The sequence below is a fragment of the Malus sylvestris genome, chromosome 5, assembly GCF_916048215.2.
Source record: "Malus sylvestris chromosome 5, drMalSylv7.2, whole genome shotgun sequence".
Lineage (NCBI taxonomy): Eukaryota > Viridiplantae > Streptophyta > Magnoliopsida > Rosales > Rosaceae > Malus > Malus sylvestris.
Window position 1 is genome coordinate 23,472,698 of NC_062264.1, and position 144,179 is coordinate 23,616,876.

Below are 144,179 nucleotides of genomic sequence, written 5' to 3' on the forward strand. Positions count from 1 at the left end.
TCTCAATTTACGCAGCCGATGACGGTTATCTACGTTTGACGGCCACTGATGTGGCCAAGAAATATAGATAACACCTTTCGACGCATAAAATTTTCGGTGAAATGAATAATTGGGCACCTGACGTGTAATATTTTTCTCGGTTCATACTCATTATAACAAAGTTAACAAGAGAAAGTAATTGAGTTTTACAAAAGTCGAAGTCGCTTCTTGAAAGGGAATGCCGAGGTTTTGATCCTGCCGGTGAATTGCTTTTTCTGTCGTCGCTTTAGGCTGAACATGAGGCCTTTTTCCACGATCGGTTGCAAGACAATCGACCTGGTCAGTCGCCTCAACCACAGAGGGAGGCTCAATGGAAGAAGGTTTGGTTATTGGAGGGCGACTCGCCAGCAGAATCTCGTTGTTCTCGTCATCTTGAAATAAAAAGCTGTTAATACTTTTGAATTTAATGAGAGAATGGAGTTACCAACAGCATAATCATACCTCTTCCAAGATGATCTATGATTGTTTTGGATTTTTGGAGAGATTTTTCCTAACCGAATGGGTTACCTCCTCCAAGACGGGTGCAACAGTCGACCCCGGAGCTGCAGGCTTTTCGACCAGCGGTGCAGCAACTCGTTCGACCACGGCCTCAGGAACATTAGGGACGAGTTACATTTGAGGTGATGGTCTAGTTGGAGATGGCCACTTCTCCGTTGAAGCTTGGATAACTGGAGCAGGAGGATAGACACTAGGAGTGGTCACTCCCGTGATCTGGCTGGAGATAACGTGAATCTCCCGTTCTCCTTTCTTCTCCAATTTCTTGACTCATTTTGTGGGACGAAGAGCTTCACCTGCCGTCTCGGTTTCCTGGCAATGCCGTTTGCTCGGCGGGGTTTGCGCGGCATTTTTAGTTTTCTTGGAGGAAGGGGCAATTTTTTCCTGGCCACAGCCGCATCGATCACATCTGCTTACTTCAGTACTCGACCGCCTGAGAAAGCAAAATTAAGTTAGTAAAATCGAGTAAGTGTTTAAAGAATAAAGGTAGAGATAACCATATACCTTGGGTCGTCTCTTTGGATTGAGGGGCATAAGTTTTTTTGGGTCAGTCGCCAAAAATTTTGTTGACCATGTCTTCGACTGAAGCGCCAAAAAATTCATGAGTATATCATTCCCACCAGTCGCCGAAGGTTTCAATGCTGAGAGATTCAGGAATATTTGGTTGGAGACGAAATTTTTTGCACTATTTCTGAAACTCTTTCTTGGTATCTTTGCACTCCCTCTCTGAGGAACCAGAGAGGCATCCTCAGCTTAGGAGGGAGCGGGAAGTAAGTAGAGGCACCGGGCAACCTTGGAGATAGCCAAGCTGTAGGGCAGCAAAGTGGGGGAGGTAGACCTCCCAGCTCGCTCGGCGAGTGTCGCAGCCAAGGGGAAGGTCACTGTGGATGTAAATTTTCTCCTCCTTGATCTTGGACGATTTTGCACCTACAAAACAAATAGCACCTTAGGTTAAGGCCAAAAGCCTCACGTGCCCACGATGAATGGGGGGGCCTTTGGCTAAAGAACCTTCGATGCCAAAGTTAGAATTTTAGAGAGAAATAGTGTTTAGAGTATTTGGGATTTTTTGTAAGAGAATTGGAATGACTTTTTGGTGAGAATAGGTGCCTATTTATAGGATTAAGCTTACCCATTTTTCCCCTTGGTGTGGCCGGCCTTGATGGTTTTTGTGGTTATGATTTTGGCTTAATTAGCCAATTTATTGGCTAATTAAGTATGAAAGAAGTAAATGAGAGGTTATAAAATTATTTATTTGTATAAATGGGGTAGTAAAATGAGGAAAAGTAAGAAAGACTAAGAAGAATGTGAGGTGGCTGGCCACTACCTATTTTTAGGGTTAATGGGATATATTTTATGATTAATTGGGTAATTTAATTGATGTTTAATGGATTAATTGGGTAATTAATCCATTAATTAACCAATTAACATCATTTTGTAGGTTACCTTGCAAAAGGGGATTTGATGAGATGGACTTTGAATTGGTTACCTCTTTTGGAGCATTTTTTATTTTGTTGAAAGATGATTCTCCGCCACTCGCGCGTAGGAATCCCAATGTGCCTCAAGGGTATTCTTGTCCCTTTTTATCCAAAGATCCACGTGTCGCCTTGTGATTATTTTTGGCTCCACAAATGCCCCCACACCTGTTGGGTTGCTCATAAGAAAGGGCAGCAGGTGTAGAAATCTTCTTACTTCAGGAAACGTAGGATTGCTTCCTATTTTGATGTTGATTTTCTCTTTAATTGGAAATTAGGTCCTTCTAGGAAAGGGAAATAAACTTCTTTCAAAGCATATTTAAGTCCACCTTAAGTGGGTTATTAAATCAACTTTGGAGAGCAATTTATTCTACCCCACAAGAGAGAGAAAGTTAGAGGATATTTGTTCCCCCTCCTTTAGCAATCTTCTACATCTTGCTCGTGCAAAAGACCGTCTTTCATTGATTTCTTCATCTTCTCCGTGCCGCACTGATGTAAGAAAAATTTAATTTTTCTTACCTTCTTCTTGGATAGTGCTATTGTGGGGCAGCCGTAGGGATGGTGCGGCACGTCGGTTGGCAGGGGCCAGGAGTTGGCTCGGCATGGGCTGAGGAGATGTCGTGGTAGGGACTACTGCTTGGGCAGCTTGGCTTGGCTTGAGCCAAGGGCAGCTTATGCGGCTGGGGTCGCGGATTGTGGTGTTGGGGCGCAGTACTAGGTGAGCCGCATGGCACATGTCCTTTGGGCCCTTAGACCTGACTCAAGCCAGGTTGGCAATTGAGAGAAATGAGGAGATTGTGGGTTTCATGGGCTGCTGGAATGTTGGGTATGCAAGCCTATTGCTTGCTGGTCCGAAAGGAAAAAATGAGGGATAAGCTAGTATAGGTTGAGCTCTCATGCTGAGTATCGTGATTGGCATTGTTGAAGGTGGAAAGAAGAGATCTTCCCTGCCTTAGATTCAAGATATTAAGCATGTCGTTTCTGAGCTTCGTTCTGCTGCAAAAGACGAAGAGTTGATTGTTGCTTATAACCAAGTGATCCACTTCAAGAGAATCGTCGATAGGCTTGAACCACAAGTGTTGGAACTTCAAGGCGTACTGAAGATCAACGAAAATCTGAAGAAGGAAGTGGATGAGCTGCAGAGCATCCACGTTGGTCTACTCGAGGAGGATGAGCAACTGAAAGGTGAAAAGGCTAGGCTTGAGGTTTCGAGACCTTCTCTATTTCTCCGGAAGACTTGCTTGATTTTACTTTTGAGGCTTCTATTGGTGAAGTAGTTGGAGAAGTTAGTGCCCAGGCTGGGGAAGCTGGGGGTGAAGCGCCGAATGATACCGCTGTTAAGAACGTCGCGGCTGCTGAAGGTGTGGCGACCGAGTAGTCGTGGGATGTCCAAGCTGCTATAGTCTTCTAGGTAGCCTTTAGGATTTTATTTGTTTTTCCTTGTAGCTCTTGTTTTGTTTGAACTCATTTGACCCTTGCTAGTTGTTTATAAACATGTTTTCCTTCGCTTTTCTTCATCTTCGCTTCTTTTGTTCATGCCCTAACCTTTAGACTTGATAGACCAGTGGCAGGCATGCTACTTTGTTATAAGCAGAGAAGCCCGCTAGCCTATGCAGCCGTAGGTGTTGGTGTAGAACTTTGTAAAGTTGTTAGCCATAGGGTTGGCAGCCGGATGCCTTACTTACAGAAACAGACAAGTCCGCGTAACCACTAGGCTGTTAACCTTGGCTTTTTCCAATTCCGTAGGTTGCGTAGCAAGTATCACAACACTTTAGGACTTGATGTAGGTTGTTCCGCGCTTGGCAGAGGTGAAGTTTATTGACTACGTAGCATGTTGGCAGTGGATAAAACTTCATATATGCGTGCTAGCTTGTTTAACTTTTCATAAGAATGTACGGTTGTATAAGTCTAGCGCGGTTTTACTGCTCGAAGGGCAAGCTGTAGGCAGTCTTCCAGAATCCATAGGCTACCTTAGTACACTCAGTAACAGCTTTAGGGTTCCAGGGCAGCCGTCTGTAGGGCGTATTGCATAATATGCCCCCTCCATCTCTAGGGTCCGGTTCCCCACGGATTAGGCCAATAGACCCAAAATCCTTTAGTTAGCTAAGCCTTGAAAAATACCATTGTAGCTACTTCTAGGAATCCCGGCGCAAGCCATCGTGCATCTAGTTATACTAGGGCAGGGCTCATCCACGTTTGGATATTCGGAGTGTAAAGTTTATCCTCCCATCTTGGAGAGCTAACCTATATGGGTGTCGGGGAATTGGTTTACCCTCTCGCATTAGAGAGTAATTAGTTTACCCTCTCGCACTGAAGAGCATGGTTGGTCCCTCGGGGGGTGCAATTCCTGCGATGAGTTCCTAAGTAGGGCGCAGTCTTCTTTTGAAGTGCATGAGTGATCAATTGTTGTAAGCATGCAGCTGAGCCAAGTTGTGATTACTTCTGAATTCCTCATTAAAAAAATGAGTGAAACGAACGAGAACTTAGTTGTAAGGTAGGAACTGCATAACAACTGGATAGTCATCGGCTTGTGAGGTGGTGCCGGTCGAGCTTCTTGAGTCGTCGGGTTTTGTTGTAGCTGGGGAGGAGTTGCTGCTGGTAGGCTACTATTCAAGTGATGGTCTGCTCACACTTCTCATCTGCCAGATCTAAACTTGTGGCCATTTCTTTACCGTTTAGTTGTTCGTCTTTTGGTGGTGCGATATGCCCATAGACATTCGAAGAGTTCATTTAGCCATTTTCCCTTCTTGTTGGTAAGGGATTTCTTGAGGCAGTCGATGATCATCTTGTTGGATACTTTGGCCTGCCCATTGCCTTGAGAATATCTCAGCGTGGACATGTGCTGGTAGATGCCATATTCTTAAGGCACTTTTATACTAATTCCTTAGCATATTGGTGCATGGTATGCCAATAGTAGCCTGCGTTAAGAGCCTTCTATGCGAAGGATTGGCCTTCAGAGTGGTTTCCACATACACCTTCGTGGATTTGATATTAGAACTTTCAAGTCATTGGGAGGCACTAGGCAGCGGATATGTGATCTGGTGTGGGATCTTTGGATGAGAATGCTATGACACTTAGGCTATTGGCTCCATCTCTATGCTTGGCTTGTCAAGATATTCCACCGGAATAGAGCGTTTTGAGTTGGTGATCGAGTGCGGAGCCTAGGTCAGCTAGTACGTCTGCATGGGCGTTGTCTGCCTGGGGAACTTGAGTGAGAGTTTAGGTCTGAAATGCCTCAAGCTACTTGCATACTTTCTCTAAGTATTACGTCATCGACATGCAAATGCCAAAAATCTTCATTGAGGGAGCAGATGCAGCTAAAATGTGCTCGGCTGCCTTCGGGGAACCGTTAGGCCGCTCTGTTGCATTGTCAAGGCTAGGTATGAAAGCGCGGTAGGGAGCCGTGAGGTTGAGGCCATGTTACATGTAGCTGGAAATGCTCAATTTCTGGTATTAGGCCACTCTAGAGCTGAATAATGGAGCAAAGGTTGGCTAGGGCCGTGTGACGCGTAGCAGGAGGTAGTGCTCAACTGCCTGTACATGTTGCTTTTATGTAGAATCTTCTGGGGCGACGAGGACAAAACTTGCTTATGAATGTTCATTCTAGTGTTCGTCTACCATTGACATGTCTTTTGGGCCTAGTTGTTGCGTTCGTCAGGATTCAGTGGAATAGTGCATCATAATGATGATTGCGTACGTTTGAGGGTAAAACTTGAGCTTTTAGGTTACAACAACTATCACCACAGTTAGCTTCTGAATTTCTGATCACATCAATGAGAGCTTTTAAACTGTGGAATACAACTAATAGCATCGATGAGAGCTTTTAAACTGTGGAATACAGGTAGTCGGGCCCCCAGCTCTTCTCGTATGATGGTAGAGCTTATTTCTGCTTCAGATGCGACTACTCGTCCAGTCAGACTTTGAATCTCCTTCAGAGTAGTGGGGAACTTCATATTCAAGATTGCTTGGATTTTCCTTAAATGGGCATCGGCGAACTTCATCCCAAAGTGCATGCTTCTCTGCCAGAGTGAAAGAATCTGCCAGAGTTAGATCTTATTTCATTATCAGTTTTCCGAACAGTGGGTGGTCTGCTGGAAGTCTTTTTTGGAAGGCTGCTCTAGCTATCGAGTCGTTATATCTGACATTTTTGCCTTCTCTACTTTGAACCTCCTTACATAGTCGCGAAGCGACTCCTTTGGGTTCTTCTTGACGTCGAATAAATGGTCAGACTTCTTTTTGATGGAGCGATAGGATAAATATTCTTTGATGAAAACCAAAGAAAGTTTGTAGAAATTCCGAATGGATTGTGGCAGCAGGGTGTAAAACCAATCTTGCGCCTCGCCTTGTAGAGTGGTGGCGAATATCTTGCACATGAGATCATCGTTGTTTTGATAAAGGATCATTGCGCTTCGGTAGCGCTTTAAGTGTCTCTTCGGGTCTTCATCCCCTTTGAAAGATGTGAAATATGGCATGCTGAACTCGCGTGGAGGCTCTACCTGCTCGATCTCGTCCATGAAGGGTGACCTGCTTATGTTGGTCATGTTCCGTCGTAGTGCCTCGTCGGTGACCTCGTTGCATTGGAAATCGTGGAATCGCTTGGTCAAAAGTCTATCTACTTCTTCTTGAATTTGCCTTTGTTGGGGGTAGTGGAGCTCTCGGCTGCCCCCAGCCATGACTTGCTGGTCCAAGCTGCTCTTCCATGTGTTTGGCTCGTCTATACCGCGGATGCAGTGCATGTGGTGCGTTCCTAGTAGGTGAACGAGTTCTTCGCAGGCTGCTGGTTGAACTTGAGCTGGATTGAGTGACTGCTTCTCTCCGTCCGTCGTGCTGTCTATTCCGATGTGAGGTGGAAGATGCTCCTTGCAGGCTTAGCCGTGAATGAACACTTTGCCCGGAAGGTTGCCCATGTTGACTATCAGAGTGTGACCCCCAACCATGAATGTATGCTCATCCGTGGGCTTAGTCAAAAGTGCACGTTCTTCCACACGCTAAGAAGGGAGTATACGCTATCTCGGGGGCCCAATCGGGAATGTACACTACCCGAACGCTTGGCTCGTGGCTGGTCGAGTGGCTGCTTTCCGAGACACTGCTGGAAAGGTTCGTCTGCCCTTGTCCTACTTCGGGATACCTCGTCTGGGGCACGTTGGATCCCGATGCGTTGCAAAAGCTGATTCACCAAGGTTGTCAGCTGTGTAAGGGCGCTCGTCAACTCTATGACTTGTTAAGACAAGTGTTGTTCACCATTTGGATTGGAAGAGCTTGGAATGAATGCGCCTCCTTGGGCAGTGGAAGAGTGGTAGAATCCGGGCGAGAGATTTGAGTTGGGAAATGTCAAATCCGTGAAAAAATATGGTGAGAATGCCCCCAGCTCGATGGTAGGTCTGGATAGTTGAGATAGTTTTGGGCCAACTTGGGTTGCTTAGAAATCCACAAGAGCAGACTGGGCCGCGGGAGCAAGCTGGGCCATAAGAGCAGGCTGGGCTGCGAGAGTGAGCTGCTCAGCGGGAGCAAGCTAGACCACGGGAGTGGGCTGCCCGTCGGGAGCAGGCTGGGCCACGAGAGCAGGCTGCTCGGCGGGAACAAGCTGCTTGGAGTGTAATGCACATAGGTGCGAGGCTTGGGCTTGGTTTGGCAACGCGTTGGGCTTGGAGTGACATGGCTTGGGTCGTGGCCTTGGTGCCATGAGCCTTGGATGGCAAGGCTCGGGCCGTGGTGAAGGCACCATGGACCTCGCCACAGGTGGCTACCGAGGTAGCCACCGTGGTGGTTCCCGTGGTGGAAACTTGTGGTGGTGGTGCTGCTCCACTTATTGTCGCATTTAGCCTCACGGATCTCCGCAATCCCATTTCTTGAATATTAGAATTTTCACTTGTGGAATTTTCTAAATTTCTAGCCATTATATTTTTTCTTATACGTTTTATCAAAGAACATTTGCAAGTAAAAAATTCTAATAATAAGAACGTATGAAAAATATTCAAATGGACTAGAAAATAAAGAAAAAACCTTTTTGTGCGAGAATCTTCTACGAGTATGGATTTCAACTCTAAATGAAATCACCAATTTGTGGATGCAAATTTTCTCCTCCTCGATCTTGAACGATTTTGCACCTACAAAACAACTAGCACCTTAGGTTAAGGTCAAAAGCCTCACGGGCCCACGATGAATGGGGGGCTTTGGCCGAAGAACCTCCGATGCCAAAGTTAGAATTTGAGAGAGAAATAGTAAGTATTTGGGATTTTTTGTAAGAGAATTGGAATGACTTTTTGGTGAGAATAGGTGCCTATTTATAGGATTAAGCTTACCCATTTTTCCCCTTGGTGTGGCCGGCCTTGATGGTTTTTGTGGTTATGATTTTGGCTTAATTAGCCAATTTATTGGCTAATTAAGTATGAAAGAAGTAAATGGGAGGTTATAAAATTATATTTGTATAAATGGGGTAGTAAAATGGGGAAAAGTAAGAAAGACTAAGAAGAATGTGAGGTGGCCGGCCATTACCTATTTTTAGGGTGAATGGGATATATTTTGTGATTAATTGGGTAATTTAATTGATGTTTAATGGATTAATTAGGTAATTAATTCATTAATTAACCAATTAACATTATTTTGTAGGTTACCTTGCAAAAGGGGATTTGATGAGATGGACTTTGAATTGGTTACCTCTTTTGGAGCATTTTTGATTTTGTTGAAAGATGATTCTCCACTACTTGCGCATAGGAATCCCAATGTGCCTCAAGGGTATTCTTGTCCCTTTTTATCCAAAGATTCATGTGTCGCCTTGTGATTATTTTTGGCTCCACAGTCGCGTGTTATCACGAACGACCCCCAATTTTGATGAAATCCAGCATCTTCACTTTCACTCCATATTGATGTTGGAACATTATGGAAAAAGGGTACTCTTGACGACGACATATCAAAAATTCGTCTTCTGAAAGGGCATCTAGGCCGAAGAAGTATTTTAAGACTTCTTTGGCCCGATGATGAGGCGCCGGTTGAGAGGCAAACTAAAGGCCAAGCGCTGCAGTAGACTGAAAGTTAGGGATCTTTGGCCGAAGTGTGGAAAAAATAGACCTGCAGCCAGAGTTGGAATACCCAGAGATATCCGTTCTGATGCGGGTTGATCTTGTTGATGGTCGTTTCGGCTAGACAGCGCAAAAGGTTGGTTAGGATAGCTGGATTGAACGCCAATGAGTGACTACTAGCCAGGGCTTCAGCCACGGGCATATTTTCGACCAAGCACTTATTTGACTTGGTACAACATATAAACTTGTTGTACTAGTAAAATAGGAAAGCTTCGTGCTCTCCCTTCTGCAGACTCAGCTCCCCTCGGCCATCAAAATGAAGGATGAGGGTGTTGTAGTTGAAGAAGTTCTTGTGCAACTTTTGAAAATCTTCTTTTGAAAGCTCTTGACCTTTTTGGCTCAGCGTCTCAATGGCCCGTTCATCAAATAGTGCTTTAAGGTTGAGATTCGACGGGTACCCAAAAAAGGCAGCATCTACTGGGATGCCAGAGGGAGAAGTTCCAAGGATAGCTGAGATGTCGAGGATGGTGGGGGTGATAGGGCCGAAGGGAAGGATTATGGTGTTGGTGGCCGAGCACCAAAAGCTCAGAGCTACCATAAGGAGCTCTTTATCCATAGCAATCTCTATGGTCAAAAGTTTAATGGTGTCGTGGATGCTAAGAGCCTTCCATTCTTTGCTGAAGAATATTTCCATCTGTTCGACCCAGGCCGCCTAGGTCATGTTGGTCGAAGGCCAGGCGCTTTGGGGCTTCGTCAAGCACCACTTCGGCCAATCAAACCCTTTTATAAGGGTGTCAAGCAGTGGTCTTTGAAAAGGTTGGTGATGGATGGTGGCACTGCATCCTTGAAAATTGGTCCCAGGATTTGATGGGTGAGGCTTAAATCACTCTCGAAGCGCAGAGTCTTGATGACGCTTCGGTCGATGAAGTCCTTGCACTTGATGCATTCGTCGGAAAGTTGGGAAAAGAAGGGGCGATTGATGAAGGCTAGAGGATTTCTGGGTTAAAAGCTTGGGGGTTTTTTGAGATTTTGAAAGCAAAATGTCAAAAAGGTTTCAAGGGCTTTGGAAAGCATAAAGTACGAGTGGAAAGGATTCAAGTATTTATAGGCATTTTGGAAAGAAGGTTAAATGTTTAATTTTCAAAATTGGGGGTAGAATCGAGTGGGAAAATTGCTAATCATTGTGGATATTCAGAGAATCCAGGCGAAAAGACCGAGGTTTTCGTGGTTTGAGGATGCACAATTGCATGTTACTGCGAATTTAATGTAAAAGAGACGTTTCAGCTGCCATACGTTTTCGAGGGTCATGATTAAGGGCTGCTAGGTTAACTAAGGGACCGACACGTGGCATGACGGTTAAGAGAATCAAGATCGTGAGATCATGTCTCATAAATACGCATGGTGGTATTTATTGAGAGGGTTCAATGTTTGTTTTAGGTTGGTTTCGCTTCTTCAAGGCCGAGGCTCGAACCAAGGAATGTAGGTTAACGACCTTAGAAGCGAGGGGGCAATGTTTGGGCCCAAAATACTGGTTTAGGCCGAGTTTAGAATTGTTCTCGACTCGGAAACTTTGTTCAGGGCAGGCCGTGTCCTATCAGGATGGGGTAGTTGAATCCTGATACAATAAGGAGTCTCGGCAGGATGAGGATGCTGAAACTTGAGAATGAATGCGGCCTGATAAGGGGTCGAGTTCAAAGTCTTAATAGGAGTAGGACTGGCCGAGATAAGATTGAATCGGGGTAAGTATAGTTTTGATTCAATCAGAAACATGTTTGCTATTATAAATAAGGGGAGGAAAGCATCATTCAAACCCTCTCCAATTCAACACACAAACTGCCCTGCGCAAACTCTCGCTCTACGTGAAACCTCTCAACAACTTTGAGGTTTTTATTTTCTTTTTCACCGACACATCTTCAGTTTGGATAAACAGCATTGTTGCCGTAGAATCAGCCCACCGCGAAGCACCTTCAGTTTGGATAAACAACATTGCGTTAAGGCCGACTGGTTATCTATCTAAGTCTCGATCGAGAAGGGTTTTCGAATCCTTATTGTCAAAGGTCATCTCACAAACCTTCTTGGCGAAGTGAGGTGTTACGAATCACCAGACTCAATGCGTTGAACGCCGAGTTATTTTATGATTGGATACTCACAAGTTGGATTTAGAGTTCGGCATTCTGACGGTCGAACCACATTTACGATTAAAACGTACATTTGCTTTAAATACTTGTGTCCATATAATCTGGTGTTGATTCGGCGTGCTTATACTCTTATGAATATAATCATCGTGATCGAATATGACGCTGACGATTTGTGAACTTCGTAAAACTAGCAACCTTGTCTTGAGGCTCTAGAACCCGAAGGCCGAGAGTGTTCCTTCCTTGGCCGCAATGGCAAGATTGAGAAGTCAACAACGCACCCAACGCGACATTAGTATATTTTACTCCTCGGCCGAGCTCGGCTGACGAGTTGGCACACCCTGCATCAACCGAATTACGTAGTTAGCTCATTAGTTACTCAGCCTGCGCGCCACGTAGGCTTGATAGTTTTTAGGGTCAACAGCGACACATGTATACATTATGACGTCGTGCCATTGGTTTTTACGCAACGACTCATAATGTATATTTATTATTGTAGTTTGGATCCAATTTTTGTTAGAAAAATATATCATTTAATTTCTTAAGTGTTAATCGTACAAAATAAATAAATTTAAAGCTACTTAATATATATATGTATATCATTCAATGATCCAACCGTCAAACTTGTTTGTATATACTTCGAGATCGTATACGCCAAAAATCACAAAAAACAAACATTCAGAGATCAAGTAACAGAACAAAATTTTTTGATGGTTATAAACAAAAAATCACGATTTAACGATTAATTTAACTCCAATTTTGATGATTTTTTACAGCTTCAGTCCTTAACCCTATATGAATACGATGAATGAATTCAATCTTCAATTTAAAATAGGGAACTTTAACGAAAAGCACCCGGTACTGTTCACTTTAACGAAAAACCACATTTTTACACTAAAAAGTCAATCCTGGTACTATTCACTTTACCCTTTATTTTGTCCTTATCATTAAAACTCAAAGTTTTCAAGCCCTTTTCATTAGTTTTCCTTTTAAAATATTTATACTATATACTTAATGAAAGTATAAATAAACTTTCAGCGTTAGTGAATCTATAGTTTTGATGAGATACGCATTCTACGAAACTAATTTCAACGATCCAACCGTCAAAATTGTGTGTATATACTTTGAGATCGCATATGCCCAAAATCTCAAAAAACAAACATTCAGAGATCAAGTAACGGGAAAAAACTTTTCGACGGTTATAAATGACAAATTACGATTTAACGGTTATTTTAACTCCGATTTTGATGATTTGTCACAACTACACTCCTTGACCCTATATGAATACAATGAATAAATTCAATCTTCAATTTAAAATATTTACACTTGTGGATACCACAAAATGTTATGTTATACTTAATGAAAGTATAAATAAACTCTAAGTGTTAGTGAATTTATTGTTTTGATGGGATACACATTCTACAAAACTAGTTTCAATGATCCACCCGTCAAACTTATTTGTATATACTTCGAGATCGCATACGTCAAAAATTGCAAAAAAAAAAACAAACATTCAAATATCAAGTAATGGGACAATACTTTTCGACGGTTATAAACAAAAATATCAACGGTTATTTTAACTCCGATTTTGATGATTTTTTTTACAGCTACACTCCTTGACCCTATATGAATACAATGACTGAATTCGATCTTCAATTTAAAATATTTACACTAGTGGATGTGGATACCACAAAATATTATGTTATACTTAATGAAAGTATAAGGAAACTCTATGTGTTAGTGAATATATTGTTTTGATGGGATACGCATTCTACGAAACTAGTTTCAATGATCAAACCGTCAAACTTGTTTGTATATACTTCGAGATCGCATATGCTAAAAATCACAAAAAATAAACATTCAGAGATCAAGTAATGGGACAAAACTTTTCGACGGCTATAAATGAAAAGTCACAATTCAACGATTATTTTAACTTTGATTTTGATGATTTTTTTACAGGTACATTCCTTGACCCTATATGAATACAATGAAAACCGTTGAAAATATATTTTTCTATCAAAAACCCGATCCAAACTACAATAATATTTTTTTCTAATAAAAACCCAATCCGAACTACAATAATAAATTTAAAGCTACTTAATAAATATATAAACTGTTCAATTTCTTAAGTGTTATACGTGCAAAATAAATAAATTTAAAGCTACTTAATAAATATATATACCATTCAATTTTGCAAGTTTATATTAATCCTCATCTGAACTCCAATAATAACTATTGCTATCCTCACTACTTAATAAATATATATATACCATTCAAATAGTCTTTAAGCAACGGTGAACCAAAACGTTGTGCAAAGGCGATTTGTGTGACGCGATTGGTCTGTTGCGCAATTTTCTGGCGCCAAATCAAGGCTTTTACCTTCTTTTTTTTCCCAACATTTGCACGACGCGGTTGGTTCATTGTGCAATTTTCTGGGGCCAAACCAAAACTTCATAATAATAACTTATAAAAATAATTATATTTTAACATTTATAATATAAAATTAAATAAAAATGAAAATAAATTGGTTTAGGCGATGAAATATTTGGATTACGTCGTACAAAGATTTAAAAAATATTAATTTTTATATTTTATTAATTTTTTTAAAGACTTTGCGGGATGAAGTTTAATGTTTCGTCGCACAAAGTGACTTTGCACAACGATATGGGTTTCGTCGTGCAAAGTTTCGTCACTTTGCGCGACGATGTGTGTTTCGTCAAGCAAACTTTCGTCGCGCAAGACTTTGCACAACGAAGTTTAGAATTTTGTTGTGCAAAGTGACTTTGCGCGATGATGTGTGTTTCATCGCGCAAAGTGTTTTTGTAGTAGTGACCCTTTTTAGTTTCTCAATCATCTCTATTAAATCTTGTCCGTTATTTTCATTTCATTTATCTAATCCGAGGGCTAAAAATAATGAGAGATGTGAGAAGCTAAAAGTGGTGTGTGGCTACTTAGTATTACGGTCCAGCGGTATTCTTCTTCACTTGTAAGTGAAAAGTCTTAAGTTCGATTCTCGCCAAAAGCAAATTTGAACCACATGATTGTTAGCCCATTGTGAGGCTTAACCCATTCCCCCACCTTAGTCTAGTTAATATCATTTTCAAAAAAAAAAAAAAATTGGGAAAAGTAAGGTATAAAATAGAGAGACACCATAGAGAAAGTAGGAGGAGAATCATATTGTCATTTCATTATCATTAGTGCAAGGATAACTCGGAGGAGAAGTCCAATTGTCCAAGTGTTCTTATTTACATCAATAATTTAAGGAGTAATTAGAATCCCTAACAAATTTTTTGTTTTTTTTTACTTGTTTAGATTAAACATTTGTTGCTTTACAAAATTTTATTAACATGCTTTGATCAACGATATATTTTAATTGTGAAGAGGGAGGTCAGCTAAGCCACAAAATGTGCAGCCTAATTTGGTATCCAATCCACTTAAGCTAGCTAACAACTAATTTCTTACAATTTTTTATTTTTAATTGTGAATTTATTAAAAATATTAATTTAACTAATTCCTCATTATTCCTAAAAAAAAGTAACTTTTTATTTCCATTGTTTATTGACACACCCCGACCCGGAATGTCCACTAGGACCCCGAATCGAGCCGTGCTGGCAGACACCTAGAAGGTGACGAAGCCATAAAGTGTGATAATGTATAAAATGTGAATAAATGAATTCTAAAAGTATCTAAGTACACAAGTGCACGGTGAGCGGGTCTGAACTCATTTCACTCGTGATACAGAGCATAAGACAAGTACAGTGAGCAAAGATAATAATTATACCATCATAAGGAGCCACCAGAACTGGGAGTGCCACAAGTCCTCGTCGATATGGAACCTTGCTACTAGAACCTGGAGGGGTGCAAGGATAGAAAGTGTGAGTGGTCAAAACAAAGATTTTCAAAGTCATTTCCATTATCAAAGGTAGTAACCCCTTATCGTAAAACCTGTATAGTTTCCAGCAAATCATACTACGTAGAAGTATGAAGTCAAAAATATACTAACGGTAAACCCCGAAGTATAATACTACTTAGCAACTCATTAGCAATATAAATAATCATGTGCTTAAACTATATTAGCATGCAAGCCGGAGTCACCTATAGTGAACTATACTACTCATTCATATCTCATCACATATCTCATCAATCACGGCTATCATATAAGTCGGAGTCACCTATAGTGACCTGTACGACTTATTCATATCTCATCACATATCTCATCAATCATGGCTAGCATATAAGTCGGAGTCACCTGTAGTGACCTGTACGACTTATTCATATCTCATCAATCATGGCTAGCATATAAGTCGGATTCACCTATAGTGACATGTACGACTTATTCATATCTCATCATATATCTAATCAATCATGGCTAACATATAAGTCGGAGTCATATGTAGTGACCTGTACGACTTATTCATATCTCATCACATATCTCATCAATCATGGTTAGCATATAAGTCGGAGTCACCTATAGTGACCTGTACGACTTATTAATATCTCTTCACATATCTCATCAATCATACCAACATTATATACTCACTTGAACTTACCTTAGCCTCTGCATTGGTGTGCAACACTGTGCAAGGTTGTACTAAATCACATACTAAAATGTAAACTAATTATGGCATGGCATTTATAAAACATAAAACCACAATTTCTCATTTCATCGCACATTGATTTATAACCAACATTTATTCACCCAAAACATAGGGTTAAATCTCACGTTTTTCACCAGATTCCTTCACATTGCTCATTTTCCCAAATAAAGCTTTTGTCTCGATTATTTAATCTCACTTATTGTATGGCTGCCTACGTACCCTAAACAGGGATCAAGCCATTCGTAGTTCATAATAATTAATTGTAGGTAACATGCATAAATCACTTTAGAAGCGTTTGTGGAACTATCAATTATATGCCTATAATAAAAGGAAAAGACCCACTCACCTGGAGTCCACGCTATGATTCTCTAGCACGCGTATCAAGCCGTCCCGAATGATTGGCGCCTAGAATAATTATTGAATCACATCTCAAAACTCTTATCAATACAATATGTAATTCACATAAAATCCATCCTCAAGGACATTCTAAAATAGTTTGAGACTCATTGGCCATCAGTCAACCGTCGATCATAAATCGACGGTAGGGTCTACAACCCTGTATAACTTGATCCGAAAGATCTGCATATCAGATTTCCAATCTGTAAGTTCCAAAGATCCACACTATGCTTCTAGAATAACATATTAAAATTTCATTACGATCCAACGGTTGGATCTCAGCCAATTTCCAAAACGAAGTGGCGGGTAACATTCTATTTTATGGACTTACAAAATCAATTCGGGAAGATCGGTATATCGGATTTCCAATCCGTAAATTCCTACATTCTTCAAATATTACGTACTACAATGTAACAAAGTTTGGTGACGATCCAACGGTTGGATTATTGATTACTATTCTAATCAAGTGGTGGACCTTAATGGAACTTTGCCGGATTCTGCAGATTTCGTAGATTTCCAGGCAATCTTTAGAACTCCATATCTCACTTGTTTCTCAACCAAATTCAACCCATAATATACCAAATCGAAGCTAGATAAATGTAGAACAAATTATACCAACTTGGAGTCCAAATGGTGGCCGGAGGTGTCTGGAAAATGGTCTGAAAACGGTTGTCCATGGGAAAACTGGTAACTCGCCGGAATTTCTAGGCAACCTTTCAACGTCCATAACTTTGTCAATACTCCACGAAATCAAGTGATTCAAAAATGAAAATCTTATTTTTCGACGAGAGAAAGAGATTGATACTTTCTAGAAGGCTAACTCGCCGTGGTTTGGCCATAAAATGGCTTGAAAGTGGCAGAGGTCTCCGGAAACTGGGCAAACTTTAAATAGTTATAACTTTCTTATTTTTCAACCAAATCACATCATCCAAACATAAAAATTTATCTAATCGACGAGAAGAATTGATCTATACCTGTGACTAAGGCCAATTTGACTTGGAAAAGCTTCAATTCTACTAAAGCTGTACGAAACCATTGAATTTGGGTGTGTTCGATCCAACTCCAAAACAACTCCGCCGCCCCTAAACTTGTTTGGGTTTTATTCTAGGCCTCATGATGATGTTATGGGTGGTGGTGATGGATGTGGTTAACTTCGAAATTCTGTGGTTCGAACCCAAAACCGCTGCACCCCACCGTGCGGGTTTGTGAAATCAATGCCAAATCCCTTGATTTTTGGGGTGAAATAGGAAGAATTATCGAATGGCCTCGAGCTAAGGATCATTTTGACACCAACCTCACCGTCTATGGTGGTCGGAATTGGGAGATGGAATTGGGTCGGGTCACGGGTCATGCTGAACCCTGCCGGTTCCCTCCTCTTCTTCTTTTCTCCTTTCTCTCCTTTATCTCCTCCCTCATTGGTCCACCCTTCTCTCTCTTCTCCTCATTGCTCCACTTATATCTTATCTCTCTTCTTGCCTTTCCCTCACAACCATCCATATCCTTGTCTTTAAATCTGGGCCACCCACGTGGCACACCAGATTTCATTAAATTTTTTTTTAGAGTTTTCTAATAATAACCAAATTATTAATATGCCCCAAACTTCAAACATATCTCCCTCGCTATAGCTCTAAATAACATCCCGTTTGCATCCACACGTCCGTAGCGACGAGTACTACAAGAATATGCTAAAAGAATAAATCATATATTTCTCTAACCGATGGTCAACGAAAGTCAAATTCCTTGCCTCTAGGGCATTTTCGTGAATTAGCGCTTTTAAAGTTAATAAAAACGTAAAATTTGGAACGGGCTGCTACATTTATATTTAAGTAGTATCTTCCTTCATTAAAAAAAAAACAAAAAAACAAAACTTTCATAAGAAAACTTCATTAATTTGTTATAATTTTACGTATGTGATATAAAAATGTATTTAAAACTTATGCTACATTTGAAATAAATGTACAGACTTTTGATTTGTTTAGATTCTAAACATACTAAGAAACAAAATGTATCATAAATTTAAATGAACAATAAAATCAATTGTACCCATATTATAGGTGATCAAATGTACCTTTAATAAAATTGTAGAAAAAATCAAATTCTTAAAATGAACAAATGTTTAATCAATGAAATTAAAAAAACAAAAACGAAATACCTATATCAAAACGGGTGCATTCTTACTTACCCACATTAACTTTGGTGCTTTTTTGTTCGCCTTCAAGTAAAAATGTATGTTTGTGACTCATTGGATGTGTCAAGGGACATATCCCATGTTAAAAAAGGTCAACTTTTTCAATTTTTTTAATATTTTTTTTATTTTCTACTTTTTTGTCATGCGAGTCATGCTTGTTTTGTTCTATATAATTCGAGCATGTTCGCAGTCGAATTTTGAGTTAGTAGAAGTAAATATAATATAGGGTAAAGTATAAAAAATACTTCAATTATTAATGTCACGATACTTTCATACTTCATCTTTTAAAATTGACAATGTCATACCTTATCTTACAAATTTGTGCCAATGTTATACCTTCCGTTAGGTTGGTGTGAATTTATCAGTTAAATGCTGACGTGGCTTGATCCGGAGCCCATTTTCTATTAAAAAATTATAAAAATATTATTAAAAACTAAAAAAAAACCAACACTCAGTCAATTCTTCCCCTCCCCCCTTCTCTCTTTTCTCCCCATCATCATCTTCTTCCCCCTTCTGCAACTCCAACCTAGAAAAAAGAAGAGAGAAAAAAAAAAAAAACCAATTTGTCTTCCCCCCTCCCCACCCCCCTCTTCTCCCCGCACCCACTCTCCACACCCAACCTCCCCACCTTCGCACCCAACCTCGCACCCACTGCCTGCAACCAAAAAAAAAAAAAAAAAAAACCCAGATCCCGTTGAGGTGGAATCGGGAAACCTTCGCCAGGCCGATTCCAAAGGTTGAGAACCTGGGCGCGAAGAAAATGGGGGGAATGGGTGTGGAGGGAAAAGGGTGGGTGCGCCAGGGGGGGGTTTCGGATGAATTGGGTTTTTTTTTTTTCTTCTCTCTCTTCTTCTTCTTCCTCCTTCTTTCTGGGTTTGTTTCGGGGGGGGGGGGACTTGGTTGTGTTGGGTTTTTGTTTTTTTTTTCTTCTTCCTCCTCCTTTTTTCTGGGTTGCAAAGGGTTGGGTTTGTGGTGGGGGGAGGGGGGACGAACTGGGTTTGGTTTGATGTTTTTTTTTTTCTCATCCTTCTTCTTTTTGGGTTTGTTGTTGGGGGGGGCAGGGGGGAGGGTTGGGTTGGGAGAACTGGGTTGCAGGAAGATGGGGGGAGAGAGAGGGGTGGGAAGGACGAACTGACTTGAGGGTTTTTTTTTTTTTTTAATTACTTTTCTTTATTATTTTAATATTTAAAAAATATTAATTTTTTTTTTGTTTTTAATAATATTTTATTAATTTTTTAATAGAAAATGGGCCCCGGATCAAGCCACGTAGCATTTAACTGAGAAATTCACGCCAACCTAACGGAAGGTATAACATTGGCACAAATTCGTAAGATGATGTATGACATTGTCAATTTTAAAAGATGAGGTATGAAAGTGTCGTGACATCAATATGTTTTCGTACTGCTTCTGTTAGAAGTTTGTCCGTTCATATATTTCTTGACATGTTGATGTTGGTGAATCACATAACAACGTTTTGCCCTAAAATTTATACAAAATCCACTGGAATATGATGGTTTGATTGCTATGGGAGTTTGACTATTTCCTCATCGTCGTCCCGTTGTCTACGCCAAGGGGCTTCTTCCATAAAATATGCCGTAAATGAGCAAAGTCACAGGAAAAATAGAAAATAAAAGGATGGATACCTGCAGAATCATGCAAGTTGCAGAGTGAATCTTGGCCTCCATTTTCATTTCCTTTGTTCTGAAACCAGTTGGTGACATGGTGTACCCCTTGAATTCAGAAAAGGTTTCTCATTATTCAAAGACCATATGCACATAACACGTCGTTATATATTATTGTTACTAATGATAGTTATTACTATTTTGGTATGGATGGGTGTTAAGAGATGCGCATATATGATAAGCAAAGATTCAATTATATACCCAAGGCCAACTACATTATCCACTCTTAGGTTTGAAGTTGTTATCAAAATTAGTTATGAGGTTTCAAATTTTTTGCATTATACTTCTAGGTTTTAAAACTGTATCAGTTTATCTATTTTGTCTATTTGAACATCTAATATTCCATTAAATTAGTGACATGCCATATATAAGACGTTGTTAGGCTAACGTATACAATTTGGACCACACTGAATGGTTGGATCCCAAACCATTGGTTTAGAAGAAGCAGAAACTCCATGATGAATGTTTTATATATCACGTTAGCTCATAAAGAGGTCGGACACTTACCATATCATTTTGTTGAAGAACAAGAAGTTGACGGTCATACAACTTAATTAAAGTCATAAACTGATGCGATTTCAAAATTTTATGATAAAATTGAAATCATATGTGCCATATTTTAAAGGAAATCTTAATGAAACATTCATGGTACTATTCACTTTTAATGTTAAAGACATTTTTATCTTGAAAAGTCACTCCTTGTACTATTCACTTACACATTTATTTTGTTCTTTTGATTAAAACTAAAATTTTTGAGGACTTTTGGTTAGTTTTCCTTATTTTAAAAAATCACTCTAAACTTCAAGATGCAAAATGGGAAGCTCCGAAGCGCTGGTATAGTTATTCGGAATGATAAAGGAGAGTTTAGGGCAGCTTGCTCTATACCACTTCAAACACACCTTAGTGTGCGTGCTACTGAAGCCATGGCAGCAGTGATGGGACTACAATCTGCCAGAGATCTGGGATTCTCTAGTGTGATACTTAAAATGGATTCCAAAGCAGTGGTGCAGATGATTAATGAGGATAAGGACTGGTATGCTATGCAACTGAAGCAGTCTGATTGAGGAGATTAAATCTTTCTCTTAATTTTAGAGAGTTTTGGTGTAATTTCCAAAGTCTGAGGCCAACAGAGTTGCTCACGAACTGGGTCAATTTGCTTTAAAATTAGATAGCTTCTTTTTTGGATTGAAGAGCAGCCATTATGGCTGCCTATTTTCTCCATACCGACGTTGTATCCCTTTGGGTTTTCAATGAAGTTAGTTTTCCATCGGAAAAAAAAAAGCCAGGTAGCTCGTAACTATAATGTTTCCACCTGCCTCTATCAATATCATGCATGTTTCATGACTCATGAGCGTTTGGTATATACAAATCGATTAAATAATCAAAAGATAGGTACGGAAGTTACATAACAAATATAGTACAACATAGGATTTTGGTTAGGGTTACGTCATGGCATACGAAGTATGAAGTTTCTTGCGGTACTAATATGTTAAATAAATGGTACTTCATAACTTGGATCCAGGACAGGGTTGGTCTTGAGTTTTTGGATGTCCAGGACAGGGTTGGTCTTGAGTTTTTGGATGTCCAGTGCGAAAGCTCAAAATGTGCTCTTTTTTAATACTGAAATATATGTTTAAAAAAAATATTCAACGAGGGTTGGAACCCAGTCGAAATTGGGGGGCTAGGCCCTCAAGCCCAAATTATATTACTCGAGAAAATATACAACGGGGGGACATAGTACCTAAACCCCGACAATCAAAAATACAATCATATACAACCATTCCTAGCAAAGCTCCTTGAAATTTCAACCTTTAAGAAATTGTCTTCTAGCACTTTTTGAAGCAAAATCATTAATTATATCATCATACTCCAAGTCTTCAATCTCATTCTTTTCAATGCATAAGATTGCTAATCCATTTAGCCTATCTTGAGTCATAGTGGTCCGCAAGTAAGATTTTAATAATTTCAATTTTGAAAATGTTCTTTCTGCAGATGCCACAGTCACAGGTACAATCAACAGTACACGATAAGCAATCAAGACATTAGGACACATGTCAGTTTCTTTTACAAAGTTTGCTATTTCCATGGATGTCCAAGGGTTATTAGAGAGAAATGCTTCTTCAGATAACATCATATGCAACACCTGTAATTCAGAACATAAGTCGGCTCCATATACATCCATGGTATTTCCATGTTTCAAATGTGCTTCAAGATTCATACAATTTTCTTTTAACTGTTGATCATCCAATGAAATTAACTTCAATGCATCAAACAAGAAGCCAAAAATAGATTCAAAAGTCTTTAACTGTTCAAACTTGTTTTTCAGTTGAGAAAGAGCAATATCCACTATAACAAGAAAATAATCTGTTCTAAATGATTCTTTAGCAGACTGTTGTTCCCTCTAATTACCATCAACTTCATCATGATGTCTTTTTCTAGGTCTATGACGTTTAATTTGAAAAACAAGGTCAATTTCCGAATCCAGTGCAATTTCTTTAGCATCACACATAGCAGAAGCGAAACCAGTTTCTTTGTAGTTTTCAAAAAATGTAACAAGTGCTTCCAATGCCTTTACAGCAACATCAAGACGAATGTTTTCAGATTGTAATTTTGTACTCACCATGTTAATCTTCAACAAAATGTCATACCAAATAACCAAACTTAATACAAAATCAAAACTGGAAAGTTCTCCTGATGCTAAACATCCTGCATCCCTACTCAATTGGGGATTCGCAGTAATTTCCACCAACGTAAACAAAACATTTCTAACTTGGGCTACTTGGGATTTAATTGCTTTAACACTTTCAATGTGACTTTCCCGTCGAATAGTTGACAATGATTTCAAAGTTAAACCATCAATATGTTCAAGCAAAATATGCCAACACTTTGTAGAGTTGGAAAACACCGTATATATGCATTGACATGCTCCAAAAAAAGATTTTGCTTTAAGACATGAACTTGCCATATCACAAACTATTAAATTAAGACAATGAGAACCACATGGCATGTAAAAGGCTCTGGGATTTATGTCTAGCAATCTTTTCTGGACACCTTGGTGTTTTTTTTTTCATGTTAGATCCATTATCATAACCTTGTCCCCTCACATTATCAATATCAAGATCAAGAGACTTTAGGACATCTTGCAACTCATTAAAAAGTCCTTGACCTGATGTATCTTCCACACTTAAAAACTCCATGAAATACTCCCTTATATATATTGACCTGCTTGACAAGTCAACACATCTCAAAATTAAAGTCATCTATTCCACATGACTTGCATCAGGAGTTCAATCAAGAATGATAGAAAAAAAAATTGGCTTCTTTTACTTTTTTAATGATTGCGGTTTTGACTTTTGAAGCTAAAGTAGCTATCAACTCATTTTGGATTTTATGGCTTAAATAGTGGAGATGAATATCTTTATTCTCAATGAGTCGAAAATGCTTTTGCATTATTGGATCAAACTCTGCAATCATTTCAAGTAAACCTAAGAAATTGTCATTAGCGTCTTCATAAGTTATTTCATTAGTTCCATGAAATGCTAAATTACGTATGGCAAAACATTTCACAACAGCAATAATTCTAAGCATCACTTGTTTCCAATGATTTGTCTCTTTCTTGAATCGCAATTGAAATTCTTTATCAATTGTCTGATTTTTTGTCAATCTACTTTTCAACTCAACCCAAGTTCTCGAATTAATGAGATGCTCTTTACTCTTTTCATGTTGATCAAGCTTCACACCAAGATGTCTCAAATCACTAATTCTATCTTTTGCTAACTCACTTTTTGAGGCAATTGTTTTAAACAATTTACAACAAAAGCCAAAGATTTTATCCAACACTTTTGAGTATACGAGCCATTTCCTATCATAAATTTCACCCATTGGTAATTTTCGATCATAGTAGTGTGAGGAAAATTTTCTAGAGAGTTTGTCCTTAGGATAAATGATATTAGTTTCTCGAATTGGTCCCTTTTCTACAAGTAAGTCTCTCATTTCTGCATTAAGATCATCCCAAACTCTTGGATCATAAATGTTTAAATGGAAAATAGGTTCAGGAGATTCAATATTTTCCTCTACACCATTATGATCATCATCAACATTTAAAATCACATCACCACCATTTTCATGGTCTTGAGACTCATCACCAACATTTTCTTCTAAATCACTAATATTTTCATGATCATGAGACTCGCCAAGAACATTTTGTGACTCTTCACCAACATTATTTTCTCTCAAATTTTCAATTGACTCATTTTTTGTAGAGAAAAATTTATGAAGAGATCCTCTTAAACTTTCGGCAATTTTGTTATCCTTTGCCTTTTTTTTTTCCTTTTCATATTACCAGAGAGTTGTTTCCTAACCTAAAAGACATGGCTTCGATAATTTGTTTGCAAAAATTACCTACACATGATAACAAAAAAATTCCTATCAAAATTATCATTCCAACACATTATATATTATAAAAATACAAACACATAGTCTAACATATTATAAAAATTAAACCTAAAAATTGGGTTTGATATGAAATCAAATAATTCAATTAATCAACAACAACAATTCTATACATCAATTATCATATAATTCTATGTCACTTGCAAAATTTTATATTAAATTATGAATTGATAATTCAAATTTTAAAAATTAGTTTACCTCAAAACTCAAAAGGGTTGGTGGTGAGTGAATGCTCTTGGCACTTGCACTTGCAGCAACCAATGAATGGTGAATGGGCTTGGCGCTGCTGAGGAGGAGGGACAGGGTCTTGTGCAGCTGAAAAATGAGTCAGGGTCAGACGGTAGGGGGAGGGAAGTGGGGAACAAAGGGGGGGATATCGGGAAAGGGGGAGTGGGGATATGGGAATAGGGTTAGTGGGGACCGAGTGGTCCTTTAATGTCGTTTTGTATTTTTTTTTTTTTTTTTGTTGTGATGCCTTGGACCGAGTGGTCCTTCTAATATCATTTAATATATATATTAATTAAACCTGGGCCCTTTTTTTCACCTTTCTTGGGCTCTTGCCCTCCAGCCCCGATTTGGGCTCTGGACCTTTTTTTTTTTTTTAATACCTAGTTGGTGCCCCCTTTAGTTTTGGGCCCTAGACAGCTGCCTCTATGGCCCTGGGCCTAGGCCGGGCCTGATCCAGGACTATCATCCCATGAAACAGACGGCATTTCAAAATCTTGGATAATGTTTTTCACATACCGGCTCTCATCTTATACACACTTTTATTTTCATGGCTGTTAGATTGAACATTATAGTAAAATAAACTGTCAAAATTAACAGGAGTGTGTAGAAATATCAGAGAGACGGGCCATACGGCCCACTTCCAACAACATCGATATTGTCCCCAATTTGGTAATTACCTCATGCACAATCCGTTAGGTGTGGGGTTTTATCACAAAATGCCTCGGTATTAGTTGGAGTGGGATTAGGGTATTAAAACTCTTCTTTTGTCATTGATACGGTCGATGTGGGACATTTCAACATGCCCCCTCACGTGGGACCCAATTAGCAGGTCACACATGGGAGATCCACACTTCGACAACCACATGGAGCCAAGGGGACTCACCCTACACACGGGGCCAAGGGACCCACCATCATCGCACAGGGCCAAGGGGACCCACTTATCACGTGGCAGTACAGTACGAGCCCGGTCCCTGGCTCTGATACCATGTAGAAATATCAAAGAGACGGGCCATACGTCCCACTTCCAACAACACCGATATTGTCTCCAACTTGGTAATTACCACCTGCATAATCCATAAGGTGTGGAGTTTTATCACAAAAGACCTCGGTATTAGTTTGTGGGATTATGGTATTTAAACTATTACTTTTCTTTTTGTATGGCCGATGTGGGATTCAACACACCCCCTCACGTGGGACCCAATTAGTGGGTCACACGTAGGAGATCAACACATCGGCAACCACGTGGAGCCAAGGGGACTCACCCTACACGCGGGGCCAAGGGATCCACCCATCACGTGGCAGTACAGTACGGGCCCGCTCCTTGGCTTTGATACCATGTAGAAATATCAAAGAGACGGGTCATACGGCCCACTTCCAACAACACCGATATTGTCCCTAACTTGGTAATTACCACTTGCACAATCCGTCAGATGTGGAGTTTTATCACAAAAGGCCTCGGTATTAGTTGGAGTGGGATTATGGTATTTAAACTTACGGTCGATTTGGGACGTTTCAACAGATTGTGCATAAGATAAAAAATGATCTGTTGAAAACACTATCATTTTCATAACAGCAATTTTAGAGAGCTACTAGATTCTATGTAATTCTTGTCATTCACATTCGTAAGACTTACAAAGTAAGAATAAAGTAACATTTGTCAACATTAATTCAAGAGTATATGTACCTACGAGTAATCTTGCCACTATTACAATTTTATTTTATAAAAAATAAAATCTTTAAATTCAAGTGCAATATTTAGATTGTACTAAACATTATTAATACGCCTAAATTTTTTTTGTACATAACGTTTTTTTTATAGGAAAACTAATGAAAAGGGTTTGAAAACTTTGAATTTTAATCAAAATGACAAAAATGTGTTGTAAGTGAATAGTACCAGGAGTGACTTTTTAGAGTAAAAATATCATTTTCGTTAAAAGTGAACAGTACCGGAAATGTTTCTGTTCATGGCTAGAATTTCTGTTGGGGATGTTCCTTAGCCGACGAGCACACAGCTTCCCGAGAGGTTGGCGCCGGTTGATGCTTTCTGTCGGGCTTCTGCTTACTGGCGGGCTTGTCGGTCAAAACCTGTCAGGCAGGGCTTGTCGGGCAAGGCTGAAAGAGAATGACAGAGTTAACTTTGAAATGTGCCTTTGTGGGGCCTTAGGTATAGGCCTTGAGGCTCACAATCAAGATTAACTTTTAGGTGCTCAGGCGTGCCACTGCCATCTTTAGCATGGCAGATGTAAAACAGATGTTGAGTTTTAGTTGTATATATACCCGAGAGGCCGTGTTAGTTATGACGGGTGCCTTTGTGAGGCCTTAAGTGTAGGCCTTGAGGCTCTCAATCAATAACTAACCTAGTACTCGAACATATAATGTTTGAGTCATTGATTGCAAAAGTGTTATAACCATTATACTTCTAATTACCCGAGCCCGAAGAGCAGAATGAATCCAAATAGGTGCCTTTGTAGGGCCTTCAATATAGGCCTTGAGGCTTCCCATCAGAACTCCTTCTATACTCAAACGTTCTATGATAATCATAATATAACAGAAATAAAACTAAGGAATAGGTCGATTACTTGCGCCCCAAGTAACTTCAGACTTCTTGTTTATCAAGGACTGTCGTGGATGGGTTAAGTCCACATAAAGTTCCTTTTTATGCCTTGAGACCAAGGACTTTTGAATGATCAATCTTACATTCCCGAGGGCTTAGAACTTGGATCTGATTTAAACTGTAAAGACACATTTCAATTGGATTTAAGAACTGATGAGTCTTTTAATCACCAACTTGCTAGAAATAACTTGGATACAACTGAAAGTATACAACATATTGCTAGACTAATGAATGAAAAGACAAAACCAAAGGGGGTCGGGCAAGGCTGATCGTCTTGCAACTTTCTATCTTTGTGATTTATCAAAGGGTTTGAAAGCTTAGAAAGAGGGATATGGAGATGAGTTTACAGAAGGAAATCGATACTATAACAAGATTTAGACAAGGTAGCAGAGCTATTACAAAGGCTTTTGGTGAGGGTTGATCCCGAAAGGGATGAAGGCTTGGGCTGACTACAGCTTCGTTGAAGGCAAATCTGGTTTGAGCAGAGTTTGTGCTTGTATTTGTTTGTTTGTTTGAGTGTCCTCTACCAAGCTCATCTTGGCCGCATAACCCGATCATCTGATAAGATTCTATCCATAAAGATATCGGAAAACCAGCTGAGACCTTGTTGCATCCAGAAGGAATTGAACATAGCACATTGGAACTGAATCTGTTGTAAATTTCACCAATTTGTCGAAATGAAATAAACATTATTTTAGCAACCTTTTATCTTTCTGTCTTCTTGAATGATTGATGAACAAACACTGCACTTTGGTATCCCGAAGCCTGTTTTACCTTACCTCATCTTCAATATAACAATCTATAACATCCCATAATGTAGGACAATATTTTTTCAAGAATTTAACATTAATGGGATGTTTCTGCCAATTCCTTTCAAGGTCCACCAAGTAGTATCCTCCCTTGTCTAATACTCGACTAATCATGAAAGGACATTCCCATGTCGGGCTCCATTTTCCAAAGCCCCTAAGCTGAGCTCCTAGAGGAAGGACTATCTTCCACACTAAATCTCCTTCCTTGAAAGACTTTATCTTTACCTTTTTGTTATAAGCTCGGGCAACAGCTTTCTTTCCTTCCTGAATCTGGTTTAAGGCTTCAATTCGGGCTACATCTAAGTCTTCAATCCCTTGACACATGGCTTCGATGTACTCTTCACTGTGTAACCCAAACTGATTTTGAATTTTGACAGAACTTACATAGATCTCCATGGGAAGCACTGCATCTTGCCCAAAAGTTAAAGCATAAGGAGTTATCCCTGTTCTTGCCCTTTTAGAAGTTATGTATGCCCACAAAGTATTCCCCAGCTTTTCATGCCACTTTTCCAGACTATCTGTCACCATTCTTTTGATGATGTTTACCAAAATCTTGTTACTAGATTCTGCCTGGCCATTTGACTGTGGGTAGTAAGGACTAGACTGGATCATCTTTATTTTGTATTTGCTTGCAAACACTTCAACTTCTTTTGAAATAAAAGATGGCCCACGATCCGTTACTATAGTTTCGGGCACCCCAAATCTATACAGAATCTTGGTCTCAATAAAATTCTTGACTGCAGCTGAGGTTATGGATTTTACGGTCGATGCCTCTACCCATTTGGTAAAGTAATCCGTTGCTACAATTATGAAAGTGTGCCCCTTGCTAGAAGCTGGATAGATCTGCCCGATGAAGTCCATTGCCCATCATCTGAAGGGCCAAAGCTTGACTACTGGATTTAAAGGCACTGAAGGCACATGTTGGAGGGGTCCATGCCTTTGACATTCTTCACAGCCTCGAGCATAGGACTTGCAATCTTTTTCCATGTTGTGCCAGAAATACCCATACCTTCTAAGCAACCACTTCATCTTTATTCCAGCCTGGTGTGATCCGCATACCCCTTCATGTACTTCGGCCATCACTCTCATGGATTCCACTTGGCCTAAGCATTTCAATAGTAACCCGTCCGGAGTTTTCCTTAGTAGGTTCTTCTCCCATAAGACATACTTGGTTGCTTGCAGTCTATTCTTCTTGCTTGTGGGTGAAAAGGGATCCTTTAAATGATGAATGATGGGCGACCTCCAATCTTCTATCTCAGTTTCTAGAAACATTACATCCAGACTAAATCCTCGTTCCAGGATAGAATGAAGGTTTCTTCTTTGAATCTCGACATCTACCCCATATTTTCTTTTCTGTATTGGCACGTCTGAGGCTAATTGCACCATCTCGTTGGCCGTTAGATTGGATCCCCTGGGAACATGATTAACTGATATCTCAGCATCCCAATAACTTAGCAATTGCATGGCCGCCAAGTAATACCCTGCCATGGTGATATGTCTGCACTTGAACTCCCCATTTAGCTGGTTTATTACTAACTCTGAATCACCAAAGACTTCTACCTCCACTGCCCCCAGATCCATCAAGACTTCCAAACCAATTATTAAGGCTTCTTACTCTGCCCAATTATTGGTGTTCCCTTGGTAATCTACGAGAAATGAGTAATAATGATAACCCCCTTGAGGGTTGAAAATTACAATCCCCGTTCCTGAAGCCTTTTGAGTGTAGGAACCATCAAAATACAGCTTCCAATGAGTAATCCAGAGGCCAGTCACTCTTTTTATCTCTTGCTGGACCCACTCATCTTTGCCCGAAATATCTTTGCTTGGCGGGATCCAAACACTCATAACTTCCAGGGTTCTCGGGATATTGATTATCTCATCTTGAGACTCTTGATGCTCCGCCAAGAAGTCGGCAATTGCTTGGCCTTTGACTGCCCTTTGGGGTACATATTGAAAGTTGAACTCTGATAATGCTAGAATCCACTTCCCAATTCTTCCTACTAGCATTGGTTTTGACAACATATACTTTATCACATCTGTCTTGGCGATGATGTGCACGTGACAAGGTAACATGTAATGCCTCAGCTTACTGGCATTAAAATACAGAGCTAAGCACAATCTTTCTACTGGGGAATATCTTGTTTCTACCTCGGTCAGAATTCTACTAAGGTAGTACACCGCCTGCTCTTTCCCGCCTTCATTGTTTTGAGCTAGCAAACTCCCGATTGATTTCTCTAAAGCAGAGATATATAGTTTTAAGGGTTTTCCCCTTTGAGGTGGTACCAACACTGGTGGAAAAGTCAAATAGGCTTTGATGTTGTCGAAAGCCCTTTGGTATGGTGGTCCACACTCGAAATTTTCTTTATCCTTCAGTCTTAGCAAAGGAGTCAGCGGTTGGATCTTACCCGCTAAATTGGCAATGAATCTTCTTAAGAAATTAATTTTGCCTAGCAGCCTCTGGAGTGGTGAGTGAAGGCGACTCCATTATTGCCCGAGATTTGTTCTTGTCCACTTCTACACCTCTTTGATGAACAAGGAATCTCAAGAAATTGCCCGTTCTCACTCCAAACGCACACTTCTTTGGATTCATCTTCAATTTATGGATCCTCATTCTTGTCAATGCTTGCCTGAGGTCTATCAGATGCTGCTCTTCTGTTTTGAATTTCACCACAATGTCATCGATGTACACTTTGATGTTCTGGCCAATCAAATCATGAAAGATGGCATTCATTGCCCTTTGGTAGGTTGAACCAGCGTTCTTGAGCCCGAATGGCATGACCATGTATTCATATGCCCCCACATGCCCGGGACACCTAAAATCTGTCTTATGTATATCTTGCTGGGCCATCTTTATCTGATTGTATCCGGCATTTCCATCCATAAAAGATAAGATTTTGTGTTTTGCTACTGCATCTATGGATAGATCAGCCATAGGCATGGGATACTCGTCTTTTGGTGTAGCGCCATTAATATTTCTGTAATTAACACAACATCATACTGCTTTTGTTATAGCTTTTAAAACGGGTACAATGTTGGCTAACCATTCTACATATTTGGCTGGCCTAATAAATCCAGCTTTTTCTAGCCTTTCAATTTCTTCTTTGACCTTCTCTTCTATCTCCTTTGACATCCTTCGTGGTGCTTGCTTAACAGGTTTATATCTCTCATTGATGGGCATTCTGTGTTCCACCAAGGTTGAATCTAAACCTGACATCTCAGTATAATGCCAAGCAAAACAATCTTTAAATTCTTGCAAAAGACAGATAATCTTTGCCCGATCATTAGTCTCTAATAAACCACTAATTTGTATTGGTCTTGGATCTTCCTCTGTCCCTAGATCAATAACTTCCAAAGGATCCTGAACTTCTGGTGGTGGCTTATTAGGTTCTGCACATAAAAATTTGATTAACTCCGGGTTCTTGAGCAAGTCGTCTGGCCCATCCAGGTTATATATGCACTCGGTCATTCATATGGTCATATCCAACTCTTCTTCGCAAAGCTCTTCTCTGCTTTTATCCTGATTGGTCGAAGTTCCTAGCTGCCATTCCTGCTCTTCTTTGTCTAAGAGTTCCCTTTCTTGTTTTCTTCCTTTCCCATACACCAACAGTCTTTTAATCAGGGACCTAACTGCCATTACCTGATCATTCCTCTTTTGTTCTGTCATTGATGGTGTAAGGGCGTTGGGACGATACAAGGTATATCTCACTCCTCTCTAGTAAGGAGCATTCCTTGTTCTAAAAGCTTTTGGGCCATCACCTTGGTAGGGCGGCCGTTCTCATCTGCTCCTGAACATTTCAGAATTCCTACATGCTTCCGCAACATTGGCTATAGGGAGAAATGGCCGTGATTCGGCCTCTACTATCTCTCAAAAGCCTAGTCCCTCTGTGCCTGCCTCATGATAAACAGCCACTTGTTGATGTAGAGTGGAGGGTATGGCAAGACTTTGGTGGATCCAATCCCTTCCAAGTAAGGCTCTATAGGTGGAAGTGCAATCTACCACAAAGAATGCCAACATGATTTGTTTGGACCCCAAATCCACTTCTAAGGGCAATATTCCATGAGTTTTTGTGATAGCGCCCGAGAAGCTTGAAACAGTGAGGTCCGTAGGAATAAGATCTTCTGTGCTTCTCCCCATCTTCTTCATTTGCTTGGATGGTAGCACGTTAACAGCTGCTCCTCTATCTATTAAAACCTTTTTGAAGGGCACCCCTCCAAATGAGCTGTAACATCTATTGGCTTAAGATGATTGGTAAGCAAAATGTTTGGACGGCTGAACACCATTTTATCTATATAGATCCTTAAAGGACCATCCTTGGATGCTTCGAATGATTCAGCTTTTCCCGACTCTCCCTCTTCAGCTACCTCAATACTGACATGGGCTATCATTGGCTCAGTTGTCACATAGTCACCTTCCATAGTGGCGGGCTAATTAGGTATGGCACCAAACATGGCGGATAACACATATGCCATGTTGATATGAAAATTGCTAGGCTCTGGCAGTTCTTCTTTCTTGCTCCCGATCTGGTCCATGAACTCATCTAACCAAGCCATCGCATCTTCTGGAAGCAATGGTTCTGGTGCCCCCTCCTGCTGATTCATGCCCAAATACCGTGCTTGCTTTGGAACTTCACCGAAATGATCCACTAATGATAGAGAATGTGGTTTTCTTTTAGGTGAAACAGTTCCAAAACAAATAGGCTATGTCTTCCATCCGGAAGTTGACACCATGATCATATCTTCTTGAGCTCTCCTCAAGATCCTATATTTCCCAGGGTTTAAGCTTTGCGGTACATGGTTTTCCCTCGCCTTCTGTCTTGTTATTAGCCTTTTCCACCTCTTTTTTACTCATCCAGCAGAACTGACTACTTCCCCCAGATGACGTTTTTTCCCACTTTTGATTCTTAGATGCTTCAGACGTCGCAGGGGTCTTTAAGGAGTTCATGTAGGCTTTGTATTGCCTTTGGACCCTTCTGATCATGGAGGCACCCATTTGTTTAATGGGCTGTCCATTTTTCCCAACCACGTACCATTTTCGCTTGAGGCGGGCAGGGTTATCTTTCTTGACAGGATTCTTTATCCTATCATTTCTCTTTACTTCTCTTCCCATGTGGCCGTATTGAGAATGCTCTATACTCCTCTCTTTTGGCTTTTTGGCATCTTTATCTTCTGCCTCTTTAGAAACTTCATGATTACGAAATATCTCTGATAAAGCTCTAGGTTGGGAATCGTTTCCTAACCGTTGAAAAACATTTCGGGAGTATCCCTTCCTGCAGTCCGCCTAACTTTCTCACGGGCCTATTTTCTTTCTTCTTCTTTCTTCCTCCTGATTAGCTCGTGATCCATGAGGACTCCTACTGGTGGTATTTCGAGCTCACACTCGCATTGGCATTTACTGCACAGAACCATCCCTTTAATTATGGTTGCTTTTGGATGTTCGGGCAATTTGATTACCCTTTTTGTGGATTTGTCAGCCAATCTTCCTTCTTCTTCCCTTGTGACATTTTCTTTCCTCTTCTCAGCCCATGCCATACTGATCATATTCACTGGGGCCTCTGAGAAGGGATATGCAGGTTTGTCCACCACTGCTTCTTCTAGCTAGTTGGTTTTAAGTCTCTCTTTTTCCCTATTATCTTTTTCCTTAAGTTGAGGTAAAGATATAGGAATAGTTGGTATTATAACTAGGTCTGCTTCCCTTCTGAAGCCTGCGGAGGCACTCTCCAATCTTTGCAACATTTGCAACAAGGTAGTTTGCAAATCTTCTGGCAGTTTTGACATATTTCTTTTGATCAAGTAGGTCCCATTAGGCGTGCTAAAACTATGTTCGTGGCTAGAATTTCTGTTGGGGATGTTCCTTAGCCGACGAGCACACAGCTCCCTAAGAGGTTGGCGCCGGTTGATGCTTTCTGTCGGGCTTCTACTTACTGGTGGGCTTGTCAGGCAAAACCTGTCGGGCAGGGCTTGTCGAGCAAGGCTGAAAGAGAAGGACAAAGTTAACTTTGAAAGGTGCCTTTGTGGGGCCTTAGGTGCAGGCCTTAAGCCTCACAATCAAGATTAACTTTTAGGTGCTCAGGCGTGCCACTGCCATTTTTAGCATGGCAAATGTAAAACAGATGTTAAGTTTTAGTTGTATATATACCCGAGAGGCCGTGTTAGTTATGACGAGTGCCTTTGTGGGGCCTTAGGTGTAGGCCTTAAGGCTCTCGGTCAATAACTAAGCCAGTACTCAAACATATAATGTTTGAGTCATTGATTGCAGAAGTGTTATAACCATTATACTTCTAATTACCCGAGCCCGAATAGCAGAATGAATCCAAATAGGTGCTTTTGTAGGGCCTTAGATATAGGCCTTGAGGCTTCCCATCAGAACTCCTTCTATACTCAAACGTTCTATGATAATCATAATATAACAGAAATAAAACTAAGGGATAGGTCGATTACTTGCGCCCCAAGTAACTTCGGACTTCTTGTTTATCAAGGATTGTCGTGGATGGGTTAAGTCCACATAAAGTTCTTTTTTATGCCTTGAGACCAAGGACTTTTGAATGATCAATCTTACATGCCCGAAGGCTTAGAACTTAGATCTGATTTAAATTGTGAAGACACATTTCAATCGGATTTAAGAACTGGTGAGTCTTTTAATCACCAACTTGCTAGAAATAACTTGGATACAACTGAAAGTATACAACATATTGCTAGACTAATGAATGAAAAGACAAAACCAAATGGGGTCGGGCAAGGCTGATCGTCTTGCAACTTCCTATCTTTGTGATTTATCAAGGGGTTTGAAAGCTTAGAAAGAGGGATAGGGAGATGAGTTTACAGAAGGAAATCGATACTTCAACAAGATTTAGACAAAATAGTAGAGCTATTACAAAGGCTTTTGGTGAAGGTTGATCCCGAAAGGGATGAAGGCTTGGGCTGACTACAGCTTCGTTGAAGGCAAATATGGTTTGAGCAGAGTTTGTGCTTGTATTTGTTTGTTTGTTTGAGTGTCCTTATCTCTAATTTTGCTTTCTTCTTTTATAGACACTTCGGCTTAGCCTCTTGTAGCATTAAGCTTGCCCGAATGCAGCTTGAAGGGCAGTGACTCATCACCTATTTACTTGTACTGCCACTGTAAAGTACTTTTAGGCTGATTAGTTGGCTGGTCTACACCACTTGGTCTCTAGGCAGGTGAGCAAGTGGTTCAAATAGCCTGCACCTAGTCAAAAAAGGGCCTCTCCTGCCTTCTGGGCTTTGGCTGGGCTTCGGGCTTTTCCCCTTCTAGACCTCCTTTTGGGCCAACTCCTTCTTGAGTCCAAAGTTCAAGTTTTAGCCCAAACAGTTTCGTTAAAACTCTTTATATATATAAGATGTCTTGAAAAAAAACATCTTACGTCGACTGAGTTTTCTTCAACTTTGCACGCTTACTGACAAAGATTATTTATGGTGTAGAGAATGGTCATTTTTTTAGGTTTAATACCCAATTTTAAGCAAGTTGAGACTAAAATTCTAAACTTTAATCTCTAAAAGCATTTTCAATGGGCTCCCTAAATAATGTCTTAGTTAAAAATTAGGGAAAATTTGAAAAAAAATAATCCATCTCTAATCACATTTCCTATCCACCTCCTAAACTTGAGATGCTATTAGAAGCTCCTAAATCCTGGGAACGAGAAAGGAGCTCCTACGGCTCTTAACATTATTTACTGATGATTAATGCTATTTTAAACATTTACGTCTATTATTTTTTTATTGCAAACAAAACCTCTGAAAAGTACTATAAAAATAGTAACCACGAGCTGGTGGCCCAGTGGAAAAGGGATTGCGAGGCTTTCTTCAATCACTACAAAATAGAGATCTTGGGTTCGAAATCCGCTGCTGGTGTGGAAGCCAAACTTATGAACAAGGGGAGGCCAAAATGCCTATGTGAGTCTTTCCGAGCCTCGGAAGGGGTGGATAACCGTAACTTACCACTCGTTGTCCCCCTTTTAAAAAAAAAGAATACTAAAAATAGTATAATTTAATTAAAAAATAGAAAGCATGATTTGAGTTTTCTGTTAGAATTACAGGCCAAGTCAATTTGTTTGGGTAAATGAAAGGGCCAAGTCCCAAAGGAGGTTTCGGTTTTAACAGAAGGCCCAAACATAAAAGTGAGTATTGTATATCCATTTGTTGAGAGCCCAACAAGGAAATGCACGTGGTATTTTAGGTCCTTTATTTATTTATTTATTTATTTATTTGAGAAAATTGTATTGTGCTTGTTTTTTTTGTTTATGGAATGGTATGGTGCTTTTGTTCACTAAGAAAAAAAAAAGAGAAGGAATTATAAAATTTGGAATTGTGAGCCATATAAGAGCATTTTCTTCCATTTTGTCTTGCAAAGGGCGAGGGGAAGCTTGGATAATTACAGTTCATGTAAATAGTAATTGCCTGTTGCTCTAGCAATTTTCTCTCTTTCTACCCATAGTCAAAGGCAATTACTATCCACAATTTTTCCTTTGCAATCTAAACTTTCTATATTTAGAAATAGAAAGAAAAATCACTTATGAAGACTGCAAAAACAAAAAATTTGGAGTGCCAATCCAAACAATAAAAAAATTATATAAAGGAGGTTCACCGCAAATATCAACGAGACTATATAAAATGTGTTTGCTTCAACATAAATTATGACCCGATCCTAATTTTAGGGTATTTTAATCCCCAAAGGTATTGACTTTCATTTACAACCTTGTTAAGAGTTTGACATGTATGGTTTATTATCTTGACATATTTATGTAGTATTCGTCATCACAAATGTGTGAGCACAAGCTAAACAAATTTCAAGATTCAAATAAGGAAGTTATGAATTTTTAAGTTCGTTAAAGTTTGATTTTTATTTTTTTTGTGGTTTGCTAATTAAAAATCTATATACCTTTTGGGGTCACTCTTGGACTAGTTGGGTAGAGGTCAATCTCATGAACGCATAGGCTAAAACTATTCGTGAAACAGAGTTATAATGAAAGAGAAATAAAGGAGCAAAGAAAGAGGCAAATTGATCTCTTGGACTATCTATATATAGCAGCTCCAGCAGAGCTAGAACAACTTTTCCAAATTCAGAAGGCTGACTCGAGTAGTTGACTTAGATCTAAGGGTGGGTTCAAAAAACCGAAAACCGAAAAAAACCGAACCGAAAAAAAACCGAACCAAAATTGTCAAAACCTAACCGAACCGAATATGGCTGGTTTGGTTTCGATTTTTGAGGTTCGAAAACCGAACCGAAATATATATTTAATTATTTTTTAGAATATTTTAATTATAAAAATCATTAAAAAAAAAACTTCGAAATCTTGGAGCCATGAGAGTTCGAACCCATACGCTCCAGCTTGAGAAAGTTTCACTGAAACCAAGTTGGCAGTAGGTTTTGTTTTGCTATGGATGTATGACTAAGTTATTTATAAAATTGAAATCTATAGTCTTTTGTGCTATTAGTGATCAACAAAACCCTAGGCAGCCACACCTTTTCTATTTTTCATTCCCCTCTTCTTTCTCGTTCCTTGCCTGCCGCAGCCACCCACACCTTTAACCCAAGCCGCTTCGTACCCAATTCCCATCTTTCATCATCCTTTTCTCTCTTTCCCTTTCTCTCTCTCTACCTCCCTCCAACCAAAAACACAACCAAAACCCAGAAATCCCACCTCAGAAACCTGCGGCAGCTTGTAAGATTCTGAGCGAGTAGTCCTCCCAGGAATGGAAGACCATGGCTCGAGCTTGGCTGGGCTCTGCTCGTTTCCCGATGTCAAAGTTGTCTCCATGGACGAGGTCAAAGCCTGGATCGACTCCAACTTCGATTTCATACCCCAAGGCATCAAATCCATCTTTATGCTTTCCAACCCAATTGGTTGATGGGCATGTTGTTTTGTTTATAAAAGATTCAAGTAGGTATTTACATTATTTTTGTTGTTAGTTAGTTAGTTAGTGTTTACAATTTTGACAAGCTTGCTGCAATGGGATCAAGGATTTTCCTATCTAGCATCCTACTCAGTTAAGTATAGAATGTATATATTTGCTCTTTTAAAATGTGGATTTATCTGTTGTTCAACTTGCATGTTAATTTCTCACTGAGGATGCTTAAGGCTTCAAGCTCCAGATTTAAAAGAAAAAAAAAACTCTTGAAAAAACCGAACCAGACCGAAACCGAACCGAAAAAAAAATCAAAACTGAAAAAAACCGAAGAAAAACTGAACCGAATCGAACCGAACAGTAATTTCGGTTTGGTTTTCGGTTTCGACCAAAAATCGAACCGAACGGAACCAAACCCACCCCTACTTAGATCCTTCTTGACTTGCGAACTGACCTGATTCGCCATCACCACCATTCAAATCCTCTAGCTTGGTCTCACGAACAAAACCCACTCATGGTTGCCCTCATTTGGTTATCTTTTCACGGAGAGCGTAGCTCGACTTTTTCTTTATTTTTTATGCCTACGATCTACCACCTCCGTTCACCCCGACACAAACCACCCCTTTAGTCAACTTGATGTTACCCCAGCAACAAAACCCAAGCATCAGCTCAAAAGTTAGAGCTTTAGCTAGTCCATGATAAAGGTGTACTTATTATGGTGTTTCGAGGCTTCCATGACAATTTTCTCTGTCTTCTAGCCAATTTTAGACTCTAACGAAGGTCTGAAATTGCTCTACTCTTCACGATCTTCATTTTGATATATTATGGGTCGATTTTGATACTGGTAAGACTCTCGTGAGTCGTGGCCGCCAGCTGCTGTGTGCGGCATTATGTGGAGTGTGTGGCCAATGATCAGACCTTGTTTTAATATCTATTGAATGTGATTTCACTGTTAGAGCCTAATTTCGTAAATGGCTACCAATTGACCTTTGTGATATGCGAAGATCAAACTGTTGGATTGTTTTGAAATTTTAATATGTTGTTGTGCGGATTAAGTGATGAACTTGGTAACTGACGAATCGAAAATCTGATTTGTGAATCTCTTGAATAAGGATAATTAGAGTGGTTGACTTTAGCGGAAACCAATTTGACCGAGGATTGACCTTTTGTCAACATGTCTCGAATCATTCTCAATATTGAGGTTAACATTACTAGAGACCCAATAAAGCCTAGTGAACAGACTTTGCCCATCGTCATTTTATTTCATGTTTGGTGAAACATCCATTTCTACCAAGTATAGACATCCAAATGTTTATGTAGCGTACGTTGAATTTGACATATGGATGGTGAACTACAATTGACTTGATCCATTTACAAGGCACGTAGGCAGTCTAACATAAAGGTTAGATGTGCCATAAAATTTAAATAAAATTAATGGTGTATTATGTATCAGAGTTTGGGACATGACATTATTGTGATCCAGTCTGGGTACAAACTTCACTCGATTGACAAAGACAAAAGGCTCCTCAAGGGAGAGCTAGGTGGAAGTGTGAGAAAACATTTATGAATAAATGTCTTCTTTTTGAAATATTATGCATGCCTAGATAAATATCAGTTTCAGTTACACTTTTACAGGATAAATAGACTTCATGATATATTACTAGCCCTTATGATTTATATTTAGCTTGTCCGTATTACGGACATGACATTTAGATTACACGTATATGAATTATATTTAGCTTCTCCATACTATAGACATGACATTCAGCTTAGAAGAAGATGATTCATATTCAGCTTGTCCATACTATAGACATGACATTTAGCTTACATGTGTATGATTCATATCCAACTTGTCATACTACGAACATGACATTCAGCTTACACATGTATGATTCAAATTCAACTTGTCCATACTAGGGACATAACATTCAACTTACACTAGCTACGACTATTGTATTGTTACATTTCCAACTTACACTAGTTACCACAAGTGTATTGAATTGTATGCCACGCTACCAAACTTATGGCAGAGATCTTCTTAGCGTCAAGGTAACTTGTGACAACCCTGATCAATTCCTATGAAGTAGAACTACTCCTTCATGTCCTTTTAGTTTGTATGAAAGTCCATCCGTGAATGGATGAGAAACTAAGACTTCTTAGTGCTTTCACGTCTTCTATTTTTGTTGTAAACATATGCCATGCTTTGAACAACTTATTATGCATGTAGTGGAGGGTATACAACCCATTAGATGTGGCATTTCGCGGATGCTATGTTGAAATAATTAGAATATTTTTGAGCTGGCTTATAAATTTGGGCCCAAACCTAACTTCAAAGGAAATTTTGCCAAATTTTTGGTAGATTATTCAAAGTTATTTTATAAAATTGTATTTTGAAATTGGTACCAAGTGGAATATCCTGTATATAAAAATAATAATCTACTAGACTGACAAGTCAAGCCCGCTAGTCAACTAAGATAGATGTTTTAGTTAATAAACCAAAGATTAAATGACCAATCTCAGTTATTAATAGTTATCCTAATCAGCAAGCTTTTAGTTTGTTCCAAGTTATTAGCATGTTAGGTGAGCATGATTGTGAGCACATACTTATTAAATATTCAAGTAATACATGTAGCATGTATATGTATGTGAGGTATGTGACACAATATAAGTAACTATGAACACAAGATGTTTTGGCCGAAAAAACCCATCTCTGGGTTAAAAAACCGAGGACTCTTCACTGAGTCCAATCCACTAGTATAATCAAGGTTCTTATAAAGTATTATGTAAAGCTTAATTCTTAAAACCCTATCTATGTAGCAGCTTTACCTTTGTGTAACCTTACCTCACACAAGACGGATTCCTTCGATCATCATGAAGTGGCAATGATAAGCAGCTCACCAACTATGAACTAAGACCAGCTCTTCACTTTGTCCACAATTCGACAGCCTTTCTTGGATAAGCAAATTTTATCTACCACTTCATCGCACAACTGGCTAATACTAATGAGACTCGACTTCAAACATTCCACATAATTAACATTCTTGAGTTGAGGAAAACTAGAAATATTAACAATACCCTTTTTCCAGTGATTTGGGACTTGTCACCACTACCAAAGACAACCCCACCGCCTTTAAAAGGTGAAAGAGATAGGAAAGCATCGTTGTCCCTAGACATGTGATGAGAGCACCCACTGTCAAGATATCATACATTTGGTTTAGTGGCAGAGAGAACATTGAGTATAACTAAGCATCTGTTGGAGACTTTCTGAATCCATTTGGAGTGAGGTCTCCCCATTTCCATATTCGATGACTGCACAAGTTGAGTAATTATGTTGACTTCATTGACCGTCGATCCACCTAATTCTTCAACATGTCATTCTTCCTATAATGAAGTTTCCTACACTTAGGATGAATGTGGCCCAATTCACCACAGTTATGACATGTGGGAATAAATCTAGACTTTGAGTTTGAATAGACTTTAGGTGCCACGTGAGGAGATTCTTTCACAAATCTGGATTTGGTACCCGTTGAGCTTGATTCGTTTTCCATGTAGCCAAGACCACTTTTGTCACCATGAGGTTTCCCAAGGCTCAGCACCTTGTTAATTTTTTCAACCCCAATGGTAAGACGAATAACCTTGTCATTTGCCCCATTCAACTTAAGTAATTGTTTACGATTAGTCTCATGATACATAACGTTATTTGCTTTCAACACATGAATTTGATTCATCAAGTTTTCTTGAGATTTAAGCAATTTTTGAACTTGAGCTTCAAGAGCAACAATAACATCATCTTTTTCCACTTTGTCATTGCAAGGAGAATCCTTCTCATCCTATTCTTTGATATGTGCCTCAAGATAATCAATCTTTTCATCCAGTTCAATTATGATTAAACTGAGAGACCTGTTTTCTTTCTGCAATTCAATAAATTTCTTAGACAACTCAATCTTCTCCACTTTTGTAATACACGTCTCATAAAAAAGAGTATCATACTTAATGCACAACTCATCATAAGTCATTTCTTCATTTTCATTCAACACTAGATTATCATCACTTAAGGACATTTCCACCATCAAAGCAACAAAAGCAACATTTTTTTTCTTCATTTTCTGACAACTCAACAGAATACACAGACCCTTCACTTTCACTCCAAGTAACCATCGTTGCTTTGTCTCTTTTCTGATTTGATTCCTTGTTGTTTGCACACATAGCATCACAATGTCCATTACCACCACAAGAAAAGCACAGACCAGATTCTCCAGATGAGGATTTTGCCCTACTACTTGTGAACTTTCCTTGTTTTCTACCAACGGTGAACTTTCCACGAGATTGGTATTTTGAGTTTTCAAAAAACTCCCTAACCTTTTTTATCTCTCTTCCTTTATTGTTGAAAAATCTTCTGAACTGGTTGACAAACAAGGCAACATCATCTTCTGGAACTTGCTCATACGGGTTATTGACAATTTTTGCATTTTCAACACTATGAAGAGCAACATCACTTCTCTTTTTGGCATCATCATTTTCCATATCTAGCTCCATTTTATAAGTGATGAGCTTACCTACCAATTTTCCAAGTTTGATCTCATTCAAATCTTGAAATTCTTGAATTGTAGCCTTCTTAGCCATGAATCTCTTAGGTAAGGATCTCAAGATCTTCTTAACAATGGTAATTTCATCAATAGGCTTGCCCAACCCTAAAGCTTCATTAGTTAACATTTTGATTTTTTCATAGAAAGTCAAGAAGGTCTCAGATTATTTCATCCTTTAAGTCCTCAAACTTTGAAAGAGTCATTTGAAGTTTCAGATCCCTCACTTGTTTATCTCCTTCATGGAGAATTTTGAGCTTGTCCCAAGCTTGCTTGGCCATTGAGAAATATCGAATGTGTGCAAATTGAGTTGGAGAAATGGCGGTGACAATAACATTTCTTGCTTTTCTATTTGCCATGCCAGAAGTAACTTCACCAAAAGACCATTTTCCTTTACGTTTAACCACATATTCACCATTAACATTTCTTGACGGTGCTTTCCATTCCAGAGTAAGATAGTCAACATCAATTAAGTCTTGAGCTTCCAAAAAGATTTGAGACTTTCCACTCCATGCAGCATAATTAGATCAATCAAAGAATGGATGAGTATTGCAAGATGTACCAACACAATCAGAGGTCCATTGTGAGATTCCACCCAATTCCAGTAAAATCCAGAGATCACTCTATGTATATGGCTGAAAAAACCTACTTCTGGGTTAAAAATCGAGGACTCTCCACTGAGTCCAATCCACTAGTATAATCAAGGTTCTTACAAAGTACCGCGTAAAATTCAATTCTTAGAACCCTATTTATAGAGCAGCTTTACCTTTGTGTAACCTTGCCTCATACAAGATGGATTCCTTCAGTCTTCACGAATTGGCAGCTCATCCTACCTAAGCTCTTCACCTTGTGACACCAAGACCAGCTCACACACTATGCATATAATGATGTGACAATGATATGCATGGATTCATATATCTAGTCAGTTTTTCCAGTCAAACAGTTGAAGGAAGAGACTGACGAGAATCCTAAAGTGGGTCAGTTTTAAAGATTTGAAACTAGAAACACTTCACTACTAATTTAATGCAAAACCAAAGACAATACAACCCTATTCTTCAATGATTGGGTGTTTAATGCATGAATGAAGGTTTTGCAACTAGGGTTTTATAAATGAAGAACAAAGAGAAAGGTAAGGTCTTAATGCCTTTCTCACTCTAACTTCTCACTAGAAATATAATATGAAAATCCCTAAAAACAAAGAACCCTAGTTGGAGATCTTAACCCCAAAAGGTTTGGTTTGTTTTTCACCTACCAGGGACACATGTTGTCCTACAAACTAATAAAAAAAGATTAAGGGCTGAGATCTGACTATCAACAGAAAGCTGTCAAGAAACCCATGTTGGTAGGTCTTAATTTACGTGCCTAGCTTGCTGGAAATTTGCGCGCAAGCTTGAGACAACTAAGCTAGTCAAAATGAAATAGGAATGTAGACGTGAAATGCACATGCATAAACAAACCTTTTGAAGTGCAATGCGTCCCATCCTTGTACATTTCTTCACAGCAAACACAACCATATATAGAGAAAAGCCTAAAGCTAGATTGAGCATGTGGTACACTTACAATATTGACAAGGAAAGCCAAACCTAAGAGTATAGACTTTAAATATTTGCATGCATGTTATGGCTTTGTCACACTTCGAGTGTCGGCTAATGCATTTCGATTCGGTTATCTACTAGATATCCATGTTGGGTGTCATTAAGGGTATTGAACAAATGAAAGAGCTTTTGTAAATTATGTTACCTCTAGTGAATGAGTAGTAATTTGACATCAAACTCATCCCTACAAGAATCGAATCTAAAATCTCACATTTACAAAAGTAAAAGAATACTACCCCGTAATACCAAATGACTTATGCAAACAATATAAGGAGTGAGAGATTTGAATTTACGAGTACAAAGATAAATACCACTAACCACATAAATTGTTATTGACATTTCAAAAATCTAATTGTGTACTACAAATTTTCTATATTTAAAAAAAAAAATACCTGTGTGAAAAATGCAAGAATGAGATTTGTGAAAGCCAATAATAGTTCCCCTAATTATTTTTTTTTTATGGAAAACAATTGTCATTACTTGTTGGGACATTATTTGGACTTGGACTTGGTTAAGAGAACCTAAACTTGCTGTGTCTGTCTCACCTGAAATTCCAGGGCTTTGTTCTCTGCCCCTCCCTCTCTCGCTCTCATTACTGTGTCTGTCTAAGTTCAGAGGTCACTGGCACCACCGAATTTATGGTCTTTCTAAGGAGAGAGGAACTAACATGGAAGATCAACAAGGTAGATATAGTACTTCTTCTTAATTAATTCAGATACATATTCACATATAGAGAGGATCGAAACGATGCGTCGAGAGATCTCCGTCCTGCTTCAGCCTCGATCCCTCCTCGTCTTCTTCGTCCTCGCCATTTTCCTAATTTTCGTTTTCTCGTCCACCCATAAACAGGTGAGCTTTTTCTATAATTTTTATTAGTATTTACCCATAATTTATGGATCTGAATGCGATTTTGTGGTTTTTGTCTGCTCAAACAATTGATTGACAATGTGGGTTTAATGGGTTTTGCTCAAATTTTGGTGCTTTATGAACTATTAATTCTAGTATTTGGCATAGGGAAATCAGAATCTGAGGCTAATTGTTCACATATTTAATGAATTCTTTAATTGGGTGCTAATAATTTGAAATCTGTTAAATGGTGAAATGGGTTTAGTCTTAGAGAGTGTTTGATGGGTGGAGCCTTGTGCGTTGGTCAAACTCTGTAAATTTCGCTATTGTGCTACTCACAGTGCTTGCCTAAGTGGGCTATGTTTAGTATTCGGCTAATTTCGATTGTCATCGTAATGCATTTCAATTGTAGGCATTTGGTTTCGTGAAACTTAGTAGTTGTGAGCTCTATTTTCTAGCCCCATGCGCTTTAAACTGATACTGGACTACAATTGTGGGTGGATAGTGTGTAGGCGGGGCGTTTTGAATCTTTTGATTTTGTTTTGGAGCTTGACATCTGCCATTTGTTTATACCACCTGAACAAAAGAAAAAGAAATTTACGGATGCAGGGTTTAAACTTTGGTATTCGGGCACAAATAGAACGAGAAACGGTGTTGGCATCATCGTGGACAAGACCTTGGTACAAGATGTTGTAGATGTCAAGAGGGTAGGAGATAGAATCATGGCAATCAAGATTGTAATAGGACAAGAACTTATCAATGTGATTAGTGCGTACGCACCTCAAGTAGGGTTGGATACGAGTTCGAAGGAGAAATTTTGGGAAGATCTTGGAGACTTGGTGCAAGGAATTGCTCAGACGGAGAAGTTATTTATAGGAGGAGATTTAAATGGACACGTGGGCAGGGAGACAGGCAACTATGGAGGTTTTCATGGTGGCCATGGTTTTGGGGAGAGAAACGAGGATGGGGAAGCTATCTTGGATTTTGCAATGGCATATGATCTCTTCTTAGCCAACACCTTCTTTAAGAAGAGAGAAGAACATGTGATCACCTACAAGAGTGGGTCGTCAAAAACACAAATAGATTTTCTTCTAATGAGGAAAGGGGATCGTATAACTTGTAAGGATTGCAAAGTTATACCAGGAGAGAGCGTGGCTAATCAACATCGCTTGTTGGTGATGGATGTACATATCAAAAGAGTAAGACAAAAGAACAAGACTTGGAAGTGCCCAAGGACTAGATGGTGGAATCTAAAAGAAGAAAAACAAGCCATTTTCAAAGAGAAGGTAATCACCCAATGTGTGTGGGATAGAGAGGGGGAAGCTAGCCAAATGTGGGATTCCATGGCCAGTTGTATCCGAAAAGTAGCAAAAGAGGTATTAGGAGAGTCCAAGGGCTTTGCCCCACACCAAAAGGAATCTTGGTGGTGGAATGAGGAGGTACAAACAAAGGTGAAGGCTAAGAAGGAATGTTGTAAAGCCTTATACAAGGAGAGGACTGATGAAAATGGTGAAAGGTATAGAAAAGCGAAGCAAGAGGCGAAGAAAGCTGTCAGAGAAGCTAAGTTAGCGGCTTACGACGATATGTATAAACGACTAGATACCAAAGAAGGAGAGTTGGATATCTATAAACTATCTAGAGCAAGGGAAAAGAAGACAAGGGACCTAAACCAAGTGAGGTGCATCAAGGATGAGGATGGAAAGGTTCTTGCTACAGAGAACGCGGTTAAGGACAGATGGAGAGGTTATTTTCATAATCTTTTCAATGAAGGACATGAAATGAGTGCTTCTTTAGGGGAGTTGAGTAACTCAGAAAAGTGTAGAAACTACTCTTTTTATCGTCAAATCCGGAAGGAAGAAGTGGTTGTAGCTTTGAAGAAGATGAAGCATAAAAAAGCAATAGGCCCAGACGATATACCAATCGAAGTGTGGAAACTTTTGGGAGAGACAGGTATAACATGGCTCACTGACCTTTTCAATAGGATTTTGAAAACGAAGAAGATGCCAAATGAGTGGCGAATGAGCACTTTGGTGCCTATCTACAAGAATAAGGGCGACGTACAAAATTGCATGAACTATAGGGGTATTAAGCTAATGAGTCATACAATGAAGCTCTGGGAGAGAGTCATTGAGCATAGATTGAGGCAAGAGACACGGGTTTCGGACAACCAATTCGGGTTCATGCCAGGGCGCTCAACCATGGAGGCAATCTATCTCTTACGAAGATTGATGGAAAGATATAGAGATGGGAAAAAGGATTTACACATGGTCTTTATAGATTTGGAAAAAGCGTATGATAGGGTCCCAAGAGACATTCTTTGGAGGATTTTAAAGAAGAAAGGAGTACGAGTAGCATATATCCAAGCTATAAAGGATATGTATGAAGGAGCAAAGACTGCCGTAAGAACTCATGAAGGACAAACCGAAAGCTTTCCCATAACTGTAGGATTACATCAAGGCTCATCCTTAAGTCCTTACCTTTTTGCGTTGGTAATGGATGAGTTAACAGGACATATTCAAGATGATATTCCTTGGTGTATGCTTTTCGCAGACGATATAGTGTTGATAGATGAAACTCAGGAAGGGGTAAATGCAAAGCTTAACCTTTGGAGAGAAGTGTTGGAATCTAAAGGTCTTCGCCTAAGCCGATCAAAGACAGAATATATGGAGTGCAAGTTCAGTGCAAATGGAGGCCAAAACGAGTTAGGGGTGAGGATCGGAGATCAAGAAATACCAAAGAGCGACCGTTTTCGTTACCTAGGATCTATCTTGCAAAAGAACGGAGAATTAGATGGAGATCTCAACCATAGAATACAAGCTGGATGGATGAAATGGAAGAGTGCATCCGGCGTGTTGTGTGACCGCCGTATGCCACTGAAGCTCAAGGGAAAATTTTATAGGACGGCAATAAGGCCGGCGATGCTGTATGGCACAGAATGTTGGGCGGTGAAACATCAACACGTACACAAAATGGGTGTAGCGGAGATGAGGATGCTTCGTTGGATGTGTGGGCACACGAGAAAGGATAAGATTAGGAATGAGGATATCCGGGGTAAAGTAGGAGTAGCCGAAATTGAAGGAAAGATGAGAGAAAATCGGTTACGGTGGTTTGGACATGTGCAAAGAAGGCCTACTGACGTTCCGATTAGAAGATGCGACTATGGGACAGAGGTTCAGGGCCGAAGGGGTAGAGGAAGACCTAGGAAAACTTTGGAAGAAACTCTAAGAAAAGACTTAGAGTACTTAGATCTAACGAAGGACATGACACAGGATCGAGCACAATGGCGTTCTAAGATTCATATAGCCGATCCCACTCAGTGACTTGGATTTTCCAAGTCTCCAACCGAGAAGTTTTCCTCACTCGGGAAATTAAGGGAACACTACCCCAACCTACATGCTCCACTCAGAAAGCTTCAACATACAAGCTTTAACAAAAGAAAATTCAAAGAACTTAGCGAAGAAGGCTTTGGTGTATTTAACACAATACGTTGAAATGAAGGAAAGCTTATTTATTGATATCCCCGATAAGCTACAAATATGTACATATACATGAGTCAAAATAAGCACACAAGAGGGAGCCTTCACAAAGGTTGCTTAGGAGAAGTCTCAGCAGTCGGTAGAGCCCCAGAAAGAGAAGGCACCGGAGGGGGATCATTTGGAGCCTCAGTACTGGACAGAACCCTAGAAGGAGGAGGCATCAGAGGTTGATCATTTGGAGCTTCATTACGCGGTACAGCCCCAGAAGACGAAGGCAATAAATGCCTTTGGAACAAACCCACAAATCTCTGATGATCAAGTAAAACCTGACCATCAGTTTCCTTCATCTGGTCAAGCTTCCTCTTCATGTTTGTAGCATAGTCATGTGCGAGCCGGTGCAACTGTTTATTCTCATGCTTGAGCCCTCTAATTTCCTGTTTGAGACTCATCACTTCAGCCGCCAATGATTCAACTTGGCGGGTTCGAGCAAATAGGCGTTGGGCCATATTAGACACAGAACCTGCACACTGAACACTGAGAGCCAGCGAATCCTTAACAGCTAACTCATCAGACCGTTTGGAAAGTAGTCTGTTATCTTTGGGAGTGAGAAGGTTCCTGGCCACCACCGCAGCGGTCATATCATTCTTCATCACGGAATCCCCAACGGTAAGAGGACCAGTAGGGGAGACGAAGGATGGGCGCCATATGTTGTCTGGAGAAGGCGGGGCTGCCTCTTCAACAAGGTTCAAGTCAAAACGACGGTCGGAGGGGCCAGACATTTTCAAAGGTGTTGAAGAGAGAAGAGGTCGGACAAATCAAGATCTTAGAAGTGCAAGAATGAAGCTTCTACTGGTGGAGATTCAAGTGTGCTTTGGAACTTAATGCCAGCCCCTATAAAAATCTGCACTCGACGAAGCTTCAGACATCGAAGAGGCGCCTGCTCAGAAATCGAAGAGGCGTTTGCTTTCTCAAAAGCTGGGCTACTTAGAGATCACGAGGGTTGATCTCAGAAATCGAAGAGGCGTTTGCTTTCTCAAAAGTTGGGCTGCTCAAAGACCACGAAGGCCGATCTCAAAAATCGAAGAGGCGCTCGCTTTCTCAAAAGCTGGGCTCCCCAGAGACCACGAGGGCCGATCTCAGAAATCGAAGAGGCACCTACTTTTCCAGCCTTTTCCAGCCTTGTCAGCACCTGTCACACGCACACTCAGTTTTGCGGAAATTATGGGCATTCTGTCAAAGACTTCTGGGGAAGTAGAAAACACATGAATCTTACTGTTCAATCACCCACTTCCCACACGCAACAATAGCTCATGGGTACCACAGATAACTTTGCCAAAGTTCTCTGCCAAAGTTGAGCACGTGAAGCTTGCAGCTCCCACTACATCGCTCTGACCAAGAAGGGTAAAAGAATAGCAAAGAAACAGCACTAACAAAGTTTAGACCCATAAATTTTGAAGGTCTAGCTACCATATTATTACCCACAAGGGTAAAGGAACAGTACCACTGCTGGATAATTGGAAAGTCCCTGTGTGTCAACCTCTGTGCTTCGTGGCAAGGTAGACTAGCAAACATGCCCAACCTTTACTCACATTCGAGAAAACACTCCCAATAAGATTGCTTGCTCCAAAATCGAAGAGGCACCGTCCTCCGAATCTCGAGAGCCAGACTCCCAACATGACTACTTTCTTAAAAATCGAAGAGAGGGTAAAGGAACAGTACCATTGCTGGATAATTGGAAAGTCCCTGTGTGTCAACCTCTGTGCTTCGTGGCAAGGTAGACTAGCAAACATGCCCAACCTTTACTCACATTCGAGAAAACACTCCCAACAAGATTGCTTGCTCCAAAATCGAAGAGGCACCGCCCTCCGAATCTCGAGAGCCAGACTCCCAACATGATTACTTTCTCAAAAATCGAAGAGACACTGCTCCCCGAATCTCGAGAGCCAGACCCCCAGCATGATTGCTTTCTCAAAAATCGATGAGGCATCGTTCTCCGAATCAATCGAAGAGGCGCTCGCTTTCTCAAAAGCTGGGCTGCTCAGAGACCACGAGGGCCGATCTCAGAAATCGAAGAGGCACCTACTTTTCTAGCCTTGTCAGCACCTGTCACACGCACACTCAGCTTTGCAGAAATTATGGGCATTCTATCGAAGACTTCTGGTGAAGTAGAAAGCACATGAATCTTACTGTTCAATCACCCACTTCCCACACGCAACAATAGCTCATGGGTACCACAAATAACTTTGCCAAAGTTCTCTGCCAAAGTTGAGCACGTGAAGCTTGCAGCTCCCACTACATCGCTCTGACCAAGAAAGGTAAAAGAATAGCAAAGAAACAGCACTAACAAAAGTTTAGACACATAAATTTTGAAGGTCTAGCTACCATATTATTACCCACAACTGTAAAGGAACAGTACCACTGCTGGATAATTGGAAAGTCCCTGTGTGTCAACCTCTGTGCTTCGTGGCAAGGTAAACTAGCAAACATGCCCAACCTTTACTCACATTCGAGAAAACACTCCCAATAAGATTGCTTGCTCCAAAATCGAAGAGGCACCGTCCTCCGAATCTCGAGAGCCAGACTCCCAACATGACTACTTTCTCAAAATCGAAGAGAGGGTAAAGGAACAGTACCATTGCTGGATAATTGGAAAGTCCCTGTGTGTCAACCTTTGTGCTTCGTGGCAAGGTAGACTAGCAAACATGCCCAACCTTTACTCACATTCGAGACAACACTCCCAACAAGATTACTTGCTCCAAAATCGAAGAGGCACCGCCCTCCGAATCTCGAGAGCCAGACTCCCAACATGATTACTTCCTCAAAAATCGAAGAGACACTGCTCTCCGAATCTCGAGAGTCATACCCCCAGCATGATTGCTTTCTCAAAAATCGAAGAGGCATCGTTCTCCGAATCTCAAGAGCCAGATACCACAGACCACTTTTTCAAAGTGCTCTGACAGAGTTAAAACATGTGAAACTGGCAGCTCCCACTACCGTGCTATGACCAAGCAGGGTAAAGGAATAGCATTACTACTTGTTGTTAGGGAGACTCCTATATATGTCGACCTCCATCCCCAACGGACAGGCAGACCTGCAAAAATGCTCAACCCTTCATCATATCTGAGAGGGCACTCCCAACGAAGCCTTTCGAAATATTCAGCTTTCTTTCCCCCCGATAATACCTCTGCAAACAAGCTATACTAGAGCAAGAATATCTCATATCATCAGGGTTAAAAGCAAGAGTATCCCATATCATGCTTTTTCCCTGTCTTTTCTTTTGGCCTTGTTTTTACCTGCAAGACAAGGAGAAAGAGAGCAATCAGTCAGCACTTGGAATCAAGCTTCCAGCCAGGAACTGACTGCCTGGAACCCCTTACCTGATTACTTACCTGGCATTGCTCTCGAGTACTCATCTTCAACATCTTATGTTTCCAGGGAAGATTCCGCATCTGCTTGAGGAACAGATAGGGCAAGTGCGAAGGATACAAGGAAGCATGTGGAGACAAGCGTAACAGCACACGTGCCGATACATTCATTACTCTGTCAAAAGCAAAAGTATCCCATATCAGCAGGGTGGAACGTACTCTAGATTTGATGGACTTGTTTTGACCCTCAAATTCTTCAGTCGGCCTTATACTCTGGAGGAAACCAAAAAACCCTCCAGCTCAGTTCAAGAATAAGCATGTGGAAAGTTACTTCTTCAAAAGCAAAAGTATCTCATATCATCTCTTCTCATTTTTCTTCTCTTTATCCTTCATGCTGCTGCAAGATGGGGAGAAGGTGAACAATCAGTCGGAGCTCTGATTGCTTACCTTGTCTGTCACCTCTTTCAGCAGACCCCCTAGCTCGGCGACTTGGGGGACTCCTACTACATGGTTTGTATCGCGCTTGACCAAGCCTGAAACTACAAGTAAGCTTCAAGTGAAATTGATACATTACCTTGTGCATCTCCACCAGTTAAAGATACCACCCCTGGATGGAGGAAGAGTACTTCCAGAGAAGATGCCACATCTACCTATGAGACAGATAAGGCAAGTCAAGACGACACCACACTCCGATACTTAGAAGTTTCGTGATTACGAGATCATTCTCCCACAATATTTCCTAATGTCATTTGTACTAAATCATTCACTTGTACTCACTAAATGAGAGCTTGAACCTATGTACTTGTGTAAACCCTTCACAATTAATGAGAACTCTTCTATTCCGTGGACGTAGCCAATCTGGGTGAACCACGTACATCTTGTGTTTGCTTTCCTATCTCTATCCATTTATATACTTATCCACACTAATGACCGGAGCAATCTAGCGAAGATCACAAAAAGCGATCGTTTTCGCTACCTAGGATCTATCTTGCAAGAGAACGGAGAATTAGATGGAGATCTCAACCATAGAATACGAGCTGGATGGAAAGAGTGCATCCGGCGTGTTGTGTGACCGTCGTAGGCCACTGAAGTTCAAGGGAAAATTTTATAGGACGGCAATAAGGCTAGCGATGTTGTATGGCACAAAATGTTGGGTGGTGAAGCATCAACACGTACACAAAATGGGTGTAGCGGAGATGAGGATGCTTCGTGGGATGTGTGGGCACACGAGAAAGGATAAGATTGGGAATGAGGATATCCGAGGTAAAGTAGGAGTAGCCGAAATTGTAGGAAATATGAGAGAAAATCGGCTCCGGTGATTTTGAACATGTGCAAAGAAGGCCGACTGACGCTCCGGTTCGAAGATGTGACTACGGGACAGAGGTTCAGGGCCGAAGGGGTAGAGGAAGACCTAGGACAACTTTGGAAGAGACTCTAAGAAAAGACTTAGAGTACTTGGATCTAACGGAGGACATGACACAAAACCGAGCGCAATGGCGTTCTAGGATTCATATAGCCGACCCCACTTAGTGGGAAAAGGCTTTGTTGTTGTTGTTGTTGTTGTTGTTGTTATTGAAGCTTCATTTAGGATATATATTGGGATGAATAAACATGTCTGCATGTTAGGCATGACCAATTGGTGTACCAGATCATATGAAGTCGTGGAAGTTCATGGTTTTATCATTACTTTTCTGATTACGTGGATTTACTTTTGGTGGTTTGTTCTTTGAGTAATGATGCCATCACTTTCAGTAAGTGCAAAGAATCGCATGGACCTAGTATTACAAACAAATTGATTTAACTCTCTAATTTGATGTCTAGGAGGAAGTGCAAATAGAAGAGGTGCCTGAAATTACCCACAGAGTATTCCTTGATATTGATATTGACAGACAGCACTTAGGTATGGCTTCGTGTCTATACTATTACGTAAACTGTTTTCCCCCTATTTCATATTGGTTTCCTATGCCCTGATAACTTCTATTCACCTTTATATTTGCAGGTAGAATCGTGATTGGATTATATGGTGAGGTTGTGCCAAAGACTGCTGGTATGTGATCATCTCACTTGTTAATACAATGTCATTAGAACCTTAGAAATATTTGTTTCAACTGGTCACAGTTTGTTATTTAGCACAAATTGGTTGATGATAATCCACCTTCGTATACATATCCAAATGCGGGAATATTGATCGCAGTCCATGATGATATAATCTGTAATTGCTTACTAGATTAAACATCTTGTCATTGGAATTCTTTTGTTCGTATCAATGCATGCTAATAACCAAACTAATTATGCTTGTTAAAATTTTTGGGACGATGTTTTTTGGGTGCCCAATTACTTAAACCTCAATTAGAAACAGGTTTACATGAAAACACACACTTTTACATGTACAATTACACTCCACTCAGCCAGTAATTTTCGCAATCTTGCTGCTTTTGACTGTGCTATTTTGCAGATCTGCCAACTTGCTTTCTTCTTTTACACTACATCATGGTTATCTCGTACCACTTAATTATCTAACACCTGAAATTTTTTTGTGCAGAAAATTTTAGGGCATTGTGCACAGGTAATTGGAGCTATTGCAATACTTTATCACTGACAAAAGCTTCTCTTACTATTATTGTGCTGATTCAAACCTTTTTATGAATTTAGGGGAAAAGGGCAAAGGTGTTAAGGGGAAACTGCTCCACTATAAGGGAATACCATTTCATCGTATAGTATCTGGGTTCATGATTCAAGGAGGAGATATTGTTTCTCGTGATGGGAAGGGCTATGAATCTATATATGGCGGCACATTTCCTGATGAGAATTTCAGAGTGAAACATTCACATGCAGGTGTTTAATTTCAAAAGTTTATGGCTGTCCGTTTTCATTCCTTTGATGATCTATGGATTTCTAAAGCTCCTAACTATCTGAATTGTTATGAAGTCATTTTTATTATTTTTTCCCCTGAAACTGCATTTTATGTGCAGGTGTTGTTTCTATGGTAAATTCAGGACCTGATTCCAATGGCTCACAGTTCTTTATCACCACACTCAAAGCTAGTTGGTAAGTTTTTTTGGGGGGGGGTGGAATTCTGAATATTTGAACATTTGTAGAAATAATTGGCTCAGCACAAAGATTCAGAGTTCATGCAGCCAATACAATTGCATAGTTACCCTATACAGAACTTCCAAAAATGTGTACATTTTTTTTCTTTGGGATAGGTCCAGCCGTCCAAGATAGTCTAGTGAGATGCTCCTTAATCTTCTCCTGCGGTGATGCAATCAGAGTAGGCTGACTTGACATGCCTTGTCAAGAATTTTCTGGATGTCACTTAAGATGCTAAGACCAAAGCAATTAGGATCAATAATTGAGAGAAAGTCTTTGGAAGACCACTAAAAGAAATTTATGTGTGCGCAGGCACATGAGTGCTTAAACATGCTGAATTTTGGAATCTTGCACTTAAGAATCACACTGAAGTTTCTGAGAATGATCAATATGCATCAATATAGTGATATGAAATAGTTTGTAGTTGTATAAATTGCCATATAGGTCTCAGTCTATGATGCACGTCTAGTCCAAGGCTTGTTATACAGTGATGATATTTTGTATGTATTCTACAGGTTGGACGGGGAGCATGTTGTCTTTGGCAAGGTTATTCAAGGAATGGACACGGTGTATGCAATCGAAGGGGGGGCCGGAACCTACAGTGGAAAACCCAGAAAGAAGGTTGTAATTGCTGAATCAGGAGAGATACCCAAGAGCCAGTGGAATGAGGAAAGTTAACACTTACTACAACAAATTTTTTAACTTTGAGTTCAGTAAATTGGTTTTCTAGATGAGTCACCGATACGAGATTCTTCCCTTCTACCTAGTTCCATCAGTCTCGGGCTTTTCTCCTGAATATATTACAGTCTCTCTCTCTCTCTCCCTCCCTTTGTAATTGGCAAGAGTTGTTAGTACAAACATGTTTTGTTGTAGAGGAAGTGAGGAAACGTGTGTATATTACAGTTTCATCATTTTTTTTCTTCCCGTTTGCCCCCATTTTTCTCAAGCATGTGTATTTGACCTTTCATTCTGAAGTTGCTTTTATTCATCCCTTATTTGTTCGCTTAAACTTTTTATTTTGGATGGAAGTTTTAACAATGTTATTCAAAATGATCATTGTTTTATGTTAGTGACAAAATTAAACACCAATTTAGAAACCAAAACTCCAAGTGGACCAAATTTTAGAGACCAAGGCTTCAAATTTCTCTTTATTGCTGTCTAAAGCATACTAGATGCTAGGTCATTAGATTGACGCAGCAAACTAATGGAGATCTATAAAAACAGCATAGGATTAGGACAACATTAAGTTGGCATAAAGGCCTATATGAGATACTAACAACGTCATGGCATGCCTCAGACCCGACCATTCGACGTATCACTCTCAAGCAAGGTTCTAAAAAACGCTAGGAGCTAGTCGGGCGGCGGGCTGGCACCTAGTGCCTAGGCGGTTAGGTGGGGTCTAGGCGGGCATCTAGGCGGATTTAGGTAATTATCTTGTATATCTTGCAAATAAGTGCATATTGACACTTAAAAAAAATTATACTTGTATGAAATCCTTGGATAAGATAATAAAAAAATTATAAAATGCAAAAAAAGTATCCAAAAAGTCCAAAATTTAAAAACACATATAACCATAGTGAGGAGTATTGTAGGGTGACAAATGTACAACAATTTCATAATTTTAAACCACTTAGACTTAGATAAGATTTTTTATTTTATTTTTTAATTTCATTAAAAAAAAACCGCCTAGCCCCCTAGAGCGCCTAGGCGGCCGCCTAGAGCCAATCCGATTTTTCCAACCGATTTGCAAGAAAACGCCTCGGCTCACCACTACCTAGCGCCTAGGCGCCGCCTTGGTTGTTTTTTAGAACAGTGCTCTCAAGCTGTTAACTTAAAAATAAAACCTGTTAATTATTATTAAGGAGAGGCAGCGAGTTCAAAATAATTTCAATGATCTAGGAGAAGAGAAAATTTCGAATTTGGAACGCAAGGTGAAAACCTCCCTCTATCGTTAACAATGTATGCGAGGACAATGAATTTACAGAATTACAGACGCGTCTTGCAGTAATAATACTTTCCATAATATGACATAACAAATAATGGATTATGATTCTCAACTTATGTGTTTGTTAGCCGGAGACACGAAAGTACAACGAATTGGAAAAATAGTTAATCAGTAGGATTCGGCCATAGGATTCCCCCTAACCGAATCACCCAATTCTGTATCCAAAGAAAAAAAAGAAGATTGAAAATTATTAGACCTTCATTTCTCTTCAGCAGTTTGGAATCGGAAATCCAAAATATCGCATTAGAGAAATTTATTATGTATTTAGTCTCTCGGAATGACATAATCCATTTTGGAGAGAAAGATTAATGGAAGAGATAGATATATAATTGTAAACGTACGTTTGTTGACCTTCTCATTTTTGAGCTTCAGAAATTGCAATCAAAACCTTTTTTGTATGTACTGAAACCAGTATTTTGTAACGTCAAGATTGCCTCTGTATTCACAAATTGTTTTTGTTTTTGTTTTTTTAATTTTTTTTCTATTTATCATATTATCCACTTTGTTCTTTTATTTGGATAATTTTATTCCTTATCAAATTTATTCATAATTTATTGCATGAGTTGAGTTTTTTTTTTTTTTGTTTTAATAGCTTTTTAGTCATTTTATTTCAGTGAAGTCTTGTAATTCCAAGTGGAGTTCTACCTTTCTAAGAGCATCTTCAGTGGAGTCCTTAAATTAAGACAACCACAGTATAAAATGAGTATAAAACAAATATAGAGACAAATAAATTTCCAATGGGTTGGAAAGCGAGTCTTTAAAGTATAGGGACTCACCAAATTAGATACCAAATTAGGTTCAAATCTCATGGATGGCGAATTCGATACCAAATTAGGTTGCTCATTGTGTGGCTTAGTCGAACCCTCCCTCCCCTTAGTGTAAAAATATCGATGTACTAAAAAAAAAGCTATAAGGACTCACCAGATACATTTTGTATGTCCTTACATATAATATAAAGACTGTATAGGACAACCTTGAGTGAAAAACGACTAAAGCTTTTAATGCTTTTAGTTAATTAAAAAATAGTTAACATAAACAAAAAAATATGCACCTTGGGTGAAAAACATGGGCCACACTTTTGATTGAAGATTTAATGCTTTTAATGCTTTTAATTAATTAAAAAAAAGTTAACATAAATAAAAAATGTGCACATAATCAAATTATCACATAAAAATCATAAAAACTTTAAATTTAGGGATTATACTATAAAGACTTTATCATTGGAGGCAATATTCCTTTAGGGACGTAAAGATTCCTTTAAGTCCTTAAATGAGTACTCAAAATGGTGGTGGGAGTTCTTAAATAAGAACTTTCATTGGAGATGGTCTAATAGACGTGTTCTAAAAATTGGCGTAGGCCGCGCCTAGGCGCTAGGCGGTGGTCAGCTGCCGCGATTAACTTATAGTTGGGAGGAAAATCTGGGAAGGGATTAGGCGGGAGCTGAGGCGGTTCGTGCGGCGCTTGGGCAGCCTTGGAGGGCAACTGGATGGCCTAGGCAGTCTTGGCGTTTCACTGCCTGTTTCTGTTTTCAAAATGAGGAAGTAGGAATGCAGAACACAGTCTGTGTTCTGGGTTTTGAATTCCAGCAAAAAAACGAGAGGAAGAAGAAGAAGAGAGAAAATTGAGTTTCTCTCTCTTTGATGCTCACCCACGAGACCACTATCAAGTCTCACTTTTTTCATATCTAATATATTTTAAACTATTGTCCAATTAAAATGAGACACCTAGCATCCTATTTGCTTGAATACATATATAAAGGAGGGTACATCCATAACATAAAAAATAAAAAAATGAGGGTACAGGCATACAACTAGCACATTGAACGTTATGAATGATGCCCCACCTCCCTCCCTTCTATGCATCCTAGTTTCCCACCCTCCATTTTTTTTTATGTAATTATTTTAAATTGTTGATTAAATACTTTCTTTTTTTGTCAAATACTTTGTTTTCAAAGATTAAATGATTTCTAAACATATATTTGACCCCTTTATTCCTCTTTAAATGCACTATAAATTCATATCATCTTTGAAATTTTTTCCTAAAGTACTACAAATTTGTATTAGTTGAACTTGTATCTTATTCCATCAAATCCATCAAAGTACTAATGATATAATTTGTATATTCTTCTACTTCTATTTTTGCATTTTATCATTCTTTTATTATTCATACAAGTATAATTTTTTTAGGTGTAAATAGATATTTATTTACAAGATGTATAATAAATTTACATAAATCCGCCTAGGCGCTAGGCCCCTACTCGCCGCTCAACTAGCACCTAGCGATTTTTAGAACCTTGATAATAGTAACAAAGATATTGTTTTCTTTTTCGAAAGAATTGAGTCCATTTTAATGTAATTTGGGTATATTCAAAATTATTTTACAAAAAATGACATTTATGAAATTGAGGTAAATTTTTGCTATTTATGATAAAAATTCCATAAATTTAGAGTAAACTGCGGTTTGATCCCCTAAAGTATTACCCTAGTTGAAATTGACTCCTTGAACTATTTTTTTTTTGGTAAATTAACCCCTTGAACTATTTAAAATCAACCAGTTAACCCCTTACCGTTGAGTTCCGTCCACGATGCTGTCAAATTCAAGGGCAAGTTAAACTTTTTATCATCAATTCTTACTTTTCAGTAATAACCACCAACAAAATAATGCCACAGGGACACAAAATAATATAAAAAACTTATAGCATAATAAGAAACATAAAGAAACCAAACGTTTATATAACGGAACATTTCACATTGTCATTACACGTTATTATGTGTCCTCATGTCATAATTTTATTGGTGGTTATAAGTGACATGTAAGAATTGATGATAAAAGACTAATTTGCCCTTGAATTTGACAAAATAATGGACGGAATCTAATGGCAAGGGGTTAATTGACATATTTCAAATAGTTCAGGGGTTAATTTACCAAAAAAAAGTTCAAGGAGTTAATTTCAACTGGAGTAATAGTTTAGGTGGTCAAATGGCAATTTACCCATAAATTTAGGGGTGTGATATCCACGCACCTCTTTTTACTTCTTTCATACCCTTTTAACTTTCAACCGTCGGATCGGATGAATTAAAGAAAATCAAATGACATAAATTAACAAGGGGTATGAGAGAAGTAAAAAGGGGTGTGTGGATAGCACACACCTAAATTTATCATATAGCTAGCTAGTAATGCTAGGAATACCAAACTTATTGATAAAATTTTGTAAACTAAATGATATTAAAGTTGATGATCGTCGGATTATTATTTAAGCGTTAATAAACGTGTTTATTTCCTATCGATCACACATCATTTAATTTGTAAATTTTATCTACAAATTTAGTCTCATGAACTCTCTGCAAAAACTACTTAATCATTGCCCCAAAAAAAAAAAAATTTTAAAAAAAAGTAAAAATAAGGAATAACAAAATGTATAAAAGCCTCCAGAAATGTCGACTGTCAAACAGACCGACCAAAATTTCCAACTCATTGCTCTGTTTCTCTGATGCTTATCTCCATCTACTACTCCACGCACTCTGCTTAACAGCACGCACTCTCTGCTTACCAGTCAACGACCAAACCAAATGCTTCTCCGCCTTCTCTATACCCCAAACCACCCACCCTCCGCCACCATCGCCACCTCCCTCAGCTCCAACTGAACTCCAATGGGCAGCTCCGAAGACCACAACAAGATTCCCATCTCCTTCTACGACTCATCCTCTCCCTCCACCCCACTCCTCTCCAAACCCCCAATCGAAGACCCGCCACCGCCGCCGTCCCCTCCGCAATCTTACGCCGACCCACCGGAATCCGATTCCGACCCGACCCAGTACCTCCAGATCTCCTACAACTACGGGCCCCGCCATTTCAAAGACCTCCCCTTTCTATTCCTCTTCCTCCTCTTCGTCCTCGCCACCTTCGCCATCGGAATCTTCGCCATTGTCCACCGCAACCAAAATTACTCCGCCCTCTCCTCCTTCGCCTACGACTCCGACTCCGCCTCCTGCGTCAAAAACGAAACTTTGACCCGTCTCCCCAACTGGGTCGGACCCACTTTCTCTTCTTCCTCGTCCTCTCTGCTCAAAGATTTGACATGGACCCTCGTGATTACGTTGATTCTAAGCCTGCCCATTTGCTTCAGTCTGCTAATTCTCCTCAAACACTACGCCAAGCAAGTCGTCTATATCTTCCTCCCCTTCTTCATCGTCTTTCCAATTTTCTTCAACGTGTACTGGTTCGTCGCCTGCACTCTCAGCTCGACCTGCAGCGACGCTCTCCCTTTAGCTTACAGAATTTTGATTCTGGTTTTCGTGTTTTTGGTAATTGGGGTCGTTGTGTGGATTCTTGTGGTGAATTGGCACCGGATTGAGCTCACTGTGAGCATAATTGGGGTCGCTTCAGATGCGCTTTCGCAGAACTTGGGCTTGTTCGGGGTCCTGCCATGTTTGACATTCGGATTGGTGGTTTACTACGCACCCATTGTTGTGTTCTTGGTGTATGCCAGGTTCAATGGGAAGATTGCGCCGCGGGAATCGCAGGGAGTGTATAGTTGTGTGTGGAAGCAGGATGGTTGGGTGCCTGCTTATTACGCATTGGCGATTTTGACAATGTTGTGGTCGCTGACGACGATGGTGGAAGCTCAGGTGTATGTGATGAGTGGGACTGTTGCTCAGTGGTACTTTGCTAAGGAGGATTCTACTCCGAGGCGCATTATCAGACGCTCGTTAAGGTGAATTGTTTGTTGCTTCATTTGTTTTTCGATGTTTCGAGTACTTTACCTTAGTTCATATATTACAACTTACAATTGAAATATACTCTGTTCCAAACTAAATGGAACTGAATTGGTGGAGAGTTGAAAAGTTGGTGATTAACTCTGTTTAGTTTGAATAGGTAGGAAACCCGAAAACACAATCAATTTATGTCCGAGTGTTTGTATTTTCTTGCAAGTCAGAGCATATAATCAGTGTACTTTTTTGTCAGCCAAATTTGTTTTCTAGGTTCCATCAACGAAATTCCAGAATAACTATATTGTCTCTAATGTAAATACACGTATGAAAATTGGGATATAGATACTATGCAATCGTTATGTAGCAGTTCTTCCTTGGGTCAGATGGGTACCTGTTCATGTCTTTCACATTTAGGTTTTGATGCTGCTCTGGTTGACGGACAGTAGCACTTTCATAGGCTTATTTATCTGTATGACATTAATAGTGATTAATCAATTCCATTTTGGTAGTATGTGTGGGGTTATTCGGTGAATTTTGGGCTTATTATCGTTGTGCATAATATAAGAACAACATTAATCCAAGCAGCAGCAAGTAGGTATAGGTTCTTCTCCACCTGGTAGTGTCAGGTCCCTTGGACCCTTATTTTCTTAGCAACAAGCTAATGTTCCAGAATGTATGTTCACATGAAATCTTGAAGGATGAAAATGCATATTTTTTGCTTTATCTGGTACATGCACTGAACTCTAAGATGTTATTCCGCAACTTTGTTTTCTTGACAAATTATGCTTACCTTTCAGTGGTGTTCTGTATTCTTCGCCCATGTGTCAAACCTTATGCTTGTGAGAATTGTGATCTGCTCATAGTTTTCATTTTATCTTTTCCTGCCGAATTAGTTGACATATTAAACATAACGGCATTTTAGGCATTACTCTTGATGTTATCTTGTGATCACAATATCTTGTCCTTTCTCATTTTCTGTTTATACTTGCAGAAATGCGTTTGGGCCCAACTTTGGCACAGTATGCCTATCTGGATTACTTTTATGTGTTGTTCGAGTTGTCCGTGCCATGGTTGATAGTGCAAGACAAGACGGTTCACCTGGGATGGTGCATTTTCTAATGCGCTGCTGTGTTAATGCCTTATTTTCTGCAATTGATTTTCTCAACAAGTTCACAATCAACTTTGCGGCAATAACTGGTGAAGCTTACTGCTCATCTGCAAAAATGACATACGAGCTTCTAAAGCGCAATCTTCTCTCTGCAGTTTTTGTGGAAACCATCTCCACTCGTCTATTGGCTGGAATTGTTTTTGTACTCTCAGCAATATATGCAATTGTGGTATGTTGTCTTTTCGAATCTCAATCATTCAAGTTTCCATTAATTATTGTTTAAGATCGTTGTGCATCATGTGTGGTATGTTAGGAACTCATCCATGTATTGAACATGTGACACTGTCGAAGCTTTTTAAAGGCTGTGCATAGATCTTTCTCCTAACGCAGTTAATGGTAGTAACTGTTGTATAATTATTGCCTTTTGGTCTTCTTCCGCACTTTTGATGTGGCCTAGCTGAGAGAAGAGAGTTGGGGGGAGGACCCAAGGGTGGTTCTAGATGTCATGCACTGTCGATATGTTTGATGCGTCATATTTCATAAGCAATCAACAGAGATGCGTTATAAATGCGTTCCCGATCCCAAACTGCTGGACTTTGTTTCGGTTGCATCATCTTTCTTGTTTTGTAATTCCTATCTTCCTTTTTATCTCTCCCTTGGTATTTTCTGATCATGGATGTGCATTGACAGGTCTGCGCTATCTTACAAGCTGTGAGCAGTCTTGGGGTTGATTCGTACCTTGTGGCAGTTCTGGCGTGGGTGCTGCTGATCGTGATACTTGGTTTCTTTGTCCATGTGCTGGACAATGTAATTGACACCGTATACGTGTGCTATGCCATAGATAGGGATAGAGGGGAGGTTTGTAAACCGGAAGTTCACGAGGTTTACGTTCACTTACCCATTAGTCGAAACCATAGACCATCTTCTATGATCTCCAGAACTCTGGGTGTGTAAATTAGTCTTTGAATTACAATCTTGTGGTGTTGATTTGTTCTTTGTATCAAGTTAGAATTTCCTGCCAGCAAATTATTCATATCGAGTGTTGCCTGATGTTTCATCAATAAAGAGTATTTTTCAGGAAAGTTCAATGCGTGGATGCACTTGGCCGGCAGCAACCGCCGGAATTTTCGAACTAATCTTTCTGTTTGATCATATACAATGGGTGACTTACACTGTTAATTTAAGCACTGTGATTCATTTGGTTGAAATTTAAGACACTCTACTCTGTTTGCAAATTTGGAATTCAAGATCCAAATTTGGATAAAAGGAGTATTTGTTATTCGTGGTGCCAGATTTTTACAAGTTAATCTGTCAATTGAAAAGGACAATTGTTTTGCAGTAGTCCTAATTATTCAGTAGCACAGTAATTATTGAAGACAAATCTTTGAAAAGTGCTCGTCTTTGATTACGATGGTGGTAATGTTAAACCCTGTTTTGGTAAGGAAGTTGATTGTCACGAACTCTTATTTTGACCTATTTCAAATTGTGACATCTGTCCATTGCTATATCTACATTAAGAGGATGGGGTAGGCTTAGCCTTAGTAACAATGTAGTTTAAATTTACATTTAACGAGAATCGAACCTAATACATCTCATAACAAGAATAGGCCGTAATACAACTTGCTTTGGTTAAACACCATCAACTCGTCAGAAAAACACTGAAACAATAAAAAAAAAATTAAAAAAAAACAAAACAAAAAGAATAAGAACGAAGAACCCATCTTCCCTCCATTCTCTCTTGCCGTTCTCTCTCCATCTTAATTCCATAGATTGGGAATAAATCAAGAATTCAAATCTTCAAAATTTCAAGATCCGTATTTGAAATGAAACACATATCCACAAGGGATAGAGATGATAGAAGGGGGGTTCGACGAGTTATAGTCAGGTCGGGGTTCGACGGATTCCAGTCGGGGAGGGTTATCGTGGTCGTAGGTCGGAGTGTGAGAGAGCTGGTGGTCGAGGGATATCAGCAATCAAATCGTTCATTTGTTTTTCATCCGGTAAAAGATTTTAAAATGAAAATTTTAACCTACTCAATATTATGATCCGGTAGTATTTTATTTGAGGTTTGAATTTAGCAGATGACGAATTCGATATCAAATTAGACTTGTTCATTATGTGGCTTAACGAAACACTCTTCCCTTAATGTAAAAAAATATCAATGTACTAACAAAAATATCAATGAGTGATTGTATTAATTTTACACTTAAACAATAATTGAGATGAAATTTGAGCAATGGTCTATCAACTTTAACTCAATTGAAGCAATAATTCATCAACTAAAAATTCATGACCAATGGTCCCTTAACTTCTCAAAACGTGCAACTATGGTTATTTTCGTCAACTTTTTCAGAACTTTCTTCGTGTTGGGAGAACCATTCCTACAATTAGGTTAAAGTTGAGGGATCATCGCTCTAATTGGGTTAAAATTCAAGAATCATTGCTCCAATTTGGTTAAAATCGAGGGATCATTTCTCCAAAATTTCTGCAATTTTTTTTCATTTAGTTTACCATATTTTTCCCTTGATTCTAATCTCAAGTGTGTGGCACATAATTTATTTTGACTGAAGTTTTAATAGAGTTGACAAAAATGACTATAGCTACATGTTTTGATGAGTTAAGAGATCAATGATGATGAATATTTGGTTGAAAGACCATTGTTCCAATTGAGTTTAAAATTGATGAACCATTACTACAATTTTCTCATAATACCGGTATGAATAAAATAATAAATAGAGAAATAGGGAGTGGGTTTATAATATTGAAAAAGTTAACTGGAAAATGGCGCAAAATACAATATACAGATACAGTTGGGTATTTTCAGAATTACACATTTTACACAAACACAGCGTAGAGTGGGAGACCCTCTTTCGAAGTTTTGGGTTGTGAAGCCCAAGAAGTTCTACAATCTCTGTAACCATGGTTCTCGAGGTTAGCCCTCTTCTTCCTCTTCTTCCGAAATTTCAATTTTTTAGGGTTTCGCATACAAATTTCTGATGATTATGCTTAAATTTGACGAATACTCAGGCGACTATGATCTGCGTCGACAATTCCGAATGGATGCGAAATGGCGATTACTCTCCCTCCCGATTGCAGGCTCAAGCTGACGCCATTAATCTCATCTGTGGTGCCAAAACCCAGGTTTTATTTCTATTTTTAATCGAGTTTTTCTCTTTACCAACTTGTAAACCCACTTCAATTTTTCAACATTGGTGTTTGTAAACTGGGCAGGCTAATCCGGAGAATACAGTTGGGGTATTGACAATGGCGGGCAAAGGGGTTCGGGTTTTGGCTACTCCAACCTCTGATCTTGGCAGGATTTTGGCTTGCATGCATGGTATAGTTTCTTAATTCTGAACTAATTTGCTAGTTTGGTTCGGTTTAAATTCGAAAACTTTATAAGTTTAGCTTACTTGTAGAGTTAAATAGCTGATGAATCTTTATCAACGAAGCAGTTGGAATGGTTTTGTTGAATATGAATGATCATACTCTAAGAGGGACATTATAATCCAGAGCTGTAACTTGAGTTTTGGAGTGAAACTCGAAAGAGCTTTAGTACTAGATATTATCGTGTATGAAAGTGAGACTGGATCTTACTATACACAGAATAAGTAATAAGAGATGGTGAGGCCGTTTTAAGTGTGATTTGTGTTCTTTTGCCTGCTGGATTTTGTTTAAGTTTTAGTTTGTTGGGTACTTTATAATCTCTTCATTGTGGAAATCGTTCCATCGTGATGCCCGTCAAATTACCCCTTTTTTATTTTGGTTAATTTCTTTGCCGTTCTCTAATTCCTTCTGTACAGGTCTGGAGATGGGAGGTGAGATGAACATAGCAGCTGCAATCCAGGTAGCACAGCTGGCTCTTAAGCATCGTCAAAACAAAAATCAACAACAGCGGATTATTGTTTTTGCTGGAAGGTATATAGTGCTAACTTCTAACTTTTCCCTTTCCGTTTTGCCCTTTTGTGTTGTTGACATCAAACTCTTATACCGTGTTCAGTCCTGTTAAATTTGAAAAGAAGTTGTTGGAATCGATAGGGAAGAAATTGAAAAAGAACAGTGTTGCTCTTGACATTGTTGATTTTGGTGAAGAGGATGATGGGAAGCCAGAGAAGCTGGAGGCCCTTCTGTCTGCTGTTAATAATAATGAAAGCAGTCATATAGTACACGTCCCTCCTGGTCCAAATGCTCTCTCGGATGTTCTTATAAGGTGTGTTTATTATTTTTTCTCTTGTCTGTTTGTATATCATCTCGTAATGCCAATTATAAAATTATTTGTTGATGGAACTAATTGTAATATAGGTTTAGATTCATGCTATTGTTTATAAGAGCAATGCATGTTATACAAAGAAAGAATGGAGAAGTGAGAAGAGTAGGTATTTTGTTAAAAGGAGAATTTGTGCAAGAACATGTATATAAGCTCAAAGTATTACTTATTGAATTACGTCTTAGAAAATCAATAGGCCTAAATTTCTACTTTTGTATCTTCACACATGTTTTATGTGTCACTTGGCTGGAATTGTTGTTGGATAACCTAGTGAACACGTCACAGCACAGCATATAATTATATTATGTCTCCCGTGATATGAAGTTTTCTTATTTAATGGCAGTACACCTGTATTTACTGGTGACGGAGAAGGAGGAAGTGGTTTTGCAGTGGCGGCGGCAGCAGCAACTGCTGCTGCTAATGGTGGCTCTGGGTATGACTTTGGAGTTGATCCCAACATTGATCCTGAGCTGGCTCTCGCCCTTAGAGTTTCTATGGAAGAGGAAAGGGCTAGGCAAGAAGCTGCTGCCAAAAGAGCTTCTGAAGAAGCTGGTGGGAAAGGAGGGGAACCGTCATCCAAATCAGAAGATGCAACCATGACAGATCAAGCTAATGTTTCTTCTCCCAATGAGGATAAGAAACATACTGATAATATGGTTGGTTTCAGTTCCTCTTTTGATTTTTTTTTGTGTATGCATTTTTACATGATCTTGTATAGTTCTTAAAGTCTATATTGTTGTTTTTTCTGTCGTCATTTATTATCCTTCAAAGAACTGTTGTAATTTGAATTGTCCTTGGCTCATGATATGTGTGATAGGTTGATGAGAATGACTTGCTGAAGGAGGCTCTTGCAATGTCAATGAATGTCTCTGGAACTGGTCATTCAGCAGGTGATACTGAGATGTCCGAAGCAACTAGTGCGGATCAGGAGTTGGCATTAGGTGTGTTCTTTTGTTTCTTACATTTTATATTGTTAGTTTTGTGTGGAAACTTGAGCTTCTTTTACTTGTTTGCTTGTGGAGATCTATTTATAAGATACCTCTGTTCTGTTCCATGCACACTCGTTTAACACGAGATATATCCTCTTACAAACTTCAATTTGTACAAGTATTCTTGTATGATTCTTGGATCACATTCATTTTAATAGATTCTAGTCTATCTCTATAATCATTTGACTTTAAAGAAGTAAGCATTACCTTCAGAAGAGTAAGGCATTCCTTAGTGGTCTACTTGCTTTATGTAATCCACTGTCAGCTGTTGTTACTAGTGGTATGGTTTTCTTAATTCCAAATCTATGAATTATGGATTCACGCCAATTCATACCCGTAGCTGCCCTGAGAACGTGAATCATTTACTAGTTGGGTGTCAAAATGTGAAACACCTATCATGTGACCTTTTTTGGTTCTTCCTTTTACCTTTTGTCTACTTAATTAATGTGGCCTTTAATTTGAAAATCTTAACTTTGACAAAGAGATATTTGTTTCGGCTTGCTTATTATATCTTTGCTGCATGCAGCTCTTCAAATGTCGATGCAGGAAAGTGCAGGAGAGCCATCCTCCCAGACCGATGCGAGCAAGGTGTTGGAGGATCAGTCTTTTATATCATCTATCCTTGAATCTGTACGTGTAATAGAACCCAACTCTTTTACTATATATAGAGCTATTTTTTCTGTTGCTTTTTTTTTTCTGATATGTTATTTTTCTTACAGCTTCCAGGAGTTGACCCCAACGATCCTTCAGTGAAAGATCTTCTTGCATCTCTGAAGAATCAGTCTGAGGTGTGTTCACAAACCTTCTACATAACTTCTTGCATGAATGGTTATGATCCTGAATTTTCTGTCACAAAATTCATCTTTTGATTTGGTGTTAATATCTGTTGTTCCTGTAAGTTTCTAGAATGTAAGTTTTTTGTTTCTTCCAAAACGAAAAGTTTCTAGAATTTACTTTCAACTACTAAATGGTTTCTCTTCTATGTAATTGCTGTCCCAGCAGAAGGACAAAGAAGAACCATCGAACAAGGACAAATGAAGATTGTGACTAGAACGACTTCTGTATCTTGAAAGTAAGCATTCAGATTCTGAGGGAGGCTTCTTTAAATTGTGGGAGGATGATACAAGAACAGATGTAGATTAGGGTTTTAGTGACTATACTTTAATCAAATTATTCTGCATTTATATTCATGTTGAGCAGAACTTAAGCAATGGGATGAACTCTTCCGAACTTCTTGCCATCATTTACAGTTGTTTTATTGGACAAAAAAGAAGGATAAGAACAGAGAGATTTCCAGATCCCATATGTTTACTGTGTTTTAATAGTCTGCAATACGCTGGTAGTGGTTTCGGTCCTGTTTTTCGATAAAATTTGCTCTATCATACAACAGCTCATGGAAACTTAACGTTTTCTTATTGGCTGCTAATAGAATGACTACTTGTTAGATTTAGATGCCCTTTTGTTAAGATCCACCAATCCAAAAGCTTTGAATCTCATCCGTGTGGATATGATTTTTGGGTTCTTACGGTCTATGCAATCGCTCTCAGAGGCCTTCCAAGAAATTTCATACGCATTGAGGCCAGCATTTGGTAGCAGCGGTAAATTCTTGTCTAGCTTCTCAAATGAAATGTCTGACATTTTTGTGTAGCCTTGTACTATTTATTTGCTGTTCAGCTAGTTTTGCTCGAAAATTGCACGGGAAATATGGATAATAGAACAGGTTACAAACTTTTATCCAAATACAGAAATAACGGGATATTATGCATTATGATAAAACTGTATAGAAACTACGGTTTAGTGTGTCTATATCAGTGTCTGGATGATACAAGAACAGATGTAGATTAGGGTTTTAGTGACTATACTTTAATCAAATTATTCTGCATTTATATTCATGTTGAGCAGAACTTAAGCAATGGGATGAACTCTTCCGAACTTCTTGCCATCATTTACAGTTGTTTTATTGGACAAAAAAGAAGGATAAGAACAGAGAGATTTCCAGATCCCATATGTTTACTGTGTTTTAATAGTCTGCAATACGCTGGTAGTGGTTTCGGTCCTGTTTTTCGATAAAATTTGCTCTATCATACAACAGCTCATGGAAACTTAACGTTTTCTTATTGGCTGCTAATAGAATGACTACTTGTTAGATTTAGATGCCCTTTTGTTAAGATCCACCAATCCAAAAGCTTTGAATCTCATCCGTGTGGATATGATTTTTGGGTTCTTACGGTCTATGCAATCGCTCTCAGAGGCCTTCCAAGAAATTTCATACGCATTGAGGCCAGCATTTGGTAGCAGCGGTAAATTCTTGTCTAGCTTCTCAAATGAAATGTCTGACATTTTTGTGTAGCCTTGTACTATTTATTTGCTGTTCAGCTAGTTTTGCTCGAAAATTGCACGGGAAATATGGATAATAGAACAGGTTACAAACTTTTATCCAAATACAGAAATAACGGGATATTATGCATTATGATAAAACTGTATAGAAACTACGGTTTAGTGTGTCTATATCAGTGTCTGGATGGTTCTACTTTTTATTAAATGTTTGTAATTAGTTCTATTTGTGCATATTTTCCGAATCAAATTTTCCTAGTTTTCTTTTTTGAGAGAGGTTATCTATAATTGCTTGAAAACTGCAAGTCTTGTTATGTAGGCCATTATGCCTTCTCATAAATGTGAACCACCAAGTACCTCCACAAGAAAGAAGCTAAAATGTGTTGGGTGGCATCAAATCCAGGTCATATTGTTCATGTCCAAACCATACCTTGACCATAGATTTTGAGGCCTATAAACTCAGATTTGAACAAATAAATGAACCGCACCCACAAGTTGTGGATTTGATCGAGCTTTCTAGGGTTTCGGGTAAAAGAGAAGTATGTTACCTTCGAACTTGTAATCTGTATCAACTTTGTAAGGAGAAGTACCACCGAACTACCATCTCTTCCAACATTGGAAAGAGAAGTATCGCCGGATAGACTAAGGGCTGGTTTGGTATTGCTGTGCTTTGAAAAAAAACTGCTGTGAGAATAAGCGGCTGTGAAAAAAATCAGCAGAGTGTTTGGTAAACTTTTTTGTAAAAGTGCTTTTGAAAAATAAAAGCAGTTTGATAGTGGGTCTTTTCATTAAAGGAACACTGCAACTCCGTGTGCTTTGAAAAAAAAACCAGTTTTCCAAAGCTATAAATAGCAGCTTCAGCTTTTTTCTTTTGATTTCAGCTTATTCTCACAGCAGCTTCCAAAATAAGCCTTTTTTTTTCAGTTTATCAAACACCTAAAACCCTCACAGTTTTTTTTCATGGGTGCTTTTTTTTAATCACCTCACTCTCAAACCACCCCTAAGATCTATTTCAACATTGTAAAGAGAAGTACCAGTAGATTGTAAGTCGGTTTGTAACGTGAACTGCTATTAAGTACTTCCATTAGAAAGAAGCCATAGATTTGTCGGGTGGTCTCCCTCAGTTGAAAGGGCATGTTTTCCCATACACACATCCATGCATGTAGTCATCAGTTGTATGCAAAATTTCATGGATTCTAGTGCTTGTATTTTCTACCTTCCCCCCACCCCCCTCCCGCTCCCCCCGCCGCAATCAGATGGGTCATGTTTATCACCAATATTTGGTGACCATTATTTTATGGGATGAATGTTGGCTTGCTGCTTCTATCTTCTACCACTTTTCACAGACAAATCTGTGGAACAACTCAAAACCCTAAAATAATTATGAATATAAAAACAAGAAGAATTACACAAAACAAGTTGGCAAGTTTTGTGTTTTCTTACTAATCAGAATCTGCAATTGTTCTTCCGTAGTACATACTATTTAGTGGTATGAAAAATCAACAGTTTCGATCTTGTATATAGGGATGTAATGAGTCTTGCAACGATTAGAACTTACATAAAACTTGTACCACTGAGCAAGACGTAGCATTTTAACCAGACCCCATATTCTATGCTTTCTTTCTTTTTATCTGTAGTCACCCCGCCCCCCTGTTTTTCTGCACAAGGGTGATGAGTTGAATTCTTTCTTCAGTTTTCTCCTTCGCTTGCACGCAAAGATTCATTGAAGCACACAACGATATGAATAGTGTGATGGGAGATTGGGATGTGGGTGTGCGATCCAAGATGGGACCAGCATACCATCTGTATTCGTTCAAGTTTGGGGAAACTTGTACAGATTGACCAACTTCACTATGGTATTCCGTATCGATCGATTCATCTGCTATGTAGATCTTTGACTTGAGTTTTAACTTGCAAAGAGTTTGAAGTTCAAGTGATTAAGAGTATTTATCTATGCATCTAAAGTTTTATATTGAATATCCACCCCATATATTCTCATCAAAAGGTTGTCAAATAACGGTTTAAATAGCAATATGAAAACCTTCAATGGTGACCCTCTTGGTGTGTATGTACATAAAGGTTACAAAACACCACCCTTGATTGTATACAACAGGAAAATGAAAATTTTCTGACGCCAGTCTTGACCATCAGGTTACCACTTAGTATTACGGCCATACAGAAAATTCGCTCCTTGGCAATTACCTATTAATTAGCAACTATGAATGAACATGGATACGTGCTGGTCAATAACAAGAAGAACAAATAACTTGGATAACTAGGTCAAGTATAATTTAGGATAAGAATACACATGTCTTCAAATAGACATATTAAAACTTGAAGAAAAATGGAAAGACGTTAAGCCCCATACAATTTAATCACCTTAACATGTACTAATTTTCTAAAGAGAGCGTCTACTTAAACTATATTTTGTAAGTCACATTATGTAACGATTGATGGTTATGTTTTTTTTTATTTTTTATTTTTAAATATAATCTAAAAACATGATTTCTCTAGCATTTCCTTTTTTCTGTCTCGTTTCAATTTTATCGAATGACATCTTATGAATGGCACAAATCGATGCTCTACTAAACTCAGCTGGAAGGGGCGACAAGACCGCGAGTGTCACCAACGCAACGACAATGTAAATCTACTGACTAAGAGGGGCAACATGGTCATTAAAAAAAAGAAAATGGACAGTACTCAGTACAGCACAGATCTAAGCATGGACAAAGTTGTAATATCACCCAACATTAAAGGGCATTTCAGCAATCCTATCTTTTTATAAAGAGGATGGCAAGGCAACACTCTGAGGACTCAGCCTTCAGAATCTCAGCACAGCAGAGAGCACAAGCAAAAGGAAAAGCAAAAATCCCCTTTCAAATTTCGGCAACCATGGCAATGGCTTTCAAGATGGTATATTTGTCAATTCCTTTCTTTCAATCCAATCGATTCGTGCGTTTGCGAGTAATTTTTATGTTTATGTTTACTTGAATTGATTCGCGCGCTTGCGAGTAATATTTATTTTATTTTTTCATTCGTTTGAGGAGAAAAGGCTACAACTGGGATGTGGGTGACTGATGAATGCAAGAACTCGTTCATGGAGATGAAATGGAAGAAGGTTCACAGATACATTGTTTTCAAGATCGATGAGGAATCGAGGCTGGTGACCGTTGATAAAGTTGGTGGGCCAGGGGAAAACTATGATGATCTGGCAGCCTCCTTGCCCAAAGATGATTGCAGATATGCAGTCTTTGATTTTGATTTTGTCACTGTTGATAACTGCAGGAAGAGCAAACTCTTCTTCATTGCTTGGTCAGTCATTAATCACTTCTTTCTCATTTCTTTAATTTTCCATTTTTTATTAAGAATTAAGATTAAGATGTTGCTAATTAATCATGCTAATCATCGGAATTTTGTATTAATTGTGGGGACATGTTTGGTTAGTAGGAATATTTGTGACTAGTTTGGAATACCCAATTTTGGTGAACCAGCATTCATCATAGTCAATTGGTACATGGTTTTCTTTTTCAATGGGTTTTCCACACTAATTTTGGATTCGTAAAATATCCTCTGCTTACTTGTCACATTAGAAAAAATAGCGACATTTAATCTTTAGAGAAAGTCTGAGTTCAAATCTCACGAATGACAATTGTTAATAAAAAATAAAAATAAAAATAAAACTATACCATGTTTTTTGAAGGGTGGTGATTGTCATGCTCGTTTTCTCGTATGCACTTCTCCCTTTGTTTATGCGTATTGATTGTCATTTGATTCATTCAATCCAAGACGAAAAAGACAAGGGAAGAGTCCATGCGACAAACAAGAGTGCGGGATTCACTTCTCGTTTAATCGCTTCCCTATTTTATATTTACATAAGCCACATTTTGTTTAACAAGTAATAGGCGAATCGGGAGGTGATGTGAATTTTTGGGATTTTTTACAGGTCACCAAGTGAATCAAGGATTAGAGCCAAAATTCTATATGCAACCTCCAAAGCTGGGCTGAGGAGAGTTTTAGATGGCATCAGCTATGAACTTCAGGCGACCGATCCGACCGAGATGGGGATGGATGTGATCAAGGACAGGGCTAAATAATTGTGATTAGAGCAACTTAATCATGTTCTGGAATCCTACTTTAAATTAATAACTCCAGCCACATGGGTTTTTTTAGACCTGTTAAACAGGTCGTGTTTGTTGTTTTCGTGTCACACATGTTATTTTAATGGATCGTGTCATGTTAAATCTGTTATCTTAACGGGTTCTTAACAGGTGATCCTATAACAATCCGACTCATTAACAGGTCGTATCATTTCGTGTCAAGTTAATAGGTCATGTAAGAAATTGTCATGTTTAGGGCAAACAGGTTGTGTTCGTATCGTGTTTGTGTCATAGTTGTTGATAATGGGTGATCTAGTAATGATCCAACTCGTTAACAGATTGACCCAAAATCTGTTATTTTCATGTCGTTTCGTGTTGAATTAACGGGTCGTGCAAGAAATTGCGAGGTCTAGTTTTTTTTTCTTCTTTCTTCTTGGTGGAATCTTTATTGTTCACCTTCTCTTAATTATATTTTTGGCACTAATGTAAGTTAATCCTCTAATTTGTAATAATAATTGTGTGCTAATTAACGAGGAAAGTTACCCCAACTTTCTCTTCATGTAAAACCCTAACCTTCAAATGAATGAATGTGCCTCTCCGAGTGTGTTGATATATTTGACTTTTGGCAAAAATGACCTTTCGCTTTGAAAGAAGGTGGTGGTATGGTAGGTCAAACTGTCCTTCCGCTTTGTTCTTTTTTTTATTTGTGTATTTATTTTAAGAAGAAAATTGTTGCAAATCGTGTGTCAATTTTCCCTTTTTTAATATTCAAATTAAGTTACTTTCATCAACTAAAAAGACTAATAAAAAGAATAGAGACCCCCAAAAAACCAACTTTAGAAAATATAAAAAGCCCAAAAAGGAGCCAGCTCATAACAAAAGGACTCATAAATTTGGAGAGAAAAACAGCAGCCACCACCAAGTCATATGTGCCTCCATCACAAGGCACCATCAAGAGAATGAACCAACGAAACAATTGGATCAACAAAAAAATGGAGGTGAGTAAGTCCCTCGCGCAATGTGCGCTTTCATAATTCTATAAAATATTGCTAGAAGCACTTTAAAAATCACCCAAGACCAAAATGCACTGCCAAAGAGAGACACCCGGTAGGTTGAGTAGTGAAGGTTGATGGTTTAAGACTCAGTGACATGAAACAACAATTGAGTAGGAGAGCGGAGTGAAAGCCCGGAGACAAGCTCATAAAATTGAGACAAAAGCTCAGACAAGGGCACCAAAACAAGGGCTGAGGCTAATAAGAGAAGATAAATAAAGACTATAATGATCGCCGACTCCAACCCTAAGATTAGAAACAAAGAGAGAGATAATCTTAGGTTTTGGTCTTTCCACATAAGATGTGAGTTAGTAGGAGCATTTGTCAATTTTCATTGGTATCATCTAAATTTGAGTTAGTAGGGGCATTGTCAATTTTCATTGTTTTTAATCACTTTTGTAGACAATAGGTTGGCCACAGTATTGACTAATGAGTCGACTCGCACTTTATTGAACTGATGATCAATGGGTAAGACTAAACCTATTCAAAATGACAACGAGAAAATCTAATGTGCGATCCAATACACTTTCTTGTGTATCAAATACTAGTGGATAAAAGTTGAAAAATGTTAGGTTGCTCTTGATGCATAAGGGTTTTTTCTTCTTCTTAATGTACTTTATTGTAAATAATAATAATAATAATAATAATATTGTAAGACAAAATTATGGTAAAAACAAAGAGAGGTATGTAAGAAATTAAAAAAGAACCGTAAAAATTAGCTCCCTTATAAAAGTATAGTGATTACAAGTAAAGAGCTCAAATTTCATTTTGTCATTAAGGGGAGATGAAGGATAGGCATCTTCCAACTCCTCATATATTATCACCAACTTAAACACTTATTTCAAATAGAAATTTGGGTCCCATGGACGCATTCAAGTAAAACGTTTAATCTCAAACTACGCCTATGCAATTTAGAGTTCCCACTAATATACATCATTTAGACGATCACTTTTGCGACATGGGACGATTGTATTTGATCCACAATTCCTAAAAGGACGAAGCAAAAAGAAGTTGGGCATTGATGATATGATGTCATGTATTGCCATCTTCTTGTTAACTTTATCTTGTGAAACTCTTGTTAGTTGTTACCACCCTCCTTTGTTTGTTGTAATGTCAATAATTTCTTTGGGCGTTGATATATTGATTTACTACATTTTGTATCATATCTTTGGGCTGTTGCAACCACCAGAATCACACCACAATTATTTGAGTGGCATGCCTTGTGCCAACTGCTAACAAGCCAATCATGACCATCATTTTTTTTAATATTTAAGCTACGAAGTTAAACCTTTCAATTATAATTTAATAAATCTATCATTCGGCAAAAAAAAAAAAAAAAAAAAATCATAACCTTTTACATGAAATTAGGATACTAGCTTCCAAATTTTTATGTAATTACTCATTTGGTTTCTTTTTTCCTGTACGTTTTTTTTTCGGAAATTATTGGTTTGGTATGAGGATAATTATGCATTGGGGCCTAGTTCTTTCCAAAAGAAAACTATATTAGATCTTATCAAATAAGGAACTGTGATATTACTATTGTAAGTTACACTAAGAGAACGAAAAAAAATGCCTTCACTCATAAAACAATGAGGTGAAGATGGAGATACTTTCCACCAAGCAATAACACTTGCACTTTGTTATTGAAAGATACTATAACAAATCAGAAAACTAATAAAAATGATTTTAAAATTTTAAATTTTAACTAAAATAGTAACTTTATTTAATAGATATGACAAAATGACATATTAATAGTAAATTATTATTAGTACTCCAAAAATCTCATTCTACACTCTTCAAAAGTGTATTTTTCTTTCTAATTATAAAAAAATTTAAATACCAAATAAAAATTTTGAAATATTAATAACAATTCCTTATTAATAAGTCCAATAAAATTGACCCGACTGCTAATTTTTTTTCTCTCTTGTTCATTTCCCACCCGGCCCCACCCCTCACTCTTTCTTTTTCTTTCTCTTCTCTTTTCTCTCACCCCTCTCTTCTTTTACCCGGCCCCACTTCCTCTCTTTCTTTCATTCTCTTCTCTCCCCTCGTCCACTTCTCTTTTCATTTCCCTCTCCCTTCTTATACCTGGACCCACCCCACTTTCTCACTTTATATGTGTGTGTGTATATATATATATGTAAATTATTATATTTTACCATCTCATCTTTAAATTATGTAACAATCGCATATCACATTTTTTTCAATAAATTGTTATTGGCATTTCAAAAATCTTATTCTAGACTCTAACATTTCTATATTTGGAAAGAAAAATACACTTGTGAGTAGTGTAGAACGAGATTTTTGAAGTGCCAATAACACTTTACTTTTTTTAAACAATATAATACTATATATTAACTTATGAATTCATTGCAATGTCAGACATTCGTCATTTTTTTTGTTAATTTTTATGTCAAATGTTGACGTAGGAGGTGCATGACCCACTCATTCACCCAACTGGAACTCCAAATTGACTTTATTAAAAACGTAGATCCTCCTATTGATTGACACGTGGAATTGAGAACAAATTGAAAGAAAAAAAAAATTGAAAAACTGCTCAACAAAAACTGGGCTAAACATTGTGGTCATGGTGCAACGGAGCCAAGATTTTTTTCTTGGGAGGGCTAGTTGAAAATAGTACTATAAAAACATATGTTTATTTTTTTGCTTATATAAAATATATAATAATTAATATAAAAGAACAACAATATAATATAAACTATTCTCAAAATCATAACCCTAACCGATAAATTCAAGGACCATATATATAATTAACCTACTAATTAAATCAAGAATAAGTAAATAAAGAGATTAAGAACGTACCAAAGGTGACATTCATTGAAAAATTGCAACGGAAAGTCAGGAATTGCGGAAATAGGGATTTAATTGTGTATTTAAAGAACTTATTAATCTTTTCTTGAGTAAGAAGCACGGAGGCTAAATTACATAGGGTAAATGATCTTTTTCTTTGAAGAATAGAATAAATAGGGATTGGAGATATAACTAATTTATAATTTTTAGCATAAAACTAATATTTACTACTTCTCCTCTACTAAATATACATTAAATAATAATATGTATTGAGATTGACTAGGCTATAAGCATGAGTTTACAAAAGAATAGATCTATTCACAAACTCATTTTTACTTCCAACACAGCCTTATTAATATTTTTTCAGTGATCATTTTCAATTCATTCGATCCGAACAATTGACAATTAAGAGAAATGTGTAAGAATTAAAAATGAGTGCGTAGATAATATTACCTTTACATAAAACCTCTCTGGGCTACAACCCACCTTAACCTTGTGGGTGGCTACGCCATTAAATTATGGTGCTGCTGTGGTTTGTGTTCACAGTGCCAAAACCACCCACCAATCATAAACTATCTCAAATAGCATAATGAAGCAACAAAGACAAAAATCCTTAAACATGCATAATGAAGCAACAAAAACAAAAATCCTTACTTTCCTTATCTTAATCCATCAAACAAAGCAAAAATAACAACAATTTCACAGCTTTACTAAAAAATCAGAAACCCCAACAAGCTAAAATCCCTAATTTTTCAAATTTATACACTATTGATCGCGACTGCGACGACTGCAACGATGAGGGCGACGGTGTGTGCAAGATGATTGTAGGTTATTAATCTCGCCAGAAAACAATGAGCACTTCAGGCACGACTGAGGGAGACAGAATAATCAAGGAAGACAATGCCTCGAAATGGCGTCATTGTTATCTTCAGTCGACAAATCAACACTGCTGGTGTGGGACCAGCGACATCGAAAGACATGTGGGCTTGCGAGCTCCTGTCGATTCGGAACGGCCGGATGGAGGTTGTGACCGGATTCGGAGAAGAAGGGGTTGAGAGATCTCCCTGGTGGGAGAAAGAGGGTTTTTTTTCATTAATTTTTTTAGAAAAAAAATCTTAATTTATTAATAATTAATTAATTTTTCAATCCACTCACATGTCACATTAGCATTTAATAGGAAATTTGACAGAGATTTGATATTGCAACGAATTAGTATGTATATGTACAACACTGCAATGTTTTAAAGACAAGATACGAGATTGTTATGCAATCCAAAGTTAAGGTGGTAAAACATAATTTACCCTATTTATGTAAATATATCTTATAAGATTAGAACTTGTTTTGTCAAATTTTAAAAGATTAGATTGAAATTATTATCAAGTGTAATTGTCTAAAAAAAGCACGTTTTTTTTTTAAAGTATAATGTTATAAATTATTTGTATAGAAGTAGTGTTACACTCTCTTACAATAGTGTCACTATCTAGAAGCGGTGACCACTATTTATAGAAGTAGAGATATCGTTTTTAGAAATAGTGTCACTGTTTCTAGGAATGATGACATCGTTTATAGAAATTGTGGCACCGGTTTTAGAAATAGTGTCATTGTTTTTAAGAATGGTGTCATGGTTTCTAGAAATAGTACAACTGTTCCTAAAAATAGTGTCACCGATTTTAGAAATAATGTTAATGTCTTTAAAAATAGTGTCACCGTTTCTGAAAAAACTAAAAAAGTTGGCTAATATAATAAGAAAATGACTTAAATTTTCATTAGTTTTCACACAAATATATTATTTTTAAGAAACAAAATTTCTATTAATGAAATCCTATCAAAAGTATTTTTATTAAATTTTTATTGATAATAGCAAAAAAAAAGGAAGGGAGGAATGAGTGACATGTGTCATGAGAGAAAGAAAAGAGATAATAGTGATAAGTGAAAGAGTAGAGAAAGATGATGGTGATAGGTGAAAGAGTAGAGAGATATTGGTGAGAGTTAAAGAGGAAAGACACGTGTCAGTTTTTTTTTAGATTTCTTTTATTATATTAAACTTTCGTCATTTTTATTAAAATTCAAGTCGTTTTCATCAAATAATGTTATTAGGTAATGTTTTGTTATTAAAAAGTTTAAGAAACTGCTTTCATTAAAGCTCCTATAATAAATTTAGTTTATTATTACTATTCTTTTGTCATTCCATTAGAGCCTTATCATTTAATCTGTGAATAATTAGCAACGTAAATGTGATTGCCCTTTCTACTAGACGGATTGGAACTTGCTTTACAAGTCAGAAATGCAATGATAAATAAAATTTATCTAGGGAATTGTTATCAACACTTCAAAAATCTTATTTTGCACTCTGTATTTTCTATAATTAAAATAAAATAAAATAAACTTGTAAGGAGTGTAGATAAAAATTTTGGAGTGCTAAAAACAGTTACTGACACACCCTAACCCGAATCAGGACATGCTGGCCATCACGTGAGGGTGACGTAGCCATGTGTATAGTGCATAAGCAATAATGATAATAGAGAATACGAATAAATGAAAACCAACTCATAAGAGTACTAGTTAAGACAAGTGCTAGAATATGTGTGAATATACAATCAGAGCGTAAGTAGCCTAAGTTCAGTTCAGAAAATAAGTACTAATTAAACGACACCCAAAGATTGCCTTACATTTGTGATAGTATGTCAGAACCTCCAATCAATCCTTGTGAGCCACCAACGAACAAGCTTATCTAAAACCTGGAGGGACGCAAAATAGAAAGTGTGAGTGGGCAAAAACAAAGCTTTTCAAAACCATTTCATTTATCAAATGCTCTAACCTCTCGCCGTAAAACATGTATAAATTTTCCAGAAATGGAATATAAATATATATATATATATATTTTTTTTTTTTCAAATCATGCTTCACATATCCATATTCATAAGTATGCCATGCCAAATATATAACAGAATGAGTAACTCAGGTGAAAATAAGTTCATGGAAAACATCATATTAGCCGGAATTCCTGTAGAGGTCTGTACGGTTGAATTCATAGCTCATTAGACAATATAGCTGGAGTCACAGCAAGTGACCTATACGGCAGTACACTGCACACGAGTCGGAACCACTGTAAAGGTCTGTACGACAAGACTGAGTGTAATATAGTTATGCTCAATGCTATGCTCTCATGATAGTTGTGCGATAAATCACTAGTCACCTACGAGTCAGACCATATATAATGGTCTGTACAACAAGATTGTGTACCTAAATTGGATCCAATGTGAGCATATGGTGCGGGAGGTGACATTATATACAGGCATGTGTCATATCTCTGGCTAAATCACAATCACCCGGGGTGCAGGTTTATGAGCTCTCAATCACGTCTCACATTATCAATATCTTATATAACAAAACATAATTCACCTGACACTTACATGAGCGTCCACATCACCAATTCATATTATGCATCATATACTAATTCATATGCTGAATATAAATTTATATGCATGACATTTCAAAGCATACCTTCATTTAAACACATTTTCTGGGAAAATATCAAGTATATAAATATATACTGAAAACCAAAAGCCCACTCACTGGTATGTCGAAGGGTCGTAGCCCCCGAGTCACCCATAACTGCGCTCGTCCTCGGGATAGGTCTCACTTATATGCGAAATAACTGAATAAACGTTATTTAAAGTACATAGACAAAACTAGTTAATAACTTCTCATATATTGCTCAAATGGGATGTTTGAATATACTAACGTGATCTACACAACCTCACAAACATCCCCATATTTTTGTCTATGTACTTTAAATAACGTTTATCCAAATAGAAGTTATGAACCAAAACAAATATAAGTTACAATCCAAATAGAAGTTAAAGTTTCAAACCAAATGAAAATTGGAACTAAACTTCAAAAAGTAAAATCCATTGCAATTCTTCAATTTTGAGATGTTGAAGCTTTTAGAGGAGGCATTGAACTTGTAGGAGATTAAGCTTGTGTCAAGCCTACATTACAAACAAAGAAAACATATTAGTAGCAAGAAGAATTAAAGTTGAAAATCATTTAATACCAAATTTACTACAAAAAATTAAGCATATCTTACTTGTTTCCACTTCTTCCATTTCCTTGTAAAATTGAAGCATACCTTCTGTTGGTTCCTTGTAGAAGTTTACTTCATCCGTCCTAAACTAATCACTAGTACACACTAGTGCCTCTACCATTTTAGGAGTTAAGGATGTCCTAAAAGGGTCCACAACACTCCTCCCCAGGCTAAATGCAGTTTAGGAATTGGAAACTCTTTTGTGTTTGATTTCCACCAACTTAAGAGATTAAAGCCAACAATAATAGTACTAATATAAGGAGTGGTGAAGTACTTATCAAATTCATTGGATATCTCCAAAAGACGTGCTCACTCCTTTCTTGTATAAGCTCCTTCATCATTTCAATTTTGTTCTCATTACCCCCACAAGCTTGAATTATGAACTCCTCATTTAGTTCTACATCTTCCAATAGAGCAACAATGGTAGTAGAAGCACCCCTCCTATACTCATCATACAAATCAAGCAAACATTTTTTAATCTCTTATACTCATTATACAAATCAAGCAAGTAATGGAATATTATAAATATGTGTTAATATAATTATATATTATATAATTTATAAATTATATATTATATTATGTCTTCGGTATGATATGGTAATACCCTGGTAATGGTATCCATTACCAATACTGTACCATGAAATTTCAGTACGGTACAATACCGTACCATTACCAATTTGCACAAAAAATTTGGCCCAAAATTGGTGTATGGCACGGCAATTTGGCAAAAAAATAAAAAATCCACCCCTAAGAATGAGCATAGCCCAATAGTCATATGCCCTACCCAATGAACAATAACAAACAAAGCTTACTTTACAATAAAACAAAAAATCCCCAAGCAAAAACATTAAATCAAAGTCCAAGTTAAAACCCAAACCCGAATTGCATACCGAGAAATGTATGCAGTGTCAAAGCGTTTTGAGTTAGCTCAAGTTGTACGGGTAGATGGAAATTAGATGTTTGCGAATTTAATTTAAGAAATTGCCCAATAATCATCTTTGTCGCATCTCTTCAATACAGATATAGTAACTGTCATATATCAATCTCCTCTCATGCTTGAACACCGCGAGATCAAGAGTTTCATTTCCTTCCATTGTACCCAAGAAAAAATCCATATTGGTTATCAAAGCTGTCGTCATCGACGCAACTATTTCACCGGCATTGTTCGTCAGCCGCCAAAAACAAAACCCTAACACAATGAACTCAAAAACAAAATTGAATTTCAACAGACAACCCAAGATTGAATTCCCATATGATATGTCACTTGTCCTTGTGTCTTCCATGCCTGTTCTACAGATTGTAGCGGTTGAAATTGGAATCCCAAACCTAGCCAAACGACCCACATCCTCAAATGAAACGGCACAGCCCAATTTTGAATTTGGGCCTCTCCTTTTCATTACAATCAAAATAATTGGCGCCAATTACTCGGATTCTCGCCGTACCGTGTCCGTCCAACCTCAGACAAACACTTTCCAGCTAATAACCAAAAAGTGACAGGAAGTCAGGCACTGTACTCGCGGACCCACTCGTATGGGGACAAGACTGAAATGATAAAGTGTTGATCAAGAGTCCGCCACGCGCTGCTTCCCATGCGGCGTGTCTAGTCGCCGGACTGTGGCCCAATCAATGACGATCTCAGTTCCAAGACTCGACATACACCGTTGGATGAAGGGGAAGGTAACAGGGTCGGTGAAAGAGCGATGCTGCAGTGCAGATGGTCAAGTCCACGCGCATGCTGTGGATGTGATCATGACCGTTTGATTGATTAAAAGAAGAATAAAATTAAAAGGGAAAAAGTTGGTAGATCATTGACTTGCTGTGGTGTGCAATCCAAAATGAGTTGGAGAAACTAAGCATCAAAATTAGTCATCGACATACGTCATTGAAAGGGACATAATATGGGAAAAAAGTTAAATGAAAAAAAAATGAAACTACAAGCAGTGGCGAAGCCAGAAATTTTCAAGGGGAGGGGCGAAATTTAAAAGCGTACAAAATTCCAAAAAATATGTAGACAACAAAATCCTTTTATATAGTAAAAAATTTAAGTGTCGTTTGTAATGTATTAATACAAACAAGTTACAACTATTATCGTTCGTAATGTATTAATACAAATAAGCCTACATGTGATGTCACACCCCATTCCTAATTAAAAATAGTTTTGGGGTCTTAATTGATGAGCCCAAGGCCCACCCCCTGATATATGTCCCTTTCTCCCGTACTCCCTCTCTCATCTCTCTTCCTTTCTCCCCTCACTCCCTCTTCTGCTCTTCTTCGAAGCTCCCCGAGCTCTCTCTCCCTCAAGTCGCCCTCACCCTCTCCCTCTCTACCCGTGAGCAACATCCATACCCACAATCTTATACACATGCACACCCTAGGACCCTCCCAAGCAAGAACTTAAACCGAGGACAGGTCCATGGTGCACCACAGTGGCGGAGGTAGAACAGCCATGGAGGGGTTGGGTTTTCCGGGAGGGGAGGGGCTGAACCTGCGCTGGGGCTATGTTTTCCGGCGAGGGGAGTGGCGGACGCCACTCCTCGCCCTCACGTGGCTTCGCCACTGACTACAAGTTGAATAACCGAAATTGGCTAAATTTTTTTTTTCAATAATCATAGATTTAAAGGAAAACTAATGAAAAGAGCTTGAAAATTTTGAGTTTTAACGACAAGGACAAAATAAAGGGTAAAATGAATAGTATCAGGATTGACTTGTTAGTGTAAAAATGTGGTTTTTCGTTAAAGTGAACAGTATCGGGAGCTTTTCATTAAAGTTCCCTAGATTTAATGATTTCAATATATATCTAGTCTCGTTATGAAATAGCATTTTCATGAAAAATGAAAACTAAAAGTTTAATGATCAAAGTTCCCTTAAAAATTTTCAACAATCATCAATTTTCTTTCAACAACCATATATATTTTCTTGAACAATCATGTTGGATTCTAAGAAGTTTGATGGATAGATGGTAGGAATTGTTCTTATAAGGTCATGTCAGTTCGAATCAGCCAAAAAACATTGAATTTCTTCATCATCAAACAGCCACAAGAATATCACATTTAATTACGTCTTAAAATTTTACAACATTGTCCAATTTTCTTCCTATTTCTTAGATTCCAATTAGAGCAGGGCTTTGCAAAAAGTCAAATTTTTATTTCATTATTTAAATAACTTCTTGAATGTGAAAACCAACGAATGAACGAGAAGCAAAATTTGATTATTGTTCTCCAATTATCATGTATGGATCATACGAAATAGACGAGCCCCTACTCAATCATGTTTTTTCTTTTAAAAAAAAAGGGACAACTTAATAAAAAGGGGCATTAAGATATATGTCCAAAAATTTGACGTACTATTGATTTTAGTCCAATTTTTTGAAGTTTATGATTTAGGTCCACTTAGCTCATTTTTAAACCACTTTTACCCTTTGTTTTCAAATCTTGAATATTTAAACATGTGCAATCTATTAAATATTAAAAAAAAAAAAAAGCCGTTTCCATTCTTTACCTTTCAATAAAATAAAATATTTTTCTCATAGATTAAGTTGCAAAAATATACAACCTAACTAAAAGGTACTAATACATAAATGTATATATACCTATAAGCAAGGTATAAATATTTAATTATTAAATATTTAAATAATTTCTTGAATGTGAAAACCAATCAATGAACGAGGAGCAAAATTCGATTTTTTGTTCTATTCATCAAAAGATATTTTTTCATTAACGTGTTTGTGTTTTTAGGGTTTTGTTCTACAATGGAGAGTAAGAGTAGCTATAAGGGCTCGAATCGGCATTTCATATTACAGTTACAAGTTGTTTACTTTTACATTTTTAAGTGGAGTGTATTCAAAAAACACATGTGGTGTTAATAAAAAAACCAATAATAATTTTTCTTTTTGTTGAAAAGGGAAATAATAATTAAAATTTGATATGGAATATTCTACATGAGTAGGTGTATCTCTCAATTATCATGTATGGATCATACAAAATAGACGAGCCCCTACTCAATCATGTTTTTTCTTTCCAAAATAAAAAAAAGGACAACTTGTGGCAAGTCACGGTTATCCATCATATCCGGACCCGAGAGGCTATGGAGAATTTCACATTGCCCGTGGCTAAAGTCAAGTAAAATCACCAGTTTGGAGCATCAAACCTAGAACGTGCCACATATTTATTTTATGGAAAGCTTTAGTCCACGCTCTTACTGTTGAGTCACTTACTATCGTTCCTACTCAATCATTTGCATGATACTAGAAAAACAAGTGTACCACCAAAAAAACAAAAAATTAAATAAGAGTTGGGTTAACATACAAATTCAGTGATATATATTCAAGTTTTAATTAAGGGAGACTTTGGATGCAGTTCCTAACTATGAATAATCTTTGACTGAAACCTTATTGGTTTTCAATTTTTGATCAAAGTCCCAGAAATTAATGTGATCATTTATTTTTATGTACGTTACTATATTTTTTAAATTAAAAATTAAAATTTATAGTTGTTTATATTAATGAGATTTTAAATAAAAATGACACACCCCGACCCGGAATGTCCACTAGGACTCCGAATCGAGTTGTGCTGGCCGACACCTGGAAGGTGACGAAGCCATGAAGTGTGATGATGTGGAAAAATATGAATAAATTTAAACCTAAGAGTGTCTAAATACCAGAGTGCGCTAGTGAGCAGGAAAGAACCCACTTGACACGTGAAGTTAGAGCATAAGTAAGTACAGTAGAGTGGATTAAGAATTGTATCCTCGAAAGAATCTCCAATACTAAGAATCGTCACGAATCTTCGACAATAAGAAAGCTTAGCTAATAAAACCTGGAGGGTGAAAACAAAACATGGGTGAGTGGCCCTAGAAATAATTTTTTTAATAGAAACCATATAAAACATTATAACCCCTCGCTGCAACACCTGTATAGTTTCCAGAAAAATCATACTACGTATCAATGTGAAATAAAAAATATATCAACTGTAAATCCATAATTATACTACAACACAACATCTCATCAGTAATATCAATAATCATGTGATTAATAACCCATACTAGCACGCAAGTCGGAGTCACCTATGGTGACCTGTACGACTGCACCCATATCTCATCAATGAACGCTAGCATATAAGTCGGAGTCACCTCTTGTGACCTGTACGACTCATCACATATGCTAGCTCATCACATATTTCATCATATATGCTAGCTTATCACATATTTCATCACATATGCTAACTCATCACATATTTCATCACTTATGCTAGCTTATCACATATCTCATCACATATTTCATCATATGTGCTAGCTCATCACATATTTCATCACATATGCTAGCTCATCAGTCGGAGTCACCTCTAGTGACATGTATAACTTATCCATAGCTCAATAAGTATACATGCACATAAGTCAGAACCACCTAAAGTGGTTTGTACGACAGGATTGGGTGTAAATAAATATGCTCAAGTGCTACGATCATGTGAAGACTGTGCGAATAATCGCGGGTCACCTATGAGTTAGAACCACCTATAATGGTCTGTACGACAGGACTGTGCACCTACCTTGGATCCAAGGTGAGCGTAAGGTGCGGGAGGTGAACATCACGTGAAGGACTGTGCCCTGGCCACGGGCGGGAGCACTAATATCGGGGTGCAGGTTTATGAGCTCTCAATGTATCTCAACATAACATGTACAACTCATGGGCAACCCGTACGATAGTGCCATAGTTGCTTAAAACATGCATGTAGTCATGCCATAACTCCATCATTTTGACTAATACCATAAACTTGAACTTACCTGGGTGTCTTGCATTCACCCTTGCACTTCAAGCGTTCACAATAATTATGTGCAGGTAATATACATATAGATAAATCATGATGCAATCTGATACTCAAACATGTCATAGCATTATCAATTATATACATACATATATATATATATATATATATATATAATATGGCATAAAATGCATAAGCTGTAATGCCCTACTCTCGAACTATCTATTTTCGGAAATAATTATCGGTGATAAGCCCAACTAGACACTAGTTTAATTAACTATCACTAATTATGTTTCCTTACTTCAAATTCTTGATTCTTCACACATTGATTTATGACTAACATTTAACCACTAATTCATAAGGTTAAATCTCACATTTTCCACCAATGTCCCTCACATTATTCAATTCCCTAAACAAGGCTATTGTCTCAATTATTTAGTCTTATTTATTGTATGGCTGCATCTAACGTCTTGTTAAACTGCCTACGTACCCTAAACAGGGATCAAGCCATTCGTAGTTCACAATAGTATTTCAAAGCATTCATAGTAATCATAAGCAATAATCAATTTATAAACATTTATGGAATTGTCAATCATATATATATATATATACGATAGAAAGGAAAAGACCCACTCACCTGAGGTTCGTGCTATGACTCCCTAGCACGCATATCGAGACATTAGGAACCATCGTCGCCTATGACCAATTATCAAATCACATCTCAGAGTTCTGACCGATAAAATACATAATTTACATAAAATGCATCCCTACGTAATTCAATTCGGAAGATCTGCATCACGGATTTTCGATCCGTTGCTTCCAAAGATCCACATTATACCTCTAGAACAACATCCTAAAGTCCCATTACGATCTAACGGTCGGATCTCCGCCAATTGCCAAAACTAAGTGGCGGTTAACCTTTTATTTCATGAACTTACAAATCCAATTTGGGAAGATCCATATATCGGATTCCTGATCCGTAAGTTCCTATGGTCCTTAAATATTATGTACTATAACGTATTAAAGTTTGGTGACAATCCAACGATCAGATCGTCGATTCATATAATGACCTATTAACGTAACGTAGAGAATTTAGATTCTAACAATCAACTTACGTCATACAATTACTAAAACTGAACTCAAAGCATCTAATTAGCCTAAGAATAACATTGATAGCCCCCTGGCCACGCGCTGCTGCAGGTGGCGGTCGACCACCTCGACTCGCCGGAAAATCCAACTATTTCAAAAATTATCAAATTTTACAGGAATGAAGATCTCAATGAGTAGAGTAAACTTTATTCCTGTGGTCAAGTTCAATTTGGCTTGGAAGAGCCCCAATTTTGCTAAAACCTGTCGGAAACCCTGGTTTTGGGTGTCCTCAATTCGGCTCCATAACAACTCTGACGCCCCCAAACTTGTTTGGGCTTTGTTCCTGAGCTTCAGAGGAGTATTTTGGTGGTGGTAATTCGATGAAATCATTTAAGAATTTGGTGAATCTCGGCTAAGAACCGTCGCACCCACTGGTGCGATTTTTCCTAAAATTATCACAAAATTCCTTTAAATTTTGGATGGAAAAGGAAGATGGAAGGTTATGGAGTAGGTTACAGGTAGTGGGAAGGTTTGAATCGCCGAAAAAATGGCCGAATTTGGCCATGTGCTTGTCGGGTTGAGCGGGTCAAGGGGGAAACCCGGTTTCTCCCTCCTTCTCACCTTCCCTCCTTTCCCTCGTTTTTCTTCTCTCTGGTTGGTCAGTCTCTCTCTTCCTCTCTTTTGATTGGGCAGCAACCCTTCTCTTCTGCTTTCTTTCCCGCCCCTCCTTCTTCTTTCTCTTATTCTTCAACTTTTTAAAATCACTCAATGATAAACAAAATATAATCATTATAAAAATGTATAAAATATATAAATAGTGACTAAACAAAAGTACTTCTCGGGTTTATAGTTTCGTAACGTCGAGTACTTCAAGAAAACGCTAAGGATTAATTCATACACCTCGTTATACGTTGGTCAATGGAAGTCAAGATCCTCGCCTCTAAAGGCATTTTCGTAAAATCAGACTTTTAAAATTTATAAAAATGTAAAATTTGGGACGGGATGTCACAAAAAAACCATAATTTGTGGGATTAAAAATATTAAATATACATATACTATTGTATGTGTGTGTGTGTGTGTAAACATGGGTACATTCATCAAAATTAACCAAAAAATTATTGTATCAAAACATGGGTACATTCTTCAAAATCACCAAAAAAAAAAAATATTAGGCTTAATAACATTAGTAAATTTCTTAGATTAAACTTAACATGGATACATTCTCAAATCAAAGAAAAAAGAATGTACCCATATAAGTTTAAAAATGGATTAGAGAAAAATTGAATAGATTTTATATAAAAAAAAGGGTACATTTTACATAAAACAAATTTGTATATTTAAGAATGAGTACATTTTCGGATTAAAATTTTGAAAAAATTACATGAATGTGTAACATCCCTCATCGCCTAGGGGAGTGGATCCTGTAAGTCTTATATGTATATTCTCATCTCTACCTAGCACGAGGCCTTTTGGGAGCTCACTGGCTTCGGATTTCATTGGAACTCCGAAGTTAAGTGAGTTCGCGCGAGAGCATTCCTAGGATAAGTGATCTATTGGGAAGTTCTCGTGTGAGTTACCAGAAATAAAACCGTGAGGGAGTGGTATGGGCCCAAAACGGACAATATCGTGCTACGGCGGAGTTGACCCAGGGATGTGACAAATGGGTACATATAATTAGCATGGGTACATTTAACAAAATAAAAAATGGGTACAAATACAAATAAAACTTTAAAAATTTTGGGCACAAAAAGAAATTAATATATGGGTACAAATTAAAATTGAAAAGAAAATTGGTACAAATTAAAATATGGTTGCAAATTAAAAATGGGTACAAACTAAAAATAAAAATATATGATAAAATTTTTTGCCATAAATATAAATATACTAATTGTAACATTTTTAACATTAAATGTCTATATTTAGAAAAAAAAAAATTTATTATTAAAATAATTAAAGATGTTATTAATACGAAAGACCTTGATCAAAATTGAAAATGAATCATGTTTTAATCAATGGAATAACAAAATGAATAACAAAAGGAATGATGATAACCTAATTTATCCTTTAATTAATTAAGAAATAAATATATTTTAATTAAAGCAACTGAGTTTCGTTTTTTAAATGCGTCTGAGTGTGTCTCACACATAAACAATGTGCTAGGACTTGTGCAGGCCACAGACAATATCATGATCAGGATCCCATCAATTTAGGGGATCCTCAGCATCTCCATGATGTGAAAAATAAGTATCAAATGTGAATTTGATGACAATATTTTTCTCCTCTCCGATCTTAATATTTTTCTATAAAATTATTATTAATATTTCAAAAATTTTATTTTGTATTTTGAACTTTTTATATCTAAAAAAAAAGTACTGAATAAAATGAAAATTTAAAAATATTAAAATCAATTCTTGTTTTCTATTATAATAATATTTATAAGACTTGCTTTAAAAAAAAAACAATTAATTGAAATAATTTTTGATAATTTATAATTGGCCAACTAAAGGAACTCACACATGAAAACAATTAGAAAATTAATTGAAGCACATTTTCTCATATGTCAAAATTGACAACAAAATGTCAAACTACATAAGACTAGTGTGGATGCAAATTTCTTCCTTTTTGATCTTGGACAAAATTGAACCTACAAAACAATTAACACCTTTGGTTAAGGCCAAAAGTCTCACATGCCCACGATGAATGGGGGGGGGCTTTGGCCGAAAAACCTCCGATGCCAAAGTTAGAATATAGAGAGAAGTGTTTAGAGAGTTTTTGGAGTTTTGCAAGAGTGTGGAACTACGTTTTTAGAGAAAATGGGGTTCAATATATAGAGCATGGCCGACCCCCCTTTTGAGAAAAGGTGGCCGGCCATTTGGAGTATTTTTGTGTGAAATGGGTGATTTAATTGGTAATTAATGGATTAATTAGGAATAAATCCATTAATTAGCAAATTAACTCAATTTATATGGAATGTTTTGAAGGTTATGAAATAATTACCCTTTGGAAAATATAGGATGAGGATGAATGAAATAACTTTGAATTTGTTACCTATTTTGGACATTTTTGACTTGATTGAGGGATGATTGTCCACTGCTGGCGCGTAGGAATCCCGATGTGCCTCGAGGGTAATTTTGTCCTTTTTACCCAAAAATCCACGTGTCGCCTCTTGATTATTTTTGGCTCCACAAATGCCCTCGCACCTGTTGGGCTGCTCGTAGGAAAGGGCAGTAGGTGTAGAGATCTTCTTGCTTGAGGAAACATAAGATTGTTTCCTATTTTAATGTTGATTCTCTCTTTAATTATAAAAATTAGATCCTTCTAGGAAAGGGAAATAAATTTCTCTCAAAGCCTATTTAAGTCCACCTTAAGTGGGTTATTAAATTAACTTTGGAGAGCAATTTATTCTACCCTACAAGAGAGAGCTTAGAGGATATTTGTTCCCCCTCCTCTAGCAATCTTCTACATCTTGCCTGTGCAAATGACCATCTTTCGTTGTTTTCTTCGTCTTCTCTGCGGCGCACCGAAGTAAGAAAAATATAATTTTCCTTGTATTTTACTAGGATAGTGTTGTCGCGGGGTAGCCATCGGGGTGGTGCAGCACGTTGGCTGGCAAGGGCCAGGAGTCGGCTCGGCATGGGCCAAAAAGATGTTGTGGTTGGGACCACTGCTTGGGCCACTTGGCTTGGCTAGTGTCAAAGGCAGCTTGCGGGGCTGGGGCCGCGGATTGAGGCGTTGGGGGGCAGTGCTAGATGAGTCACATGGTTCTTGTCCTTTGGGCTCTTGGTCCTGATAAGGGCTAGGCCGGTGATTGAGAGAAATGAAAAGGTCGCGGGCCTCATGGGCTGCTAGAATGCTGGGCATGTAAGCCTCATGCCTGCTGGTCCGAGAGAAAAAATGAGGGAAAAACCAGTATGAGTTGAGCTCCCCTGTTGCGTATCGTGAATGGCGTTGACTGCTTAGTTTTCTTCGCCGGGAGAAATGTGGGCTGCTCCCGAGAGAGAAGGTAAAGAGGATTGAGGTGGATGCATTGGCTAGTCTGAATGCTGTCGTGGAGCCTATTATAAATGAAGGTGGAAAGAAGAGATCTTCCCCGCTTGCTCAAAAGATGCTGATTGAGAAAATTGAAGACTTGCTCTGTTGCTTGTGAGGGTCTGCCTGTTGCAGAGAGTCTTGTGATTGACATGACTTCTTCCAGTGGGAAGAAAAATGAGGCTGCTAGATTTGAGCATGTGGCACCTGCCATGTCGAGAATGACATGTACGATTATTGATAGTATTACTCAGTGTAGAGGTCTTGTCATGCCCCTAGTGCCGAAGTCTGTGCCATGACGTCCGTTAGGAGCAAAGTCCGGTTCTCCTTTGGAAAGGCTTGCTATTATGAAAAATGATAGGGTGGACTCTACTGCTAAAGTGGTGCTAAGGCCCACTCTCTCTGCTGTTGAGACTGATTCGCCTACTGAGGAGGAGGAGACTACTCGTGTTGACAGTTGTGAGAAATCCATTAAGCCTAATTCTAGGGAGGCTACTGAGATCTGTGTGCTCTTAAAACTAGATCTGCTTGAAGACATGGACGCTTGTGCGAAGTTTATTGATAACGTTTAGAAAGGTTTGTTTGCCCAAGTTCCTTTGCGAAGCATACTACCCAATATAGAATGACTGCTCCGCTTGCTATGATGTAGATATAGCAAGGTTGCCAATGAGGTGGTGAAGACTATGGAAGCTGAAGCTTATTCCTCAACCGAGGAAATCAAGAGGTTGGATTATGAGCTCGTTGCTTTGAAGAGGTCTAATATTTTTGCCCCCACTTCTCTGCAGCTTGAGACCGCTCGCCAAGATATTGTTGACTTGAAGACTAAGCTTGACGCGATCCAAGTCAAGTATGAAAGTGCAGAGAAGGAGATTGGATGTTACATACCTCATATTCAAGATCTTGAGTTTGCAGTTGATGAGCTTCGTTTCGCTGTTTATGCAAAGGATGAATAGTTGATTGCTTCTTATAATCAAATGATCCACTTCAAAAGAATCGTCGATAGGCTTGAAGCCCAATCGTTGGAACTTCAAGGTGTACTGAAGATCAACGAAAGTTTAAAGAATGAAGTGGATGAGTTGCAGCGCGTCCGTGTTGGTCTGTTCGAGGAGGATGAACAGCTGAAGGGTCAGAAGGATGGGCTCGAGGTTTTGAGACCTTCTCTATTTCTCCGGAATACTTACTTGCTTTTACTTTTGAGGCTTCCATTGGTGAAGTAGTTAGAAAAGTTGGTGCCTAAGCTGGGGCAGTCAGGGGTGAAGCGATGGATGATACCATTGCTAAGAGCGTCGTGGCTACTGAAGGTGTGGCGACTGAGTAGTCGTGGGATGTCGAAGCTGCTGAAATGTAGTCTTCTAGATAACCTTTATGATTTTCTTTATTTTTCCTTAGAGCTCTTATTTTGCTTGAACTTCTTCGGCCTTTGCTAGTAGTTTATAAACATGTTTCATTTGTTTTTCTTCATCTTCACTTCTTTTGTTTATGCACTAACCTTTGGACTTTATAGACCAGTGGCATATGTGTTACTTTTCTATAACCAGATAGGCCCGCATAGTCTATGCAGTCGTAGGTGTTAGTGCAGAATTTTGCAAAGTTGTTAGCCATAGGGTTGGCAGTTGGATGCCTTACTTACAGAAGTAGACAAGTCCGCGTAACCACTAGGCTGTTAACCTTGACTTTCTCCAATTTCGTAGGTTGCGTAGCAAGTATCACAACATTTTAAGACTTGGTGTAGGTTGTTCTGCGCTTGGCAGAGGTAAAGCTTATCGACTACGTAGCATGTCGGCAATGGATAAAGTTTCGTATATACACATTAACTTGTTTAACCTTTCGCAAGAATGTGCAGTTGTATAAGTCTAGCGTGGTTTTACTGCTCGAAAGGCAAGCCGTAGGCAGTCTTCCGGAAATCGTAGGCTACCTTAGTGCACTCGGTAGTAGCTTTAGGGTTTCAGGGTAGCTGTCTGTAAGGCGTGCTGCGTAATGTGCCCCCTCTGTCTCTACGGCCCAGTTCCCCACGGATTAGGCCAAGAGACCTAACATCCTTCAGTTAGCTAAGCTTTGAAAAAGACCATTGTGGCTACTTCTAGGAATCCCGGTGCAAGCCATCGTGCATCTAGTTATACTAGGGTAGCCAGGCTCATCCACGTTTGGATATTCAGAGTGTAGAGTTTATCTTCCCGTCTTGAAGAGCTGACCCATGTGGGTGTTGGGGAATTGGTTTACTCTCTCGCACTGGAGAGTAATTAATTTACCCTCTCGAACTGGAGAGCATGGTTAGTCCCTCGGGGGGCGCAATTCCTGCTATGAGTCCCTAAGAAGAGGCGATTTTCTTTTGAAATGCAGGAGTGATCAGTTGTTGTAAGCATACAGCTGAGCCAAGTTGTGATCACTTCTGAATTCCTCATTGAAAAATGAGTGAAACAAACGAGAACTTAGCTATAAGGTAGAAACTGCATAACAATTGGATAGTCCTCGGCTTGTGAGGTGGTGCCCGTCGAGTTACTTGAGTTTTCGGGCTTTGATGTAGCTGGAGGTCACACATGGTACTTCCTCAGATTGTAGGCGCTATACTGCTTTTCGATCTTTTATCGTTTCATGGTGGAAAATGTGTAATTACTCTTGCCGCCTACTCTGTTGATTTTGTACGAACCTTCCCAGATGGGATCCATCTTTTTAGAGCCTTCTTTATGGGCAGTGATGAAGGCTTTTCTTAGGACTAGATCTTTTGGCTGGAACTGCCGGATCTTGGCCCTTTTGTTGTAGCTGGAGATGAGCTGCTGTTGGTAGGTTGCGATGTGGGTGATGGTCTGTTCGCGCTTCTCCTCTGTTAGATCTAAGCTTATGGCCATCTCTTTAATGTCCGATTGCTTGTATTTTGGTGGTACGATATGCCCATAGACATCCGGGGAGTTCGTCTAGCCATTTTCCCTTCTTGTTAGTGAGAGATTTCTTGAGGCAGTCGATGATCATCTTGTTGGATGCTTTGGCCCGCCTATTACCTTGAGGATATATTGGGCGTTGTCGGTGACAATAGATTGAGGGATGCCAAATTGGCAAATGATGTTCCTTCATATAAAGTGTTATATGTCATTCTGAGTTGTGGTTGTCATGGGTTCTGCTTCTACTCATTCGGTGCAGTAGTTGTTTGCCACAATCATCAAGCATCTGCCCATAGTAATAGGCGGCATAGGTCATACCAGGTTGATTGCCCACTGCATGAACGGCTAAAGACTCGATTGCGGGTGCAGCTCGCTAGCAGGCAGTGCTGGTACCGGCTTGTAGCGTTGGCAGCGGTCGTACTTTTGTACTAACTCCTTAGCATCTCGGTGTATGGTAGGCCAACAGTAGCCTGCGTTAAGAGCCTTCTATGCTAAGGATCAACCTCCGGAGTGATTTCCACAAGTGCCTTCGTGGATTGAGCTTAGAACCTTCAAGTCATCGGGAAGCGCTAGGCAGCGAAGATGTGGTCTGGTGTAAGATTTTCGAATGAGAATGCTGTTCCACATGTAGTAACATGCTGCCTTGATTTGGATTTTCCTAGACTCTAACCTTTTCGTGGGGAATGTACCATTGACCAAGTAGTCTACAATGGAATCTTGTCCGTTTGGAGTTGTACTAAACTGTGACACCGCGGCTGCTGGCTTCGTCTCTATGCTTGGCTCGTCTAGATACTCCATCGGAATAGAGCATTTGAGTTGGTGGTCGAGGGCGGAGCCTAGGCCGGCTAGTGCATCCACGTGAGCGTTGTCTACCTGTGGAACTTGAGTGAGGGTGTGGGTTTGAAACGCCTCAAGTAGTCTAGCTAGTGATTAATTAGGAATCAGAATGAATTGCGAGCTTTTTCACCACCAAGTCTTTTGCCATTTGGAGGCATGCTAGTAGGGTCTCGTATTCTACTTCGTTGTTTGATGCAATTGTCACATCTCGACCCGGGCCCCCACCATATCCCGGGCTCGACTCTGCCGTAGCACAATATTGTCCGCTTTGGGCCCCGACCATGCCCTCACGGTTTTGTTTCTGGGAACTCACACAAGAACTTCTCAGTGGGTCACCCATCATGGGATTGCTCTCGCGCGAACTCGCTTAACTTCGGAGTTCCTATGAAATCCGAAGCCAGTAAGCTCCCAAAAGGCCTCGTACTAGGTAGAGATAAGAATATACATATAAACCTTACAGGATCCACTTTCCTGTGCGATGTGGGATCTTACAATCCACCCCTTTAGGGGCCAACGTCCTCGTCGGCACACATCTGGCCATGGATTGGCTCTGATACCAAATTGTCACATACTGACCCGGGCCCTCACCATATCCCGGGCTCGACTCCACCGTAGCACGATATTGTCCGCTTTGGGCCCCGACCACACCCTTACTGTTTTGTTTCTAGGAACTCACATGAGAACTTCCCGGTGGGTCACCTATCATGGAATTGCTCTCGCGCGAACTCACTTAACTTCAGAGTTCTGAGAGAACTCGAAGCAGTGAGTTCCCAAAATGCCTCGTGCTAGGTAGATATGAGAATATACATATAAGGCTTACATGATCCACTCCCCTGAGCGATGTGGGATTTTACAGCTTTGAAGCCTAGAGTGATAGCTTGCTTAGGCATTAAACCGTTTGGGTGACAAGGACTATGCCTGCTCTCGAACCCTTGTAGTTGGATATGTCGTGGACATGCAAATACCAGAAGTCTCTATCGGGTGGAGCAGACGTGGCTAGGGTGTTCTCGGCTACTTCCGAGGTATCGTTGGGTCGCTCTGTTGTGTCGTGAATGTGTGGCAGGGAGCCGTGGAGCTAGGGCTATGTTACATGCAGTAGGAGATACTCAACTGCTAGTATTGGACCACTATAGAGTTGAATTATAAAGCAAGGGTCTGCTGGGACCGTGTGACACGTAGCAAGAAGTGATGCTTAACTACCGGTACATGTTGCTCATATCTAGAATCTTTTGGGACGACGAGTACAAAACTTGCTTTCGAGTGTGTCGTTCCAATGTTTGTCTGCCCTTTGGCGCGTCTTTTGGGCCGAGTTGTTGTGTTCGCCAGAAAACTTTGCATTCGCCAGGGTCTTATGCCTTTATTGTCGCGTGTCTAGATTAGGCGGAATAGTGCGTCATGAGGATGACTGCATGCGTTTGAAGGTAAAACTTGAGCTTCCGGGTTCCAAAGTTAGCTTTTGAATTTCTAATAGCATCGATAAGAGCTTTTGAACTGTAGAATACATGTAGTCGGCTCTTCTCGCATGATGGTAGAGCTTATTGCTGCTTTAGATATCGTCAAATATGCGAATAAGTCATTCGCTGCTTCTGGTTTAGATGGTAGGGATGTGATGTTGGGTACTTCTTCAAGTCCTTGAATGTGCATCGGCAAGCCTCGTCACAAAGTGCATACATACTTCTCTGCCAGAGCGAAAAACTCTGGCAGAGTTAAATCTTCTTTCATGATCAATTTTTTGAATAACTAGTGGTCTGCTGGAAGTCCTTTTTGGAAGGCTGCTCTAGCTATCGAGTCGTTACATCCGACTATCATTGCATTCTTTGCTTTGAACCTCTTCATATAGTCGCGAAACGACTCATTTGGGTTCTTCTTGACATTGAACAAATGGTCGGACTTCTTTTTGATCGAGCGATAGGATGAATATTCTTTGGTGAAAACTAAAGAAAGTTCGTCGAAACTCCGGATGGATTGTGGTGGCAAGGTGTAGAACCAATCTTGCGCATTGCCTTGTAGAGTGGTGGTGAATATCTTGCACATGAGATCGTCGATGTCTCGATAGAGGATCATTGTGCTTTGGTAGTGCTTTAAGTGTCTTTCCGGGTCTTCATCCCCTTTGAAAGATGTGAAATATGGTATGCTGAACTCGCGTGGAGGCTCTGCCTGCTCGATCTCGTAAGTGAAGGGTTACCTACTTATGTTGGTCATGTTCCGTCGTAGTGCCTCGTCGGTGACCTTGTTGCGTTGGAATTTACGCAATCGCTTGGTCAATAGTCTCTCTACTTCTTCTTGAATTTGCCTTTGTTGGGGTAGTGGACCTTTCAGTTGCCCCGAGCCTCGACTTGCTGATCTAGATAGCTCTTCCATGTGTTTGGCTCGTCTATGTCGCGGATGCGGTGCGTGTAATGCATTCCTAGCAGGTGAGCAAGTTTTTCGCAGGTTACCGGTTGAACTTGAGCTGGATAGAGTGACTGCTTTTCTCCGTTTGTCGTGCTGCCTACTCCGATGTGAGGTGGATGATGCTCTTTGCGGGCTTAGCCACGAATGAACATTTCGCCTAGAAGGTACCGTGTATGTATGCTCGTTCGTGGGCCTAGTTGAGAGTGCATACTCTTTCGCGCACTAAGAATGGAGTATACGCTATCTCGGGGGCCCAATCAGGAGTGTATACCGCCTGAACACTCGGTTCGTGGCTGGTCAAATGGCTATTGGAAAGGTTCTTTGTTTGCCCTTGTCCTACTTTGGGACACCTCGTCTGCGGCACGTTGCATCTCGATGCGCTGCAAGAGTTGGTTCACCAAGGTCGTCTGCTGTTCGAGGGCACTTGTCAACTCTATGACTTGTTAAGACAAGTGTTGTTCTCCATTTGGGTTGGAATAGTTTGGAATGAATGCGTCTCCTTGAGCAGTGGAAGTGTGGTAGACTCCGAGTGAGAGATTTGGGTTGGGAAATGCCAAATCCACAGAAAAATATGGTGAAAATGCTCCCGGTTTGATCGTCGGTCTGAAAATTTGGAGCCAGGACGGTTGAACTAATCTTGGATCGATTTGGGTTGCTTGGAAGGCCACATGAGCAGACTGGGTCGCGGGAGTAGGTTGGGCCACGAGAGTGGGTTGCTCGGCGAGAGTAGGCTGCTCGGCGTATGGCGTACGTGGGTGCGAGGCTAGGGCTCGACTTGGTAACGTGTTACGCTCGCGTTGGGTTTGGAGTGACATGGTTTAGGCCGTGGGCCTTGGATGGCACGGCTTGGGTTGTGGCAGTAGTGCCATAGACCTCGTCGCGGGTGGTTGCCATGGTGGCCACCACGGTGGAGCCTCCTAGTGGTGATGCCGCTCTTCTTATTATCACATTTAGCCTCATGGATCACCGCGGTCCCATCTCTTGAATATTGAAATTTTCACTTGTTGAATTTTCTAAATTTGTAGCCATTGTACTTCTCTTTTACATTTTATCAAAGAATTTTTGGAAATAAAAAATTCTAAAAATAAGAACGTACGAAAAATCTACAAATGGACAAGAAAATAGAAAACCTTGGATGCGAGAGTCTTCTACGAGTGTGGGACTCAACTCTCAATGAAAGCACCAATTTGTGGATGCAAATTTCTTCCTCCTTGATCTTGGACAAAATTGCACCTACAAAACAATTAACACCTTTGGTTAAGGCCAAAAACCTTACGCGCCCACGATGAATTGAGGGGCTTTGGTCGAAGAACCTCCGATGCCAAAGTTAGAATTTAGAGAGAAAAATGTTTAGAGAGTTTTTGGAGTTTTGCAAGAGTGTGGACCTACGTTTTTAGAGAAAATGGGGTTCAATATATAGAGCATGGCTGGTCCCCCTTTTGAGAAAAGGTGGCCGGCCCTTTGGGGTATTTTTGTGTGAAATGGGTGATTTAATTGGTAATTAATGGATTAATTAGGAATAAATCCATTAATTAGCCAATTAACGCAATTTATATGGAATGTTTTGAAGGTTATGAAATAATTACCTTATGGAAAATATAGGATGAGGATTGATGAAATAACTTTGAATTTGTTATCTATTTTGGGCATTTTTAACTTGATTGAGAGATGATTGTCCACTGCTCGTGTGTAGGAATCCCGATGTGCCTTGAGGATAATTTTGTCATTTTAACCCAAAAATCCACATGTCGCCTCTTAATTATTTTTGGCTCCACAACTAGCATATCGATTGAGCTTAAGGATGGGCAAAATATTCACGGGTATGGGTAACCGCAGTTACTTGTCTATTTAAAGTTTACGGTTACGGTTATAGGTAACTGTTTAAACAAACAAATGGTTATGGGTATAACCATTTGTCCATGAAATTTAAATGGACGGTTATGAGTATTATTCGTGGTTACAACAGGTATTCATTACCTGTATATTTTAATACATGCAAATTAAAAAAATAAAAATAAAAACCCCTAAATTGTTCATTCTGGGAGAGAAAATAAGTGTTTATCACAGTAGGTGCTTTTTCTGCCCCCATGTTTCATTTTCAAACGTGCTCGAGTGTGCAGAGGAGCAAATAGTGGAGTATGGAGGCAAGGAACCTGTTTAGTCCCAACTTTCCAAAATTATGACTAATTTTTCTTTTTTTATTTTCAAGTGGTTAAAAAAAAAAAAAGTAGACCACTGAAAAATTGGGTAAATGAGTAAAGAAAATGATAAACGAGTTAAAAATGATATACGGTTATGGTTAAATGGATATGTGATTATAAATATGGTTAACCGTCTATAAATGGTTATTCATATGGGTATAATTGTTTATGCGTTGGGTAAACGGTTATGCAAATATGAGAATAAGCAGTTATGAATAAATAATCTCAGTTACCAACGTGCTATAACCGTTGTTCATCCCTAATTGAGCTTCATCTCACCTTTAAATTTAATTCCATGACATTCTAGTTAAAGTTTCTCCATCTGAGATGCTCTAATATCTTTATAATTTCTTCTTTTTAATTTTCAAACGGCACCGTTTGCTGCCAATGAAATCTATGTGTAAAACTTAAATTAAGGACTCTACGCCATCGTTTTCGTAGGAGAGTTTCAAAATCCAACGTCGTCTCCTTTTTTAGGCCCCATGCAGTAAATGAGGGCGAGTCATCGGAGGTCGTTGTCATGAGATATTTTTCAGTATGACTGTTATCCGAGATGGTACACCACGTATTCCTATAGAAATAATGGATTATATGTGTTAAAAGGTTAATAACTTAAAAATTAAAATGGATTATGTGTGTTAAAGGTTAATAATTAAAATTTTTCACCATTTACATAACAACACGTGATATACCATCCATATTTCCGTCACAACTAAAAATTTTTTCCTTGTCAGCACAAAATTATATCCACTCACACTCCCCCTATTGAAATAACAAACAGAAAAATATTAATTAATTTTAATTCAGAGATTAATTAATTAAAACAAAGAATAATATTAATAATCTCACTTATATGACTCCCTCTCTTCCCAGTCGATCATGCAGTCCTTCCACTTCACTCTCACCCTCACTCTATCTCCAATGGCTTCCACTCCTCTCCTCCCGCTCCTCTTCCTCCTCACATTCTTCAAATTCTCAGCTCAAATCGCGCCGCAAACCGCCGATCAAACCCTCAAAACCTTCATCTTCCGCGTCGACCGCCACTCCAAGCCCTCGATTTTCCCCACGCACTATCACTGGTACGCCTCCGAATTCGCCGACCCGCCCCAGATCCTCCACGTGTACGACACCGTTTTCCACGGCTTCTCCGCGTCTCTCACTCCCAACGAGGTCTCCGTCATCTCCGACCACCCTTCGGTGCTTGCCGTGATAGAAGACCGTCGCCGGAGTCTCCACACTACTCGCTCACCCCAATTTTTGGGGCTCAGGAACCAGAGGGGGCTGTGGTCGGAATCGGACTATGGCTCCGATGTAATCGTCGGAGTATTTGACACTGGCGTCTGGCCGGAGCATCGGAGCTTCCAAGATAAGAATCTCGGCCCTATTCCGAGGCGGTGGAAGGGGGTTTGCGAGACAGGAACTAAATTCGCGAAGGGTAGCTGCAACAGGAAGCTGATAGGAGCTCGATTTTTCATCAAGGGCCACGAAGCGGCGGCAAATGCCGGCGGTCCGATATCAGCGATCAACGACACGGTGGAGTACCGGTCGCCGAGAGACGCTGACGGCCATGGCACCCATACCGCCTCCACGGCGATTGGCCGGTACGCGTTCGACGCCAGCATGTCGGGCTACGCCGCCGGAATCGCGAAAGGAGTTGCACCGAAAGCTCGGTTGGCGGTTTATAAGGTATGCTGGAAAGATTCCGGTTGCTTCGACTCCGATATATTGGCCGCCTATGACGCCGCTGTTAAAGACGGCGTTGATGTCATTTCCATTTCAATTGGAGGCGCCGACGGCGTTTCTTCTCCGTATTATCTCGATCCGATTGCAATTGGGTCGTACGGTGCCGTTTCGCACGGAGTGTTCGTGTCGTCCTCGGCAGGAAATGACGGTCCAAACGGCATGTCGGTGTCGAATCTCGCGCCTTGGCTTATGACGGTGGGCGCGGGAACCATCGATCGGAATTTCCCGGCGGCTGTGATTTTAGGTAGCGGGCGGAGGCTAAGCGGCGTGTCGTTGTACACCGGCTTACCTCTGAAAGGCAAGATGTACCCTGTCGTTTATCCCGGGAAATCAGGCATGCTCTCTGCTTCTCTGTGCATGGAGAACTCCCTGGACCCGCACCAGGTCAGGGGCAAGATTGTAATATGCGACCGCGGGAGCAGTCAGCGAGTGGCCAAGGGCTTAGTCGTGAAGAAAGCCGGCGGTGTTGGAATGATCCTCGCTAACGGAATTTCTAACGGCGAGGGTCTCATCTGCGACGCCCATATCATTGCTGCTTGCGCCGTCGGGGCCAACGAGGGTGACGCCGTTAAGGCCTACGTGGCGTCCACCAAGACTCCCACAGCGACGCTCGATTTCCAAGGGACTGTGATTGGAATAAAACCGGCTCCGGTTGTGGCTTCGTTTTCGGGTCGTGGGCCGAATGGGTTGGACCCGGAGATTCTGAAGCCGGATATAATCGCCCCGGGAGTGAACATCCTAGCCGCTTGGACCGACGCCGTGGGACCCACCGGTTTGGACACGGACAAGAGGAAAACGGAGTTTAACATTCTGTCCGGTACATCCATGGCGGCGCCGCACGTGAGCGGAGCCGCGGCTTTGCTGAAGTCGGCTCACCCTGATTGGAGCCCAGCCGCCATAAGATCCGCCATGATGACGACGGCGAGCGTGACTGATAACAGAAATCAAACCATGACTGACGAGGCAACTGGAAAGCCCTCCACGCCTTATGATATGGGGGCGGGTCATTTAAATTTGGGCCGGGCTATGGATCCTGGGCTTATTTATGACATCACCAATGATGATTACGTTAAGTTTCTCTGTGGGGTTGGGTACGGACCCAAAGTGATTCAGGTCATCACTCGGTCCGCACAAAACTGTCCGGCGAAGAAGCCTGCGCCGGAGAATCTCAATTACCCGTCGATTGGCGCAGTGTTCCCCACGGCGGGTAAGTCGAGTAAGATGTTTATTCGGACCGTGACGAATGTGGGGCAGCCCAATGCGGTGTATCGAGCCAGAATTGAGGCCCCAAAAGGGGTGACGGTGACAGTGAAGCCGTCGAGGTTGGCGTTTAGTGGGGCGGTGAAGAAGCGGAGCTTTGTGGTGACAATTGCGGTGGATAGGAGGACTGTGGTGTTTGGCGAGTCAGGTGCGGCGTTCGGGTCGCTTTATTGGACTGACGGGAAGCACGCGGTTCGGAGCCCCATTGTAGTGACCCAAATGGATCCCTTGTGAAATTGAAGGGGAAGAAACACGTCGTTTTGATGTTTTGTAACTTGTAAGAATAGGTGTACAACTACGTTATGTTGGTACACGATAGCCCAATAGCTTGTTCTGAGGGTTGGTGGTGTGTGAAATTTTCCTTTTAATCTTTTGTTTATTTTTTCCTTTTAAATTATATAAATTATCTAAGCTTATTTTTATTACAAGGTGTATTTCTACTTTAAACTACTGGGAGATAGGCGAGGATTTGAACCCGAGATCCGCCGCTTATGGAAATCTCAAGTTTGTTAAACGTGAGGCAAACGGTCAAACATTTGAAATACAAAAACATGGTTTTATCCACTAGATTGAAAGAAAGGTGATTAATCTAATATTCTTTCGGGTGTAAGTTTAGGAATGTTTTATGATTTAACATGAATAATGAATCAATTTGGACATGGAATATTTTGTAGGTGTAAAAACAAGAGCAAGAGAGTAAAACATTTTCGCTTTTGTATGAGGGAAGGGAATCAAAATATAATATAATAATATATAGAGAAAGGTATTTGGTAAAGAGTAAGATATGGTAAGATCTTTCTTATGTTTTAAATGGCTTGGGGGGATGCTCTCAAGAAATGCACAACCCTTTTAATATGTTTGATTTTGTCCCATTCAGCCACTCAAATCTTTGTCTTTAAATAATTTAAATCAAATCATCAAACGGTCTCATTTCCTTCTTATTATATAAATCAATTCAAACAACCATCAACGGTCTCTTTTTCTTGTTTTACTCCATTTGACAATTAAATTTTGTTATTCTTTATATGATCATTTAGTTTAATAGAACTTAATTTTTACCACTTAGTACTGCAGTTTAATGATATACTTATTCATTTGTAAGTAAAAAAATCCTATGTTCGATTCTCGTCAACGATGAATTTGAACCATATTATTGCTAACTCATTGTAGGACTTAGCCCATTCTCCCACTCTTTAATAATAAATAATATCGATTGTTAAAAAAAAAAAGCACTTAATTTTCACTTGGTTGAAAGATATTTTCAGTTCGACAGAGAAATAGAAGATGAAACTAAATAAGAGAGGTTTGATGAAACTAAATAAGAGAGGTTTGATGAACCACCAAGGTATACCCTTATATCAATCCTGTTAGCTTACAATAATCAAGCATGATTAAGGGGAGGGGGTGGGGGGAACCCTACCTCAATAAGGAATAAAAGTGTAGACCATGCACAAAAGATCTTTACGCCATAATTCATGGCATCAGACGCGGAACATTTGTAGTAGGTTTGGGTAGAGAGTAATTTGCATGGAAAGGGTTCACCATTGTATATTATTCCATTCAATATGCAATATTATGTGGAGAGAAATTTACACATGACATTGTATTATTGGATCCGGACATCACATAACATAATGATAAACATGTTTCATATAAGTCGTTATTGTTGGGGTGAGATGAGCCTTTTAGGTTAGTATATGGTGTTAGAGTGGGCAAACGATAGGTGTTTTCTGATTTGAGGTGAGTTAAAGCACACAAAATCAATTCCTGGTTCGTTGAGTTACACTCCAGAAAAGTCATCCCGCATTATTTCACAAGTGAAAAATTGCATTCCTATGTTATAAATAACACGAGGTGTAGGCGGAGGATCACAATTAGCTCACAGCTCACTTACGAAAGGCAGATCAACTGATTCAACATGGTTTAAGTGAGCAAGACAGTTTGGCAATTTAACCTTGTATAAAACGTCTTAAACTCTTTTCGTTTAGTTAAGAATATTAGCTTGTAGAAAGTAGTTTGGAATGCACATTTGTTTATTGCCACGACTGAATAATATTTTGCCACGATTCAAAATATTAAAGCATGCAATTTCCTCTTTACTTTTTCTTTTTTATTTCTGGGCACATTTGATTCACGCTTTCCCGTGCATTCTCTACTTTGACGACATCCGAAGTCATGTTTGAAGTGAGTTCAAAACAATTTTAGTTCAATCCTTCTGAATTCTGACAATAAAATAAAATAAACAAAATAAAACATAAGCAGACAATCAGTTTTCTGTTCCTATCCGGCCCAAGACACTGCATCAGCTAGGAACCATCTGTTTATTGGGTTGTCTTGTGAAGTGGGTGGGTCAGCCCATTTTACCATGGCTTACTCGAAACTCACTTCAAATTAGATTATGTTCTGTTTATGAGAGCTTATTGATTTTTGTTTGCAGTGTAAAACAATTTTTTTGGAGTGTCAGTTATACCACTTTTATTGATTTATTTATATATTTAATTATTACAAAGTGATATTAATACTTGGAGTTGCACACAAGAGCTTAAGCGTCTCATCAAGCTTTTAATCACTTAACTACTGTCATTTATAGTCCAGCTCAACAGGAGATAGATATTTCATTATTGAAACGACATATGTAAGTTTATCTCCATATAATATTGTGTTATTAAGCTTGAACATCACTTACCGATAGACTATCTCACCAAAGTGGATTGCTATGCGAGTGCGCTTGTCAAGTCTGTGACCTACCAGAATAGGTTTGGTTCACCATTATGAGTGGATGGGCTAGATTGATAGGCATCTTTGTGGGTGGTGGAATTGTAGTGGTCATCAGGCATGAAGTTTTAGTTGGGAGGGATTGAAATCGCTGAAAAACGGATCGGTACCACTGTTGGTTTGATCGTCGATTTTCTGGTTGGACCAATCCATTGAAAAATGGATCGGTACCTTGAGGAAGTGGGTTCCCAGCTCCCCCCTGATACCTCGATGGAGGAGGTGGCCTTTACCATCCGAGGATGCAGGTCTCCGTATCATGACGAACACCCTCGACCAGAGACTTGGTCCTAGGTGGGGGAAGGTGTATCGAGGTATGGGAAATGCTCGACATCATGAGACGGGAGCCTTTTCTTCCACCTCTACCTCGGGACAGGTCGCATCATTGACGGAGAAAATAGCGGAACTCGAGCAGCAGGTGGCGGTCCAACATAAGCACATTGCGATGCAGTCTGCCCACATCGCCACCCAGGAAGCTCATATTGTTGCCCAAGAGTCTAAGATGGCCCAGATCATCGCCACCCAGGAAGCTCATATTATTGTTAGCCCATTGTAGGGCTTAACCCATTCTCCCACTCTTTAGTAATAAATAATATTGCTTGTTAAAAAAAAAAATAGCACTTAATTTTCACTTGGTTGAAAGATATTTTCAGTTCGAGAGAAATAGAAGATGAAACTAAATAAGAGAGTTTGATGAAGCACCTTAACTTGGACTAGAATTGTCAATTGAGATGGAAGGTAGGGCATCCTATACTTCAATAATTAATCTTCCAAAATTTAGCCTAATTTCTGGGACCTATATGTAACCTCCAAGGCATACCCTATATCAATCCTGTTAGCCTACAATAATCAAGCATGATTAAGGGGCGGGGGTGGGGTGAACCCTACCTCAATAAGGAACAAAAGTGTAGACCATGCACAAAATATTTTTACGCCATAATTCATGCCATCGGACGCGGAACATTTGTAGTAGGTTTGGTGGAGAGTAATTTGCATGGAAATGGTTCACCATTGTATATTATTCTATTTAATAATGCAATATTATGTGGAGAGAAATTTACACATGACATTGTATTATTGGATTCGGACATCACGTAATGATAAACATGTTTTATATAAGTCATTCTTGGTGGGGTGAGATGAACTTTTTAGGTTAGTATACGGTGTTAGAGTGGGCAAACGATAGGTTACTTGTTTGACAAGTTTTCTGAATTGAGGTGAGTTAAAGCACGCAAAATTAATTCCTGGTTCATTGCCCGAGTTACACTCCAGAAAAGTCATACCGCATTGTTTCACAAGTGAAAAATTGCATTCCTATGTTATAAATAACACGAGGTGTAGGCGAAGGATCACAATTAGCTCACACCTCACTTACGAAAGGCATATCAACTGATTCAACAAGGTTTAAGTGAGCAAGACAATTTGGCAATTTAACCTTGTTTCGTTTAGTTAAGAATATTAACTTGTAGAAAGCAGATTGGAATCCACATTTGTTTATTGCCACGATTGAATAATATTTTGCCACGATTCAAAATATTAAAGCATGCAATTTCCTCTTTCCTTTTTCTTTTTTATTTCTGGGCACATTTGATTCACGCTTTCCCGTGCATTCTCTACTTTGACAACATCCGAAGTCATGTTTGAAGTGAGTTCAAAGCAATTTTAGTTCAATCCTCTTGAATTCTGACCATAAAATAAAATAAACAAAATAAAACATAAGCAGACAATCAGTTTTCTGTTCCTATCCGGCCCAAGACACGGCATCAGCTAGGAACCATCTGTTGATTGGGTTGTCTTGTGAAGTGGGTGGGTCAGCCCATTTTACCATGGCTTACTCTAAGAAACTCACTTCAAATTAGATTTTGTTTTGTTTATGAGAGCTTATTGATATTTTTTTGGAGTGTCAGTTATGCCACTCTTATTTATTTATTTAATTATTACAAAGCGATATTAATACTTGGAGTTGCACAAAGAGCTTAAGCGTGTCATCAAGCTTTTAATCACTTAACTACTGTCATTCGTAGTATAGTTCAACAGGAGAAAGACTTATATGAAATGAGTTCTCCACCACCATATCATTTCGTGTCGATGATATTTCATTATTGAAATAACATATTTAAGTTTATCTCCATATAATATTGTGTTATTAAGCTTGAACATCACTTACTGATAGATTGTCTCACCAAAGCGGATTGCTTTGTGAGTGTGCTTATCAAGTCTGCGACCTACTGGGATAGGTTTGGTTCACCATTATGAGTGGAGGGGCTAGATTAATAGGCATCTTTGTGGGTGGTGGAAGTGTAGTGGTCATCAGGCATGAAGTTTTAGTTGGGAGGGGTTGAAATCGCTGAAAAATGGATCGGTACCACTGTTGGTTTGATCGTCGATTTTCTAGTTGGATTAATCCATCTGGTTTGAACCGAATGTGGTCTAGGAACCTATAACCCATTTGGATGGATCAGTTCTAGGTCCAGCTGGCTAGATTGGGCCAACGTGTGGGTGTTAGAACTGGTCGGCCCGCCTGGGATCACTAGTAGAAAAAACCATTTGCACGACCAAACTTTATGCGATGACATAAAACTCGTTGCGCAAAACAGGTTAGTGCGATGAAGGTAACATTCCGTCGCTCAAACTGGTTGGAAATAATTTAATGGGACAAACATATTGAGCGACGACATGTTTTGTCGCACAAAAGTAGCTTAAGCAACAAAAAAAAACTTGTCGTCGAGCAAAGGTTCGCAGAAAAACGCGCAAATGCCTGTATTTGTTGTGCCAAAAAATCGCGACCAATTTTTCGTTGCGTAAAGGTTCTGTCAGTTGGTCGGTCAAAGTGTTGAATGCGGTATTTATTCCATGGTTTTGCGTAACGAAGGTTTCGTCGCGCAAAGTAGTCTGAATTCCTTTAAATAGCCACTTTCGCTCCTTCTCATCACAATTCAATTCGAAAACTCTTTACTTTCATTGAATTATTATTCCAATTTTTGTTTATTTTTCCATACGCGATTGCGGACTCTGGTGGTCCTTCGTAAAAAAGAGTTCAGGGCGAAGGTTGTGAGAAAGGTAATACGTACTAAATTTTGTTGGTTGTTTAATTATTTAAATATTTAAGTAGACTAATATAAGTTTTTATTTTGTTGGTAGACAAGAAAAAGAAGAGAGTTACGACATGCGTTCGATACACTTCAGCTAAGAGCCGCTACCAAATCACTTACACAGAATTAGTAGGATATCAGAAGTCGGATATGGTGAACAAGTTTAGGGGCGAAGTCAGGGTATTGGTGCGTGACAGATGTGGAGTGAATTGGGAGTCATGTAGAGACGTCATTGAGGAGATAAAGACAGTTATAATGGATGCATTAGCAGTACGTGTAAATTATTAATTAGTTAAATAATAATTTAGTTCTTTAGATAACATATAATAGTGATATGTATAATTTATTTATTTTTGCATATGAACCTAATTGGGACATTGACAAAAGTGTTGCAAATTTGATGAAGTGCATTGATGTCGTGTTCAAGTATCGTTTTTGAGAGTTGAAGTTTGATGTTGAACGTGACGCAGAGCGGCTGGACCAATGGACTATGGTGAAGCCATGATTTCTCGGGGGGATGGGCGAACTTAAAAGAGTGTGTTTGTACCATACTTGACCAATCCCAAAACTATTAAGCAACGGTCAACGTTATACCTTCAAGGACCCAGAAGAGTTTCCCTCCAACCAGGAGGTCAATCACAGCACGACACGTGTCGACATAAGAAATCAATCATAGCGCGACATGTGTCAACATCAGAAGCCAATCACAACACAACACGTGTCAATGTCATAATGAAACTAGAAACTCTCTTCTATAAATAGAGATCATTCTCTTACAATATTTCCTAATGTCATTTGTACTAAATCATTCACTAGTACTCACTAAAGGAGAGCTTGAACCTATGTACTTGTGTAAACCCTTCACAATTAATGAGAACTCCTATACTCCGTGGACATAGCTAATCTAGGTGAACCACATACATCTTGTGTTTGCTTCCCTGTCTCTGGGTGAACCACGTACATCTTGTGTTTACTTCCCTGTCTCTATCCATTTGCATACTTATCCACACTAGTGATCGAAGCAATCTAGCGAAGGTTACAAACTTAACACTTTCTGTTGTACCAAAGTCCTCACTGATTTTGTGCATCTACATTTGGCGCCGTCTGTGGGAACGACACTTATTCCCATTCCTTTCAGCTTTGTTAAGTTGGTTTCCACCATTCGTACACTCTCTTTTGACCATGCATCACTTTCCAACATGGGGAGTGAAGGAAGCCACAACACACAGAATGACACCCCTCTTGCACCTAGTGCGAAGCAACGAAAGAAGGAAGGAAATAGGGTTGTTCTTTAAGCTAAATTCGATGAGTTAGAAGCTCAGAACAACAAGATAGCAATGAAGAATGAGGTCATCCAGGAGCAATATAAGAAGCTCTTTGAGACGCTCCACAAAACTAGGTGTACTCAAACACGCGAGGGTCACTTCCCTTTGACATGGGTATCCCTGATGAGGAGCGAGCTAATCATTAAAACATTGATCAACATGAGACTTCTTTCAACCCAGATGCTTCGACCCGAAACAGAGGAAGTGGAGGAAGACACCTCATTGCAGAAGGGTTGGAAGGATCAAAAGCCATTTATCGTAACTGCCGAGACTTCCTAAAGCAATGTCGAGAGAATCCCCTCCACATATGCTCGAAGATCAATGACCCAAGGGTTTCTAAAAGACTCGGTCCCCTCCCACGACACAGGCCAGCTGCCAATTTAGGGAAGGAACGACAGGTCCCAGAGGAATATGAAGGTACATGGGACTCTGAGGTATTCCGACAGACTCGCCCTAGAAGTCAGTACGACGAGTCCAAGAAAAAACCACACGCCCTTGCTTAAACTTTCCTACTTCCAAGAGGCGATGGAGACTTACGAAAGAAAATTTCAATGGTACATGACTCCACTCAGACCCCCTTGTCGTACAACTCATTAATGACGTAAATAAGTTGAAGGTTGAACGTCGGGCCGAGATACCTGACTGGAACCAACCCAGGCCTGGCCCTCTCACAAGAAGGATCCTTGACACCCCCTTCAAGCGAAGACAAAACAAAAGCTTGGTTTATAACTCTATACTGGAAGGGAGGACCCAATTGAACACTTTAACCTCTTTGAGTCCACCATGGCATATCAGATACACACCGACGAAGAGAGATGTCTTATCTTCCCCTCCACCCTCTCTGGCGGAGCTCTAAATTGGTATTGCCATCTTCCACCTAAGACAGTAGACTCATTTGAGGAACTGAGGAAACTGTTTGTCTCTCAACACATCTTCCAGACCAATCGCATGCATTCTGCAGATGACTTGTACACTATTCGCCAGAAGCCAGACGAGTCACTACGAGAGTATGCCGGTCACTTCAGCCATGAGTATTCTCGCTGTGCTGAGGCAGATGATAAGACCGCCCCGAAGGCTTTCATGGCAGGCCTACGTGATTGTTTCTTCAAGTACATGATCAATGCCAACACAGGCTTACAACCACGCCTCTGCCGAAGCAAGGACATACCAAGGGAACCCCCATATGGTTAACCCCTATCAACAAGTGGGAAGTGGAAGTCAAGTTCTACCAAGTGAGGAGATATTGGCCATTCAAACACCAATTGCATCATTTCCTGCCTCATTTAGCTACTCGCTAAGTTACTAAATGTATATGTCTCTTGGTAAGAGGAAGCATTTTTACTCTCAGCAAGCCCATTGCAACAAGAGGGATAAAAGTTCGTATCAAGACAACCAGGGGTGAACATACCGTCGACTATTATGACTATTGGGCCAAGCCTCACTCTTTCAAAGTAGAGGACTAGGTATTGAAGGAAATGCTATTATAAGAAGGCATACACATTACAAATGTTTTGACTCTCAACCGCTTGAGATCTTTTGTCACACAAGCCATTCGGCAAATATTTAAAGAAGAGGGAATTCAGACAACTTCTTCTGAGTCTTTTACGTTTCTAGCACTGGAACACTTGGTCTACGCTGACCTACCCTTATACTCCAACTCAGAGCTTCAACATGCGTACTTTGACACAAAATATGTGATACTAATTGTTACAACCAACATGGTTCACATATCAAAAGCATGGATCCCTTCATGCATAGCAAAACATTCATAAGTATCACTCATATCAATCAACATAAACATCATACATTCCAACACATTCATACATAAAAATCATACATTCCAACACATTCATACATAAACATCATACATTCCAACACATCCATACATAAGCCAACTGTGCTTCGAAAGGGTTCAACATACTTTGTATCTTCAACACTTTCTACAATGTGCCTCGACACTTTGCCCTTATTCTCACCAACCAGGTGATGAAATATGAAGAAGGAACTCATCTTCATGCCACAAACCAGGTGATGAAATGTACAACCCGTACTCTCCTTCATGCTACCAACCAAGTGATGAAATGTACAACCCGTACTCTAATATCATTTGGCAACTTGCCATTCATGCCACCAACCATGTGAAGAAGGAACTCATCTTCATGCCACCAACCAGGTGATGAAATGTACAACCTGTACTCTCATTCATACCACCAACTAGGTGATGAAATGTATAACCCGTACTCTAATATCATTTGGAAACTTTCCATTCATGCCACCAACCAGGTGAAGAAGGAACTCATCCTCATGCCACCAACTAGGTGATGAAATGTGATGAAAGATGATGAAGGAACTCACCTTCGTACCACCAACCAAGTGATGAAAGTAACTCACAATTCATTCCATTTACCAGAAAACGAGTGGTACAACTTGCCTTCTTGCATCTGTTTCAGACATTTCCCCTCTGTAACAATGCAAACACTACAACTCGTAGAAAGCTTCACACACTCTTGATCAAGACAGTGTAAAGCAAAACCAATTTATGGTGCCAACAAGAGCTTCATCAAAGGAGTTCAACCACAATTCTCAAAAGCTTCACACTCTTGATCAAGACAGTGTGAAGCAAAACCAATTTATGGTTCCAACAAGAGCTTCATCAATAGAGGGCAACCACAATTCTTAAAAGCTTCACACACTCTTGATCAAGACAGTGTGAAGCAAAATCAATTTATGGTACCAATAAGAGCTTCATCAAAGGAGGGCAACCACAATTCTCAAAAGCTTCACACACTCTTGATCAAGACAGTGTGAAGTAAAACCAATTTATGGTGCCAACAAGAGCTTCATCAATAGAGGGCAACCACAATTCTCAAAAGCTTCACACACTCTTGATCAAGACAGTGTGAAGCAAAACCAATTTATGGTGCCAACAAAAGCCTCATCAAATGAGTTCAACCACAATTCTCAAAAGCTTCACACACTCTTGATCAAGACAGTGTGAAGCAAAACCAATTTATGGTGCCAACAAAAGCTTCATCAATGAAGGGCAATTACAACTCGTAGAAAGCTTCACACACTCTTGATCAAGACTGTTCAAAGCAAATTCAATTTATATGGTTCATCCAAACCTTCGACTACTACAAGGTATGGCTTGCATCACAATCTCTTGCTCAACAGTGTGGAAGCAAAATTTGTATATGTTGTCTCTCCCACATTTTCAAATTTCTAATTGAATTTCTAGTTTTCCCAAAAAAAAAAAAGAAAAAAGAAAAGAAAGGAAATTGGGAAATTCAACAAAGCTTCACCACAAAAGCTTCATCAATGGAGGACAACTACAAATTGTCAAAAGCTTCACACTATCTTGATCAAGATAGTGTGAAGCAAAATCAATTCATGGTACCCAACAAAGCTTCACCACAAAAGCTTCACCAACAAAAGCTTCATCAATGGAGGACAACTACAAATTCTCAAAAGCTTCACACTATCTTGATTAAGATAGTGTGAAGCAAAATCAATTCATGGTACCCAACAAAAGCTTCAACTCCAAAGCTTCACCCACAATAGCTTCACCTACAAAAGCTTCACCCACAAAAGCTTCACCTACAAAAGTTTCACCCATAAAAGCTTCACCAACAAAAGCTTCACCAACAAAAGCTTCACCTACCAAAGCTTCACCCATAAAAGCTTCACCAACAAAAGCTTCCCCCACCACAAAAGCTTCACCCACAAAAGCTTCCCCCACTACAAAAGCTTCACCTATAAAAGCTTCACCAACAAAAGCTTCACCCACAAAAGCTTCCCCCACTACAAAAGCTTCACCCATAAAAGCTTCACCAACAGAAGCTTCACCCACAAAAGCTTCCCCCACCACAAAAGCTTCACAAAAGCTTCCCCGACCACAAAAGCTTCACCCATAAAAGCTTCACCAACAAAAGTTTCACCCACAAAAGCTTCACCTACAAAAGCTTCACCTACAAAGCTTCAGCACAAAAGCTTCACACTATCTTGATCAAGATAATGTGAAGCAAAATCTATTCGTGGTACCCAACAAAGCTTCAACCTCAAAGCTTCACCTATAAAGCTTAATATATATATATATATATATATATATATATTCGGAAATTCGAAAATTCAAAAATTCGAAAATTCAAAAATTCAAAAATTCAAAAAAAAAATTGCCTAGGCCTCCTTTTTTTTAGGCCTAAGTCGAACCTCCGATCCAGGTTGCTTGCTTGGAAGTCTGATTGCTTACCTTGTCTGTTACCTTCTTCGACAAATCTCCTAGCTCGACGACTTGGGGGGCTCCTATAGGGTTTGTATCGCACTTGACCAAGCCTGAAACTACAAGTAAGCTTCAAGTGAAATTGATACATTACCTTGTGCATCTTCATCGGTTAAAGATACCACCCCTGGATGGAGGAAAAATACTTCCAGAGAAGATGCCACATCTACATATGAGATAGATAAGGCAAGTGAAAATGATACCACACTTCGGTACTTAGAAGTTTCGTAATTACTCAATGGCTTGGATCTTGCAAGTCCCTAACCGAGGAGCTTCCCTCACTCGGGAACTTAGGGGAGCACTGTTTGTACCATACTTGACCAATCCCAAAACTACTAAGCACCAGTCAACGTTATACCGTCCAGGACTCATAAGAGTTTCCCTTAAACCAGGAGGCCAATCACAGCGCGACACGTTTCGACATCAGAAGCCAATCATAGCGCAACACATGTCAACATCAGAAGCCAATCACAACACGACACGTGTCAATGTCAGAATGAAACTAGAAACTCTCTTCTATAAATAGAGATCATTCTCTCACAATATTTCCTAATGTCATTTGTACTAAATCATTCACTAGTACTCACTAAAAGAGAGCTTGAACCTATGTACTTGTGTAAACCCTTCACAATTAATGAGAACTCCTCTACTCCATGGACGTAGCCATTCTAGGTGAACCATGTACATCTGTGTTTGCTTCCCTGTCTCTGAGTGAACCACGTACATCTTGTGTTTACTTCCCTGTCTCTATCCATTTGCATACTTATCCACACTAGTGACCGAAGCAATCTAACGAAGGTCACAAACTTGACACTTTCTGTTGTACCAAAGTCCTCACTGATTTTGTGCATCAACAGAGTGCAAGGTTAAAGAAAAATGGCAACGACTAAATCTTTTTATATAGTAATGTCTTCCATAAATAATCAATACAAACAAATTACAATTGTTGCTGGCGAGGTTTCATGTCATGAAAACGTCGTATAATAGTCTTATTATCAGTAAAAGCAAATACATCTCTCTCAATGTAAACAACTATGCTATCACTCAACCATTGATCTCCCATTTTGTTACGCAATGGTGTTTTCACAATCTTCATAGTAGAAAAAGCTCTCTTCACCGAAGCGGTTGCAACCAGTAACACCAAAGGCAATGTAAGAAGCTTATACACTAACATATAGCTTTCACACATCCTGGTTTTCACTAACTCTTTTGCAAGATCACTAATTCCTCTCAATGATGAAAACTTACTATGCATCTTCATATCATGAATGTAATTGTCAAGTTGAATTGGAAGATTCATGAGGTCTATATGATCAAAATCTTGAGGATAAAGTTGGGCTAAATGAACAATTTTTGCTTTGTTAGAAGATGCAAACTTATTCACCAGACTTAGACATGCCATACAAAGAAGCAACTTGGTGTTTACCTAAGTGAAGCAATCATTCAATTCCCTTAGTTGCATATCAAGGACTTGAAAATAGAGGTCCACACGATAGTAATGGAAGTTTGTGATTATTGGAGCTTTACGCCTTAATTTTCTAGGTACGAAATGCAAATCCTCCATGTTAGGAACGATAATATCATGCTCCTCACAAAACTTTTCTACATCATGAAACAAGTCCCCAAAGTCATCATCTTTCAAGGATTGTAGTCTTTGCTTGCACACTTCCACTAACGCCATCGCATTCACAATATCTTGATATTTCTTTTGCAATGCTTGTGCTAACTCATTTGTAATTCCCAATATAAGTCTCATCAAGAAAAGATGAAATGCAAAATCAAAAGTTTGTATGTCTTGGTTGCGATCAAATGCTTGTGCTAACTCATTTGTAATTCCCAATATAACTCTTTTGCAATGCTTACGCCTTAATAACCTAGTTGCTTCATCAAGATATCTTGGTTGCGATCACTTTTAATCCATTCAACCACCTTCACCACGGCTTCAAACATAACAATAATACTAACTATAGTACCATAATCTGAGTTCCACTATGTATCACATGGACTCTTGAGACTACTTTCTTGATTTAACCCTTTACCCGTTTCAAGATTACCAAGATCAAGAGCTTTTTTTAATTTGTTCTTGTTGTTTCTCTCTAAATGCATCACGACGCTTACACAACGATCCAATAAGATTCACCAAATTACTAGCATTGATGAGGAAATTGGCAACATCCTCATTTTCCTTTGCCACGAATACAAGAGCTAGTTGGAGTTGGTTTGCAAAACAATGAATATAAAATGCTTGAGGGTATTTGTTAAAAATCTTTGTTTTAAGACCATTTAACTCACCTCTCATATTACTAGCTCCATCATAGCCTTGTCCTTGTAACGTGGACATACTCAAATTTGTTGTAGCAAACAATCTCTCAATGACCTTTTCAAGCGAGCTACTAGTTGTAGAGGAGACATGTTGAACACCCAAAAACTTTTCAATTGCTTCTCCTTTTTTGTTCACATAACGCAATACCATTGCCATTTGCTCTTTAGTCAAAGCATCACGTGATCCATCAACCAAGAGAGCAAAAAATGTACCTTCCATATATTTAGAGATTTGATTAATAGTTTCAATAGTACAATCATGAACAAGATCATTTTGAATATTGGAAGAAGTATACTTAACATTCTTGAGAGCATTCTTAAACACAACCTTCCTAACTTTCTCAATATGATAAGCAAGAAATTGCATAAGCTCTATATAATTACCCCTGTTGCTTGATTTCAAAGATTCATCGTGCCCACGAAAAGCCAAACCCTATCGCTACAACCATCTTGTGCAATCAAGTACTCCACTCAGTAAAGTGTCATAATTAACATGAGCTTCACAAGTTTGCTTGATCAAAAATGTTTCAATGTGTTGTTTTTATGTCATCAAGTCTTTAGCTTGTTGTACAACTTTATTATGAAGACTTCCAACACCTTCCTCGTGGGCTCAAAGATTTTTGGGTCATTTCTTCCAATTTGTAAACCTTTTCTCAATGAAGATATCACTTTCGGTGCTACCCATTTGATCGAAATCACATTTGAAAAGATAGCAATAATGGCAAAATGCAGCATCTTTTGATATATTATACTCCAACCACTTAAACTTATCAAACCAACCGGTGATGAAACATCGTTTGTTGCTATGAATTGCTTCATGATAATTAGGTGGATAATCAAGCATTTGACATCTATGTCCAGGGTCAGTAGGAAGATTAGCCAATATTTCATCCAACTCAGTGGCGTCACTTTGTTGTGAACTACTTGGAATATTTGAAGAAGGAGGAAGATTACTCGGAATTTTTGAAGGAGGATCTAAGCATTGTTTTTTATAGTATCGTTCCATTACGTAACTGTAAAATGGAAAGAAAAAAAAATTCTTAGACTCTTAATCCTAGAGTACACTATACTAATATGCACAATAACTAATCCAACCAACAATTCAACCAATCCAACCAATTGCATAAGCTCCAAATAATTGCCCCTAATATGCATAATAACTAGCCCAACCAACAATTCAATTAATCAATACCAATAACTCAATAAACATACAAAGTATTTAGTAAATAAAAATTCAATTCAACGAAGCATATGGATAAGAATAATTTTATACATTATGGAATAATTCAATTAATTAATCAAGAATCAAGAATTCAAATTTTAATTTTCACCCTAAAAAATAATTTCATATCAATAATCATAGAATCATATCAATAATCAATAACCAATAACCATATTAGTGCATTACCATTTGATTCTATACCAATTAAAACTCATTCGTATTAAATAATTAAGTAGGGTTAGGGATTATAAATTTAAGAATAAAAAAATTTACCTAAAGAATGGCTTTGAAGGTTGCAAGCTGCGCCTGGACAGTGGCTGGAGACTGACTGAAGATTGACTAGGGTGGTTAGCGGCGGCTAGAGCTTGGATAGTGGTTGGTTTTCCGTCCGTTGGCTGCCAAGTTGTTGCGCAGCTGCTGGGAATTTGGGGAGCAAGCTTTACTCTCTGATTGGCAAAGGAAAAGTTGAAAAAGAAAAAGGGGACAGGCACGGGTCTGAGGAGAGAAGGGGGACACACGGTCCCCCATATATATATATATATATATATTTTTTTTTTAAACTAGGTCCAAAACGATGTCGTTTTGGCCAGAATGTTAAAAAAAAAAAAATCTAGCTCTTCTGCACAATAGCAGAACGAGACCACTAGAACAAGGAGGGGATGAAAACTAGTCGAGTTTCCAACGAGGGGAGGGGTTGAACTAGCCCTCCAGGTGTATTTTTCCGGTGACGGGAGTGGCGGCCGCCACTCCTCGCCCTAACGTGGCTTCACCACTGCCAATGGATGACTAGAATAGTTTTTTTATTAGTCTATATATGGTTTATTAAATAATGACACTAAATTATTATTAATTTGGAAGAATAAATTTATATGGACTATATTTATTTTGTTTTGAGAATAGATTTCCAAAATATTATACTATTGACTACCTCCAAACGCCGAAAAATCTCGCCGGCGCCGGAAACTGGGTAAACCTGTAAATGCCCTTTTCTCGCTCAATTTTGCACCATTTACCATGAAATTTTCACCAAATGTCACAAATCACGAGATTAAGAAGGCTATACCTTTTAAAACTTCCAAATCCTTCGAAAACTCGTCGGGAAATTTCTACCAAAACCGGCCACCTTCGAACCACGTGATCCCGACGTCAAAACATGTCCAACGAAGCACTCCGAGCTTCGTGAGAACCTCCTAGAGCTTGCTATGTTCCTAAAATTCACAAAAACTTAAGGGTTTAAAAGTTCGTGAATAGTGACCAATTCGAGGATTAGAAAAACTAGGGATGCTTACGTCTAAATCCTTATATTCTTCTTCTTTGAGCTTCGTAGGAGTGTCCTAAAGCTTCCTACAAGCTTGTAACCTCCTGAAATGTTCAATATAACATGTGCATGAACAGTGCACATTTTCTGGGTTATGGTTTCACAATGTTTTCGAAGGTTCTAAGTTCCAAAAATGGTACCAACAAACTCACAAGCTTGCAAAGATTCTAAAACTTACCTTTTCAGTCTCGATCTGTGAAGAAATGAGCAAGTTCCACCTTTGTCCGTATGTGCACAGTGCACAGGAAGAAGAAACCAAGAGGGGAGAGAGAGAGGAAGTCCATGGAAGAGAGAGAAATACTTTAGGTGATGTGTGGTCCTCCTAAGACCCTAACCACACAAAATACACATAATTTTTAATCCAACTTAACTTTCCAAAAACTTAGGAAGGTATGTTTTATTCAAATAAATAAATCACACATACCTTAGCAACCTTTAAGGGCAATTCCGTCAATTCACATCAACGATAAATGAAATTTCGGGACGGGCTGTGACAAATATTTTGGGGGTATAATTATTATAGTATATATAATTATTATAATTATTATAGTTAATTTAATATATATATATATATATATATATATTATAGTTTTTAGGGGTATAAATTTGTTAAATTAATATATATATATAACTATTATACTATTTTTTAGGGTTATAAAATTATAAAATTAATATTCTGCTTATCGTGTATCGTGTTACCCACGTGTATACTCGAATCAACCCGTTATCTTAACAGGTGCTTATCGGGTTACCCGATAACGACCCGATTCGTTATCATGTCGACCCGAACACCTGTTAATTTCGTGTCGTGTCATGTCGGGTTATCGGGTCGTGTCAGGAATTGCCAGGCCTAACGCAAGGTAACCAAAGTTTCTATAAATAACCAGTTTCGATTACCATATTTCTCAAATCTTTTTCTGGATTACAATTCCAATTGTTATTCAAATTTAAGGACGATTGCCGACTCAGGTGCTCGTTCATCGAAGAGGATAGAGGGTGAGAGTTCCGGAAAAGGTAATACCCACTAATTAATTATGTATTTTCTATACATTTTATACTTTGCATTATTATTTTTAATATATATTTTTTTAGTAGACAAGAAAAAAAAGAAGAAAAAAAGAGCTACGGCTAAGGTCCGATACAGTTTTGGAGGGAGCTGGTACATAATCAATTATGAAGAATTGATGGGAATTCAGAGGTCGGTTATGCACAACATGTCACATCCCGGCCTGGGCCCCCACCACATCCTGGGCTCAACTCCGCCGTAGCACGATATTGTCCGCTTTGGGCCCCCACCACGCCCTCATGATTTCGTTTCTAGTACTCAACCGAGAACTTCCCACTGGGTCACCCATCATGGGATTACTCTCGCGCAAACTCACTTAACTTTGGAGTTCCGATGGAACCCGAAGCTAATGAGTTCCCAAAAGGTCTCGTGCGAGGAAGAGATGAGAATATACATATAAGGCTTACATGATCCACACCCCTTGGCGATGTGGGATCTTACAATCCACCCTCTTTAGGGGCCCAACGTCCTCGTCGGCACATTTCCGGCTATGGATTAGCTCTGATACCAAATTGTCACATCCCGGCTCGGGCCCCCACCATATCCCAAGCTTGACTCCGCCATAACACGATATTGTCCGCTTTGGCCCCCGACCATGCCCTCACGGTTTTGTTTCTGGAACTCACACGAGAATTTCCCAGTGGGTCACCCATCATGGGATTGCTCTCGCGCAAACTCGCTTAACTTCGGAATTCCGATGGAACCCGAAGCCAGTGAGCTCCCAAAAGGCCTCGTGCTAGGAAGATATGAGAATATACATCTAAGGCTTACATGATCAACACCCTTGGGCGATGTGGGATCTTACACAACAAGTTTATGCGCGATGTGCGGGTATTAGTGCGAGACAAATGCAGTGCCTATTGGGAGTCTTGGAGAGCATTTCCCGAGGAAAAAAAGACGCACTTGGTCGATGAGTTAGAATTTGATTGGGACATTGATAAAGTGACCCAAATTTGATGAAGTGCATCAACAACATATTCAAATCATATTTCCGAGTGTGGAAGTTTGATGTTGAATATAAGGCAGAACTGAACTGAATACCAAAACCACCAGCAGCGGAATAGAATTTTATTTATGTTTTATTTATGTTTAATTAAACAATAACATTTGGGTTTTAAGTTTTATTTACGAACGTTACTTTTTAATATGCAATTTTAGAGTTTTTGTTGAATAAAATATTATTGTAATAAACGATTATATTAATTAAATATGCATGAATGTTTAATTAATTTAAACATTTGTAGATTTGTTCGGGTGTAATTTAATACTTTGTTCATTAAGTGTGTATGTGATTTAAAATGAATAAAGTAATAAATGAAAAAAAAAAGTATTTTAAAACCAAAAAAATAAAAAATAAAAAATAGCGACGAAATTACTTTTTGGTCGCTCAAGGTGGAATTGCGCGACACTACACCATCGTCACGCAAAGGTTATTAGACGCAGGACTAGCCATGATTTGGCGCCAAAACGTGGCATGCATATGTTTTACGAAACAAATGTTTCGTCGTGCATGGTGGGTAAAAAATGGCGGTAATAGATACATAATTTCAAGTGTGATTAGACAACCAGAAATCATTAGTACTAGTTTCGTTTGCACTTCTACTCCCTGGCACTCGTGTCACCATAACTGTGGCGCAAGAGTGAAATTTAAGTCATCTTCCCAAACATAGAGAGGCTGAAACAGCAAATTCATTGCAGCTCTGCCTCTCATCCCTCAGCTCACTGTCACTCCTCTTCCTTATCTGGATCACTCGGTCTCGTGCTCACCTATATATCATTTGGTAAGCAAATTTGTTTTCCATAATTTTTTTTAAATTACAAAATGAAACTAACAAAATTAAATTTGTTGTGTGTAGGTGGTTTTTTTTAACGACTATCAGCGAGGAATGCATTAGGAGGTATATTTTCTTCGACTATTTCATTAACATTAAATGTTTTTTAGCATTTATGTGATACAATTTATTTGTATGCAAACATTTTTGTACGAAGTTAAGTATTAACTTTGTGCATTATTTTCATGAAACTTAGTTTTCAGTTTGAGAATTAGTTGGATTTCGCACATGGATGCGAAAGCATAATTGCGGTCCAATTAATTCTTGAATTGTCCCAATTTTTGGGTAGTTTGGGAATGCACAGTTATGTGTCGTAGTTTGCGGTTCACAGATTAGATTTCAATAAGGAGAAATTTGGTTGCGTGTATGTGCGTTCTTTGAGTACTGCGTATGTATTTAGTACATACGTGCTGCACTTGAAGAATTGCAGGGATATGTTGCCAAATTTTTTCAACATCGAAATCTAATATGAAAAAGCTTTGAAATACAACATGTAGTCATGCATTCCTAAATGGGATAGGACCCTTACCAAAGGCATAAGGTGGCATGTTATAATTGAAGTGTTTGTAACCATTATGATTTTGTTTTTTTTTTTTTGTTTTTTTTGTTTTTTTCGCAGGCGATATGGACAGACAGTGGATACAGAATCCTAACAGATGTGCAGACGAATACTTGGATGAAATAAATCAGTTCATCGATTTTGCAATGGCACATAACCAAGGTTCACCTCTAATCTGGTGTCCGTGTAGGAACTGTAACAATTCAATGGTTGAGTATTATGAAAATGTTCGATACTATTTAGTACGACATGGTATGATGGAGACGTATACCACTTGGAATAATCATGGGGAACCATTAGTACATCCTTCATCTTCACATGTGACCCCATTAGTTGAGGCAGTTGAATCTTATGTTGATCTAAACGAGCAAATTATGGATATCCTAGATGATACTTTTCTAGACACCTCGACCAATTTTGATCAGGAAGGGGGATATGACGTCCCTCGACGCATGGATAATGGAGCCTTTAAAAAATATGAAAAACTATTAAAAAGTGCCAAACAAGAATTATCCTCCTCCAGTTGCGAGGATTTTTGGTACTAACGACTATTGTGGAGCTGATGCATGAAAAAATAAAATTTCGTATGTCCAATCAGTGCTTTGATTATTTTGTTGGGCCTTTTCAAGAGGATGCTTCCAAAGGACAATTGTTTGCCTAAAGATCACAAAAGTGCAAAGAAGGTGTTGAATGGTCTGGGATTGGGCTATGAAAAAATTCATGCGTGTAAAAATAATTGTGTATTGTTCTATAAGGAGAATGAAGCGCTAGATAAATGCCTTATATGCAAAGAGTTGTGGTTTAAAATGATAGCTCAAAACAAAACGACGAAGATTTCACAAAAAGTAATGCGTTATCGTCCAATAAAGCCTAGGCTTCAACATTTGTATATGTCGACGCATACTGCTAGCGACATGACATGGCATAAGGACAAATGGTTGGATGACGATTTGATGAGGCATCTAGTTGATGGTGAGGCATGGAAAGAGTTTGATCGTTTGTACCCTAATTTTGCGCGAGAGCCGCGAAACGTAAGATTGAGGCTAGCCACAAACGGATTTAATCTGTTCGGGGTATTAAACCAAAACCACAGCACTTGGCTAATCTTCGCAATTCTGTACCATTTGCCTATTTGGAATTGCATGAAGAAAGAATATATGATGATGACTATGTTGACAATCGAGGATCTGGGCAAGTCTATCAATGTATATTTGAGGCCATTGGTCGATGAGCTAAAAGATTTATGGGACAACGAAGTTTTGACATACGATAAATCAACTGGGCAGATGTTCACCTTGTGAGTAACAGTGAGGTGGACTATAAACGATTTTCTCACGTATGCTATGATGTTCGGGTAGAGTACTAAGGGTTATTTGGCATGCCTAGTTTGCAAGGAAGACACAATGTCTTCTTGGCACGTCGGGAAAGTTTGTTACCTAGGGCATCGTAGATGGTTGCTGTGGGACCATGAGTGGCATCAGAACGAGACGATATTCTTCGATGGAACAGAGATTCAGCCAAGACATAGAGAATGGTCCGAAGAAAATATTTTAGCGCACTTGAATTGTTTGGATTTTGGTCCATTTGCCAAATTGGTAAATAAGACTAGACCAGACACCCATCTAAACTGGAAACACAAGAGTATGTTGTTTGAGTTGTCGTACTGGTCCAAATTGAAACTGTGCCACAACCTCAATGTTATGTTTGTTGAGAAGAATGTGTTTGATACACTAGTTGGAACTATATTAGACATCGAGGGAAAGACGAAGGACATGAACAAAGCTTGCATTGATTTGGAGCAAATGAGAATAAGGCCACGTTTATGGATGACAAGGGAAGGTGAGATAGCCAGAAAGGGGTTAGCTTCTTTTTTTAGTAAAATCGAATAAGAGGAAAGAGTTTTTAAAGTTTCTATCCTCTGTAAAATTTACAGATGGGTATGCTTCAAATATCGGACAATGTGAAAAAGTCGATGGGGGCAAATTTTCTGGGCTTAAGACTCACGATTGTCATGTCATATTGCAACGTCTGCTCCCAATTGGTATTCAACACCTATTGCCAGAAGATGTGGTGAAGCCGATTCTATTGTTGGAGAGACTTTTTTCTCAATTATCAGCTAAAGCGTTGCGAAAGTCTGATGTACAACAGTTATGCACTGACATTGTTGAAGTCGTATGCAAGTTTAAACAAATATTTTCTCATTCTTTATTCATAAGCATGCTCCACGTGATGATTCACTTGTCAGATTAGGCATTACTTGCAGGACCCTTCAACTATCGATGGATATATCTAATCGAAAGGTATAAAGTCTCTAATCATTAATTAATTCGTGATCAATTGATCATTTAACTTATTTGAATCATCACAATTTTATTTTTGCAGATCACTAGGTGTGTTAAAGAAGAGTGTAAGGAACAAGGCAAAGCCTAAAGGATCAATTGTGGAGGCTTAGGTGGCATTTGAGACGAATACGTTTTGTACTATGTACTTACAAGACGTTGAGACGGTGTTCAATCGACCACACCGTAATAATGAGGGTGGTGTGAAAAGGAAAAAACTATATGTGTTTGCCTAAATCGCACGACCATTTGGCGAACCAGTACAAGGTGATTCGTTCACCGAAAGAGACATGCAAGTAACTCATTAGTTCATACTTAACAATTGCAACGAGATAATTAAGTACCTGGATGAGCATGAAGAGTTGATAAAGCGGGAACATCATTCGCATTTATATGTTGTGAAACACTGTGATCTGTTTCCTCGTTGGTTTCGCGAACAAGTTGTTTAGGTTTTTGTCATAAAATATAATTGCATGTCAGTTGTCTTAAATTTTGGTAAAACCAACATGTCAATTTTTTGGTATAAATTAGGTGAAAAAACTGAAGGAAACCAATTCTCCGCATATACTGATGAATTATACAACTAGGCTATTGGACCTCTAAGCCCAGAACTGTACTCAGGGTGTCATGTGAACGACATAAAATTCTTGGGAGCTGACCGTGATGACAAGCTTTGTACTCAAAACAGTGATGTACATGTCCAGGAACGGGATATACTGCAGACATTGATTTCTATGGCAAATTAACAAGTGTGGTCCAATTGCTTTACAAAGACCGTCGTCAATTCATCATTTTTAAGTGTCATTGATTCGATATAGACCCTAGTAGGAATGGGGGTGTTAAAGGGGACGATGGTTTACTATCGGTGCACACTACCCGTTGTTGGTACAATGAAAACCCATACATTTTGGCAACTATGGCCAAACAAATTTTCTACATCGATGATCCAAAGGCCAAGAGGGGATGGAAAGTTGTTCAGAGGATTGATCACAAAGGGGTGTATGATATTTTGGACCGAGATTCTGATGACAACGACGATGACGACAACTTTTCCGACCACCTCCTCGGAACTTCAACACAAATTAGTGCAGAAACACTTTGGGATACTAATATTGTCCATGAACCATTTTAGGTAGTTGGAGGTCCTCAAATCAAAATTCTATAGACTTAATTACAATTGATCTTGGAAGTCTCCCAAGATACAATCCACCTAAGGGCGCAGATGATGTTGTTGATGTACCAACAGATGAGGATGAATGAGAGATTGAAAGTGATCAAAGTAAAGACAATGATATTTATTGTACCGAGGATGAGGATTAAAGACTTTTAACTTATATGCAATGCAATTAAGTGTATGTAATTTTTTATATATAAACAAATTTTAATTTATTAAATTTGTAATTGGATAAAAGATTACAAAAAAAACAAATTAAAGTCAATTCAAAGTGACAAACACTAGAAAGTCGTAGTGCATAACGTAATAGTGCGATGAAAACAAGAAAATTCGTCGCTCAAGGTAGGTTTGCAAGACGCAAGGGACGCATTCGTCGCATGTGGTGGTTCGTGCGATGCAACAAGTTCAGTTTTTTGCTTAAGGTCTTCAAAATTTCCCAAAATAAAAATATTGGCACCTGTTTTTTTAAATGTTCATTAAACATTGGGCGACAAATTAGGGTAAATCGTCCCGCAATATCGTATTGTGCGACAAATGGGATAACTTCGTCACTACATGTCCTTCAAAATTCCCAAATTAAAATGTAGGCGCCTTTTTTTTTAAATGTTCATTAAATATTGCGCAATGAAATGTGCTATATTTGTCGCATTTTTGACTTATACGCGACGAATGTTTTCCTTTTGTTGCGCATTATTCTCAAATTAACCAAAAATAAGGCAGGTTTTTATTTTTATTTTTTTAAATTCATTAAAACTGAGCGATGAATGTGTTTGTGGCGCAAAGTCCTTCGCATTATTAGTTCCATAGAGCATTTCTTTCTCTCATTTTCCAAAACCTCTATCTCACTCCAACCGTCTCTCTCACTCGAGCTCTCTCACTCGAGCTATCTCACTCCAACCTCTAACTTTCTCTCCCCCCCTCAAACTCTCTCTCTCCCTGCAACTTTCTCTCTCTCTCCAACTCTCTCTCCCACGAACTCTTTTTCTCTCAACTCTGAGGTAATTCATTTTTTTTTCTTCATTTGTTAATTATTTTAGATGTATGGTTTTTGTGGATTGATTACATATTAGGGTATTAGGCATAAGGGGTTACGGATTTAGGGATTTTGTCAATTTCGGGATTTAGGGTTTCTCTCATTTTGGGGATTTATGGTTTATCTCAATTTGGGGGATTTAGGGATTTCGAAATTGGGGGTTTAGGGATTTTAGAAATAGGGAATTTAGGGATTTCGAAATTTGGGGAGTAGGGCTTGGGTGGGCATCGGGGATGGGTGGTGAGGGGGGAGGGGTGGGGGATTGGGTTAGGGTGGCGGTGCTTGAGTCATCGAGGGTTGGATAGGGGTGGTGCGGGGATGGATGGTATGGGGTGGGGGTTGGGTATAGTTAAAATTTTAAATTTCATAATTTTTATGCAAATTTCATTTAATTTTCAATTTATTCGAATTTTTAATATGTTAACAAATTTCATTTAAATTACTTAAATTTGTTAAGTTGTTAATTTTATAATTTTCTGTTTGAATTTCGTAAGTTTAGGGTTTTTATTTTTATTTTTATAATGTTAGGATTAACATATTAGTGTTAGAGATTATTGTATAACTTTATAATTATAGGTTTAGAATTTTAGTTTATAGTTATTTTATGTTTTGTAAGTTTATTTGTTCATTTGTTAACTTTAAAATCATAGGTTTAGAATTTTAGTTTAATTTTTTAATTTTAGAATTAAGATTTTAGTTGTTGGGATTAAGGTTTAGAATTAATGTAGGGTTAAAATTAAAAAAAAAGATTTGGATGAAGTATTATTTGTTGGGATTAATTTGTTAAATTAGTTGAATTTGTTAACTTAAACATTTGTTGGTTTACACTTTTAATTTAATTTTATAAATTTAGGATTAATATTTAGGTTGTAGGTATAAATTTGAATATTTTTTGTATTAATTTACTAATTCTAGGGTTGCTTTTACAAGTTCATAAATTTTGTGTTATTTGTAGATTTATAAGGTTCAATTTTTACTTTTTAAATTTTAGGCTTTTGTATTGATTATATAAATTGGTATTAATAACATAGTTTTAAATGTTGGTCGAGGTAACGTAGATTAGTCAGTAGGCCCCCTCCGACACCTCGGCCACCTACTACTACTACTGCTTCCACAACTTCACAAGCACTAGCCCTGATGACGAAGGTTGTCATACATCCGCCCTAGGCCACGATGTCGGCAGTGCCTGAGTCATTGACTTCTTCAGTGACTCATCTGTTATTGAGCGCTTAGCGCTCTCATCAACGACCCTAGCCTATCGATGAGGGTGATGAGTTTGCATCAGCTTCCACCGCAGTAGGTTATGGGAATTGTTGTGTACTTAAGTTGGTTGAGTTGTTTATTTGTTTGTAGGTTATGGGAAATGTTGTATTTTTAGGGGAAATTCTGTCGAATTTTTCGTAGATTATTTAAATTATTTTTACATTAACTTATTTCATTTTGTAGGTCGTAAAAAAAAAAAAACAAAGGGTCCATGCAGACTCATGGGCACGTCACAACTCACCCGCACCACCCAATAACGTATAAAGATTCCATGGGATGCTCGACATCGGGTGGCAGCAACAAAGGAGTATCATAACCGTTCAGTCCACAACGTTGGCTCCATTATGCATCATCACTGCCCCATGCAGTGGGAGTCTTAGAGATTTGTCCCACAGGAGACCAAGGACTATGTTCTTCATGAGCTATCAATTAGTAAAGTTTTCTTTGTTTTCATTATTTTGTAAGTAAAGTTGTGAAATTTAATAACTGTTAACTTTGATTAATTTGGTTCGTATTTGTAGCATCACTATGACCTCGAGGACCTTGATGCCAATCAAGCCAAGTACATCCAATAACTTTTCACCAGCTGGTTCACTCAGTGGAAGAGCGACCTCCACAAGTATTTCGAGAGATTTGATGATCCGACTGAAGCTCTAGCACACGGGTGCCCCTTGGAGTTGGCGAAGCGCCCTGAAAATTGGAACTGGCTCTGCACCCATTTTCAGGATGAAAAATACTTGGTAAGTGAATTATATAAATTAATAATATTTTATTAATACTTCAATCCCGTTTATTAATTTATTTTAATACTTTATGATTAATATCGGCACTAATACAATTCGTTTCATTTTAATAGAAAAGAGCCAAGGCAACGCAATAAATAGGTTGAAGAAAAAGCTTATCCACCACTCCAACTCCAGATGCTTTTCATATAGGATGGAGGAGTGACGTTGGGTAACCACATTTTTCCATAAAAAGTTATTACTTTTACTCTAAATTACACAACTAATAACTAATTATTATTATTTTTTAATACAGGCAGGGACGAAATTTTCGGAGATTGACACATTGAAGAAAGTGTACGTGCGGCCCGTGGATGAATTCACACAGGGGCTCCATGTAAGTTTTTGTAATTTTTAAATTTATAATTCTTATTCATTTTAAATAAATGTTAATAAACTTGCTTTTATAATTATAGGCTACTATGATGGAGAGGAGCCAGGCTGTCCTTGAGGAAATGGCTTCCCAACTTCCCCCCGACACCCTAATAGAGGAGGTACCCCCCCTCCCCGAGGATGCGAGTCTCCATATGATGATGGACACCCTCAACCCGAGACTCGGTCGTAGGCTGGGGAAGGTGTATTGGGGTATGGGAAATGCCTGCCATTGTGAGACGGGAGCCTCATCTTTCACTTTTACCTCGAGACAAGTCGCATCATTGACAGAAAAGTAGCGGAACTCGAGTAGCAAGCGGCGATCTAACATAAGCACATTGCGACACAATTTACCCACATCGCCACCTAGGAAGCTCATATTGCTGCCTAAGAGTCTAAGATGGTTCAGATCATTGCCACACTTCAGCTGTCTGACTTCAACATCCCATGCCCTTGACCCAACACAGCCGACCGCAGAACTTGACTATGATGACTTTTTATTGTAGTTTTTTATTTTTTTAATTAAACATTCGTGCATTTAAAAATTTTCCCCACTCGTACATACATTTTCCATATTTATTTTAAATTAATATTCTTCTTTATCAATTACTGTTCTTAATTAAATTTAACCAAACAAAATTATTTTGTTTTGAAATTCAGATTATAAACAATTTAAAAAAAAAAAAGGTTTGCACGACGCAATAATTCATTGTTGTGACGAAGAATCTCTTCGTCGTTATGTTCTTGCAGCACAAAACACTTTGTCCCTCTAATCTATATACGACCAATCCTGTTTTGTCGTGAATATAAATATGCAATGAATAATCTTCGTCCTTATTTGTTTTACGCGACGACCTCGTTCGTCGTCTCGTAAGAAACCTTTGTCCCTTAAAACTTTATGCGATGAAAAATCTCTTCGTCGTTTCCGCCTTGCGCCACGAAACCCTTTGTCCCTCTAATGTTCATGCGACGAGTTTAGTTTTGTCACGCCCACAAGTATATGTGATGAATTGTCTTCGCCCCTATGAATTTGAAGCGACGACGTAGTTTTTCGTTGCGTATAACTATTTGTGCGACGAAGTGTTATATTTTTGTCTCGCAATACCTTTCTTTACGAGCCTTGCGTGATCAACTTAGGGCGACGAAGTTTTTGTTGTTTATAATTTTAGGCGGCGAATTTCTTATTTATGCGACGAATTCTTGTTTATCTCAATAATTGTTTTATGCACTAATGGATGATGGCTATGCTAGTGCTGGGCTTTGCACCGTTTGGACCAATGCTATTGGTTGCATGGCTTGGGCTACTGTTATTGGCTGCGAGGCTTCGGCCTGGTCTTGGTACTGCAGTAATAGTTGCAACTACTACTGACGCGGGTGATAGTGGTCACCCAGCCTCCGAGCTCATCCACGAGAAGCGGCTGCATGAGACTAATGTTGGAGCTACGTTGTGGTTTCCGTTAATGGGTGGAAAGCCAGGCACCTAGGAAGTGTTGTTCGTCATGGTTTTTGAAATTTCCAACCATGTTTTCCTTCTTTTTGGGCACACGAATCAAGGAATTAAAAGTTCGGAGATTGGGTGCTTTAGAAAAGTTCAAAGAGGTAGAAATTTGAAAAGAATTAAGAGAGCTTCTTTGAGATTTGAATTAAGCTCTCAATGAATACACCAATTTTTGGTAGCATAATTCTACCCCCTTAAGATTTGATGAAATTGTACCCACAAAACAAATTAAACATCTTTGGTTATGACCAAAGCCACACGCCCAATAAAGTTGGAGGTTTGGCCATGAACCTCTAATGCCTAAGTCAATTTCTCTTAAACGAGTGACAAAGAGAGATTTAGCTTTGAATTATGTAGAATCAACTTACTAGAGAATAAACTAGTGATGGGGGTATTTATAGGAGCTAGGGCTAGCCACATGTGTAGAGGATCCCATGCCATGTATTGATATCCAATTGGTCAGAGTGTGTCATATGTTAGATGCAATAGGAAACTATCTTTGATATGCATTAGAATAATCCTTAAAGATATTATTAAGTTTATTAATAATATTCTAAGACTTTGGGGAATCCTTGATTGAATTTGCTTGTGCTTCCTTCAAGAAAGAAATATGTCTTCAATTAGGAAAACATAAAAGAGAAATTAGTTATTAATTAGCAACTTAGGTCTTCTTTGTTGTTTAAATTACGCGTGGAACGATTGCGGTGAATTACGCGTGGAAAGAATGCGGAATTCGCCAATTTAATGAGGACATTCTCATCAAAAGGGAATAAAAGCCTACATGTCATATTCAGAATTATTTTTTGCTCCACAACCACATTGCAATATGTAGTCCTACCAATATATATAAATAACGATGAGGGCAATTGAACCAAGGGCAATCATGATTAGGGTTGAATGAACTATTAATTGAGTTATTGGTAATTTGATGTGGGGGATAACCATGATTAAATATGGCATGAAACCAGTTGTTATAAATGAATAAGAAGAATTGAACAAATGATTGATCAGTGTTTACCTTGAACTTGAGGTATTCGATAAATTGAACAAATGATTGATCGGTGTTTACCTTGAACTTGAGGTATTCGATGAATTGACTGTGAGTAAGAATTTTATGTCATTCAAAATTAGTTGTTATGAAAATATTCATAATGAAAATAATGAATTTAAAATAATGATGCTGATATAATTTGAAAATAAGTTTTATTGCAAAATTTGCACTGGAATTTACAATTGATTTATTGACAATTGAGTCAGCAAATAAGAAAATGATTGATGAAAAGGATATTGATGCACGCAGGCATCCTTGACATTTGAAAATTAAAAGTGTTTACAATTTTTTATTTTTTTTTGGGTACAATGTGAATTCAAAGAAACTTTTGATTGAGAAATTGTGGAAATTCCAAACTTGTAACTTTCTTATCCGTTATCCACTTCTTATAGACTTGGAAAATGTCTTGGAAGACTTGCTTTTACTATTTGATGAATGATGACTTGCTTTCACTATTGATGAACATTGAAATTTGTTGGAATAATTATTGTTTTTACTGTAGAAGCACGGGATGAATGATTGAATGACTCTAAGCTTTTTCAGAATCATTGATGAGAATAATTTCAAAATGCTTCACATGGTGTCTTGGAAGGAAAGCTGAATTTTCACATGGCTAATGATTGTGTTCACATGGTGACTTGACATGATGACTGGCGTTTTCACATGGCTTTAAGCAAATGGGTCTTGCGAATCTTGGTAGTCGGCCCACTTAGCTGACTGTGTCTTTTGGATTGTTGAGTTAGATGGTTGCTGTGAGGATGTGTCTGAAGATTCGGAGTATGTGGCTTCTTCTTCTTCAGTATGGAGCATCGCTGCTTCTGCAAGTAATTGTTGTGTTAAATCTTCAAGCTGAGTTGCTTTATTTCTTTGAGCCTGACAATTTGGTAGACTTGATTTTTCCTTTGAGGGATGAAGATGGACTAATGTCCGATAATGATTGTTCTGGGATGACTGGAAGTGATGGCTGTGTTGGTTGTGCCGGAATGACTGGGAGTGGAGTAATGGTGTAACAACCTATCCTGATTTTATTGGAAAGAAGAGGGTATTTTCGTGAAATTTCTCTTTGGGCTAGATCTTTTTCTTTTAAAATTTGTTTTTGGGTCTTAATTTGTGAGCCCAAGGGGTTTACCTCCTAATTTGTCCCCCGATTCCCTTCCCTTTTCATTTCTTTATCTGATTTTTATAACTTTCTCCCCGAAACTCTATGCGTCACTCTCCCGACCTCACTTTTCCCTCCTCACCGTCGAACACACACACACACATCAACCACCACCACCACACCTGGACTGTGATCTCGAAAACCCTAAGCCAATGGAGTGCTCCACCGTGGTAGTCACGGTGCTTAATCCCTCGACGAACTCCGGTGACTTTCGAGGATTTTCCAACGTAGGTAAGCTTCGAGACTCCTTTGATCTTCGTTCCTCGTAGTCTACATTACTTGGTTAGTGATTAAAATGGATTTGGTGAAGGTTTTACCACGAAAAACAACTCAAGGGGCATTTTTTAGGAATATGGAAATTCCAGGCCGTGGTCATTTGGCCATCTTTTAGACCATTTTCGGCCAACTCCTGCCACCACCCAGTCCCCACTTGGTATAAATCTCTTCTCTACATTCCTAACTACATTTTGGCTTTTGAATCACTCAATTTGGTTAAGCAATGAAGAAGTTACGAAGCTTTGAAAATTGCCCAAACCTTCGGCCAAAAACCCAGTTTTCCAGCTAGCACGGCCCCTTTTGAGGCATTTTCCAGCTAAACCACGATGATTTGTCCGGTGTGCAGGATATCAATCTCTTCATCTCGTCGAGTGATACAGCTTTCATGTTTGGATTACTTGATTTGGATAAGTAACGAAGAAGTTATGAGCCTTGGAATATCAACCTAGAAACCGGCCAAAAACTGGTCAACCATACTGTTTTCCCTGAAACCCAAACCCATTTAGGCTGAGACCTAGCCCAATTACCCATCCTTTTAAGTCTAGGCCTTGGGCCGGATTACCCAAGCCCAACCCAATTATTTTTATTTATTTATTTTTCTTTTTATAAAACCTAAAGGCCTTGGGCCATTTCTATTAGGGCCTTAAGCCCGTTACCCATTAAACCTTTTAAACCCATAACCCTTTCTAGGCCTTGAGCTGTATATCCCCATAACCTAAATCATTGTAACCCCAGTCCAAAACCCTAAACCCTAGCCGGCCCAAACCCTTTATGTGGAATATTCCGTTAGGAAATATTCCCTTAGAGAATATTCTGTCAAGGAATATTCTCTAGAATATTCTTTGTGTTAACTTTTACGAAATTTATCCGAGACCTCTTTTAGAGTAATTCGACGTCCTGAATTTGTTTCTGACGTCCGTTTTCCCAAATTAAATCATTCGGATAGAGTTTTATTAATTGTACCCTTTATTTGCTTAGGGGCAATTATACGTGGCATTTCCTTCTTCGCTAGGTGGCGTGGCTTCTCGACGGCGAAGTACTGTGAGTGGACCCCTTCTAAAAATGCATTTCTCAATAGAAGAAATGCATACATGAAAATCATGATTTAATGATTACGTTTTATGAGATAACATGCTTATTGAGGCTAATTTGAATTATTACTATTTTTCCTATAACCCATGTTCTTTATAGGATATTTGATGGATGACGATATAATATTTAGAACATGTTTCGAACACCTCTTTATAGTATAGATGATGGATAACTTTATACTATGTAGTTGCTTTTCTAATATATGTATGTTCAATGATTTTGTACTTACCTAGTAGTCCCTATTCCACTACGGGGCGAGGGATAGATTCCGTCTTGAGTAAGGGTCCGGTGCTGGCATAGGGCGTGAAGATGGTTTTCCTCTGGAAAATTGGCACAACGACGGGGAGCTGGACTAAGGCCTAAAGGTGATTTTCCTCTGGGAATTGGTATAGGGACAGGGAGCAAGCATGAGGCTCGGAGGGATATTGGACATTCATTAGTGATTACGATATATGCGAGATATGTTTTAAGATATTGCACGGCATGCTAGGTTTCAGAAAAACCTATTTTTATCATGATATATGTGTTTTCATAAAACCTGGGGGTTAGTATGTTGATAATTGTTTTATTATATTTATATCAATTTGGTCCACTCATGTTTATTTTGCGCCCCTTTCAGGACTAGAATTGAGGTATACAATCCTGACATCAAGGCACTTCCGCAGCGGCATCTTCGAGTCCTCTCGATGTATGATCCATTCTTATTTAAATGTATGCTCTGAACACGTTCCTTAAATGCATATTCATTATATTTAAATTTATAAGTCTTATTTATTCCTTTTTCTCAGCATTTGCATTCAATAAATGGCTTTCATCACCCTCGGGTATCGGCCAGCACGTGCCTATCCTGGTGTTTGTGGAATATCGGGATCGGGGCGTGTCAAATGGGAAATTCGGTGAGGACCTGACTGATGGTCTTCTGATGATTGAATTTATCCCACCACTTGACTGATCTGGCTCTGTAGACTTCACTTGTTTCGACTTCATAATTCCACTTTATGATCCACGGGACTTTGTACTTGGCTATGAATATTATGAGAAGTGTAATTCTGCAGTTGAATCGGCTTTTGTCAAATTTTTGTTGGAAACTGGTAGAGAGGACCTGCATAAGTTCTTCTAGTAGAAGACTGGCTGTTGGGCCGTGAATTGACCACCATTTTGGGAACTATGCAGGAAAATTCAATGTGAAACTCTTGTCAAAATTAATGAACCATGAATGACTAAAATCTTCTATTTGATGGAGAAAGATGTTAGTCCATGCATCAGTGTAATCAAAGTAATTGTACTAGTTATTGGAATGTGGACATATTGAGTATGAAGAGGTTTGGTTTTGTAAAAGGGAATTCCCCAATCTGATTCCATTAAGAACCAACCAATGTAAAGAGAATGGTAAAGAATTTTGTTTTCATGGGTTTTGTTGTAGAGAGATTTGATTGAAATGAACTCTGTTTCATTGAGAATGGCTTGATAATATTTCGGTGTTTTATGTGGTTCTATAGGATGACAATGGAAATTGGGTGGAAAGACTGTTTTGGCTAATTTTTCTTGTGCTTGTTCTTGATTGAGATTGAAATGGATACTAAAAAGATATTCACTGGGGCTTGACATATGGTGATGTTTTGGTATAATTGACTGGTTGGGATGATGATGATTGGTATGTTGGGGTTGAATAAGGATCATATTGACTGACTAATGTTGTTTGATAATTGGGACAAGGTGATTGGTAGTTTGGCCTAAAGTTTCCTATTGTTGAACCTAAGGGAGTGAAATGGTTGATAATGGCTAAGGCCGAAGAAGAATCTGAGCTTGATTCTTGTTTGACTGGTGGTGGTGGTGGTAGAGTGGCTGGAAGCCTCATTTGATCAGGTCTTCTTGCTGTCATTCTTGCCCTGCAGAAATTCTCTGGTTAGGAAATCAGGGATGCAATTTTGACTACCCTTGATGTATTCGATTTCAAAATAAAAAAAAAAATACTTAATATAGCTTGCCATCATGCAAAAATCTGTTTTGATGCAATGTTTTGAACATCTTTTTGTAAAACATGTTTCGCAGATTTGCAATCGACTCTGATTAAAAACTTTTGATTTAATAAATCATCTTGAAATTTACTAATACATAATATTATAGATAATATTTCTTTCTTAATAGTACTATAATGACTTTGTGCTGGATTCCATACTCCTAAATGGAAACGAACAATTTATTCAGGAGATTCAGAAGAAATTGACTGTTTGAGAATACCCCTGTAACCAATTTCAAAGGCATCAGTTTCAATAATTTTGAAGGAATTAGGAGTTGGAATGCCAAGACAGGGCAAACTTTTAACATGTGATTTGATTCGTTTGACTATGAAATTATGAGTATTGGACCATGATGAAGGATTTTCTTTTAGACGATCAAACAAGGGTTTGCATTGTTGTCTAAGGTGTGGATAAAATTCTGCAACATAATTGAAAGATCCTAAAAATCTCTGTAATTGGGTTTTGTCAGTGATTTCATGTCGAAACTTATCTGCAAATTGAATTACTCTATCTATTGGTTGAATGGTTGACTAGTGGATATTGTATCCTAAAAACCTAATTTTGTTTTGGAATAACTTAATTTTGGTTACTGAGACAACTAATTCATTTGACGTAATTATCCTAGCAAACATGTTTAAGTGTTTCCAATGCTCATTTATTAATTTGGAATATATGAGAACATCGTCAATATAAACAATTGAGAAATGACTGTATTGATTAAATATTTCGTTCATGATATTCTGAAACTCACTGGGTGCATTCTTAAGACCGAATGATATTACATTCAATTTATAATGATCAAAAGGAGTGAAAAATGTTGTTTTGTATTTATCATCCCCATGAATTTGAATATGCCAAAATCTAGACTTCATATCGAATTTTGAGAAGATTACAACTTGACTAACTCTCTTAATTAAATCTCTTTTGTTAGCAATTGGATACCTTATCCATTCCAAGACTTCATTAAGAGGCTTGTAATTAATGACTAACCTAGGTGTTCCTCTTTCTAACTCAACGTTCTTTTGGACGTAGAAAGCAAGACAAGACCATGGTGATTTAATTTTCCTAATGATTCCTATATTGAGAAGTTCTTGGATTTCTGTTTTGCAGAATTCCATAACTTCTTGACTCATTTGGATTGGTATGGCTTTTGTTGGAATTTTCTTTTCATTAAACTCCTTATTGTAAGGAAGTTTAACAATGTGTTGTTTTCTGTGCCAAAAGGCGTTGGGAATATCCGAACAAATTTCATTCACAAGTTTCTTTTGAAAGTTGTCAATGCTTTGTAACAAAGATTTGTTTGTTAATTGTTCTTCAATTCTTTTGTAATTAATTTCTTCTTTTAAGAAATTAATTTGTTGTGATTTTTTGGTAACTAGATTGATGGTTTTTGAGATGCTATCTTTTTGTAATTGTCTTAATTTTTTTAGATCTGTTTTCGTACAGAACTCAAATGTGATTTTTTTTCACAACATTCTGGTGGTTATACGATTATGGTGTACCTTAAAGGGATATAGGAAAGCTATGAAGGGGAGACCTAAAATGACTGGGTCGGAAATGTTTTTTGATCAAAACAAATGGAGTTTTAAAACAAACATTGTTTTGACAAACATGAGCTTTTAGGATTTCATATTTTAATTGCATTGGTGACTAGTTTGCTGCACTAAGAATTTCTGTTGATTTGTGGAAATACTTAGTGGGAATTAAACCTTCTTGAATACAATTCAAGTCTGCACCTGAGTCAATTAAGGTAATTGTTTCTAATTGGAAGTCTTCAATTATTATTTTTATTTTAGAATACCATTTCTAGATCCTAATTTTTTGTAGTAATCCTAAAACTAGGTTTTCTGTTGGATTTTCTATGGATTTGGATTCTGACTCTTGGTCGGAGGAAGAACTATTGTGTTCTTCATCATTATTGTCAAGGAGTGCTTGTGTTTGGATACTACTGAGATGTGAGCGAATTTCTATGCTTTCTGATTTTAAGGATTTAATTTCTTCCTTAATTTTGTTGACTTCTCTTTGTAGATCTTTGATCGTAATTTCTTTCTTAGCCTTATTAAACCTTTCCAGGGTTATGTTAAGACAGATTTTTGGAGCCACTTGGGGTTAACTAGTACTGACTTCTTTTGGGAAGACTAACTTCTTAAGTTTCTTTAAATAAAATGACTTTAATTCAGGGTCATCTACTTTGCTGATTAACTCGATAAGAAGTTCTTCTTGTTCTTCTTATTTATTGAGTACTAAAATATTTTTACAACAAGTGTCAGTGCATACTATTTTAATGTCGGGGGATGAAAGACTACTTGAGGAATTACTGGAAGAAGACGAATTAGAACCTAAATCATCTTCGGATTGACTATGGTCTGTATCTCTTAATTCTAAGACTTGGATTAGCTAAGTTTTCTCTTCTTCAGAGATTTTTCAATTGGTTGATTGTTTTCTTGACTTTGCATTTGTTTGCATAATGACCAAATTTGCCACACTTGTATCAATTTCCTTTTTGTTCTTGGTTTTTGGAGTGGAATTTTCCTGAGGGTTTCCTCTTCCACTTGCTGGACTTGGGTTTCTCGTAAAATTTATTTGTTTCAAAATTCTTATTTTTGAATTTGTTATATTTGGGATGTCTCCTACTTGAGTACTTATTTGGGTACCTATTATAGGCTTTTGATTTTTTCTTTTTGTTGGATGGAGCAATAAGAGGTAATCTGTATTGTTCACAAAATGTTCTTAATTTGTATTTGGCTATTGACTTGTTTTTGTTGACTTGTTTTGTAATTTTCATATCAATACACATTTTCAATTCTTCTTTCTGGATAATATTAATAATATTTCCATAAATAAGGGTATGATATGGTATGATACTTTCTTCATTAACTAAACATTTCTAATTTTATGGGCAAATAGATTTGGTAATCTGTTAATGAATTTTTCTTTCCAAAATGGTTGATTACTATCCTCTCTAAGAATGACTCTAGACATGAAAACATCTTTGTACCATCCGAAATCACTTAAGGTTGGACATCTTAAGTCACTAAGTTGGTCATGAATTCTGGAGGTGACATTACTGGATGTCCCTATGAAATGTTCTTTAATGGTGAAAAGTAATGTGTTGATTGCATCTAGGACTCCTCACCCTATATGCTCATCAAAGATGGGTGTTCCATCTTCGTCTCTTTTGACTGCATTTTTAATTTCATTTCTTGATTGTTCAGTGAGATGTTTTTCCCACCAGGAATGGAGCATTTCTATAAATCCAGTGACTAAAAGGTTGACAACTTGGGTTTAACTGAGGTTATGATTGGTAATATAATCCATCTATGTTCCATTAATAGAGTTTATCAGCTGAGACTGAGAATTGTTTTTGGATGTTTCTTTTCTCAAATTGAATATCTGTAGGTGTTGGCCTTGGATACCAATTTCTGGTAAGAGTTGTTGGGTTGACTCTTTTTGTTTGGGATTCGTTTTAATTCAAATTTTTGTAAAGCTTTTTCTACTTTTATGATGGAGTTTGTTTCACATTAGCCTTCTGAATCCCATATTGTAGAAATTGTTTCTGATTGAGATTCATCTGGATGTTGTTAAACATTGACTATTTTTTCTTGTTTTAATTCTTGTAACATTTGATCTATTTTTTGACTTGTGGAAATTGTTTTTAAAGCTATTGTGCTAAAGGAAGACTTTGAGAAGTTGACTAAGGGTTTTTCCCTAATTGTTGGTTTTGGGTGAGAAAGTCTATCTATTTTGGTTTAAATTTTGTCTAACTGTTTTCCTATGGTGTGTAGACTTTGGTTTGTGAAATTGTTTTGTTCGATGACTGGCTTGACTCCTGCATCTTCTTTTGGAAGGTTGAAAGGAGTGGCTGGTACTTGTGTTTTTGCAGTTGTAATTAAAATTGTTTCTTGTGGAGGGTAACTAGAAGAGACTATGCTTTTGTCTTCTTTAACCCAATTTTCTTTGGTGATGACTTCTAATTTCTTTTCAGACTCGGAATATTTTTCAACGAAATCGAAGAAAAATACTTCAAATCTGTGCTTTTTCATGAAATTGGTCAATTTATTGTAAATGTCCAATTTTTGTTCTTTTGTATATTTATTTCGAAAAATATTCCTTTTGGGAATATTTTCTGTTGCTTCGATGTCAGCATTGAGTTTCTTCCATCAGGGTTTGAATGGTTTATTTAAGACTAATAATTGGTGGTTGATTTGACTTGCCTCGAAGTCAGATTCTGTTAGAGAGGTTTGTTCTCCTTGGTTATGAGTATTGGGCTGATATCTTAGATGAGTCACCTGAGAGGCTGTTTCTAACTATTTTAATTTTATGTTGATCAAGTCATTAATTAATTCTTGTTGGGTGAATATTAACCTAGTTTCTACTGCTTTTAATTTTCTATTGACTAAGGAATTGATTAAATCTTGATCTCGACCCACCATTTCGGCTGAAATGGATCCAGAAAAAGAATTCCTACTTGGTTATAAAGATTTGTTTGATTGGGCTAACTCGTGTAAGTGGACACTAAATTTTCTAGCTGGACGATCAAAGTTGATTTTAACTGTTCCGTCAAAATATTGTTCTATGTTGTCTAAACTATTTTGGATACTAACTGGTTTGCTTTCATAAATCAAGCATCAATCTGAAGGTAGACTGATATCTAACCACCTAATGGTCCTGGGTATTTTAATGTTGGCATTTTCTTGATTAATTTGGATTAGGAGTGTATGGTCTCTAGGACTTTTGACTAAGGCTTGGAAATTCATATTTATTCCTGTGACTTTGTAAAAGACTCTGAAAATTAAAGGTAATGGTTGAACACCTTCAAGGACTTGATACCCTAAAGCTTTTATGTTTAATGTGAGTGCTTTCAGCATGTGGGGATCTGAAAGACTTATTGTGAGATCTGAGAAACAATCAAAATGAATTGGACCATTGTAAAGACTTGACTTCGATCATGAATATTTTCACTGAAGTCAGTGAATCTTGTATCTCGGAGACATAACAAAATAGAGGTATTGAGGCCTCTTCTTGTTAAGGGCTTGACTGCTATTTGGACTAGACCTATGTGAATGTAATTGTAACCATCTTTTCTATGAGTTCTGATTTGTTTTGGTGTGAATAATTGATAAGTTTCATGTTCTTTACTAAGAGCATAAGCTTTTTTAACTGTTTTAACATGGTGTTCACTTCTAAAAAAGGCTATTGACCATTTCTTTTTGTAAATATTTTTACTAAAAACCTTGGGGATATTCCAATCTCCAAAGTTAACACTGTCATCTGTTTGAAATTCTAATTTTTGTTCTTCATTTACTATGTCTGGAATTCTGCTTAAACTGGATCTGCAGCTAGTGCTAGTAGTTGAATTATATCTAAATAATCTACTCATATTGCTCAAAATGCAGGTTTTCAATATGCAGAAATCTTACTGGCTTTACCTTCCTAGCGTATTTGCTAAACTCCCTCTCCGCTCATGCCAATCCTATAGACTTATTGTTTGGAACACGCCTTACTATTTAGGGAGAGCAACTTTTTTAAACCAAATTTATAAATCAAATGATGTGGTTGTAGATGATTGGATTATTACCAAAATGTCGATTAACTTCCTTGTTTCTTATTGGTGACACATCATTTAATTTACAAATTTAATTTTAAAATTTGATCTAAGATTATTGATTCTTCTTGCAACTTTGCCAATGCCAAGTCCAAGTACAACATGTTGGGAATGAGTCTTTTCATGTTGCTATTCAG

The 144,179-nt window shown here is 38.6% G+C and overlaps 7 protein-coding genes and 1 long non-coding RNA gene across 9 annotated transcripts; 6 read left to right on the top strand and 2 right to left on the bottom strand.

Moving 5' to 3' along the window:
* Positions 1-21,828: 21,828 nt before the first annotated feature.
* Positions 21,829-30,975, bottom strand: LOC126622673 (uncharacterized). The gene is made up of 4 exons (XM_050291423.1): positions 30,755-30,975; positions 23,129-23,246; positions 22,434-22,653; positions 21,829-22,370 (listed from the first exon to the last, which is right to left on the bottom strand). The coding sequence occupies exons 1-4, from the start codon at positions 30,973-30,975 to the stop codon at positions 21,829-21,831; spliced, it is 1,101 nt and encodes a 366-aa protein (XP_050147380.1).
* Positions 30,976-44,672: 13,697 nt separating this feature from the next.
* LOC126624057 (peptidyl-prolyl cis-trans isomerase CYP21-1-like) lies at positions 44,673-55,949 on the top strand. Its single transcript, XM_050293052.1, has 7 exons — positions 44,673-45,012; positions 53,672-53,750; positions 53,850-53,897; positions 54,393-54,416; positions 54,503-54,685; positions 54,823-54,898; positions 55,456-55,949. The coding sequence occupies exons 1-7, from the start codon at positions 44,911-44,913 to the stop codon at positions 55,616-55,618; spliced, it is 675 nt and encodes a 224-aa protein (XP_050149009.1). The 5' UTR covers positions 44,673-44,910; the 3' UTR covers positions 55,619-55,949.
* A 4,430-nt stretch (positions 55,950-60,379) lies between these two features.
* On the top strand, positions 60,380-63,847 carry LOC126623688 (uncharacterized). Its single transcript, XM_050292644.1, has 3 exons — positions 60,380-61,659; positions 62,649-62,994; positions 63,456-63,847. The coding sequence occupies exons 1-3, from the start codon at positions 60,596-60,598 to the stop codon at positions 63,717-63,719; spliced, it is 1,674 nt and encodes a 557-aa protein (XP_050148601.1). The 5' UTR covers positions 60,380-60,595; the 3' UTR covers positions 63,720-63,847.
* A 1,686-nt stretch (positions 63,848-65,533) lies between these two features.
* Positions 65,534-69,324, top strand: LOC126623867 (26S proteasome non-ATPase regulatory subunit 4 homolog). Of its 2 annotated transcripts, none has more exons than XM_050292847.1 (10): positions 65,534-65,696; positions 65,793-65,906; positions 65,997-66,102; positions 66,569-66,683; positions 66,766-66,975; positions 67,376-67,688; positions 67,850-67,973; positions 68,548-68,651; positions 68,741-68,809; positions 69,021-69,324. In XM_050292847.1, the coding sequence occupies exons 1-10, from the start codon at positions 65,685-65,687 to the stop codon at positions 69,057-69,059; spliced, it is 1,206 nt and encodes a 401-aa protein (XP_050148804.1). In that variant the 5' UTR covers positions 65,534-65,684; the 3' UTR covers positions 69,060-69,324. The 2 variants fall into 2 exon arrangements, with proteins under 2 accessions (XP_050148804.1, XP_050148805.1); XM_050292848.1 differs by having other exon boundaries at positions 69,024-69,324.
* Positions 69,325-73,140: 3,816 nt separating this feature from the next.
* LOC126620608 (actin-depolymerizing factor 5-like) lies at positions 73,141-75,066 on the top strand. Its single transcript, XM_050288809.1, has 3 exons — positions 73,141-73,268; positions 73,408-73,667; positions 74,299-75,066. Exons 1-3 carry the CDS (start codon positions 73,146-73,148, stop codon positions 74,447-74,449), a joined length of 534 nt encoding a protein of 177 aa, XP_050144766.1. The 5' UTR covers positions 73,141-73,145; the 3' UTR covers positions 74,450-75,066.
* Positions 75,067-102,454: 27,388 nt separating this feature from the next.
* Positions 102,455-105,012, top strand: LOC126623367 (subtilisin-like protease SBT1.6). Its single transcript, XM_050292247.1, has one exon. It carries the CDS (start codon positions 102,467-102,469, stop codon positions 104,822-104,824), a length of 2,358 nt encoding a protein of 785 aa, XP_050148204.1. The 5' UTR covers positions 102,455-102,466; the 3' UTR covers positions 104,825-105,012.
* A 13,105-nt stretch (positions 105,013-118,117) lies between these two features.
* LOC126622674 (uncharacterized) lies at positions 118,118-119,386 on the bottom strand. The gene is made up of 2 exons (XM_050291424.1): positions 119,028-119,386; positions 118,118-118,766 (listed from the first exon to the last, which is right to left on the bottom strand). The coding sequence occupies exons 1-2, from the start codon at positions 119,384-119,386 to the stop codon at positions 118,118-118,120; spliced, it is 1,008 nt and encodes a 335-aa protein (XP_050147381.1).
* A 10,590-nt stretch (positions 119,387-129,976) lies between these two features.
* On the top strand, positions 129,977-131,893 carry LOC126624403 (uncharacterized). Its single transcript, XR_007624099.1, has 4 exons — positions 129,977-130,926; positions 131,043-131,140; positions 131,225-131,305; positions 131,385-131,893. It is a non-coding gene; the product is annotated as an uncharacterized LOC126624403 (long non-coding RNA).
* Positions 131,894-144,179: the final 12,286 nt, after the last annotated feature.

Coding starts and splice junctions, on each gene's coding strand:
- LOC126624057 (XM_050293052.1), top strand. CDS start 44,911: ATGCGTCGAGAGATCTCCGTCCTGCTTCAGCCTCGATCCCTCCTCGTC. Junction 53,898..54,392: donor GGTTGTGCCAAAGACTGCTG/GTATGTGATCAT, acceptor TTTTTTGTGCAG/AAAATTTTAGGGCATTGTGC. Junction 54,417..54,502: donor TTTTAGGGCATTGTGCACAG/GTAATTGGAGCT, acceptor TTATGAATTTAG/GGGAAAAGGGCAAAGGTGTT.
- LOC126620608 (XM_050288809.1), top strand. CDS start 73,146: ATGGCAAGGCAACACTCTGAGGACTCAGCCTTCAGAATCTCAGCACAG. Junction 73,269..73,407: donor TGGCAATGGCTTTCAAGATG/GTATATTTGTCA, acceptor TGAGGAGAAAAG/GCTACAACTGGGATGTGGGT. Junction 73,668..74,298: donor AAACTCTTCTTCATTGCTTG/GTCAGTCATTAA, acceptor GATTTTTTACAG/GTCACCAAGTGAATCAAGGA.
- LOC126622674 (XM_050291424.1), bottom strand. CDS start 119,386: ATGGAACGATACTATAAAAAACAATGCTTAGATCCTCCTTCAAAAATT. Junction 118,767..119,027: donor GATATCTTCATTGAGAAAAG/GTTTACAAATTG, acceptor ATCAAGCAACAG/GGGTAATTATATAGAGCTTA.
- LOC126623867 (XM_050292847.1), top strand. Junction 66,103..66,568: donor GATTTTGGCTTGCATGCATG/GTATAGTTTCTT, acceptor CCTTCTGTACAG/GTCTGGAGATGGGAGGTGAG. Junction 67,689..67,849: donor AGAAACATACTGATAATATG/GTTGGTTTCAGT, acceptor TATGTGTGATAG/GTTGATGAGAATGACTTGCT.
- LOC126622673 (XM_050291423.1), bottom strand. CDS start 30,975: ATGGCCCAGCAAGATATACATAAGACAGATTTTAGGTGTCCCGGGCAT. Junction 22,654..23,128: donor TTGATCTTGATATTGATAAT/GTGAGGGGACAA, acceptor ATTTTGTTGAAG/ATTAACATGGTGAGTACAAA. Junction 22,371..22,433: donor ACATCATGATGAAGTTGATG/GTAATTAGAGGG, acceptor TTCTTGTTATAG/TGGATATTGCTCTTTCTCAA.
- LOC126623367 (XM_050292247.1), top strand. CDS start 102,467: ATGCAGTCCTTCCACTTCACTCTCACCCTCACTCTATCTCCAATGGCT.
- LOC126623688 (XM_050292644.1), top strand. CDS start 60,596: ATGGGCAGCTCCGAAGACCACAACAAGATTCCCATCTCCTTCTACGAC. Junction 61,660..62,648: donor ATTATCAGACGCTCGTTAAG/GTGAATTGTTTG, acceptor TTATACTTGCAG/AAATGCGTTTGGGCCCAACT. Junction 62,995..63,455: donor CAGCAATATATGCAATTGTG/GTATGTTGTCTT, acceptor GTGCATTGACAG/GTCTGCGCTATCTTACAAGC.